The 112,379-nt window shown below is 40.9% G+C and overlaps 2 protein-coding genes across 7 annotated transcripts; both read left to right on the top strand.

Annotated features, from left to right (window-relative positions):
* The first annotated feature begins 722 nt into the window (after positions 1-722).
* On the top strand, positions 723-75,807 carry asap1a (ArfGAP with SH3 domain, ankyrin repeat and PH domain 1a). 6 transcript variants are annotated; one of them, XM_058394620.1, is made up of 30 exons: positions 723-968; positions 1,263-1,350; positions 2,562-2,688; positions 28,368-28,440; positions 36,188-36,333; positions 37,925-37,999; positions 40,047-40,096; positions 40,247-40,376; positions 45,384-45,469; positions 45,620-45,695; positions 47,683-47,769; positions 48,747-48,847; positions 51,293-51,362; positions 57,066-57,150; positions 58,267-58,315; positions 59,317-59,480; positions 62,548-62,681; positions 63,324-63,415; positions 63,505-63,691; positions 66,596-66,681; positions 66,770-66,885; positions 66,976-67,043; positions 67,129-67,236; positions 67,861-68,086; positions 71,610-71,774; positions 72,112-72,187; positions 72,277-72,341; positions 72,553-73,100; positions 73,621-73,743; positions 73,836-75,807. In XM_058394620.1, the coding sequence occupies exons 2-30, from the start codon at positions 1,292-1,294 to the stop codon at positions 73,908-73,910; spliced, it is 3,447 nt and encodes a 1,148-aa protein (XP_058250603.1). In that variant the 5' UTR covers positions 723-968; positions 1,263-1,291; the 3' UTR covers positions 73,911-75,807. The 6 variants fall into 6 exon arrangements, with proteins under 6 accessions (XP_058250603.1, XP_058250601.1, XP_058250602.1 ...); XM_058394618.1 differs by having other exon boundaries at positions 724-968; positions 67,858-68,086; XM_058394619.1 differs by having other exon boundaries at positions 724-968; positions 1,231-1,350; positions 67,858-68,086.
* Positions 75,808-77,925: 2,118 nt separating this feature from the next.
* fam49ba (family with sequence similarity 49 member Ba) lies at positions 77,926-99,962 on the top strand. The gene is made up of 11 exons (XM_058394318.1): positions 77,926-78,204; positions 91,589-91,678; positions 91,948-92,069; positions 93,458-93,563; positions 95,629-95,765; positions 96,676-96,753; positions 98,768-98,884; positions 98,981-99,060; positions 99,155-99,281; positions 99,377-99,447; positions 99,548-99,962. Exons 2-11 carry the CDS (start codon positions 91,606-91,608, stop codon positions 99,612-99,614), a joined length of 978 nt encoding a protein of 325 aa, XP_058250301.1. The 5' UTR covers positions 77,926-78,204; positions 91,589-91,605; the 3' UTR covers positions 99,615-99,962.
* The last annotated feature ends 12,417 nt before the right edge of the window (positions 99,963-112,379 follow it).

The following is a 112,379-nucleotide window of genomic DNA, read 5'->3' as shown; positions in this document are numbered from 1 at the left end:
CCTGATCGGTGTATACCTGCATTCAACTAAAGGGTTTTCTGATTGATCCTAGAGACTTGTATGTTCTGTTGCATGCTCCATAACTTAAAACAAACCCCTTAAGTCATACTCGGCTACTTTGGGTCTCAAAATGACATTTTATGATGAAATGATCTCAGAGTGGTCATATTGTCATTGGTAACTGGATCTTAGGACGGTCAGACACCCTAGTCCATGGACTCAAGGTTTCTTTGGATAAATGCATTAAAGAAAAACTCAAAATGGTGCAGTCCAGGGTTTGAGGTGTTGAGGGTTTAGGGGTATTGTTCTTCCAATAACTAAACAGGACACTAAACTCGAGCAGCTCCATGTCTCAAACGTGTTATTTTTTACACCAGTGAGTCGATTAATAAACAGAAATCCACTAAATGTAGGGCTTACAAATATGTGTGTGTTTTCTTTTTAAATAGTAAACATAATCCTAAGGGAAAATCTGTAGCTCATGCACTGCTGCAAGAAGTTTACCAAAAATAGTGCAGTCCAACAAAATACCTTAAAACGCAGACGCATGTTAGGGCTGAAATAAGAACTCCGTGTTGTGATCTTATTTATCCCGCGGCTTTTAGGACACGGTGTTTATTTAGTGGTAAGGTAATGTGTGTGTTTTAGGACATGGTCCGTGTTAACCCCCCCCATTTCCCGACCCAGCTCAGACCCACATGGCCGGCTTCCTCGCTTCCTGTCCAAGCGGCTCGCCTCGCCAGCTCCAGATGGAGATCAATGCGCACATTCCGGCTGTGTAAAGGATCCTAACCGCGACCTGTCCGTTATGGGATTTTATTAATTGCTGCTTTTTTTTTGCTTTATGAGTGGTGCAAAATGAAGTGAATATGGTGGCGTTGAGAAAGCTGAGGTTTGATAATGTACACTGTGATTTACGCGTACTTATAAAACTACTACTCACAGGGGGTGAAACCGCGGCGCTCTCGGTGAGTTACTAGGCGTGGTTTTCTCTCTAGTGTGGGAAATGTATATATTTATATACATTTTTACACAGATGAGAGACTGTATATGTGTATGAATGTATATATGTAGTTGTTTTAGTGTAGGCTACTGTTATTTAAAGTTTCAGAAAGCAAAGTGTCCGGTTATTATTAACTTTCTTACATGTTATCGGTGTTTTCAAGAACCTTTTGTCTCTTTGTGTCTTTTCTTTTTACTGACCAGTACATTTTTTTTGTCCACCGATAGGCTCAAATAACTTGCTATCTATCTGATCCCAGGCACTTTTATTGAGGTGACCACTAAAGTCATGAGGGCCTCATCCTCACGCTTGTCCAGCTTTTCTTCCAGAGACTCCTTATGGAGCCGGTGAGTTGAACATCTGTAACACATAACATCTAAGCCTATTCAGATTAGTCTAGCTGCTCGAATAGAATAGAATAAGTCTTTTCAGATATAAAAAAAGCAGGAATTTAATGAAATTTGAGACTCTTGCGCCATTTTGCAGAAAAGCCTGCAGATCTCCTGTGCATGCAATCGTAAACCTGGAGGATACTGGGGCTGTGATTGGTCCAGTATAGGACCAAAAGAAAATCACAATTCTTTAGAAATAAAGCGATGCGTTATTATTATTTTTGGTGTGTTTCTATTAGCCTGTGTATGTCTGTTTACATGCATTACTTTGTAATATGATTACATAATTAGTCATGATGATGATGATGATGATGATGATGATTATTATTATTATTATTATTATTATTATTATTATGTCACTGTGTCTGAGCAATGAGATGAATCTAATGCAGTCATCAGTGGCTTATCATTTTAGTGCACGTGCAGCTGTTTACACGAGCGAGACAGGCAGATAAACATGCAGTAAATGAACAAAGCTTGTTGTCGAACGTAGTTTAAGTTCTTCATCGGCAGAGAGTACGGCTACATCCAAGCACTAGTTTTTGTGTCGTCCTGAAAGTGTACAAGAAATACTATGACATACTCGGTAGTACAAGTGAGTATGAAGGCGGCGGCGCATGCGCGGACGGTTTCCTTCTTTCCGCGGTGGGCGGGGCTCCAGCTCCGTGCATGCGCTCATGTCAGAGAGAGCGGACGGAGAGGAAAGCGGAGGAAAAGAGAAAGGGGGGAGAAAACAGAATGAAACCGCTACACGGGCCATTGAAATACTGATCACTATATAAATATATATATATATTTATTTATTTTAAAAAAATAACAATACCAAAGACGGGATTGTTAGCTCATTGTATCGGCGGTTTGTGGAATGTCTGAAGCGTCCCGTCGTTTCTGATTAGACTCAGATACAAGAGAGCGATCAGAGCAGAGAGAGAGAGAAGGAGAGAAGGAGAAAGGGAAGGAGGTGGAAATCACATGCGGATCGACCGACCCTCCCTGAGGACGGAGCACACACACACACACACACACACACGCGCGCGCACACACGCATCCGAGGATAAAGCCGGGGTTTGGGTCCGCCGTGGTGCCGTAACCAGCTTGTCTGTGATAATTAATGGTGCTGCATCTCTGATATAAAATTGTCTCCTCCGTCTTTACGCGTGCGCAAGGATGCCGGACCAGATCTCGGTGTCCGAATTTCTGTCGGAGACCACGGAGGATTACAACTCCCCGACCACCTCGAGTTTCACCACCCGCTTACAGAGCTGCAGGAACACGGTCAGCGTGCTGGAGGAGGTAAGGGCCTCGCGCATCCTCATTAATGTGCCTCCTTACTGCTGTAAGGGGAAATGATGAAGAAAGCCGGGTTAGACTACTAATGCTGGCGCCTAAAACACACGAGTCTCGCTGTAAAAGCTTGGGGATACAAAGCATTTGCTGGTGCAACACACACTGATGAGGTCCGGCATGCATGCAGAGGGACTGACCAATCAAACACACACGGTCCAGTCAGATTTCCGGTTCTGTGTGCGTTTCCAAATAAATTTTTTTTTTGATGCGGATGGAGTGGAGGGTGTGTCCTTTATTTGTTGATGAGCTACACATATTAAAGGAATTAAAGCCTGCAGTGTGTGTGTGTGTGTGTGTGTGTGTGTGTGTGTGCGCGCGCTAGATGATCGCCTCCACTGGAATAACGGTTTGTCAGCTCAGGGTAAAAGGCTGCTGTACTGTTGTTGCTCAGGTTTATTATTCCCACCGCCATGTTGAGGAACAAAACTCCATGAGCTCTGATCCTGCCTGGATTTATTTTATTTTATTTTTGGTGATGGTTCAGATATGAGCAGGATGATGAGCAACATCTAGGCATTATAGGTTTGGTGCTTCATTGAGGATCATGTTTTGTTATAACTGAATACAATTTAAAATGTAAAAAAAAAAAAGATGATGAAGATGATAGTACATTTGTCTCTAGATGTATGCTCAGGTGAGTTGTTGTGTTTAGTCCACCGAATGATGGACAACTCAGAGTTAGAAATTAAAGCAGATGTTACTGTACATCAGTCTCATACTCGTCTTTTGATCCGTAGTACAAACTAGTGTGTAGATCTCATAAAGCATGATGCAAATCTACAACAACGACAAGGTTCAGTTTATTACCTTCTGATCAATGTGACTGTTTAAGTTCAGTCAGACCACCTTATGTTTAAACATATAAATTGCTGAATTATTTCGACACCTGTCCTTTATAATCAATTCTGATCAGTTTGATTCTTTTCCTGATTCATTTGCTTTATAAATCTTTTCATAAAATCGATCTAGATCATCCGTGGTATAGTCCGAATGTGTGACGGAAGTAACCTGTATTTTCTGATTGTACAAAAACCTCTCAACGTAGGCCTTGGGATTAAATTCAGGTTCAGTCCAAGCCGTGTTTGATTTGATATAAACTCTAGACTCATAGAACAAATTGTTGAATTTTCTAGATTCGTATATTGAAACTTTTTTCTGATAAACACTGTATTTTAGGTTGCCATGTAGAGATTTCCGCAAAGGAACAAGCCAAAGATCTTTTTTTAATAAATTTATTTCCATTTGTTCTTCGGATGGCTGAGGGTTGTTCCTTTTCAGGGAGGTGTTTTCAGATAGGGCCATAGATTAAACCTTAACCTATGGTAAGAACTATAATTATTCTTCAACCATAACCTGTTTCTTGAAAGGTCAGGTTTCATTGTTGACGAGGCAACACCAAAACTCTTGGCTTGCTCACGGTATGTTTCAGGACCTATCCTAGTCCCTGGTCATTTTTTTGTTTTGTTTTTCTATTATGGGAAATTGAATTATGATCTCTACCTGTTCTGTAGGTGTGTTTGGGTTTGTATACATTAACCTGGCATTGCTAGGGTTAAAAGCTGTATTTTTTTCGGGATGCAACCTTGCGTACAAGTTTTGTTGTAACGAGATCTTCCTCAGTTCATTAGTCAATAACAGCAAATGCAGTAGAAACTAAATGAAGACAGATGGGCCAGTGGTTTCCATGACCTAGTTGCCTGCATGTTATGTTTATTCATGAGCATGTGATTGGAAAGTGGCAGGGAGACTGGGGAAAACCCGCATGTAGCCTTTATTCTTTCTCTTTCCTGATCTAAACACTGTTTTCTTTAAGGTTACTGTATCATGGCTCCTTTTTTTTATACATTTATATCATTTCAGTTGCTCTAAATTCTTTGCTCAGTTTATTGAATGGAAGATTAGTCTTGGGAACGACGCTTGGACGTCACTGTTACACAAAGAGCAGAACACTTGCATAGAAAGTCGTGTCGGTTTTCACAGAAAGTGCTTTGAGGAGTTGAGATTTGTGATGCTCTAAGAATAACTTGACAGCTTGTGTAACAGGCAGGAAGAGGTTATTCCCCTGAGAAGCGATTCCAGAAGTGTGGAGGGAACGAGGCAGAGAAGAGATTAACCTACTTTCACATGGGCCAGTACACACCTGACCTGTAAGGACAAAAGCACAGGGCCCTTTTTCCACACTGTCTGAGCAGTGCGATGGGGCCACTGCCCATCTGCCAGCAGGCTTGGACCTGGGTTTGGTGTCCCTTTCTGTCACTGCTGTGATAAAGCTGGATTTATCCTTCAGTGGCAGAGCTTGTATTTGCTAGAGGTAGACGAAGAAGAATTGAAGTGAAATAAGGATGGGCAGATGCAGAAATATTATTCAAGCTTTTTTCAGAGTAGTAGATTTTTCTCAACAGTAGTAAATTTTACTCTTTATCACACGCTGGTGACGTTGAAGCAAACGACAGTTTAGTTAACGTTTATAAAGAAATATATATCAGAATACATATCTCACTTCACAAAAATAGTTTTATTTCCTTAAACTGTCACATGACTAAAATGTGAATGCTATATTAAACACCTTGCTGACGTTATGGTGCAGTTCATGAAAAATTATTGACTTAAAGGTTCACTGGGTGGAACTTAAACTACAAGACCACTGTAGCTGTGATTACTCCCTAATGTTGTAATCGCAATCAAATATCAGTGACGTCTAACACTTACTCAGCGCTGATCCTCGAGAGATGACAATCGCCCGTTTTAAAAACAGATCAAAAACTACGAAGACTAGAACATATTAAAAGACAGTGAGAAATAAGAAAAGATGAAGGCTGTATTATAATAAAGGCATTCATTTATTACATAATGTAGAAAGTAATCCTTTTCTAAAATCTAACTAGAATGGTTTTCATTTGGATTTGGTCAGTCCCTCCACGATTTTGCAGATTTCCATGTTCCAGTTTTGACTTGATTTTTTTTCTCCCAAAAATTTATAATGCAAATTTTTGATTGCTTCTGTTGTAGAAAACTGCTTGAATTGGTGAAATTGCAATCACGAGATTCTTCTCCTATCAGTGCAGACACGTATGTAATGACTTTCTGTGATAGCTCTGCTCATGTTGTGGTGATGTTTGTATATGTCACATGACGTATCTTGGCCAAAATCTGCGGAAACATTGCTAGCTCCTCAGAATATGCTGGAATTTGCGTTAATTTCTCTGATCAAGAAATCAGGAACTGCTTGATGACTAAAATGCAGAAAGAATTACTAGGAAAGGAGGAAACTAGCATAATCAGGAAGAACTAGGTTACCGTGACAATTTGTAAACAGACTTGTTCGTGTGGCTGAGGGCTGATGTGGATATCACACTGATTCTACTGATATTTAATTCTCATCCAGCTTCACACTCCGATCTCTTTCCCACCAACACCTCGCCTTTCAGGATCAGGCTGAGTTGCTCCAAGTTTGTTTGGGAACTACCTTTTTCGTTGTTGTGCTTGGCCAGTATAACAAAGTTAAATATGAACACAGAAACCTTACATGCCAGAGAGCTTGCTGATTTGTTGCAGCAGTTGTTGATCCAGACGTTGTAGTTGACATCAGTAATGATTGCGTTGCCTGTCCAGGAAAAACGCAGCCAAGTCAACATCCAACTCTGAGGCTTTTCACAGCAGGTTTCTTCATGACTTACGTTCGTTTTATTACTTTTGGTATCATTACATTTTGTTTTGTTTTTTTTCCCCTTAGTATGTGGCAACGCTAGCTGCTGAGGACAAGATTCTGGTTTAAATCAAAATATATACAGATATAAATGTGAGAAATGAATTGTTTAAATATATCTCAGGGTGAAGAACATTGCCTTCACACCAGACATCTGACCAGCAAGGCTGTAAGCCACCTTATAGCAAGGACATTCTTAAACATTTTTATTTCTAATATTAATATTAATAATGTAAATGATAGCTATGGAAATAGATACACACACAATCTCTGGATCTCTCCTGATATATATATATATATATATATATATATATTAAATTACCCTACTTGTTTTATATTTACAACAAGCAGTCCTTTCTAACGCTCATATTCTGTCTTCTCATTCTCAGAGCTAAACATAGTGAAATTAAACCCTCAGTGAGTCATGATGAAAAATGTTAGAATTCTACAAAATGAACGAAACCCAAACAGATGAGGGGATAAAGATGTCTGGTGATTTGGATGGTGCTCCGCTCAAATGACTCATCCTCATCCTCATCCTCATCCTAGTAATAAGGGAGGAAAAAAACAAGCTTGTCATATTACATCATCTTCAATGATTTATTGCTTTAGATCACATGGCTGGCTCCAGCATGCTGTGTCTAATATCACTCCCTCACTCCTCGCTAAGTTAACTGTTTACTATTTCGACTGTTGTGTGTAGAATGTAGAAGAGCACCGCATGGGGCAGCCGTGGGGGCAGACACCAGCCTCCGTTAACTTATTTAAAGACTGTTCCCGGAAACATAGTTTCCTGACCTGCTTGTGGATAAACAATTGAATGTTATAAATAACCAAGCAAACCATAGAAATACAGACGTATGAAATTGACACAACACTGTTAAATACCGGTAGTTGCTAAATACAGTTTGAATTCCATAGCAGATCTGACTTTATATCTCTATGCAGTGTGGTATTTGGTTCAGAAACCGGTTCAGACAGGATTTTACAGTGCACTATGGGTGATACCGTCAACTATCCAGGGCATGTAGGCTAATAGTCCACTGAGGATTAGGACAAAACAGGGGCGCCAATATTTACGGTCCAGCTGTATGGGAATCAGCTGAACACAAAAAAAAAAGTAAACACTAATTCAAGTTCCTCCAGGAGAAATACCAACTCACTGAAGGGGAAAGGGCACAGGTCTTACACAGGTGAACTTTGGATTCTGTGAATTCGTGAGCCTCCATCTTGTGAGTCGACAGTAAACAAGTGGGCGGGACTGTGGTCTCTCTTTAAAAATAGGTTCATTAATAAGTAATGCTCGCACCGGGTATTTGCCTCTCTGTTTTTTTTTTTTTTTTACTGTTGCTTGGCACACGTTTGGAAAAAATAGCAAATATATACTAGGTTTTTTTGTGGTAAAATTCAGTTTTGCCTGCTATAATTTTCCTGTTAGCAATGTTAGCACTTCAAAATCCACTTAAATAGTGGGACTATATCATGCAGGACGTATTCAGATTGTGGTTCAGGCTAGCTTGGCTTCACTCAGGTCCTGTCTAGCCACGCTACTTTTTGTGGTACAACCAATACAGATAATGTCATTTTCTCAGCGTCTGTGGTTGAAAGTCCGGATCGATTGCGCGCTGCATTGTGGCTTCAAGTATTTTAATTTTTGGTGTCGGTACACACTAAACAGATGTTCCCTGGAAGGCTTTTGCGTATTATTTTTTTCCGTGATTCTCCATGATGGTTTTGGTGCTTAGTCACTCTGTAGAGTCTTTTTTTTTAGTCGGTTTTGAGTTCCATATGGTGGTATTTGGTTTCTCCTGTGTGCAGTCTGTCAGGTCCTTATCCTTGTTAGCAGGTGGCTTATCTTTCACTGGCATGCAGGGAGACCACAATGACTCGCCTTTCACAGAGCCAGTGTTTCAGATGAGCAGTCAGAGGGTGAAATTTGGCAGACTCCCTTTTTTGTTTTGTTTTTTGAATCACAGTGCTGTATCCGGGATCATGATTTTATACGCCATGCATGCTGCTGAATGCTTGGTTCTGATGTGGTCAGAAGGTGCACCACTGATATTATTTCCCCCATCCACTCAGTTTTCTCTCGAATTTGCTCACCTACCAATTCCCAACCATCCTCCCGCTCTCCTCCATCATATAACAGTCAGATACCAACCAGGGAGGATAAAGGACAAGAGCCGGATCACTACAGGCTGCTGAACACACTCTGAGGAAACACTCTGCCCTCTTCCTCATACACAAACTCACAGATCCACATGACTCGCTGGTGTCAACTGAGTATGCTGTTCTTTACAGTCTGACCGCACGGCCATTTTATTTGCTCCTCTGGCTCCTTATATTGGTGTTTGAACTTGTGATCTCCTGACAACAGGGTTTTTCTGTTGGAGATATTTGTCTTAGGAGCTACTCCACGTAATCAGATTTAAAAATATATTTATATACCATTTATGGAAGGTTTGTCCGATATCGGGGCCAAAGGAAAGCCGTAGCTTTATCTTTTCAGGCTTTCCAGTTTCTCAGCAACATAAGCTGCATTTTTGCTTAAATTAACTTAAAAGAGGTTGTTGAGAACAAATATTTATAGCTGTACCAAGGACAATTCAACTGTAAATGCAGAATTAGTTTGATGTGGTGTGATATAAGAGCAATGAAACGTTATGGGAAGTTATGGGTCCATACACCAAGCCATCGTTGATTATTTTCCTATAACAGCACGCCATTCCTTGTTGCGCATTCTCAAATACTTAACAACCGCTTGCACTCTTTCTTTTGGGTCATGCAACTTGTGATAACAGCACGTGTGTAAATATGTAAAACAGATTTGCTCTTGGAGTCATGGCACAGTCACGTGGATGAGTCAGCCTTGTTTTTTGCTTTGGGTGTCCCCATGCAGTTCTGTTCTCTCGCTCTCTCTCCCTCCCTCCTTTTTCTGGCTGCTTTGCTTTCACTAACATCAAAACAAGCAGGGGACACACTGATCCGGTACAGAGTATCAGCAATCTGAAAGGGTTTTTTTCATTGCTTGTAAACACAGTGTATTCTGTTATTTTGTATTGAAGTTCAATTAGATGCATTCAGCCTGGAGCATCACTATTAGATTACTTATTGAGATTAGAGCTAGTGATTATGGTGATGGCTTCAGTGGCGTTGCAACCAATCACAGCATTTTAAATGGCCCCATAAGTGTTACTTGGGCACCAGTGTTGGCTCACAGCCTCCTAGATCTATCCTGAGGTGTCTGTGGAGTTCCTGTCCATGTTTTCTACACAGGTTTCCACCTCCCACCTTCTAAAAACATGCCAGTTAAGTGGATTGATGAAGATTGGATTGCTCCTGGTTTAATGGTGTGTGTGTGTGCACGGTGCCCACCTTACACCCAGCATTCCTGGTTTATGCTTTATAACCACCACTACCCTTCTGTTAATTAGATAGTTACATAGACTGCTAGAAAATGAATTGATCAGTCCACGCTCTCCACCACGCTACCTTAGATCTACTAGCACTGCTCAACCGGTCCCACCATCTCTCAAGGGTACAATGTTATTATACATCAAGACTCTCTTCTGATATTCCACCGAGTTGGTGGAATGAACTTCCCCTAGATGTCCTGACAGCTGACTCACTGGCTATCTTCAAACGACGGGTGAAGACCTACCTCTTCCTGAAACACTTTAACTAGCGCTTTGTTTGCTTTATGTGTTTAAAAAAATTGTTCTACATTTCCTCTCAACAAAGTTTTAGTCTGATGATATCCTTAGTCTGTGACCTAGTGAACCAGTGTTGATGTATTCACCGATAGAGACTTCAAAGCACTTTTGTATGTCGCTCTGGACAATGTAAATGTAGATCTCAGGATATAGTGCAGTTTGGTGTAGTATATTTGATGAAAGTTGCCTTTATTGTTTTGTCATTATTAATCATTGCGTCTACAAATGTTTTAGTCCTTGTCCCTGTCTCAAGACTTGTTGGACGCTACACCTGGCCGTTTCTTCTGTTCCTGCTCGTCTCGACCTCCATCTGTTCCGGCCCCATTCTGTCTGTTCTTTCTGTCCTAATCCCTCGTACCGTGCGTGATAATAGTTTCCATGGCATTGCTCGCATTCCCAGTTCTCCCGTATGAATACGAGGAACAGATGGCACTGTCGATGTATAGACAGCCTGCTGAAAACATGGCAGAGCATAGACGGGAGTCGCCGTACTCGTTCACCCCTTTCACTAACGCTTTTCTTTCATATTCTTAAAGCTGAATGAACTCTGAATGGAAAAGCCTCCTGTTATATTTTCCATCTGAGCGGCACTTTGCTGCCGTTATTGGATGTACGCGGTTCGCTTAAAGCGCCGGGGTGAGAGGAAGTCCTCGGAGGGAATGCTGCCAGAGTTGATAATCCTCCGTCTGCAGAGCGACTGTGTGCACGGTCCCTCAGTGATATGGGCCCTGCCTAAATCTCTGCTACAGGGACATGCTGAAATATTCTGCACTGCAGCAAATAGTACAGACTTCACATACTCACTCAATCGCACCCGATTTAAAACTGTTCTAAGTAGGTTGGATTATGTCCCTGTAGGCAGTTTTGTTTTGTTGTTGTAGTCTTAAGTAAATGAAATGTGAAAGTCAAATACATTCTGACTGACTTTGTGAGATGCACAGGCTCCATTTGGCATCAGAAAAGCAGTGATTCACACACACTGTTCCTGGAGATGCCTATCCCTAATGCCCAGGAACAGATGTTTGCTCCATGCAGCTAGTCAGTGGATATTTGAGCATTTAAGCAGCGCTGCATTAGAGCAAGGACACAGCCTTCGAATGTTAATAGATCTCTATGCCATTAAGCGCTAATAGACTACGCCATTAGCTGCTTTAAGTTGCATTATGATTGAGAATAGGAGCTCCTCATTAACAGAAAGCAATATGTGCCTGGCACTCAGCACTTCCACTTTAGCTAATAGTCTTTTAAAACCACCGCTCTACATACTTTGCTAGCACAGTGGGTAGAGGGTACAGTCTCCTCCGAATGTATTGGAATGGCAAGCACAGTGCTTTTTGTTTTTGGTATATGCTAAAGACATTTGTGTTTGCATATGAGCAGAGAGATCAGATTTACAGCCTTCATTTACGGATATTTGCATCTAACCACATTAAACAACTTGGAACGTGGCACTTTTTGTTTAAATCCACCCATTTTTCAAGTGATCAAAAAATATTGGAACACATGACTGACTGGTGCTCCCTGTTATCCAGGTATATTCTGTTAGATTGCAATGAATTATTCTGAATGTCTACTGGGTTTCACCTGTCAAAAGTGCATTTGTTGTTAATAAGGATAAACCAACATGAAGACCAGAGAGCTGTCTATGGAAGAAGAGCAAAATCTTAAACCTGAAAAGTCGCTAAGAGACCATGCACAAGCACTGGACATAACCAATACAGCAGTGTCCTGAAGAAGAAAGAGATCACTCATGTACTGAAAACCAGGTATGGAACAGGTCACAGCAGAGGAAAACACCAGCAGGAGATGACGTGTAAACATTGTCATGCAAGGTCTGTGAAGAAAAACCCCAAAACCAGTCAGTGACCTCACCCATAACCTCCACAGAGCAGGGGTGAGGGTATCACAATACACCATAACCATTTGACATTTGACTTTGGGAGCAGAAATATAGAGACCACTCAGCAGTAGTAAGAAACTGTAGGCCAAGTTGAAATTCACAAAGAAATAGAGATTCTGGAACCAAGACCTCTATCAAAGCGATGGAAAGGCCAAAGTGTGGAGAAAGAAAGGATCTGATCATGATTCAAGACTGGATCACTCATCTGTGAAACATAGCAGAGGTAGTATCATGGTTTGGGCTTGCATGGCTGCTCCTGGAACATTCTCACTAATCTTTAATGATGATGTAACATGATGGTAGCAGCAGAATGTATTCAGAAGTCTACAAAAACATTCTGCTTATTTTCAGAGAAATGCATTCAGTCTGATTGGCAGGAACTTCAAGACGACGTCCCAAAACACACTGCCAGCACACCAAAGCACTTCATCTGGGGCAAAAATGAAGGTTTAAGTCAATCATCAGAGCTTAACCTCAAATGAGAAGCATTTCACCTCCTGAGGAGGAGACTGGAGAAAACCCTAAAACAACTGAAAGAAGCTGTGGTACAAGCCTGGAAAAGCACCGAACTGGTGCGTTCTTCATTTGTGATGAAGTCAGTGGCTTTCTGGATTGAAGCAGTTATTGTAATATACAGCAGAATATTAGGAGAAATTTAATTTGCCTACGAGGATCTGTTCCGATACTTTTGTTCACTTAGAAATTAAACAAAGGTACCATGATCTAACTGTTATGAAGCTGAAATTCCTGTCACTCGTCTCATATCCATCTTTTCATCTAAAACCCAAACACCTTCAGTGCACCGAAAAAAACAAAACAAATAAAAACAACATAATTGGTCGTTCCAATAATTATGAAGGAGCACTGTTTTTCCAGCACGCTGAAAACCAAAACTACAGTTAAAGGCATCCCAAGACTGCAAAACGTTTGGGAAGGCTTGAATAGAGTCTCGGTGTACTCCATTAACCTATTAAATTTAATATCCTAGACAACAGAAAACAGTTCGTCTTCCAAGGCAATGAATTCTGTTGTTATTTTAGTTACACTTTATCCTTTGGCACTGTCATTTTTTTTGCCTTTCCAGAAAAATGGTGTCTACAGATGGTGTTGGTGTGCTGACACAGACTTTCCTTTTTGCTTCTGTTATTTGGTGCAGCAGGATAAAGGAAAGAAACAGCATTCTGAACCACTTGATAATCTTCAAAACCCCTCAAATTAGCCTATTTGTAAAATGTTAGATTTGACACATTTTCAGACAAAACTTGTTTTCTCTACAGACAAAAAAAAAATAATTCAAAGCTTACTCATTTGGCCTTGATGATTACTCAGGAAATGATCTTTATATTAGAGATATTTGAGCAAGATCGATATTAGCAAACTGTTGTCTCTGTGGTGTTCTTCCATTTAACTAACTAAAAGCAAAGGAATGGCTGATGAAGCTAAAAAGAGATGCAAATTAGAAATGTTTGGAAGGTCACATTACACACATGGCACAGAGAGAGAGAGAGAGAGAGAGAGAGAGAGAGAAAGAGTGGGAAAGAGAGAGCATGAGTGGGAAAGAGAGGGAAAAAGAGAGTGAGCAAGTGGGGAAAAAGTGGGAGTGAGTGAGAGGAAGAGAAAGAAAGAGAAAGAGTGAGTGGGGAAGAGAGAGAGAGTGAGTGAGTGAGTGGAGAAGAGTGGGGAAGAGAGAGTGAGTGAGTGTGTGAGAGAGAGAGAGAGTGGGTGAGTGGGGAAGAGAGAGTGAGTGAGTGTGTGAGAGAGAGAGAGAGAGAGAGGGGGGAAAAAGTGGGAGAGAGAGTAAGAGAGGAAAAGAGAGAGTGAGTGGGAAAGAGAGATTGAGTGAGTAGGAGAGAGAGAGAGAGAGAGTGGGGAAGAGTGAGTGAGTGAGTGATTGAGGGGGAGGGAGGGAGAGAGACTGGGAAAGAGGGAGGGAGGGAGGTGGATGTAAATGAGCAGGGTTTGTATTATACTGACACTAGATATATTTTGTATAGTGTATCACATGATCTCTCTGCTTTTACTGAATAGATAAGCTTCAAAAAATATGAAGTGTTTTGATCTATGAAGACGTGTGTGTGTGTGTGTGTGTTTTGGAATAAACTTAGTGTTTCCAGGATTATTCACTTTGTTTGTTCTTGCATGTTCAGTCACACAGGACTCCCTTCTTTCCCACTCCAGCTGTGATAAATCTCTCCAGTGACCGATTTTTATGATGGATCTGATCTCCAGCTATTGATTTGGAGCCAGTTTGGAAATCGGAGGATTTTTTGAGGCCATGTGTCTATATAATAAACCTGTTTTAATCATAGCTCTCCAACTGATACCCACATTGTGTCTGTCTATCGATCTATCTGTCGGTCTCCCCAAGTCTCTTTTGTTTTTACAAAATATCATTAGTGATTTTAGTCATTTGCATTCCTTTTCCCACTATTTTTAACCCAACATTTTACCCTTTTTCCCATCTGTGCACAATAGCTAGAAAAATAACACACTGTTAGTTGACCTTAAACAAACCATTAGAGCAGAGCAAGAATTTCTATTGCATCAGCACTTTTTTATTTTTACACAAACAATCCCTCTTATACAGATGTGTGTGGTATTATGTATAATTTATGGAAAGAGACTGTTGAACAGATGTGAGCCCCCTTTTTTTTTTTTTTTTTATAAATCTCTCTAGAGTCCACCTATCATTCTGCCTGATTGCTGCATCACTGTCCCTCGAGCGCTCGGCCTGCGCAGACCCAGCGGGCTTTGCTGCTTCCTTTGTCAGCACAATAATAGCAGACAGAGCTGCATTCAGCTGTGACTGAAGTGTGTGTTTGGTGCATGCTTGTCATTCAAGAGCTGTCACGGCCTGGCTCGTTTGTGTGCCTTGGTCTACACTCGGGGACAAAAACATGAGTGTAGTCTAAAATTCGAGGTGGAGGTTAGGGCCTAGTAGACGGGGTGAAGCAGGATAAACGCACCATAACCAGTCTTCTGGTTCGGTATTTATTAGTGACAAGATGGTTAGAAGTTTAAGTCTCTTGACTGTAAGAGAACAACTGTTGGGTCTTTGAACAAGAGCTTGTGTAAGGAATAAATTCTGTTTGACATGTTCAGCGCTTTGGATAGCTGTGCGGATAAGATTGTTTAGTTTGTATACTAGCCACAGTATGTCTTGAAAGATTTGGGGACATTGTTAGTTCTAGTCCTAGGTGATGTGGACACTTAAGAACAAGTCAGTGTTCATCTGACGATCTGTCTATCTGTCTGTCTATCTGTCAGTCTATCTGTCTATCTATCTGCCAGTTTATCTGTCTATCTGCCTATCTGCTGGTCGGTCTATCTGCCTGTCTGTCTGTCTGTCTGTCTGTCTGTCTGTCTATCTATCTATCTATCTATCTATCTATCTATCTATCTATCTATCTATCTATCTATTTATCTATCTATCTGCCTGTCTATCTACCTACCTGTCTGCCTGTCTATCTATCTGCCAGTCTATCTGTCTCTGTCTATCTGCCAGTCTATCTGTCTCTGTCTATCTGCCAGTCTGTCTATCTGCCTGTATGCCTGTCCATCTGTCTGTCTCTGTCTGTTTATCTGACTCTCTGTCTATCTGCCTGTCTATCTATCTTCCTGTCTGTCTATCTGCCTGTCTATCTGAGAGTCTATCTGTTTTTCTATCTGCCTGTCTATATCTGTCTATCTGTCTGTCTGTCTATTTATCTGTACATATGCCTGTCTATCTGTCTGTCTAGCCATCTGTCTGTCTATCTATTTGTCTATCCATTTGTCTGTCTGTCTGGAATGGTTGCTATTGGGAATGATCTTAATGAGAAATGTGAGCCACACTGCAGCAGCATGAGAACACACCGGGTTTAAGTGCCTCATTAATGGACACAGTTTGGCTTTTTGTGCAGTGCCAAAGCGTGTGTATGTGTGTGTAAAGCATGTTGACTCATTCTCACCTTATTGTCATGTCACTGGCACAGGGTGTCGTCCTGCCAGGCTGCCGTTTGCTATGTTGTGTTGGTCACCTGAGGCTTTCAAGCCACTCGTATGAAAGCTGATGGTCGTGAAAATGAAATAACGCCACTGTGTGTAGGACACACCACTGGGATGTCGAGTGTCGGTACGAGCCTTCAGTTCGATGTAGTAAAGTTGTTATGGCGATTTGTTTTATTATATTGTGAAAACATTCATTCATCTGGAGGGGCTCAAGAATGTATCCCATGAGCACTAGGTGTGAGGCAGGAATAATACACAGCTCATGGCACCATCAGTTCCATGTAAACAGTTTTTGGGAGGTGTGAGAAAACCAGAGCACCCTGAAGCAACCCACAGAGACAAGGGAAGAACATAATCTACACACACAGTCAGTCACATGAGCTCGGGATCGAACCCGGGACTGTAGCTGCGAGGCGTCAGAGTTACCACTTCCACCACAACACTCACCACAGCGCCGTGCAATGGAATCTTACAATACTCTGTGATATTTAGAGGAGCTAGAATAGCCACAGATTCTATTTAGGTCATGTGACACACCAAATATAGATCCTGTGCTTGCAATTTCACCAATTTGTGTGGGGGGGGGGAAAGCACAAAAACTCTGTTGCATCTTAGATTTTTATTAAAATATATATATATATATATATATATATATATATATATATATATATATATATATATATATATATATATATATAAATATAAATAATTGGGCACAAAAAAATTCCTGGAAATCCTGGAGGGACTGAGCAATAAGCTAGTGCTTCATTTTGTTGAAATAAAAATACAAGTAAATAAAAATTCAAATAATTAATGACTTTTTGTTCAACTTTTACTTTGTTGGTATAAAATAATATAAAAAATATCTTCTTTTTTTTTTAAAAAAGAGGTATAAAGTATTATAAACATGAGATGCTTTGTTTGTATATTTCCTCATCCCTTCTTTTTTTTATTTATTTATTTATTTTATTTTTTATAAATAAATGTCGAAACCAGACTTGACCTGTGTACTACAGGAGAGAGATGATATTGTTTGCTCAGTGCACTTTCCAAACTTGTATTTGTGATTCCGGGCTTCTGGGACTCGCTGGTTATGTAATTGATGGTTTCTCAGGAAAAGGCTGAGGACTGCATGAAGCATTCCTTTGGGACACATTTCCTGTGGAATCTCGAGTGCTGCAGCTCGTCCCATCTCCGCCCTAGCCTGAGCTCGGCTTCCTCGGGACGCTGCTGGCTTAAAAAATGCGATTCGGTCAGGAGAACACGCAGCTCTTCTCCTGACTGTCGCTGTGCTTGATCTCTTCTGAGGCACTTTTCTGTCGGACACACCACACGCCGTTCCAGAGTTAGTCATTCACATCATGTGAAATGAGCTAATCTGTTTATGTTAGGCGCTAACACAGAGAGAGAGAGAGAGAGAGAGAGAGAGAGAGAGAGAGAGAGAGAGAGAGAGAGAGAGAGAGAGAGAGAGAGAGAGCGCGCGCGAGTGAGTGAGAGAGTGTGGTAAGACTTGACCTACTTATGTCTTGTTCTAATTTTTGGTTTGAGGGTTGGACTTGAGAATGAATAAAGAATGCTGATGTCATAAGCTCCACATCTGGCTAGTTGTTTTATTTATTTATTTATTTATTTATTTATTCTTTCTGAAAAATCTTAAGTAGTGTCTCCTCATCTATATCTAACCTTATCTGTATATAACTTTTTTTCTCTCTCTCTCTCTCTCTTTTTTCTTCCCCAAATCAAATTTTGAGCCTTGGAAACATTAAAAAAACAAACAGAGGAAGAAATGCCAGCACTGTCAGCATGGCGTGTAAATGCTGGCTCTGACATTTCCTCAAGCTCACATAAATTATTCCAGTTCATAAGAAGTTCACACGGTTAACATTTGATCGTAACTTCCAACTGGAAATTTTTAAAAGAATTGGCTTGGATGAGATTCCGCATAATCTACACAAACCACCATGACCCCTGACCAGGCAGTTACTAAGGATGCAGTGAATACATCAACATGTTCATGAACGTGGTCTTAATTTGTCCTTCAAATCTGATCTCCCGGGATTCTCAGTCCTGTTGAAGACCTTTTATCTTTAACAAAAATATGAATGTTGTTGTCGATCTTTCGGCTGCTCCCTACGTGTGAGGGGTCACCACAGCGGACCAACTGGTCCTCAAACCAACTTGGCACAGGTTTTATGCCGGATGCCCTTCCTGACGCAACCCTCCCATTTTTATCCGGGCTTGGGACCGGCACTGCATCCAGTGGCTGGGAATCGAACCTGGGCTTTCCTCATGGTAGGCGAGAAAGATATTTATAGAATACATCATATCTACACTGGGATGTATTTATGCCTAGAAAATCAGTTTTTTTTTTAAAGATTCTCAGCCTGATGGAGGCATTTATTTATGTAATCAGGTGTTTGGGGAAGTATAAGCGGTTCATCCAGAATTTTCTTCCCAGGTATGCACTGGCTTTCCTCAACTTCCTGGGGAATCCCCACCTGACTTTTGTGTGTGTGTGTGTGTGTGTGTATGTGTGTGTGTGTGTGTATGTGTGTGTGTGTGTGTGTGTGTGTGTGTGTGTGTATGTGTGTGTGTGTATGTGTGTGTGTGTGGGAGCGTGTGGTTTATGATTTAAAGTTTAGCGGAGCCCGTAAAATCTTTAGGACTAAAGAAGTACCAAGCATTCTGGGCCGAGTATCAGAACATCCGCTGCTATGGATACGTAATAAACACGGCATCATTAAAAAGAGAGAGCTGCTCTTTTTCTCGTTTTCTCTCCAGAACCCTGTGTTTTGTTCCGCAGGCCTGCAGATGCTTTGGCATGCGTTAGCCGTGTTGATTCTGACAAGGGCTCTGAGTTCAGTTCAGCGTTGCGTGATGATAATCTCAGTTGTGATGAGTTTGTAGTCAGTGTTAGAAACAAATGTGTTGCTTACTCCGTTCTTGGCAGATTTGAGCTGTGGAGCTTAGCGGAGTGGTTCTTCAGCTCTGACTCAGAACAGCCAATAAACTCTAGCCTCAGCGCTTTTCTTGGAATTAAACACTCCACTTTCCACACACAGCCATTAAAGTGTGCCATTTTTTTGCAGAGAGGGAAGGAGAGAGAGAGGACAGGGAGAAGGAGAGAGAGAGAGAGAGAAAGGGAGAGAGAGAAAGAAAGGGAGTGATAGAGACATAAGGAAAGAGGGAGAGATTGAGAAAGAAGGAGAGAGAGGGAGAGAGAGAAAAAAGAGAGGAAGAGAGAGATATAGGAAGAGATAGAGGGAGGGAGATGGAGATAGAGAACGAGTGAGTAAGGAGGAGAGAGGGAAAGAATGAGAAAGAAGTAGAGATGGAGGGTGAGAGCTAGAAAGAGAAAGAAAGGCAGGGAGAGAGCATGCGTGTGAGAGAGGGAGAGGGAAAGAGGGACAGAAAGAAAAAAGCAGAGAGGGAAAGATCGAGAGGTAGAGAGAGAGAAAGCAAGAAATAGAGGGGGAAGAGTGAGAAAGAAGGAAGGAGAGGGAGAGAGGGAGAGAGAAAGAAGGAGAGAGGCAAAAAGAGTGATAGAGAAAGAGAGGCAGGGAGAGAGAAAGGGAGGGAGAGAAAGTGATAGAAGGATAGTGGGAAAGAGGGAGAAAGAGGCAGGGAGAAAGAAAGAGATAGAGGGAAAGAGTGAGAGAGAAGGAGAGAGGGAAAGAGTGAGAGAGAAGGAGAGAGGCAAAAAGAGTGAGAGAGAAAGGGAGGGAGAAAGAGGTAGAAGGATAGTGGGAAAGAAGGAGAAAGAGTGAGAAAGAAGGAGAGAGGCGGGGGGATAGAGAGAAAGGAAGGAGAGGGAGAGAGAGAGAAGGAGAGAGGAAAAAAAAGAGAAAGCGACAGAGGGAAAGAGTGAGAGAGAAGGAGAGAGGCAAAAAGAGTGAGAGAAAGGGAGGGAGAGAAAGAGGTAGAAGGATAGTGGGAAAGAGGGAGAAAGTGAGAAAGAAGGAGAGAGGCAGGGGGATAGAGAGAAAGAGAGAGAAAGGAAGGAGAGAGGGGAAAAAAAGAGAAAGCGAGAGAGACACAGAGGGAGAGAGACAGAAAGAAGGAGGGAGGTAGAGAGAAAGGGAGGCATGGAGCGAGAGGGAAAGAGGGAGAAAGAGAGGCAGGGAGAGGGAAAGAGTGAGAGAGGGAGTGGTGTTTCATCTGGTGGCTGGTGGGTGCAGTTCCCCGCTGACCTACATCTGTAGTGAGAGTGCAGGTCTTACTGAAGCTCTTCTAATAAAAGCCCTGACTGGCAGAGACTTCTCTAAAAACTCGATGCTGGCAGTTTGCTCTCCTCTTTGTTCTGCTTGGCTGGTGGGTAGCTTTACAAGAGGAATAAGGAGAACGGAGAACGTATTCCCTGTCACGTATTTCCGAAACGTTTGACTTCCGATCCACATGATATCAATTAGAAATGTCACAGTTTACAGAACTGACTCATGTAACCAGGACAAGTACAAGAAGAATGGGATTTAGTCTTACAATAAATACGTCAGGAAAGACATTGTCATAATTATGAAAAATAGATCATGTGTGAGTTCATGGCTTTTTCTGTTGACTTTATATCACTCATAATATCATAACTGCACTTGTTTTTTTTGTTTTTTTTTTTACAGTCTAAAGTCTGAGTGCTGTGTGTTTGAGTCACATGGTATAAAATATTGGGCCTTATTTATTTATTTTATTTATTTAGCATTGAGCAATTAAATGCTTTTTTTGGCAAAACATGAGAAGAATGAATGATTATAATTTAGGTAACCATGATAACGATGATGAATTAAAAAGGAATTTATAAAAAAAACAGTTCTGAGTTTTCAGTTCTGGTTTTTCAGAAGTGTTCTGAATTTCGGTTTCAGACAAAAGTTTTCATTTCAGTTTTCATTTCGATATGATATGAAAATAACTCCTCTCTGTTTCCACACACTCGTGTGTTTCTGATTTTGGAAATCTGTTATCCGTCTAGCACCTGACATCTGCATCGCACCAAGCCATTACATCTGGCAAATGACAAGTTTTCTTTAGCAAACATCAATAAGTAGTGTGTTTTTGTTTTTTTTCTTTTTTATCTGGAAGCTGATCCTAATTGTACGCCAGACAAATAATATCTCAGACACTTAATTTGTCCATTACTGCTATTAATTCCACATGTTACCTTTGTCAAGGATCGATGATCCAAACTCAGCCTGGCTGAAAAGTCTTAACACAGATCACATGGTCATGTATTGCATAATATGTAGTTTTAACCTTTCAAACACTTTGGCTAAAGTTAACATTAGTGAACCTGTAATGATTTTCTTTTTGCCCCCTGGAGTTTTGTCGTACTTACATATTAATCTGGATCCCATGTGGTGCATCAAACCTATTATGGTGTCCTCAGTGGTAGGATGTTGGACTGCAGATCCCACAAATCACACAACTGCCAAGCTGCAACCCTTGGGTTGTTGAGCAACTGTTTAAGTTTTATAAAATAAGATGTAAGCCAAATGCTGTGAATTCATACCAATCAGACCACCTGCCTAATTTTGTGTTGGTCCCCCTTTTGCTGCCAAAACAGCTTTGATCCATCTTGCACTGTGTATTCTGACACCTTTCTATCAGAACCAGTATTAACTTCTTCAGCAATTTGAGCAACAGTAGCTCGTCTGTTGGATCGGATCACACGGCCAGCCTTCACTCCCCACGTGCATCAGTGAGCCTTGGCCGCCCATGACCCTGTCACCGGTTCACCACTGTTCCTTTATTGGACCACTTTTGATAAATACTGACCACTGCAGACCAGGAACACCCCACAAGAGCTGCAGTTTTGGAGATGCTCTGATCCAGTCCTCTAGCCATCACAATTTGGCCCTTCGTCAAACTCGCTCAAATCCTTACACTTGTCCATTTTTCCTGCTTCTAACACATCAACTTTGAGGAAAAAATGTTCACTTGCTGCCTAATATATCCCACCCACTAACAGGTGCCATGATGAGGAGATAATCAGTGTTATTCACTTCACCTGTCACTGCTCATAATGTTATGCCTGATTGGTGTATATACACTCTTTCTGAAATTATTAGAAGAATATCAAACCTGTTCCTGCATCTGTACACTAAGTGAACACCATGGTTTGCCAAAGATGGAGTTGAACTTGAGTGTCCTGCACAGGTCCCTAATAACAATTGATCTTTTGGGATGAACTGAAAGACTAACTGCACCCCAGACCTCCTCACTAATGCTTCTGTGGCTGATTGAACTTCCGAATGAATCTCAGGAGAGTGGAGGTTATTATAACAGCAATGGAGGGACCAGCTTGGATGTTCTGGTTGATGTTCAGAAGGCACATATGGTTGTGATGGTCAGGTGACCGAAAACGTTTGGCTGTATAGTGTACTTGGCATGAACAGTGAATCACCTTTGTAGAAACCGATAATCATTTATTCAGCCAGTGGTCAGAATCCTCAAAACCAGGAATTTCAGTGCATCCCAAGTAAACAATGTTGCTGTGGAGCTCTTGAATGTCTTCATTTGCATTTTACAAATTAAGCCATCTTACATTTAGATTGTACATCAGATATGATATAGACATTCCCTAATTTGCTGTCATTAATATTGTTTTTACATTTTTTACCTGTGCACCCCTCCATTACATGCTATGTGGGTAAGGTTTTTTTTTGTGGGGGGGGGCGGTCTTGCGTTGGTTCTTTCAACATCTCCTCAGCGTAGAAAATGACCTCATGCTCTCGTGAAGCTAATGAATGGAACCTAACATATGTTTTCAATGAAGAGCACAGCCAGTCAGTTCCTCAAGGAGCATGACTTTGTATGTTATGTTTCTCCTGCTTGAAAATGAAATCATGTTTTTATGCATGAATCTCTATGGTATATGACTGGAATAAAAATAAAAAAAAAGAGCTTCAGCTGCGGAGACGAACATGTGTGTTCTGTTAAAACGTTTACAACACGCTCATAACTTGCTTTTGAGATAAAATATGATGATCATTTATATATATATATATATATATATATATATATATATATATATATATATATATATATATATATATATATATATAAAATATACAATCCTCTCTAAGAAAGGCCGCAGTCAGTAAAGCCAGGGTCATGGCCGTGTCATGAGGCTTAAAGTAGGCGTCGTCTTACTGGGATTTTTTTTTTTTTTGTGATGTTGGCATGGCAACTGTAGTAGTATGTGTGTGTAATGAGGAGATCAAGTATGGCAGCATTCTGCTCCATGGTCCTGATTACTGTCACTCAGATGCTGATTAGCTGGATGGTGAGGACACCTGCTAGGCCACTCTGTCAGTCTCTCTCTACGACTTCTCATTACTCCATTCTCCATCACTCCACGTTCACTTTGCACTTCACAGTAGCTGTCTTGTGTTAGTAAGATATTCTGTCTGAATACTGCTGTATTCAAACACTCACACACTCAGATAAAGACCTCCAGTCTCTTGTTGGGTTGAATCCCTGAAATATCTTTGTCATCATTCAGGTAAATAAGAACCTGAGAGCAATCCCTATATGTAAATGGATAGATTTTATTATTAAGGCTTGGGATACATTATGGGAAATAAGTGCCAACCAATCAGTAGTGAGAGAGTGAAAGACTCTGATGCTAAGCAAGAGGAACAGTGATTCAGGGTCTCTCTAGATTTAGCTTTTTACTTGGTAAACAAAGCACTTATCAGACCCTTCACTGAGTCACGGGCTGGTATTCAAACGATGTCTAAAGACCTGCCTCTTCCTCAACTACTTAAACCAACACTTAAAAATGTAATGTGTGTGTTTTTCTTGCAGTATTTCCTCCCAACAGAGTTTTTAGACTGATGGTATTATTAGTCCATGACCCATTGAATCAGCTTCGATGTATTCGTTGATACAGAAGTGCTTTAAAGTCTCCAAGTCTGGATATGTTCGGCAAATGCTCTAAATGTAAACAGGGAAGGGAATTATCTGATCTCTAATTTGTTAAGAAGATGAACAGATGATGGTCATGTGATTCACATTTGCCATGGAATTTGCATCGTTACCCAGTTGAGAAGTTGTTTAAAGTATTGAATTTGGGATTGCTGGTTGCGAGTAACATGAGGTGTTTGTGAATTTCTCCATGTCTTTGTATTTCTGTCTTGGCTAGACTGAATGACTCGACCCTCTGCCCTCTGCTTCCCTGATGTGTGTTTTTACATCCTGCAGAATGATGTAGCGTAGTGACTATATAGGATGTTTTGACTTCCTTTTACTAAAGGTAATAAGTAATTAAAGCTCTTTGCTGCATCTTACACTAGGTATGTTTACATGCACAAGTTTACGTCAATCTGAATCAATTCAATCTGACTACAGATTCAGAAAGTGCTGTTTATATGTACCCTAAATGTTGCAATCTGATTCAAATATTCATTTACTCATGCATTATATATATTTCTGAAGAAAGATTAAGTATATAGCGTCTGTCATCACGTTCACACCAAAGGTGTTTGGAATCCGGTTTAGAAAATGATCAGATTCAAGTGTTTACATGGCTACACTTTTACTATATTCCAGATTATTTCAGATCTCCACAAATCCAGTCAAGATGATTGAAATTTTGATAGGATCAAGCTCAACTGTGTGCTTGATTGAAGTGTTTACATCCAGCTAAGCTATCAGTCCTGATTTCTAACAGATTACTTGCTTGCATGTAAACGCTGACTGTTACAGTTACACTGGATGACTTTGTGAAGCTCTTCCAAGAGCTGAGGCTGGTCAGAAGATCCACTTTTGGAAACAGACTGCATGTCTGAACAGCTCTGCAGTGATTCCCTGTGCTATTAGAAGGGCAGAAACTGACAGGACCTCAAGCATGCCACTGTGATGAGATGTGTGCATTACTGAGATTTTATCTATGAAGCAGTTTTGGACAGTAGCTTATTAGTTGCTTTTTAAATCTATCAGATTTTAAAGAAGAGTGTGTCTGGAAAGAGGAGCTGTTTTATATGCGGTTTGTTGAGGGACAACAACGATGACTGCACTCCACCCTCATAGTTTGTAGCTCAACCTGCAAGTATCCGGAGACCTTGCATTGTTCTGAAACTCCATTATGTCTCTCATAAGTTTGTTTGAGGACGTTCTCTGGAGTACAAGCAGTCCCCACATTAAGTCTCTTATCTCACTTTTTTTGACCTCAGAGGCAAGGTTGTGAGACATGTTATAAAATGAGGTAAAGTTAAGTCTGTGCATGGTTAAATGACGCCGTTTACAGAAGGAAGAAGGTGAGCAAGTTGCAGCACAGCCTTTACACTCTCAGTGGTTCACAACTCTGCATCTGCATCCTGCCTTGTTTCTCACTTGTTCACGCTGTCGCTTTTTCTCCCCCTGGCTGCCTTTCTCCACAGGAAGTGGTGTGTTGAGAATGAATGTAAACATACATCAGGTCAGAGCACGGCTGGACTATCTGCTGCACACACGCCTCTGAGGCCCGCGCGTCATGCTTATTGATGAGCCTCGGCTTCCGTCTCAGTGCCGTCATGACTGTTTATTTCTCCTGTTTCATTCCAGGACTGAATGGGCTAAAAAGCTTGTATAGTGGACTCATCAGGGCTCAATGTTTTGGATGGAGATCGGGGAAAATTTCAAAACACACTTTTGTGAGGATTTTTCTGCCATGATTCTGAAAATTGTTTTTGAGGGGAAAACCTTTGTCTACTGCCATTTTTCCAGGGCGTTTTTAGCTTTCTGTGTGCTTATTGTTGCATGTGAATGGTGAAAGCAGGAAATCAGACTCATTTTCAGTATGAGTCTGAGTATTTTCTTCATGCTTCCAGTGGTAAGCCACGTGCCCAGGCCAGAGTTCAAGCTCAAACTCATGAATATCAAAACACGTCATGATCATAAAGATGATTTGTTTTTTGGTTTTCATTCTCTTTTTTCATGACAGTAATTCAGTCAGACGCATTTGAGTGGAAGATTACGGACATTTTATTTATTTCATTTCATTTCATTTCATTAAGGATAAATTGTGTACAATCAAGGCACTGAGTCACCATTATAGAAAAAAAATAAGCTGCCGCCGTTTGTCTCTCAGCTTCATTATAAGCTTAAAATGGGAATTTCAACGAGCTGATTCGCTTAAAAATAATTTTTTAAAAAAAGGACCATCCCTTCTGCTGCATCTCTCCAAAAATGTAGGCTGGCGTTTGCATCCTCCTTCCTTGAGAGGATGTAGATAGAATTTCACTGTAACCAGCAGATGAACTGATTCGATTTGGAAATTGAGCCAAACATTGTCAAGGTCACAGCAAGGTCAAATATCTGGAATAATCTTTGAGTCAGTAGCTTCCTTCCTGTTGAAAGTATGTTTTAAAGGAAGATTTGGTGGATAAGTTAACAAGCTTTATTGGAGCTGGAGGCATCTCTGTCAACCTCGTTTGCATGGGGTTTGACTGGTCTGCTTTAGATTGAGGAGAAATGTTCCAAGAATTCCGATTGTTTTCATTATTTAATATCATTCCAGCGCAGATATACATGTAAGGACGTTTTCTTACTTCTTCACACTTATACGTGTGAGGAAAACTGTATGGATTTGTTTATACTTATATATATGCATGGACTCAATCATTAAATGTGTGTGAGATATGTTCAAAAATGCGACTTAAAGAGCCAAAAGTATCTGGACACCACACGTTTAGTTGAGTTCTTTTTGACAAATTGTGTTCACGTCCCCAAGGTTCCAATTTCCCAAAATCCGCCATAAGAATTCAGTAGGATTTCACTCAGGAGATTGACTTGGCCACGCAAGGTTGTTTTGAGGTCGTTGTCTTGCTGAAAGACAATCTTCTCTCCAGATTCAGTTTCTTGGATGACGAGCTTGAACATGATGAGCTGAATTGGCCAGGGTATATCGTTTCAAAAGAGGTCGGATTTGTCTAAATGCCTTTAGATGCACATCCCTATACTCCCATATTTTTTTAATCAGCTTGGGGTTTAGGAATAGAGACCATTACGTTGCAGTTCATTCTTTTATTCTCTGTGTAACCTGCTGCTATCAGCTTGTCCTGCAGCTCATTCTGAGTGACTTCTGGTTGCTCTTTTGCCTTCTGTATCATTAGCATGAGTTTGTGTTGTGAAGTCTTGCATGTGTTCTGGAGCAGTTGTGGTTCTGTAAATTCCCCCACTTGCATATTATGAAACCAGTTGCGCTGAGAGGAATGTTTTAAAGTCCTTGCTATGTCGTTGTAGCTTTCTCCATTTGAATTTTAGGAAGCTCCTTCACCTTGATTACTTGTTGAGTGAAATCGACGGCAACTTCTTTTATAATGACATAAATCAGGTGCCTGTAAAATTCGCGGGAGGGCATTTTATTTGCGGCGTCTGTATCTAGAACTTTAAGGGGTGTAACTAAAAGTTCAAAAAATTCTGAATCATAAGGCCCAATATTAAAGTGTTAATATAGCGGGTGTCTGTGTCAGTGTGTTTGTGAATGAGTGTGTGTGTGTTTCTGTGTGTGTCTGTGCCAAAGTGGTGTGTGTGTGTGAGAGAGAAACAGACAGACTGAGTGTAAATAAGGGATGAAAGGGCATGTCTGGGCCCACCAAATTATCATATAACTTTTATTTCTTTGATTTTACCTTATTCATTTCGATTCAATAGTCAAGTACACGTCGCATTTTTTTGTGTTAAGATTTAAAGTAAGAAAATCTGCTCCTTAAGGGTTAATAGTTAAATCAGGATTTGAAATCTCATGCGATGAACAGGATCTTGTGTGGATTTAGTCTGTATGGCTGACTGTATTGTTGCTAAGCAGCTGTGTGTGTACGACTGCTTCACTGCTATGCCAAGTAATTTAACCAGTGAGAATGAAAGCTTGCTATTGCATATATTTACTCCCATTAGGAGGTTGGTGGGATTTTTTTTTTTCCTTTTGACATTGAACTTTCTATCTCTCCTTTAATCATTTAGCCTGTAATTAGATCTGTGCATTGGTTTTCTCTAGTCCTGTCTGTGTTGGAGGTCTAATGGAAACTGTAGGTAATACAGAAGCCTTTGCACTCACTGAGTTTCTGTCTCGCTGCCTGTTCACCTATCTGAGCCAAAAAAGCCGTCCAATACAGGCGTCTTGCCCTGTTGCTATGGTTACAGTGAAAGAAGGAATCCCCTGTGCTTTCGTTTTCCATCTAAGGTGCAGTCTGAATGAAGGGAACAGTTAACAGTTAACAATTTTCTTCAGAAAACAATTGAGTTGGATTTTGGATTTGAACGATTGATGACTATTAGCAAATGCATTTAATCTTTTCTTCTGTTTTTTTTTTTTTTTTTTTGTTCTCTTTGTCGCTCTCGGCAGGCGCTGGATCAGGATCGAACGGCTCTACAGAAGGTGAAGAAATCAGTCAAAGCGATCTACAACTCGGGGCAAGGTAAGAGCTTCACCTCCGAGTCACAGTCTCTCAGTCCATAGAACAGACTCCAAAGCTGAGCTCAGTTCCGTGAGAGGTTTATAAGAAATGCTACTACATTTTATGACATCATATCACTCATACATGCATCGGCCTTGGAGAAATGTTCCTTGGTCTAATGAATCCTGATTTCTGCTGCAACATGCTTATTTTTGTAGGGTCAGAATTTGACATCAACAGCATGACTCCACAGACCCAACCTGCCTGGGGTCAGTCGTTCAGGCTGCTGGTGGTGGTGTAGTGGTGTGGAGAATGTTTTGTTTTTTTTACACACAATGATCTTGTTAATACCAGCTGAGCATTGCTCAAATGCAAAAGCCCGTCTGAGTGTTATCGCTGACCATGTAGATCCTTTTCTAAGCTTAATTTACTCGTCTTCCAGTGAGATAATGCACCAAGGGCATGACATTGAGTGCTGTGTGCATTGGCGGCCTCACCAGTAATCTGATCTTAATCCAACAGAGCATCTTTGGGATTTGGTAGAACGGGAGATTTGTAGAGTAAATGTGTAGCTGTGCAACGTCCAACATATACATGTCATGAAAAGTGAAAAGCAAAAATACCTTACCCGGTATTATAACGATGTTCCTAATAAATTATATTCCTTATAAGTATATAGTTATAGCATCCAACAGATTTTCATCATTCTTGTAAACCCATGATGATCAAATGAAGCAGATGATCTGCATAGATTCATACAAATCGTTTACAAATGACAGCTACCTTATTTATAATTCAGTTTTCAACCCGTTTTATATCAATACTCTGGTGTTTTGTTCTGCCGATGGAACTTTTTCAATCAGTATAAAGAAATGAACTTCTATCTCTGTAAGTCTGATATAAAATGAGTCAGGACACTGTTGGCTTTCAGTGTGAGGTGTTTTTACCGCTGTTGGCATAAACTTACACAGAATTTTAGTGAAGATAACACCTTCAAATTTTAGATGCTTATGAACAGATACTTGGCAGAAATATACAAGGAAAAACTGTTCTAAATCCCTTAGTGTCTACTTTCATTTTAGCAGTGCATTTCACACCTAGGCCTTCACTGGTGTCAATCCACCTCTATACCATCATTATGATGCCACAGCAATAGATACTAATCAACCGTTAAATAGCAAAAGTAAAAAAGAAATTATGCTACAATATTTCACACCTCACAAGGAATAGTCAATTTTATTACGGTTACTTTTCTCAAAAAAGACATTCTTGATGAAGTAGGCAGCAAACTGCAATCTCCGGAGGACGCAGCATCCTAAATGAGACTCAGCGAATATAGAAACAATGTATATGGGCGGGTCGCTGCCTCTGACTACTCCAACTGTCCAATCAAAGGACGGGAAATTGCTGACGTAATCGTATGCCTGCTAGATGGCCTCAGTGATGCAAAATCAAAATCTGATTGGTTAAGGTAACAGTTTCATTGCCACTTATTTTAAGCTACGGGCGCCTGCACTATTGATTCTGAAGGCCTTAAGGCAGATTTCTTTCACCCTGGCAACACATGATGTCAGCCACTAGCTGAAATATGATTGGATAAATACTCTTATCATAAATATACACTACTGGAAGCAGCGCAACCGAGAGAAAAGCTATGAAATGTAGAGAATAGACTATTGGGAATAATTTAATACACATTCATGGAAAAATATATTAAATATATTAAAATGCAAGTCCGTGATTCAGATCACTGCTGTTTAGGCCAGCAGAGAAGGCCTTGCTGGCCCTGACGGTCCGCCACTGTATATGAGCCATCAGCCACCACATTAGAGTGACATGACAAAGAAATTCTTTGCTAAACACGGACACAGCAAAACAGGCGCAAAATCCTTTTTTGTTCTTGTTAAGTAAGTTGCTGTTGTAGCAAAATAATCCATCTCAAACTTTCTTTTTGTTATCGTCTTAAAGTTGATCTTCCTGTAACAGCACATCCCTGAATGCTGCGTTTCTGTTATACCACAGCCAACTGACATTTCTCCATTTATTAAAAACAAATAAACTCTGTATTTTTCTACGATAGAAAATCATAAGGCACTGCTTAGCCTTTGACTTTTACAAAGTACTGACCGTGGAGAAAAATGCTAAATAAACATCTCCTGGTAAAAATTTCTCAACACCTTCGGGGCAAATTTCCTGATAAATATTTAGATAAACAACAATAATCCTATTGACTGAACACAGACTTTCACATAGCATATCTTTATTCAAATGAGTGCCATGAAATTAAAATGCACTGGTCAGTGTGAACACTCAGCATGGACCGTCCTCCTCTTATCACCCGTCTCCAGGGCAACACAGACCCTTGAACCATTTCCAGATCCAGAATCCAAGGTCAAAACCCATGCTAGTTAGGTGAAAACCAGAAAGAGCTAAAAATATGACTTGTGAATAACAGGAAAACGAGAAATAACACAGCAGTTTTAACACAGATGATATTTACTCTTTATTAGTTGTAAAGCCTCCGAAAACTCAAGTCCGGATTGTAATTTTAAGTGTCCAAAATGTCAGATAAGCAGAACTATGGACATGATGATCTGTAAGACCAAGGAAACTCCCAGTTGGGACTGCCTGTATGCTGGACAGAAAGGACACTAAAAATGCAGGGAGCTGATACAGGAGTGATGAGACACCAGTCTACTCTGAGCTGTTGCTTCCCAAACACGGTCTGCATGGAAGAGTTATCAGAAAGAATACTTACATGCAACAGTTGAGACTTGATGAAGTAAAAATGGAATGCTTCGGCCGAAGGTATGTTTGGAGGGTGAACATTTGATGGACACGGGATGGGACACGGGGGTGGGACCCAGGAGTGGGACACGGTTTGGGGAGGTATGCACAGGGGTTGGGACACAGGGGGTAGGACACTATTATGCTGTTATTATGGGATGTCTGGAGCCAGTGTCACAGGAAACATTTCACAGGTAAATGTGACACCTGAAGGTGAAAAGAGAGAGGCGTTTACAATTTGATCCAAATACCTCAAAATCAGCTTCAGGGAATGCAAGCTGAAACTTTTGGAATGGCTCTCACTTGGGAATGAATATAAAGGTGGATTTTCCAAAAAATCTGAAATTATTTTTTAATCTACGAAAGATGCCATGTGGCCCAAATGTTTTTCACGTGCCTGTATACATCCACTGGGGACTAAAGCTAAAGACACAGATAAGACAAACTACACACAAGTACAAACAGCACAGATGTTTCAGCAATCCAACACAGACACCTAAACACCATTCAGTCAGCAGTCTTCCATTTCAGCTTCATAACTGATACAGACTTCAGACGAGCAATCGTTCAAACCGAGGCTGTAAAGTGCTGTAAATGCTCTTAAGCGATAAAACTGGAGGAACAGATCATATATTTTTAAACAGTATAAACTGCACAGGGAGGATGGCTCCAGAGGACCATGTTACAGTGAGATGCTATGAGTGCAGCGGTGATGGACTTTATCTGTAAACAGGATGTTGGAGCTCAGTCTCTATTTTCTGTTTGATCATTAATTTTAACTATAAATAACATTTCTGTAAAAAAGAATAAGCTCTCTGAAAGCAGTTTGATGGCAGGTGGAGGACATGTGACTCGGATGAGTTGAGACCAGCTTGTTAAGTTGAGACAAATAATAATACTTCAATTTTGGATAAGTGATTTTTTTCATGTGTAGCTGACAGAGTTAGGTCCAGAAATCGCAGATACGGAGCACACTGCAGTTTGTTTGCTGTTTAAATCCCAAATGGCATTGCTCCTGCTGTATAAATCCACTGAGACTCAATAAACTCAAAAACCCAAAAAAAGAGTCATTAATTAAATCCGGGCGTTAGTCCGTGTCCTTCGGTTTGCAGTGAATCTCTCAGGACCGCAACAGATTTCCATTCGATGTGCCATAATGTGATTATCCACTGATTTGTTAGAGTCCTTTATGTGTATACTCATTATGTAACTGCTTGCTGCTTTAATAAATGCTATATTTTCTTCCATCATAGTAACTGGCTCTTTGTTTGAAATTGAAACCCTTTTAAATACTTAACACACAACTGCGAAAGAATGATTCTATAAGAACTATAAAAGATGAAAAGTATGACATCTCCTTCATTAATAAACGAGAAATTGTAATGTTGCTGAAATATAATGGGAGTAAAAACATTAGGGATGTTCTGTTTGAGGAAAATAATCAAGGAGAGTTTTATACATATATATATATATATATATATGTATATAATTATATTTTCCTAGAATAGCATGCAAGACGTTGAGATATTATCTTCTGCCAGTGGAATATTTTCAAGAGATTTATGACACTAAGAATGAAATATTTCCCCAGCTCGTTGCTTTCAGCTCTGGAAGCATTAGCATTATAAGATTATCCAGTACTGTATAAATATGTCGGTGTTATTTATATGTACGGCGGTGTGCCGCTCGGTTTAGATTTCTGAGCTGACCCTGCTCTGACCTCAGCGCTCCTTAGCCTCCATTATTATTGACCCCTCTAGCGCAGCATTCAGAGTCAGCAAATAACCTCAGACACTCCCAGGCTCTTTATTTATGTTCCTGTTGTGTTGTCTGACAGAATCGTAGTGTTGAGTGTGTGGTTCTAGTTCTTTATAGCGGCAGACAGCATGATGGTTGGTTGTTACTACAGTTGAAGAAAGCTCTGTATCTGTGTTGTAGGCTTGTGCTATATTTTTTCCCCCCACTGCTCATGATTCACTATTTTTTTTAAAAAACACAATGAATCATAAAAATGGAAAGAGAGGAAAATGAAAATTTCCACTATTTCAGGTTGAAGTAGAGTATGAGAGGGTGAAATAATTTCAGCTGTGTAGTCAGGCACTGCTGGTTGGCAGTGACAGCTCTTCTGGATGGTGGGTTTTTAGGCAAGAGTTTAAATAATAAACCCATAACAAATTGAATATCTACTGTTTACATAGTGGCAGTTTGTTTGAGTGCTGACGGGTACAAAAAGTGTATTTATTCTCACATTTTTGTGGCATCTTTAAATATAAATCATGTTAACTAACGTTAAACATGTGATTATCCAATGTTAACAAAGTCAAACAGAAATTGATGGATTCTGTGTCATATTAATGAACTCGAAACATTCTCCATTTACTTATAGACACAAAGTGAAGATGCTCTACCAGTCCAATTTTATGATAGGGAAGGGGGAAAGAGGGCGGGGCTTCCAGGCGGTCAGTGTCCGTTAATATCAGCTGCACAAATCAATCTAGATTGTATGTCAAAATGTTCATCGTCCATTTTCCTGGAGAGAAAACGTCTGTTCTGTTGGTGTGTTTTGTTGGAGTGATACTTCCGTTTTAAGTTGCAGAGCTTTTATGGAAAATGTGTAAAGGTTGCTCTGGCAGTCTAATAGCATGTAGAGATGATTGAATTATGTTTACGGCATTTGGTGTACCCGTGGCGAAATACATTTATCTTATTTATACAATGAAGCACTTGAGGGTTGCTCAGGGGCCAAGCTTGGTGGTCCTGGGAATCAAACTCAGAACCTTCTAACCAGGAGTCCAACACCTTAACCACTGAGCCACTGCTTCTACTATTACATTGCATAGTCCTACTGTGTTGCATCTACTTGATGAGGTGTAAAATTGCATAAAACCTTCACTCCTGGATCTTGTGTGTGGCTCAATATTTCAAAATGAGATACATCCATAAGCTGTCCTCTATATTTAGTACTTAAAGAAAGAGCTGGTGTTCTAATAATAAGCAGTGGAATTGCACTCGGTGATGCTCGGAGGATCGTTGACCTTAATGCTGTCAAACTAGTGCCTTATCAAGCCGACGGTTCCTTAGCAAGCAGAGTCAGTGGCTCACATTAAACAGCCCTCTGCTGGATGTTCCTGGCAGGCTCTGGTTTTAGAGGCCTGGCTCTCGTTCTTCTGCACAAGACGGATGATCTAATCGTGTGGTTTTGCCGAGGGCCGGGCTCACACCAAGCAGCGAGGATGGCTCCCAGATGAGCCTGGTGTTCCACTGAGTGTCTGTTCCCTAACCAGCTTATTATTCCTGGTGGAAAGTTAAGTTTTACTCACATCGCTGCCTGTTTCCTCATAGTGCTACAGCTTTTTTCACTTATGTTGCTGGTGCAAAGCTGGCACTTGTTGCAGGTGTGTGTTTGCTTAATGTCAGTATTTTCGTTTGATAAAATTCTTTCTGCTTGCCTGGACTTCCTCTGTCTGTCTCCTCCTTTATCTCTCTCTCTCTCTCTCTCTCTCTCTCTCTCTCTCTCTCTCTGTCTCTCTGTGTGCCTGTAGACTGGAGTCTATTGTCAGTTTCAGCACAGCCGTTAATATGCATGACTTTGCTGATTTACTGGGCTTCCTGTGGGCCCACACTTAAAACAGGAAGCCGTAGCAGTTCAGGGATTAGCTAGGAATCCTGTAATGCTCTGCCTCTCCGCCGCTGGCATTATGCTGGAGACGGATTTGTATACAGCTGTGTTCTTCGCTCTTGTGGTGTTTCCGCCCAGCTATGTGCTTAGAACAGCAGGGTCAGAGTTTGACCTTCTTGTGGCTGGAAGGGCAAAACAATAACTACCCAGTGTTTACGCAAAACAATAGAGTCCACGCTAAATCGTTTTCTACGGGGTTGGAATTCTGTTCATAGGTCAGGACTCCACTTTTATCCAGAGATGCATTCTTATTAATGGACAACCATTACAAGTGAGAGCAAAAGTTTGCACACCTTATGTTGTTTTAATAGAAAAAGGAACGTTACTCTATTTTACAATTTTCTTCAAAAGAATTGACTTTAATAAGTTTTTATTCTGCTTCTCCCAATGTGTTAATTGCAACCATTTGCCAGCCACTGGTTGTTGTCACTCTGATTAAAACCCACCATGGCATACACTTGAACAAGATAATTTTTTATTTTTCACTTATTTTACTAACGTGATATTTGACCTCCCTTTTTTTTAACTTTGTAAGGTTGTCTTGTTACATTTTTTCTACTGTCTGTATTTATGATAGAAGAACTAACAGAAAAAGCTCTTCATACAACCACTGCCATTAAGGCATGTCATTTTGAAGCCACCCAAGCACTCTGAGGAAACGTTTATCTATCCTCTTCCGCATACTTGAGTTCACAAACAAGCCCACGTTTGCCTAGTGGTGCTGTGATTGACAGGGGAGAGAAAGCATATTGTCCCGCTTACCAATAGAGCATGGCCAGTTTCTTTCTCCATGGCTTCTGGTTGTAAAAGGAAGGCTGTGACATTGTCAGGATTCATAGCTGCAATCTCAGAACAATATGAGATATATAAAACCCTTCAGGACATGCTGTTACAGGAAAGCATGAGCATTAGGATGGTGTGATATGGTCTGATGAAAAATCGCTGTAAAATTGATTATCATTATTATTATTTTTATTAATAAAGTTTTTATTACTCCCTCAAAATGTTATAAAACACTCCAGGACACCCTGAAGGATAATAATGTTTCATATACATCTGACACAGGAAGATATAGAAATATCCATAAACATATTCTTACAAAAAACTGAACTATTATACTGTGTGTATAATATTTATTTCTATTAAATCTCAGTATGTTTCCTAATCCAGGGTTTTTTAGACCCAGCTGTTGCTATAGATACAAACATCCTTCTGAACAAACAGATGTTGGAATTCAACAGCACACAGAATTCAATACACAGTGTTGAATTTTGCTTTTTGTGTTTTTTGTTTTCGTCTCAGAACACGTGCAGAATGAGGAGAACTACGGACAGGCTCTGGACAAGTTCGGCAGTAACTTCATGAGTCGTGACAGCTCAGACCTGGGGGCCGCCTTCATCAAGTTCTCCAGTCTGGTGAAAGAGCTGGCAGCTCTGCTCAAAAACCTGGTGAGACATTTCTGAAGTGTCTGATTCACCGTTTTACTCATTTTGCAGATGTCATTAAGTTTAATTAAAGACCGGCTGTTTATAGTAACAGCATTGCTTCAGTTTGCTTTGCCAGTGCAGCCTTTAAAGCTTTGTTCATCTATCAAATGATAATGTTTATCATTTTCGGTTTCTGCCTCGTGTAATGACGCTTATCTTACGAGGAACGGAAATAGGTGATGAACAGCTGCTTCCGCATCATCACTTATTTGTCCTGTGCATAGAAGTATCTAAAATGGCTTAAACAAATCTCTTCAAGAGCAATAGTAAGTGAGAAACAAAGCCTTACAAAGAAGAATTAAGGCACTTTCACACATATAGTGTTTATTCTGTTTGAATCAAACCCTGGTGTTTTGCTTCTTAAAGGAGAAGTTCAAATCCAGAACAAAAATTTACAAATAATTTCCTCACCCCCTTGTCATCCAAGATGTTCATGTCTTTCTTTCTTCAGTTGTAAAGAAATTATGTTTTTTGAGGAAAACATTTCAGGATTTTTCTCCATATAATGGACTTCAGTGGTGCCTGAGAAAGTCCAAGAAAGACTCTTCTTCCTGGGCTGGGATGGTTTAGAGCTCTTTAAAGTATTTAATGTATTTAATCTGCATTTTGGAAGTTCAAACTTGCGGGCACCATTGAAGTCCACTATATGGAGAAAAATCCTGAAATGTTTTCCTCAAAAAACAGAATTTCTATACGACTGAAGAAAGAAAGACACGATTCAAGATTCAAGAAGCTTTTATTGTCATTTCAACCACATATAGCTGACGCAGTACATAGTGAAACGAAACAACGTTTCTCCAGGACCCTGGTTCTACATAAACATAGAACATATAGTTTAAACACAAAAGCAACAACAACACAGAGCTAGGACAGAAGTTTGTCCTAGCCACATAAGGTGCAAAGTGTGCAACTAGGTGCAAACAGAGCAAAGACAAGACAAGACAGTGCAAAAACAATAAGTACAAAAAGACGACACAAAAACAGGACACTTAGTGCCGAAAAAGATCATGTGTAATGAAATGTAAAATGAAATGAAATAAAATGAAATGATGACAAGGGGGTGAGGAAATTTATTTGTAAATTTTTGTTCTGAATGTGAACTTCTCCTTTGAGTGAGATCAGGTTGGCTAGGTGAGAACTGCAGGGAGAAATATTTGACTGAATTGACACACTGCAGGTTCTGCAGCAGTTTTCTGCAAGTGTGAGCTGTTTAACTTGAACCAAAGGACCGAGCGGTAGTGCTGCAGACATGCTGTTGTGATGTAATGGACACTTTGGTCAACGAACCAAAAGATGTAGGATATGATACACAAATGTGATTATGATGTGCATTTCATTTCAGAATTTTATTTTTTCCTCGGTTGCTCAGCTTTCACCTCAAACAAAGCAAACAGATAAATTGGTGTGGAAGTGCCATTACTTTTTAGCATACTCCATTGTGTGAATTATCTCTCTACCTGGTTTTGTAATATAGAACACATCCAGCCAGTAAATATCAGAGGTTTGCGTTTTTCGTTAAGTCTAACACTTGATTCCTCTCCTCTGTGTGCAGCTCCAGAGCCTCAGCCACAATGTGATCTTCACCCTGGACTCTCTGCTGAAAGGCGACCTGAAAGGAGTGAAAGGGGTGAGATTCCTGCTGCCTGCCTGCTCTAATTGGAAAGGAGGCTGTATAAAGACCAGGCTGATTTACTGCACCGGCCTGACTTTAAACCAGTGCCTTTAGAGAGGCAAAGATCCTCAGTAAATCTCACTCCAGTTCACTTAGAGAGAGCAACACATCGCAGCCTGCAAAACAAATGGCTTCTGTTACAGACACTAAACTCTGTGTGGTTGTGATTGTGTGTGTGGGTTGCATGTTGTTTGTGAGTTTGATTGTCTGTGTTTGTTTTGTGTGTTTGAGTTTTTGTCTCTGTGATTGTGTTGTGAGGTTGTTAGTGTATGATTGTGTGTGTTTGTGCGTGCGTATGTGTGTGTGGTTGTTAGTGTATGATTTTGTGTGTTTTTTGTATGTGCATTTGTGTTATATGTTTGTATGTGTTTGTCTGTGCATTTGTGTGTGTTTCTGTTTTTTTGTGCATGTGATTGTTTGTGTGTTTGTTACATGCTTTTTGTATGTGTGAGTTTGTGTGTGTGTGTGTGTGTGTACATACTCTTTCATTTCATGATGTTCCACTGCCTGGATACCCAGTGATGTTTACTCTTATTATAATGTACTACCAGATCTTCCAACCTTGCTGTATTTTGCTGGAAGCTTCACATCAGAGTACACCATTACAAGTGATCACTCAAAAACACAGTGAAAGTGCAGCTCTCTCTCTCTCTCTCTCTCTCTCCCCCTCTCTCTCTCATTACTAATTCCCCAGCTCAGTTTTCCTCTTGAAAGCTGTTCTAATGATGTTGTGTTACAGTAAATGGAGTATGTTTTGTGTTGTGAAGTAAAATCTATTATTGTGTGTTTGACTTCATCAGACGAGTCGCTTACATCTTGCATATATTGTAGCAGCTCTAAGATACGAGTCACTTCCTCACCTCTAGCCTTTCTTTTCTCTTTTGAAGCTATTTTAGACAAAAACTGAAGCTTTTTTATCAATAGCCTTTGTCCTTTCCTTTGTCTGAAAACTAAATGATACAGCTTTACCTCTGACACACACCCTCTCTCTCTCGTGCTCGCTCTCGCTCTCTCGCTCTCGCCTCTCTCTCTCTATACACGTCTCTGTGTTATTAGAGAAATGACAGTGTATTAGAGTGAGCACATTAACATAACTCTGTGAGCGTTTATATTGGAGTGATTAGATCGTAATGGTGTATCAGTGTAAATGATGCCGCACTGTGCTCTGGGCTTCAGGTGAATATTCTTCAGTCCACTGTTCAAACAGCAAGCGCATCATGCAGACTGTACAAACCTCAAGCAATTTCCCTAATAAAATAATATAATACCAGTACAGTCACAATGATGATGATGGTGGTGATGGTGTTGATGATGATAATGGTGGTGATGATAAACACACAGCTGTTATGTGATTACAGACTCTAAGTGGCTTTGAAGAGGCCATCACTTTCCACATTATGCTGAGCTGTACCAAAGAGTTCTGCAGCTTCAGCTAAATATCTGAGTGCAGGACATGTCCTCTTCCTCCTCTTCCTCCTCCCTCTCTCTCTCTCTCTCTCTCTCTCTCTCTCTCACTCACTCAGTCACTCAATAACTCATTAACTCTTCCTCTCTCTCTCTCTCTCTCTCTCTCTCTCTCTCTCCTGTGTGTGTGTGTGTGTGTGTGTGTATCCAACTCAGCAAAAAAAGCACATAAACCTGCTTGTGAAAGGGAGACGTGTAGCTTAGGATTCTGTCAGCTCAGAACTTAAACCTCAGCCATGCAGGACATCTCCCTTTCACACCATCAGCTCATATCTCCTTTGGGTTTCAGGAAAATATTTGAACAGAGATTTGAACAGATCATTCACCTGTTTTATGCCCTGCTTTATGACAATTATCCTGGAAAGCTTAGTACATTTGCTTGTCATATAAATCTTGTTTTATTGGTATAAAGAATGTAAAGAGGGATTTAATGTGTGCTTCATCTCCTATTAGTCATGTGTTTATCTGTCTATTTTTATCAGAATTGAGATAAAGCGGCTCTTATCATTGCTAACACAGCAAACCCTGTCCTTCACAGGATCTCAAAAAACCCTTTGACAAAGCCTGGAAAGACTACGAGGCAAAGTTGTGAGTAATGTTGTGTATTCAGTAGCTACATTGTGTCTTGTAAATGTAGTTAATCCTAATAATAAAAAAAGTTGTGAAGCTTTTCTGGTTTAAATGGTATGTTTGCTGTGGTCATCATCTTCTTTTCCTCCTCTTTTATTTGTCCGTCAGTACGAAGATTGAGAAGGAGAAGCGAGAGCACGCCAAACAGCACGGGATGATCCGCACAGAGATCACCGGAGCCGAGATCGCAGAGGAGATGGAGAAAGAGCGAAGGATCTTTCAGCTACAGATGTGTGAAGTGAGTATGGAAGAAGTCCAGCGTGGATTTTCGATGCATCATGTACTTAACAGGAACGTGTTATAATGGGGGGGGAAAACTGTACCACATTGAGGCATTGAACCGTTTTCAGGTTGGTCAACACTGTTGCGAAGAACAAAATTAAACAAGAAAACAGAGCATCTGATTATGTTTGTTTAGAAAACAAAAAGGCAAATGGAGCCATTAGACTGAAGGCAGATCACAGGGTTTAACATTCCATTGCTCTGACTCCATATGAACTTTAACACAAATTCCTGACCCTTGAAAGCGTGACCAATAGAAAATACTCACGTATCACAGACAGAGAAAGATGAAGGCAGTGAGTGAGGAGTTCCATGTAAAATAGAATATATATAATATAGTAAATGTTTAAAAACATATCTCATTTCATATTACATCCATCAATCCATCTATTATCTACATCACTTATCCTACTGGGTTGTGGGGAACATGGAGTCTATCTCAGGAGACTCAGGGCAAAAGGCAGAGTACACCCAGGATGGTGGTTCATCACACACACTTCAGACAAGTTAGAGAGGGCAATCAGCCTGCATGTCTTTGGACTAGGAGAGGAAACTGGAGTACCTGGAGTAAATCCCCAAGCCACACGGAGAACATGCAAACTCCACACATATGGCAGAGACAGGAATCGAACCCCCAACCATGGGGGTGTGAGAGAAATGTCCTAAACACTAAGCCGCCCATATAACATTCAGTGGACTTTATATAGTTTTGGTGTAATAAATTATTCGTAACAGTTTCATAGTTAAATAAAACTGGTTACATTTCATGTAACATGTCTGGTGAAGAGGCTTTCATTAGGCTTTAATGTTAAAATTAATTGGCTACCAATTAATGAATGTCTTATCAAATTCCTTACTTGTCATTTTAAAGCAGCTGTTGGTTGTAACATTGAATAATCATTCAGATTAGCCCTAGAGGACAAACTCAGTCGGGTAATGCTGTCTTCATGTGCTATCAGAATGATGCTACTTCTGAAGTGGTAATTACGACTAGGTCGTGGTCATTTGCTTTGGTGTCGGAAAGAACGCGAAACATAGAGGGTTCATCCCTACATATTTCTTTTACTTTTATTTTGACTCCAGAACAGAACACATAGTACTTAGCTAGTATGCTTGTGGTTAAAACAAGATATTTTCATGGCATAATGTATAGAGTGGTTACCGATCTACAAAAACGAATATGGCAAATGTTTATAATAAGTTAGCTGCGTTGCAGAAAGATTAACGTTTAGGACTTCTTCTGTCTCTGAAACTCGGCTATCAGAATGATCTCTGAGTTTCCCGACTCGTAATTACGCCTTGAGGGCTCATTCACGTGCAACTTCCTAGTGGGAAACTCACATTTACAACAATTCCGATAGCACTTGAAGGCAGCATAATATTATTTAATATTTGTAACAGATGCTCTAAAGTGATCAATCAGGTTGTTGATGAATTCACACAAATAATAGAAAAATATTAGATAACTCTGCAGCACTAGAGGTCAGTGTGTTATCTGTGTGTATGTGGTCTGTGGTTTCATGCAGGTGGTCTGTAAAGAGCAGCCTGGTGTTTTGTGCTTGTAGTTTGTTTGTGGTGTTCACTTGCAAAAGATACAGCATTAAATTCACTGTGTGAAAGTACGCAAAGTAAGCGTTTAATAAATACATGACCTTGAATTGCTGTAGCTGTTTACCTGAAGTGAGGCAGTGAGTGCTCTCCATTACATTAACATTTATTCATTTAGCAAAGGATTTTATTCAAAGTGACTTACAAATAAGGAAAGTGTAATATCAAGCAGAGGAGATTATTATAATAAGTAGTACACTATACTGGATGTTTAGTTGAGTGCTAGAGGAGCAAGGTGCAAGGAGTAGAGGAGTAAAAGCTAGTGTAAGTTCCTTTGAGTTAATTAAGTGGTCTGGTGTACCGCCATTTCTGCCCCTGTGTACTGCCCTTGTGAACTACCATTACTTCCCACTGATACTGCTGTTACTGCCTCGGTGTACTGCCATTAGTGTCCCCTGATACTGCTGTTACTGCCTCGGTGTACTTCCATTACTGCCCCCTGATACTGCTGTTACTGCCCCTGTGTACTTCCATTACTGTCCCCTGATACTGCTGTTACTGCCTCTGTGTACTTCCATTACTGTCCCCTGATACTGCTGTTACTGCCCCTGTGTACTTCCATTACTGCCCCCTGATACTGCTGTTACTGCCCTGGTGTACTGCCATTACTGCCCTGGTGTACTGCTATTATTGCATGTGTGTACTGCCAGTACTGCCCTGGTGTACTGCCAGTACTGCCCTGGTGTACTGCCAGTACTGCCCTGGTGTACTGCCAGTACTGCCCTGGTGTACTGCTATCACTGCCTTGGTGTACTGCCAGTACTGCCCTGGTGTACTGCTATTATTGCATGTGTGTACTGCCATTACTGCCCTGGTGTACTGCTATTATTGCATGTGTGTACTGCCATTACTGCCCTGGTGTACTGCTATTGCTGCCCTGGTGTACTGCCATTACTGCCCTGGTGTACTGCTATCACTGCCCTGGTGTACTGCCATCACTGCCCTGGTGTACTGCTATTGCTGCCCTGGTGTACTGCTATTATTGCATGTGTGTACTGCTATTATTGCATGTGTGTACTGCTATTATTGCATGTGTGTACTGCCATCACTGCCCTGGTGTACTGCTATTGCTGCCTGGTGTACTGCTATTACTGCCCTGGTGTACTGCTATTATTGCATGTGTGTACTGCCATTACTGCCCTGGTGTACTGCCATCACTGCCCTGGTGTACTGCCATCACTGCCCTGGTGTACTGCCATCACTGCCCTGGTGTACTGCCATCACTGCCCTGGTGTACTGCCATTACTGCCCTGGTGTACTGCTACAATTTACAGTCCACTGTGATGTAAAATTCCTAAACGGTTCTGGCATTTGGGAGACACCCTTATCCAGGACGACTTACAGTTTTATCTCATTGTTGTTGTTTGTTTGTTTTTATTTATTTATTTATTTTTATTTTGTTTGTTTTTTTTACAACTGAGCATCTGAGGGTTAAGGGCCTTGCTCAGGGCCCTAGCAGTAGCAGCTTGTTAGACCCGGGGTTCAAACTCACAATCTTTCAATCAGTAGTCCATCACCTTAACCACTGAGCTACCACATCCCCCAGTTACTGGTGTGAGTATGAGACTGAATGGGTGTACATGTGACCACAATTGAGAACTTACTCCCTCGTTCAAAAATCTATCTATCTATCTATCTGTCTGTCTGTCTGTCTGTCTGCCTTTCCATCCATCCATCTGCCTGCCTGCCTATCCATCCATCCATCTATCTGTCTTGTTTGTGTTAGTGTGCATGCTGTGATTTTACTAGAAAGGTTATCATAAAGATAAATGACATCCAATTAGTAACTTCAGGCATCGAAGTGTTTGGATTATGTAACGAGAGAAACGAGGAGATGTAAGGGGGAAAAATAGATGATGACAGGTTGTTTAACTGGCTGTATTGATCTAGATATAGATTTTAGTCCTAATGAGTCCTAATGAGCAAGCGGCAGGAAGCCAAGACGACATGAGGAAAAGGAGCCAGGCTCAAAAAGGAAGCCATTCCCATTGTTCATTATTAGAGTACAGAGTCATATAGCAAACAGTAGTAAATGTATTAAAGTATATAGCATAGTTGATCTGATCTTGACGAATGGGATGTTTATCCTTGAGCAGTGGATTTCTAGTTCATCCATTAAAGCAGGAATGTGAGTTAAAGGCACAAACAGCCTTATTCTGTAATCTTCCAGTGTTTGAAGATATGTCACAGTATTTTTAAAAAAACCGTGGAGATGGCTTATGACTGCATTTTTCTCTCATATCTTCAACAAGATAGACTTCATGTTAAAACTAGACTGAAATTTCCTGGTTACACAATGGCACGTGACTGTATAGTGTACAGTCAAAGACAGGAAATTATTTATAATCATGCTCTCCGCTGTCACCCAAATGACGATGGCTTTCTTTTCGAGTCTCAAGGATTCGTCTCAGGGGGTTTTTCCTCATCACATATATCACTTGCTCATTAGGAATAAATTTTAAGATTTATAGATTTAAACATTTAGACCACTAAATATGAATCGAATCCCATTGAATATCTGTCATATATACACTACCAGTCAAAAGTTTGGACACATCTTCTAATTCCATGGTCTTTCCTGATGTTGATTTCTTTCTACATTGTAAAACAATGCTGAAGGCGGCTGAAATACACAATAATGTCGTTTGAACAGTTGATATTGAGATATGTCTGCTACTGATGCTCTGTAAAGCCTTCATAACGGCTCTAATCTGAGGTGCTGTTAATTGGTGATTTCTGAGGCTGGTAACTCTAAATGAACTTCTCCTCTGCAGCAGAGGTCAGTTTTGGTCTTGCTTTACTGGGATGGTCTTCATGTGAGCCAGTTTCATCATGGTGCTTGATGGGTTTTGCAAATGCACTTGACAATACTGTTCTTGCAAGAACTATTCCAGAACCTGACCTTCGTGTCTTAAAATAACAACTGACTGTTTTTTGTTGTCATTACATATGGATTACTTAAGTCCATGTGTGTTATTTCATAGTTTTGAAATCTCCAGTATTGTTCTAGAATGTAGAAAATAAATCCCTAAACAAAAAAACATCGAATTAGAAGGTGTTTCCAAACTTTTGACTCATATATACAATAGGAATATCTCTTATTGTAGATGAACATTTTATTCAAGCATTTAATCAGATGCTGAGATTTTTAATTGTTACTTTAAATAATAAAATAACAGAAATGTTGTGCAGAAAGTGATATCAGGATGCCTGCAATACATGATAAAAGTGTATAGTGATAAACATCTACCATGATATTTATATTATATAGTGATTTTGTCTCATTTTAAGGTTTCTAAGAATTATGGAAATGGCTCATAATAAGGAGTTTCCTTTCCTCTTTCATTCTGAACAGTACCTGATCAAAGTGAACGAGATCAAGACTAAGAAGGGAGTGGACCTCCTGCAGAACCTCATCAAGTATTATCATGCACAATGCAAGTAAGTATAGCTCTGTCTGTTTTTGTTGAATGATGCACACAGTGATGTCAGGGACCCTTCTGAAGGCAGCTTGATATTTAGTTTGAGATGCGTGGCTTCAGCAGTAAAGTCTCCCGTTCTAACCGATTCGAAACTCTTTATTTGTTTCAGCTTTTTCCAGGACGGCCTGAAAACCGCTGACAAGATGAAGCAATATATCGAGAAGTTAGCAGCCGATCTCTATAATGTGAGTTTCCCCGTTGTGTTGTAATGCTTTATTATCTCAGCTGGCCGCCTGAGGATCTTTTTATTGGTTTATTTTCATTGCTATTGGGCATTAGAGACTTGTGTATAAAGAGAGACGCATATGAGTGTTCATGGTCATAACTAGCTATAAGATCCTTCGGAAGGTTTTTAACGTTTTTTTTCCTCTTGTAATCTCTCACGTAGATGATCTCCAGTTTGTCAAGCTCAGTAGGGAGGCAATGATAATCCTAGTAATGTGCTGGCGGAGTATTATGTAGTCCACTATGTGGAACAGTAAAGAGACCCAGTCTGCAGCAATGAACTGATCTCAGGACAGCTGTGGAGGACACTTTAGGTTCTTCCATGGAGTTAATCAACCAATATGTGTAACTCTTACGAGAGACTACACTTCTAGACTTCCACCTTCTCTCTCTCACACACACACACAAACACAAATCTAATAACTGACATAGCTAGAATTTATGTGAGAACATATGATATAATTCTATGATATAAAAGTATGAGGGCAGTTGATGGATTTTGAAATGAATTTATTTATTTAATCAAATCAGCTTGTAAACAAATCACACATAATACCCAGAGCTTTATTAACCTTTTTATCGATGGCATATCGTCTAATGTAATTCAGAAATGAACATTACCTTGTCTTATGTCTTACTTTATATTTTACTCAGTAAAATGAAACTAAATCAATGAAATGAAATAAATACTACATCAAATAAATGTTCTAACTGTAGATTTAGAAAGAAATATCAGAGATTGGGTTTTAGCAGTATTGCGTATACAGCATTGTGACATACATTCATACATGAGCACTTTATCAGGAACAGTAACACCTTTAATCATATAATCAGCCACTCGTTTACCTCGACTATCAGAATGGGGGGAAATTGTCATCTCTGTGATTTTGCTGGTGGTGTGACTGTTAAGGTCAGATTGTTAGGTTTGAGTATTTCTAGAACCGCCGATCTCGTGGGATTTTTACACACAATAGTTTACTCAGAAAAGGGGGAAATAAAGAAAAGCATCCAGTTCTGCAGACAGAAACTCCTTGTTGATGAGAGAGATCAGTGGTTCAAGCTGACAGAAAGGCTTCAGTAACTCCTAACCACTCTGTACAATTGTGGTTGTGGTCACACATTGAACCTTGAGGTGGAGCTACAACAGCAGAAGACCATGCCAGGTTCCACTTCTGTCAGCCAACAACTGAAAACTGAGGCTGTAGTGGACTCAGACTCACCAAAACTGGACAAAACTGGAAAAATGTAGGCTGGTCTGATGAATCTGGATTTCTTCTGAGACATATTTGGTGTCAACAACATGAATCCATGAACACAATCTGCCTTGTGTCAACAGTCCAGGTTGGGATGTAATGGTGGGAGGGATGTATTTTTGCCACAATTGCAGTCTGTTAATATCAGTCAATCACTGCTGGAGTGTATTTAAGTCCTGTTGCTGATCATGCACATCCCTTAATGAACACAATCTTCCACTGGCTACTTCCAGCATGATAATGCAGCATGTCACCAAGCAAAAGTCATTTCGAACTGGTTTCATGAACAAGACATGTTCATGAAGCTCCATGTTCTTCAGTGGTTTTCCCAGTCACCCGATCTGTTGGATGTAGTAGAACTGGAGATCCACAGAATAGACGTCCACTTGAAATATCTGCAGGAACTGTGTAATGCAGTCAACCAGATTCTGGATCAGAATAAACTGAAGTGTTTCCACAAAGCCATGAAGAATTGAGGCTCTTTTGAGAGCAAAAGAAGGCCCAAGCCAGTATTAGTATAATATAGTGTTCCTAATAAAGTGCTCAGTGAATGTATATTAGTTTGTGTGTTAATAACATTGTCTATAAGGCATTTATGGAGTACAGACCTCACTCATCCTGGTTATGGTCCTTTGTGGGTTTTATGTATAAGAATGTGAACAATATTCATTTGATTCTGATTTGATATTTTCAGATAAAACAAACACAGGATGAAGAAAAGAAACAGCTTACTGCTCTCCGAGACCTCATCAAATCCTCCTTACAGCTGGACCAGAAAGAGGTAGCTACGCAGATGTTGTGCTCATTTTAACATGTACAGAGCCTTTCATCATCATCATCATTATTATTATTATTATTATTATTATTATTATTATTATTATTATTATTTTGCTGTTAATACTTGATTAAGAGATCACACAGAACAAGACCACACCAGCTCTGGACCCCCCACCATCTCTCCTGAGCTCTCATGATCTTAAAGCCATGTGGCTCTGTGTTCATGCAGGGGCTGTTTCTTGTGTAATGAGGAATACATGCTGTCCTCAGCGTAAAAAAATTCATTAGCTCAAGCCAGATCTGAGTTTGCTTTCTAGCAATAGGGTTTGCCTTTTCCAAATGTGACATTTATAGCCTCGGAGAGACCGGCGGCCCGAGCGGCTTTGCATCAGTTTGCAGATTTACGTGTTCTCGTGAGGGAGAGAGGAACTGCGGATGTCAGGACCAAACAGCAGGACGCTTTTGTAGAGCCAAGTGTTTGATGTTTTATGTGTTTGGAATGAATGTCCCCTTCCAAAGCAGATGGTTCTGGTTTCGTTCGAATGGCATTGTGCTGTATTGTATCATCCCAAGACATTTCATTGAATCTAATCTGTGGTCTGCTTTTTTATTTCTGTGCTGCATTTTAACCCGGTTTATGGCTATTCTTGTGATCGGCTGTTCTCTTTCTCTCTTTAATGCCTTCTGACTGAAGTCTAGGAGAGTAAGTGGATATCAGTAATATTATGTTGCTATGCTGCGTAATTGATTCGTGGTTTCAGAGCATGACCAGAGCATTTGTTTTATTTATTTATTTATGTTTTTGAATGATGATTTAATTCACTTTCCATTAGTGCATTTCCAATTCTGAAACAATTTATTTTTCCCTTACTATCTTAATGTAAGGTTTGTTTAAGCTAATGGCTTTTAGTATTTTTTTCTTTTACTGTGTTTGAAATGGTAATGAATGGTGTGTGTGTGTGTGTGTGTGTGTGTGTGTAGGACTCACAGAGCAAGCAGAGTGGATACAGTATGCATCAGCTTCAGGGCAATAAGGAGTTTGGCAGTGAGAAGAAGGGCTATCTGATGAAGAAGAGTGATGGGTGAGTAACACTGCTTAAAAGTGAACCAATAAAATTGGATAGAAGTGAATTTGTATCATGTTCTAGTAGAACACTGACACTCACAGGTTTTAAGGTGATATCTGTAAGGGAGAAAGTTGTCCAGCAAGTGGGACACAGCACTGGGACACTGAATAATCTGGGCTGTAAGATGACCAGCGTTCAGTCCCATCAAAAACTTGCATCAGCATGTCTTTTTCCGACTGTCTTTCATTTGTACGTTTGTTTGTTCGTCCATTCATTCATTCATTCATTCATTCATTCATTCATTCATTCATTCATTCATGGATTCTACAGTTTATTCGATTGTCCATTTATTTGTCCATTTATTCATCCGACCATTTGATTGCTCATTCATATATTTGTCCATTCATTTGTTCACTTGTGCATTCAATCATATATATGCATTCATTTATCCATCCATTCACCCATTTATTTGTATAGTCATTCCTTTGTTTTGTATGTTTATTTATTGTTCATCCATTCTTACACCCATCCATTCATTTATTTGTTCATTCATTCATTCATCTGTACATGCAATCATTGAGTTGTAAATCAATCATTTGTACATTTATTCATTTGTCCATTTGTTTATTTATTCATTCATTCATTCATTCATTTGTCCGATCGTCCTCTCAATTCATCAGTTATATATTATTATAAGCATTTATAGTGGATCTGGAACATTGGACGTGAGGCAGAAGCCCCTGGATACACAAACATTCACATCTAGGGTCAGATTAGAATCATGAATCTGCCTACTGGCTTGTTTTTGGAAGGTGGGAGGACAGCAGAGAACATCCACCCACCCACACACACACACACACACACACACACGAGGAGAAACTCCATACAAGCTGTAGCACAAGCTCAAGACTCAACCTGGGACTTTAGAGCTGTGAGGCAGCAGCACTACCCCACAATTCTGCCCCACAAGTCTACCCCACAATCAGGGACAATTCCAGGCCCCATTGAGGGTATAATAGTAAAATAAATAAATAAAATAAAATAAAGGTTTGACTAACAGGGTAGGAAGGTAAACTAATTGCAGCATTCCACTGTATTGCATAGATGTGTATAACATTTGAGTACTGAACAAGCCGAGTCTTCCTGAACTCACACACACACACACTTGTCTAAAGCCCCCCTTTAGACAAGTGTGAAAAGCCCCCCTAAAAATGGCCTAGCGACGCCCACGCCCAGAATTCTGCCCCACAATTCTACCTTTCAGTTCTGCCATCCAGTAAGGTAGGAGCTCAGATCCGATAAATTGTCTCACTCTATGTATCTGATAATACCACAGTGCTGTTGAGTTGATGAATCAGATGGTGTGGATTAGTTTTTTATTTTTTTAATTGCTCTGACAGTAATTACATTAATTAATTTATTTTAATCATTTCTATAGTAACAGCGACTGAGATGGCTCTACAGAACCTACGACTATATATATATATATATATATATATATATATATATATATATATATATATATATATATATATATATATATATATATATATATATATATATATATATATATATATATATGTGTATGTATATATATATATGTGTATGTATGTGTGTGTGTGTGTGTGTGTGTGTGTGTATGTATGTGTGTATATATATATATATATATATATATATATATATATATATATATATATATATATATATATATAAAACAAAGAAATATGTATAATTGTTAATAGAGGGTTAGGTTTTCTATTAGGAGATTTAACATTTATGGAAGTAGTCTGGAGGATTTCTTTAAGATACAAGTATTATTAAAGGGTCTTATTAAAGCTGCTATTATAGCTGCTATAATGTAAGTGATACCAGGAAGTAGCTTATCTCCCAGAAATTCCATTCCTTTAAAGGGGATGTTAAATGTTTAATAAGACAGATGTGTCAGTTACTCAACATTTTAATTGTACTAGCTAAACAAATTTCTGTTATGAAAGGGATAACGCGTTTCAATAGAAAAATAGTCAGTGTTGTCATGGTAAAGCATCACCTCAATCCCAGTGTGGATTTGTTTCCTGCATTATCACAGTCTGTCTTATGTTCTTCCTTATTTATAGTAGATTATATTCATTATTCATGTTCGAAAGTGGGCTAAAAACCCATTAGCTGACAGGTGTGGTGCTGGGATTAAGGTAAGAGGAGGTGTATATACAGCATATGTGCCTCTTCTTCTTTTTTCTTTGTTAAAACTGCTTGTTAAAAGGTTTAAAGATGGACGCTGGACCTGTGCCAGTAATGCAGTGACTGCTCTGTGTGTTAGTGACCTGAATCAGACATGTCCAGATGTGTGCCCTTCAAATATATACATGCTGCTCTGTTAGCTGAATTGCTCTTGGCATTAGGTAAGTTGTGAATGATGATGATAAATAAATAAATAAAGCTGTTTTGGTTTTGAATCTGCAGGCTGCGGAAGGTGTGGCAGAGGAGGAAGTGTTCTGTGAAGGGTGGCATCCTGACCATTTCACACGCCACGGTGAGTGCTCTGCCCCTGTCTGTGTCCGGTATCAGACTCCCAGAGGAGGCACTTAAGCGTGCTTTGTGAAGTAGGACAGGTGCAGATAATGCATCTGAGTTTTTACACAGTATTCTCACTCCATCTGGTTAGAAGTATTGGCAGAGACTGTGTGTGTGTGTCTGTAAGTATATGTGTGTGTGTATATCTGTATGTGTGTCTGTCTGTGTGCATATGCGCATGTGTGTGTGTGTGTGTTTGTGTATATCTGTATGTGTGTGTGTCTGTCTGTCTGCATATGTGTGTGTTTGTGTATATCTGTATGTGTGTCTGTCTGTGTGCATATGCGTGTGTGTGTGTATATCTGTATGTGTGTGTCTGTCTGTCTGTCTGCATATGTGTGTGTTTGTGTATATCTGTATGTGTGTCTGTCTGTGTGCATATGCGTGTGTGTGTGTGTATATCTGTATGTGTGTGTCTGTCTGTCTGTCTGCATATGTGTGTGTTTGTGTATATCTGTATGTGTGTCTGTCTGTGTGCATATGCGTGTGTGTGTGTATATCTGTATGTGTGTGTCTGTCTGTCTGTCTGCATATGTGTGTGTTTGTGTATATCTGTATGTGTGTCTGTCTGTCTGCATATGTGAGTGTATCTGCATGTCTGTCTGTCTGTCTGCATATGTGTGTGTGTATCTGTATGTGTCTGCATATATATGTGTCTCTGTGTGTGTTTCTGTGTGAGTGTGTGTGTCTGTATGTGCTTTCTCTTTGTGTATGTGTGTGTGTGTGTGTCTGTATGTGTTGTCTTTGTGCGTGTGTGTGTTGTCTCTTTTGTCTCTTTGTGTGTGTGTCTGCATGTGTTGTATCTTTTGTGTGTGGGTGTCTGTATGTGTGTCTGCCTGTATATGTGTCTCTGTGTGTGTGTCTGTATGTGTTGTCTCTTTTGTGTGTGGGTGTCTGTATGTGTGTCTGCCTGTATATGTGTCTCTGTGTGTGTGTCTGTATGTGTTGTCTCTTTTGTGCATGTGTGTGTCCATATGTGTTGTCTCTTTGTGTGTGTGTGTGTGTCCATATGTGTTGTCTCTTTGTGTGTGTGTGTGTGTGTCCGTATGTGTTGTCTCTTTGTGTGTGTGTGTGTCCGTATGTGTTGTCTCTTTGTGTGTGTGTGTCCGTATGTGTTGTCTCTTTGTGTGTGTGTGTGTGTGTGTGTCCGTATGTGTTGTTTCTTTGTGTGTGTGTGTGTGTCTGTATGTGTTGTTTCTTTGTGTGTGTGTGTGTGTCCGTATGTGTTGTTTCTTTGTGTGTGTGTGTGTCTGTATGTGTTGTCTCTTTGTGTGTGTGTCTGTATGTGTTGTCTCTGTGTGTGTGTGTGTGTGTCTGTTTGTGTTGTCTCTTTGTGTGTGTGTGTGTCTGTATGTATTGTCTCTTTGTGCGTGTCTGTATGTGTTGTCTCTTTGTGTGTGTGCACGTGTGTGTGTGTGTCTGTATGTGTTGTCTCTTTGTGTGTGTGTGTGTGTCTGTATGTGTTGTCTCTTTGTGTGTGTGTGTCTGTATGTGTTGTCTCTTTGTGTGTGTGTGTCTGTATGTGTTGTCTCTTTGTGTGTGTGTGTCTGTATGTGTTGTCTCTTTGTGTGTGTGTGTCTGTATGTGTTGTCTCTTTGTGTGTGTGTGTCTGTATGTGTTGTCTCTTTGTGTGTGTGTGTCTGTATGTGTTGTCTCTTTGTGTGTGTGTGTCTGTATGTGTTGTCTCTTTGTGTGTGTGTGTGTGTCTGTATGTGTTGTCTCTTTGTGTGTGTGTCTGTATGTGTTGTCTCTTTGTGTGTGTGTGTGTGTCTGTATGTGTTGTCTCTTTGTGTGTGTGTGTGTCTGTATGTGTTGTCTCTTTGTGCGTGTGTGTGTCTGTATGTGTTGTCTCTTTGTGTGTGTGTGTCTGTATGTGTTGTCTCTTTGTGTGTGTGTGTGTCTGTATGTGTTGTCTCTTTGTGTGTGTGTGTCTGTATGTGTTGTCTCTTTGTGTGTGTGTGTGTGTCTGTATGTGTTGTCTCTTTGTGTGTGTGTGTCTGTATGTGTTGTCTCTTTGTGTGTGTGTGTGTGTCTGTATGTGTTGTCTCTTTGTGTGTGTGTGTGTCTGTATGTGTTGTCTCTTTGTGCGTGTGTGTGTCTGTATGTGTTGTCTCTTTGTGTGTGTGTGTCTGTATGTGTTGTCTCTTTGTGCGTGTGTGTGTCTGTATGTGTTGTCTCTTTGTGTGTGTGTGTCTGTATGTGTTGTCTCTTTGTGTGTGTGTGTGTCTGTATGTGTTGTCTCTTTGTGTGTGTGTGTGTGTGTCTGTATGTGTTGTCTCTTTGTGTGTGTGTGTCTGTATGTGTTGTCTCTTTGTGTGTGTGTGTGTCTGTATGTGTTGTCTCTTTGTGTGTGTGTGTGTGTGTCTGTATGTGTTGTCTCTTTGTGTGTGTGTGTCTGTATGTGTTGTCTCTTTGTGTGTGTGCGTGTGTGTGTGTGTGTGTGTCTGTATGTGTTGTCTCTTTGTGTGTGTGTGCGTGTGTGTGTGTCTGTATGTGTTGTCTCGTGTGTGTGTGTGTGTGTCTGTATGTGTTGTCTCTTTGTGTGTGCGTGTGTCTGTATGTGTTGTCTCTTTGTGTGTGTGTGCGTGTGTGTGTGTGTGTCTGTATGTGTTGTCTCGTGTGTGTGTGTGTGTCTGTATGTGTTGTCTCTTTGTGTGTGTGTGCGTGTGTGTGTGTGTGTCTGTATGTGTTGTCTCTTTGTGTGTGTGTGTGTCTGTATGTGTTGTCTCTTTGTGTGTGTGTGTGTCTGTATGTGTTGTCTCTTTGTGTGTGTGTGCGTGTGTGTGCGTGTGTCTGTATGTGTTGTCTCTTTGTGTGTGTGTGTCTGTATGTGTTGTCTCGTGTGTGTGTGTGTGTCTGTATGTGTTGTCTCTTTGTGTGTGTGTGCGTGTGTGTGTGTGTGTCTGTATGTGTTGTCTCTTTGTGTGTGTGTGTGTCTGTATGTGTTGTCTCTTTGTGTGTGTGTGTGTCTGTATGTGTTGTCTCTTTGTGTGTGTGTGTCTGTATGTGTTGTCTCTTTGTGTGTGTGTGTCTGTATGTGTTGTCTCTTTGTGTGTGTGTGTGTCTGTATGTGTTGTCTCTTTGTGTGTGTGTGCGTGTGTGTGCGTGTGTCTGTATGTGTTGTCTCTTTGTGTGTGTGCGTGTGTGTGTGTGTGTCTGTATGTGTTGTCTCTTTGTGTGTGTGTGTGTCTGTATGTGTTGTCTCTTTGTGCGTGTGTGTGTGTGTCTGTATGTGTTGTCTCTTTGTGCGTGTGTGTGTGTGTCTGTATGTGTTGTCTCTTTGTGTGTGTGTGTGTCTGTATGTGTTGTCTCTTTGTGTGTGTGTGTGTCTGTATGTGTTGTCTCTTTGTGTGTGTGCGTGTGTGTGTGTGTGTCTGTATGTGTTGTCTCTTTGTGTGTGTGTGTGTCTGTATGTGTTGTCTCTTTGTGCGTGTGTGTGTGTGTCTGTATGTGTTGTCTCTTTGTGTGTGTGTGTGTCTGTATGTGTTGTCTCTTTGTGTGTGTGTGTGTCTGTATGTGTTGTCTCTTTGTGTGTGTGTGTGTCTGTATGTGTTGTCTCTTTGTGTGTGTGTGTGTCTGTATGTGTTGTCTCTTTGTGTGTGTGTGCGTGTGTCTGTATGTGTTGTCTCTTTGTGTGTGTGTGCGTGTGTGTGCGTGTGTCTGTATGTGTTGTCTCTTTGTGTGTGTGTGTCTGTATGTGTTGTCTCTTTGTGTGTGTGCGTGTGTGTGTGTGTGTGTCTGTATGTGTTGTCTCTTTGTGTGTGTGTGTGTGTGTCTGTATGTGTTGTCTCTTTGTGTGTGTGTGTCTGTATGTGTTGTCTCTTTGTGTGTGTGTGTGTCTGTATGTGTTGTCTCTTTGTGTGTGTGTGCGTGTGTGCGCGTGTGTCTGTATGTGTTGTCTCTTTGTGTGTGTGTGCGTGTGTGTGTGTGTGTCTGTATGTGTTGTCTCTTTGTGTGTGTGTGTGTCTGTATGTGTTGTCTCTTTGTGTGTGTGTGTGTCTGTATGTGTTGTCTCTTTGTGTGTGCGTGTGTCTGTATGTGTTGTCTCTTTGTGTGTGTGTGCGTGTGTCTGTATGTGTTGTCTCTTTGTGTGTGTGTGCGTGTGTGTGCGTGTGTCTGTATGTGTTGTCTCTTTGTGTGTGTGTGTGTGTGTCTGTATGTATTGTCTCTTTGTGCGTGTGTCTGTATGTGTTGTCTCTTTGTGTGTGTGTGCGTGTGTGTGCGTGTGTCTGTATGTGTTGTCTCTTTGTGTGTGTGTGCGTGTGTGTGTGTGTGTGTCTGTATGTGTTGTCTCTTTGTGTGTGTGTGTGTCTGTATGTGTTGTCTCTTTGTGTGTGTGTGTGTCTGTATGTATTGTCTCTTTGTGTGTGTGTGTGTCTGTATGTATTGTCTCTTTGTGCGTGTCTGTATGTGTTGTCTCTTTGTGTGTGTGTGTGTCTGTATGTGTTGTCTCTTTGTGTGTGTGTGTGTCTGTATGTGTTGTCTCTTTGTGTGTGTGTGTGTCTGTATGTATTGTCTCTTTGTGCGTGTGTCTGTATGTGTTGTCTCTTTGTGTGTGTGTGTGTCTGTATGTGTTGTCTCTTTGTGTGTGTGTGTCTGTATGTGTTGTCTCTTTGTGTGTGTGTCTGTATGTGTTGTCTCTGTGTGTGTGTGTGTGTGTCTGTATGTGTTGTCTCTTTGTGTGTGTGTGTCTGTATGTGTTGTCTCTTTGTGTGTGTGCGTGTGTGTGTGTGTGTGTCTGTATGTGTTGTCTCTTTGTGTGTGTGTGCGTGTGTGTGTGTGTCTGTATGTGTTGTCTCGCGTGTGTGCGTGTGTCTGTATGTGTTGTCTCTTTGTGTGTGTGTGCGTGTGTGTGTGTGTGTCTGTATGTGTTGTCTCTTTGTGTGTGTGTGCGTGTGTGTGTGTGTGTCTGTATGTGTTGTCTCTTTGTGTGTGTGTGCGTGTGTGTGTGTGTGTCTGTATGTGTTGTCTCTTTGTGTGTGTGTGCGTGTGTGTGTGTGTGTCTGTATGTGTTGTCTCTTTGTGTGTGTGTGCGTGTGTGTGTGTGTGTCTGTATGTGTTGTCTCGCGTGTGTGTGTGTGTCTGTATGTGTTGTCTCTTTGTGTGTGTGTGCGTGTGTGTGCGTGTGTCTGTATGTGTTGTCTCTTTGTGTGTGTGTGCGTGTGTGTGTTAACTTGTTTCCTGCCGTGTGGTGAGTGATGTAGGAGTGTTTTGGAGCAGGCTGGTAGCAGGGGGCCTGTAACACACAGTGAAATCAGCTGTAATGATGAAGGAGTGCAGCGTCTGCTCTAATCATGCACTTTGATGCATTCTGGTGTGTGAAGCATGTAAAAAAAAACAGCAGCATATAATTAGCAGCTGGAAATGTAGAATTTTCTGAAAGCTGTGCCTTGAGTAGGTATGACATCACGCTAAAACAAACATCAGCGGGGAAAAGCGCAGTGTGAGGATTTAACATTCCCAAACACGATCCAGTTCATACTGCATCATGAGCAGTGGAGCGTCTGTTTCTGTCTCCGAGAATGCAAGATGATGAACTGCTTTAAGTTGGCATCACATCAATTCCCTTACTTTGATATTTAACAAGACATTTTTATTCAGATGGTAGTGTAGTGGTGTGTTAAGTCTGAGTGTGTGTGTGTGTGTTTTTTCTTCTCTGCAGTCCAACAGACAGCCAGTTAGACTCAACCTGCTTACCTGTCAGGTTAAACCAGGCGAGGATAAGAAGTGCTTCGACCTGATCTCCCGTGAGTAAACACACACACACACACGCATGCATGCATACACACACACGCATGCATGCATACACACACACACATGCATGCGCACACACACACACACACACACGCATACACACACAGACATATACATACATACATACGCATACACACACACATATAAACATATACATACGTACATACACGCACACACACACACATGCATGTATATACACACACATACATATACACATATAGATACGTACTGTACATACGCATACACACACACATGCATGTATTCTATACACACACACACACACACACACATACATACATATACGTACACTACCAATCAAAAGTTTGGACACATCTTCTAATTCCATGGTCTTTCCTGATGTTTATTTCTTTCTACATTGTAAAACAATGCTGAAGGCGGCCGAAATACACAATAATGTCCTTTGAACAGTTGATATTGAGATATGTCTGCTACTGATGCTCTGTAAAGCCTTCATAACGGCTCTAATCTGAGGTGCTGTTAATTGGTGATTTCTGAGGCTGGTAACTCTAAATGAACTTCTCCTCTGCAGCAGAGGTCAGTTTTGGTCTTGCTTTACTGGGATGGTCTTCATGTGAGCCAGTTTCATCATGGTGCTTGATGGGTTTTGCAAATGCACTTGACAATACTGTTCTTGCAAGAACTATTCCAGAACACCTGACCTTCGTGTCTTAAAATAACAACTGACTGTTTTTTGTTGTCATTACATATGGATTACTTAAGTCCATGTGTGTTATTTCATAGTTTTGAAATCTCCAGTATTGTTCTAGAATGTAGAAAATAAATCCCTAAACAAAAAACATTGAATTAAAAGGTGTGTCCAACCTTTTGACTGGTAGTGTATATATATATGCATACACACACACACACACATGCATGCATACACAGACACACATACACAGACACACATACACATATGCATGTATACACACACATACACGCACACGTTAAAACACACATGCCTACACATGTAAAAGTCCATTACACATGTGCTGAGTGGCATGAAAAGGAGCTAAAGTGCAGTTAATGTAATCCACTTCACTCTCACTCTCACTCTCACTCTCTCTCTCTCTCTCTCTCTCTCTCTGCAGATAATCGCACATATCATTTCCAGGCAGAGGATGAACAGGAGTTTATGATGTAAGTGTGTGTGTGTGTGTGTTGTGATGGGTTTGAGCACACTTAATTATGAAGTAGATGTGTATTTATGGTATTGTGGGTGGTTCACTGGCACAGTACATGATGTGTACTAGTGTGTTTGAGTACAGAAATATCTCTGTCACGGCCAAACCTCTTTGTCCATCTGCTACTCTGTTGGTGAAATGAACTCCAGGTGGAAAATGATCAAGAATTAGTATTCTTGTGAATGTGAGAGGTCAGAGGAGCAAGGCCAGACTGCTTGGAGCTGAGAGGAAAGCTGACTCTTTACACAAGCACTCTTTACATCCGTGCTGAGCAGAAAAGCATCTCAGACGGCACAGCATATTGAATTTTGAGGTGGACAATGTCCGTTGTTAAAAGCGCTATAAAAATGAATTGAAATTGAGCTACAACAGCAGACGACCACATGGACTTGCACTCAGCCAAAAAGACTCAAACAAACCCTAGATCCAGTTGTCTCCTCTGACCTCTCTCATCAGCAAGGCATTTCTGCCTCAAAAGCTGCTGCACTTCATTCACACAATTCTGGGTGACTATTGTGTGTAAAAATCCCAGAAGACCAGCGGTTTGTGGACTGGGGCCAGCTCATCAGAGGCAGTCACATCTTTCTGATGATTCTGATGTTCGATGTAAACATCAAGTGAAGCTCTTGACCTGTATCTGCATGCTTTCATGCAAGGTGCTGCTATTGCCTCATGATTGGTTGATTGGATAACAGTCAAGAATCCCTTAGATCCCTAGAGATTGCATATTTCCCTTTTTTTTATACACACAGACTTTGATAAAGTTTCGTTAAAGAGGTTTTTATATTCTAATAGATATTCAAATATTGAAATTCATTTATTCATTCATTTATCTATGTGTGTGTGTGTGTGTGTGTGTGTGTGTGTGTGTGCAGTGAAATCCTGATGTGTATGATGCATTAAAGTCAACGCCTGCTTTTGGAATGTGTATTAATTTCTGTGTGTGTGTGTTTTCAGCTGGATCTCTGTGCTGACTAACAGTAAGGAGGAGGCTCTGAACATGGCATTCCGTGGTGAGCAGAGTGCAGGGGATGACAGTCTGGAAGATCTGACCAAAGCCATCATCGAGGACGTGTTGCGCATGCCTGGCAACGAGGTGTGCTGCGACTGCGGAGCTCCAGGTCAGTCAGCTACGTGTGTGTGTGTTTACGCAGGAGTGTGTGATCGAGTTGGAATGCGGCTCGTCTGTTTGGAGCCGTGAGATTGAATGAGTCAGTGTTTACCGTGCAGAGCAAACAGACACACGGCAGCAAAGCGGATACATCTCTTTAGTCGCTACACATGCTGTTATTGGAAAATAATCAGTGACTCTGTGGGGTGATGTGTCTCACGATAATGTTACCAGCATGAAGTTAATGATTTTCCCAGTGACAGCATGTCTTAAAGTATTTTATTCCTATTAGACCGCAGCAATTTACTGATTCAAACTGATTACTGAATGACAAATTGTGCTTTTTTTTAAATCCGTTTATAATTACATGTAACATTGGGGAGTATCTGCATTACAGAGTACTTCCTGTTATCACTTATTTAATCCATCAGCAGCCTCTCTTTCTGTCTACTGAAAAAATCGATAGCTTTAAGTTGCTGAGAGGCTGGAAAGAGCAAACATCCTTTGTCCTGAACATTACTACAGAAACAGCTTGACTGGAGTGCTGGAATTTTGGTTTTGAATCTGCAGGCTGTGGAAGGTGTGGCAGAGGAGGAAGTGTGTGGTTCAAGGGTTTACACTGCAAGCTCTCACATCTCTCCCTGGCCTGCGTTGCTAAAAATCATCTTAATCATCTTATTCTTTGTTTGCAGGATTTCCTGCCTGAACTGTAAAACATGACGTACATTTACAGCATTTGGCAGATGCCCTTTTCTATAACAACTTACATGTTTATCTGATTTTTTTATACAACTGAGCAATTGGGGGTTAAGGGCCTTGCTCAGGGGCCTTGCTCAGGGGCCTTGCTCAGGGGTTAAGGGCCTTGGTCAGGGGCCTTGCTCAGGGGCCTTGCTCAGGGGTTAAGGGCCTTGGTCAGGGGCCTTGCTCAGGGGTTAAGGGCCTTGCTCAGGGGCCTTGCTCAGGGGTTAAGGGCCTTGCTCAGGGGTTAAGGGCCTTGCTCAGGGGTTAAGGGCCTTGCTCAGGGGCCTTGTTCAGGGGTTAAGGGCCTTGCTCAGGGGCCTTGCTCAGGGGTTAAGGGCCTTGCTCAGGGGCCTTGCTCAGGGGCCTTGTTCAGGGGTTAAGGGCCTTGCTCAGGGGCCTTGTTCAGGGGTTAAGGGCCTTGCTCAGGGGCCTTGTTCAGGGGTTAAGGGCCTTGTTCAGGGGTTAAGGGCCTTGCTCAGGGGCCTTGCTCAGGGGTTAAGGGCCTTGCTCAGGGGCCTTGCTCAGGGGCCTTGTTCAGGGGTTAAGGGCCTTGCTCAGGGGCCTTGTTCAGGGGTTAAGGGCCTTGCTCAGGGGCCTTGTTCAGGGGTTAAGGGCCTTGCTCAGGGGCCTTGTTCAGGGGTTAAGGGCCTTGCCTGAGTGTTTGTACAATAGCAAAATGCTAAAAACAGCAAACGGATGAACTCTAGCATTTTGCTCTTATGGAACTGTGCATTCGATGCAGCGTTCAAAAGGATTTTTTCAATTTTATGCGAGCGCAGAGCTGTGATTATAAGCTCCGCCCCCAATCCAGCCTAGAAACTCTCGTGAATGACCGGGTTACTTGTGTTACTTTTACACATTGGGACCTCTTCGGTTATGTTCTCGTCTGATTGCCTCAAGACATTATTGGGATATTAAATCAAATACATAAAATTCCTTTACACGTCTTGGGCATTGAGATAAAGACAACAATATAGATAACATAGGTGATTAATAGAGTACATGGTGCAATGGAACAATGTTAATGTTTATTATTTTGAACTGATTTATCAAATACAGGTGAACGTCACTACGAGAAACAAAAGATTATTGCAGTCACTGGCCGTGAAATACGGCTCTTAAAAATGCATCTGCAAATGCGGATGATTTACAACAAACGCAACCCACCCTGGACTGATGTCCGCTGTGTGACTTGTGTTACTGTAGACATGATGTCGTACATCCTGTGAATTGCGTGGCTGTGAGCACTACCGTCAGAGCTGCTGATCTAGATCATCAGACTCGAGTAACAGCTCTGTGCTATAAACAAAGAGTAAACATCATTTAAACCTTCAGGTCTGTTTCTTGTTTACAGTGGGAGTCTCTGCTTACGTTCTGAGCGTGTGTGTTTGTGTCGCAGCACAGAGGCAGCTGGGTGACAAGCCTGGTCCTGTGAGGAAACAGTCTTCCTAATACACATCAGTTAAGATTGCCTAGAATGCAAGCAAGGCGTCTGAAATCATTGGCGAACGTGCTGAGACAATAGGGGTTATTTCTACCTGAGCTTCTTTTTCCTGTGTTAATGTTGATGGTAATTAATGCTGCTCACATCAGAGTGCTTCAGGATTATGTGCCATGTAGTTTTCATCTAAAACTGTGGGTGGTTTCTGTCTGTCTGTCTGTCTGTCAAACCCTTCTGTTTTGGTGTAAGATGCTCGCTGTGTGACTTACAGAAGTGCTTCTTTCTTCCTATCTTTCTTACATTCTCTTCCTTCCTTCCTTCCTTCCTTCCTCCCCTCTCTCTCTCTTTCTGTCTTTCTTTCTTTCTTTCTTTCTTTCTTACATTTTCTTCCTTCCTTTCCTTTCCTTTCCTTTCCTTTCCTTTCCTTTCCTTTCCTTTCCTTTCCTTTCCTTTCCTCTCTCTCTCTCATTTGAGGAAAATGTAGCTCTTTAGACGTTGTTTAAAGAAATCCAGTAATTCATCTGTTCGGACATTTAGGGAAAGTTGATCCACCTAGTGTAGATACAGAACAGAGAAGAGTCATGATGCGAGGCACATGTGAAGTCAGGTCAGGAGCATGAAGTCAACAGTTAATGACTATGAGGGTGAAGAAGTCCCTGAAGTGCACATTGATCTTAAAGACTGTTATTCGAAACTCTAATATTCTAGATTCTAGCAGAACCAAGATTTAAAAAAGCTAATTTCTGTTCCTCACCAAGTTACTCCGTCCTTTAACAATGGTGTCTTGCGCCCCCTTCGGGATGGAATATGAACAGCATTGTTGGAGTCTCAATGCCTCACCTTTGCTGCAGCTCATTACTCGTCTTCTCTGTATGTGTGTGTGTGTGTGATGCAGAGCCTAAATGGTTGTCCACTAACCTGGGCATCCTGACCTGTATCGAGTGTTCAGGGATCCACAGAGAGATGGGCGTCCATATCTCCCGCATACAGTCCATGGAGCTGGACAAGCTAGGCACCTCTGAACTCTTGGTGAGTCGTGTGTCTCTCTGATGTCTCTGTGATAATTCACCTAGTCACATGGCATTATGTCTTTAATCTGATTAGTTGAAGGTACACCAGCGTGACATTTTAGAGTGAAATCATATTTCTATGAAAATCTTGGAAGTAGAGCATCTTGTTTTTTTGTTGTTGTTGTTGTTTGTTTGTTTTTATGATCACAGTCACGAGGCTGCTGATTTCTTTCCCAAAACAAAGCAAGTCTGTCATTACAGAAATGAAACGATGTGATTAGAGACTTCGCTATACCACATTTTCATTTCCAGTAAACAATACTGATGCCTGTATGATGTTTTTTATGAAAATTTCAGAAAAATTACTTGCCCAAAAAAGCAGAGATTTTTTTTCTTTGCTTGTATTTTGGAAGTCATTTCTGTGGTTGTGCCTCTTTCTAAACACCTATTATATTGTACCAGTTTGACCCAGTAAATCATTACCATACTATCTAGGTTTCTTACTGTATGTTAAAGTCAAACTTAAAAAAATATCAGAATTGATCGATCATTTGTATTTATTTCTCTTGTGTAATCTGAAGCTGTCTCTGGCCAAAGAATTTCCTTCGTGATTAATACATTCCTATCTTATCTTATCTCTTTATTTCTAATCTTCTGACAGCTGGCCAAGAATATAGGAAACAGTAGTTTTAATGAAATCCTGGAAGGGAATCTGCCGAGCCCTTCACCAAAGCCTACACCGTCCAGTGACATGTGAGTACACCCTCTCTCAGCTTCCCATTAGTATAATGTGACATTTCATACTATTACTGGTGATATCTGAGAAGCCATGTTTCTCAAAGGACTGAGAGGAAGGAGTACATCAACGCCAAGTACGTGGAGCATCGGTTTGCCCGGCGCACAGCTACCACAGCCACGGCGAGGCAGGGTGACCTGTATGAGGCGGTCAGGACTCGAGACCTACTGGGCCTCGTGCAGCTCTATGCTGACGGAGTTGAGCTACTGGAACCATTCCCAGAGGCAGGACAGGTACGCATACAACACCCTGCGCTTTATAGTTTATAGTCCTGGTACTGGATTTATTTGGGATTATTCATGGATCTACACAAAATATCCCATAACATTAAAATAGGAAAATCTACATAGAAATACAACAAATGATATGTAGTCAAAGGGCGGCACGGTGGCTTAGTGGTCAGTGCGTTCGCCTCACACCTCCCGCTTCTCGCTCCCACTCACTGTGTGTGTGGAGTTTGCATGTTCTCCCCGTGCTTGGTGGGTTTCCTCCGGGTGCTCCGGTTTCCTCCCACAGTCCAAAGACATGCTTCAACGCTGATTGGAGTCTCTAAATTGCCCGTAGTGTGTGATAGTGTGTGTGTGTGCCCTGTGATGGGTTGGCACTCCGTCCAGGGTGTATCCTGCCTTGATGCCCGATGACGCCTGAGATAGGCACAGGCTCCCCGTGACCCGAGGATAGATCGGATAAGTGGTACAGACAATGAAGTAGTAAAAAAAATAATAATTAAAAAGTATTGTACGTAAGTATTGTAAGTATATACGCCCTGTTGCTTTCCTACCAGGGGCCATCAAACTCAATCGCTCCTCCCCTTTCAGTAGGGAGCAGACAGTATCAGTTCAACAATGACAGTATCAAACTTCCACTTATAATAATTACAATGGACGTTAATATAATACCATGTGCAATATCATACCATGTGCAATATGCTCTAGTTCCCTAGCACCCTTTTTTGTACTTTAAATACATTTTGTATATATATATATATATATATATATATATATATATATATATATATATATATATATATATATATATATATATATATATATAATATTTCATTTATATTTTTAAATACTTTTTTGTATTTTGAATACATTTGGTATATTATATAGATTCTTTTATTTATTTTTCATTAATATTTCCTTTATATTTATTTTTCTGTTAATCTGAAGCAAAATGTCTCTGGCAAAATCATTACTTTCAGGATTAATAAAGTTCTATCTAGGTAAATCCGTATTCCACAATTGTTTTAATAACCAATAAAAGTCGTATTATTTCACATTGTAACGCTACAAAAATATCAAGTCCAATGGGATGATTATGCAAGACATCATATATATTATGTGCTTCAATTTTTAATTCTAGGACCAGACTGATATGTTTTTTAAAAAACATTAAATCTTATTAACAACATCATCTATTACAGTCACACTGACTTTCATTGACCAAGGTCAGGAGAAAAAAAAAAATTCATAAATAAAGTGCCAGTAAAAAAACATTTTTGGTTTTTATCTTGAATGGTGAACATAAACACTATATTTTATTATGACTTACATACTCTGTTCAGGCAACATTTACAGATCAGTTAAACCCTGTTTTACTAAATCTGTTGGATGTTAACTTATTTGTTGATCAGATAAATATTACATCAATATCTTTAGATGCACTTTTTTGCTCACAAAACTATGTATTGATTGTATAGCAGCTTGCATAATGGTTGCTTTAAGGCTAAATGTGTCATTATATCTTGAGTAAAGAGTTCTAGTGCGCTGTCTACGATTAAAACAGCTTTGTGAGCAGACTATAAGGTAGCGAAGCCATTGGAGCAAATCTGGGACCTTGTTCTGTACATGCTGCTTGTGACGAGCATTTTTTTATGTTTTACTGCAAAATGAATCATGTCCGAAATGCGTGTTGCTTGTTGTTGTTGAGTAGAGAGAGAGAGAGTCACACAAGATTCACTTCCTTTTCTCTGCTTTCCTTCACTGGTAGGGAATTTTGTGCTTTGTCAGATGCCAAGTTAACACTTAGGCTTATAGACGAAATCATCTCTGATCAGCTCCACACTCTGAACACCTCTCAGCTCAATCCATCATCCTTATTTGATTTGCTGCAAGAAAACGATATTTGAAACCCTCTCCCCTTCCCTAAAAGGACGAGTCTTCCCTGACCGCTGAACTGATTCTGTCCGGATTTTATCATGCAACCTGTAACCGACATGCTTTTTGGCCTTTATGTGAAACGTTTGATGGTCTGTGCCCCTTCCTCCAAAACTAAAAGGTCAGACCGCATATACAGCTGAAGTATTAGATCGGATTTTCACTACCTGTAATTTTTAGAGGATCTGAGAGCCCCTCGGTCACCCGCAACCTGCTTTCCAGCCCGTTTGGACTAAATCACACAAGTTGGCTAATTACTTATGTACACCCAAATATTGAGCAGCTCCTAAAACCAACATAGTGTTTTATTTACTTCCATATTGTTAATTCGGCAGAAGCTTTTATCTTATATACGGTGTTCATTTCCTGCTACAGAATAAGACAGATTAAAATCTACACACACGGCTGGGTTAAATGAGAAGTAAAATCATTTAAAATTAAAGTTAAAACGATCCTTGAAGTTTACTCTCTTTTTATGGACACCCTAAAATATGTTATTTAATAATATATTTTAATATAATATAATTGTTGTTGATCTTTCGGCTGCTCCCTACGTGTGTGAGGGGTCACCACAGCGGACCAACTGGTCCTCACAACAACATGGCACAGGTTTTACGCTGGATGCCCTTCCTGACGCAACCCTCCCTTTTTATCCGGGCTTGGGACCGGCACTGCATCCAGTGGCCGGGGTTTGGGAACTGGCTGGGAATCGAATTTTGGTGCATTTTTTACTTTGCAAAATTTCCCTTTTTCTGTTTTTTTTTTTTTTCTCATTGATTTTAATTGTTTACAACTATAAACAAGGTTCTTATGGACTATTTCTTTTCTAAAGTATTACAAATTCTGGACAGGATACAGTGAGTCAGGCTAAAAAGTGATGCAAAATAATAAGTTATGCATGAAGTAATGATATTGTAAGTTGAAAACTTTTGTTTAAATATCAAATCAAATTATTTATTGAAATAAATTTGACAGGATCCTGGGGAAACGGCTTTGCACTTCGCAGTACGGACTTCGGACCAGACCTCGCTGCCCTTGGTCGATTTCCTCGTCCAAAACAGGTACTCTCCCTCCCTGTACGGTCTCATATAGTCAAACGATGTAGATGAATGTCTCTTGATGTCAGTTTGTATTTGTGTGTGTCCACAGTGGCTCTCTGGACAGGCAGACGGAGAGCGGGAACACTGCGCTCCATTACTGCTGTACCTACGAGAAGCCGGAGTGTGTTAAACTGTTACTCAGGGGCAAGCCACTGATCGATATAGGTTAGTGAGAACACTGCATATTTAATGATGCATGCATTCGGTCAGTGTGTTCTAGAGAAACGGGTACACTCCTTTAAAATGTGATTTCAGTCAATCAGAACGGGGAGACGGCCTTGGACATCGCAAGGAGGTTAAAAAACGTGCAGTGTGAGGAACCAGTAAGTGTCCAGATCCGAATATATTTAAACACCATGAACAGCAGTAGCTCTGGAAATGTGTGATTTTGAGTGTGTGTGTGTGTAGCTAGTGGAGGCAGCAGCTGGCAAGTTCAACCCTCACGTCCACGTGGAGTATGACTGGAACCTGCGACTCGAGGAGATTGACGAGAGTGATGACGATCTGGATGATAAGGTTAGAGCCGGTACCCTCGCATCATTGACCTGCTTTTAACTACAGATATCCTAAACATACAGCACTGTATGATCACAGTGTGGCAAGGGCCTGCTGTACAAGTGGGTTTGAAACTAACCAACAAAATGACACCTGGAGGTCATCTGAAGGTGAAACCTTCGATGAGATTCAGCATGAATCATGATTGACAATGCAGCATGATTCTAGTGAGCAACACTTCACCTGGGCAGTGCCACTGTTCCCTACAGTGCCTTGCATAAGTATTTTCCACATTTTGCAGTGTTAGAGCTTGGAACTAATATACATTCATTAGGATTTTATGACACAAAGGACAGAATATTGAGGTGTGTGTGAATACGTATGCAACACACTGTATATTTCTGCCACAGGACAATAGAGAACTTTTGTTCAGAACCATCCTTAATACAAGCTTAACTTGACTAGTTTACATCTTTAACCATTTTTATATTAATTAAAATGAACACAAACCCATTTTTTGATGTGTTAATACTGCACTGAAAAATGACACAGTCTTCTTTAAGTACTGCTGATGGAATAAACAGTTGTGCTTGTGGACTGTGCTTGAGTGCTGATTGGATGTCCTTAACCTCTGGATGACAGCAGCCGAGTCCGGTGAAGAAGGAGCGATCTCCGCGACCGCAGAGCTTCTGCCACTCGTCCAGCGTGTCTCCTCAGGAGAAGCTCTCACTGCCTGGATACCTGAGCCACAGGGACAAGCAGCGGCTCTCGTACGGTGCCTTTGCCACCCCGGTCTACAGCACGTCCACGGAAACACCCGCATCACCTGGGGCGGACACGCCCACTCCTGCCACCAAGAGCAGTGCCAAAGGTACGGGTATATAAAAGAGAACAAGGTCAACGGAGGTTAACTAGCATTAATGCTGTATAATAATAGTTTAAACTAAAAAGAGGAGAGAAATATTCTAGGCACTTCAACAAAAACCTTCATTTTGTGGAAAACACAGTGATCAAAATTAGAGAGCAGTAACTGTTGTAGCAAAAAAAAGATTACAAGTAAAATGTGTGAGAGTTATAGCTGTCAAAAATTAGCAGGAAGTCTAGCTCACTAGTTTCTCACACTGCTTTGGTGTGATCTTGGTCCACTCTTCTTCCAGTCTCCTTCGCAGTTCAGTAACTCTAGTGCAGAAAACATCCCTCAAAACGTCCTCCTCCACCTTTCACTGGCATCTTTTACACACTTTGGGTTCAGTCTTTCTCCGAACTCGCCCTCATCACTAAAGTGAACTTTGTGCCACACAACATGCTGAAAGTGAAGATCGTTTTCTGCAGCAGGAGTTGGGCCTCTTGTACAGCTACATGGCAGGGTGAAGTCAAATGTTTATCAGAACCTCATTCAGCAACGGTTCCTTCCTTGTGAGCATCTCTCAATCATCAAGACAAAGCCTCCTGTTACACTGCAAGTAACACAGTTCCCTGAAGCTAGGAATATTGAAATAACGAAACGTCCTGATCTGATAACCTCTGGAAAATCCTTGACAACAAAGTTATTGGTAATAAACCCGCTACAGTGACTGAACTGCACAAGAGACTAGAAGAAGACTGGACCAAGATCACAGCAGAGCAGTGTGAGAAACTGGTGTCCTGTGGCCACAGATGTGCTAAAGTCATTCAAAGCAAAAGCCTCTAGACTTCCTATTAATTTTTCACAGCTGTAACCCTCACAGTTCAGTTGTAATCTTTTTTTCTCTGTGCTATAGTGGTTACTGTTTTAGAGCTGTCTTTTCTGCAACGAGTGCCTTGGGTATTTTGTAAAACATGCTAGCAGAACAGTGGTACAGCTAATATTCCTTTAAATACATACACACACACACTGAACAGAGCATGCATGATAGTGCAGCAGAGTGTATCTCTGACAGCTCTTCTTCAGGCGTCTCTCTCTTTTTGTGCTAGTAACCGTTTATAGCCTTAGGGAGGAAGTGACACGGTTGCAACACAATATCACACAGCCACAACTTTACTCTACAAAAAGGAAGCTACATTTGCACAGACAGACTTCTGGCAGATGTTTTGTACTGTTTGTTTGTTTTCCTGATATTTGTGAGAGATTGTTCAGAGATATAAAAAAAAAAAAAAGACAAGAAGAAAAAAAAGTTTTGGTTTAATTCAGCAGGGCAGGTCTACATAGCCATCATCAGGTGTCATAAACACACCCATTTCCTGCTCTGTCGTTAATAGTCTGTTTGTGTAACAAAGGAACTGGAATGTTTTGCTCCAGGCTATGATTTACACGTAAGAGCTGTCTCTCCTATACCTAGGGCTGACTGCTGCTATACTTTAAAAGCTAGAAGACAACAAAAACTCTGTGATATGTTTGTTTTACATAAACCCTCTGTACTGTTAGCGGTGCAGAGGCTGTGAGCTAAGTAGTTTAGCCACTGAACAGCTGCCACATTTTAATACCTCATTCTTAATGTGTATAGTGTGATATTAATATTGTACATTTCTAGTAGTTTTAACACTAGGTGCACATTTTTAGGATTGGGTTAATTGTTTTTATTTTAGTTAAAATTTTCTCTCTCTCTTACACACTCTCTCACACACACACACAAAGAGAGAGAGAGATGTGGGCGGTAGTAGTGGTTGATGATAGACTCTGATAAGAGACAGAGAAGTAGCAGACATGTTTAACTGTAACACGCCTGTGCTGCTGGTACATCTGACCCGGAAATCAAACTGCTGCTTTGTTAAGGACACAGCAACCATGTGATGTTTAAACCAATTACATCCAGAGGGAGGTCTCAGGAGGAATGCACTGCTACCCAGGGCTTTATAGAGCTTGTTATTTGGAGAACAGTCAGAATTTATTACAGAAGACAATAACAGATTTAAATGTCAAACAGAAACGTGGAGGATTAAACATTTTGCCCCTCTATATTTCGTCTTCTGCACAGACAGTGTCCTCCCTTAGATGTATAGTTGGGTTGAGATTTGGTGACTTATGGTTAATCATAACATACGGTTTATTAGAAAACTATACCTTACAAACTGTGTGTTACGGTTTACATCATTTTCATTCTCATCAAACCATTCAGTGAGCCCTCATGCACCTTTTGTACTGATATTACGGCTTATACAAATGATAACCGTTTTATATTATGAAATAATATTTTGTTGACTTTTGGTTATTTAATGCAATGCCCTGTTTTATCACAAATTTGAAATAATTTTAACTATTTGCAATTGTTGTTCTTTCGGCTGCTCCATATTTGGGGTCGCCCCAGCGGATCATTTGGTCCGCATGTTTCAAATTGGCACAGGTTTTGCCCCTGCTGATGCAACTCGCCCATTTAACCTGGGCTTGGGACCAACACTGAGAGTGAACCCTTCAGTGGCTAGGTTAGCTCCCTGCCTGGGAATTGAACCCGGGCCACAGCAATGAGAGCGCGGGATCCTGCTGCTGGACCACCAGGAGGCTTGTTTGCAATAATTATAATTAATAACAAGAATCTTAATGCATTGTGTTACCTTTTTTTTTTTTTGCTTTATTTAAACAGTACAAAATCAGTAGGCTACACAGGTTACACAAGAAACACCATTAGCATACATGAGACGTCTACATTATAACATTACAATATAATAATTAGTAATCATTCCCCATGTAGGATCTTTCATTTTAAATATTTAATCATCCGTATGCTGCTATGAAAGGCCATAGCACTGCATTATGCTTGTCATTTATTTTACTTTATTTATATGCATTAAAGAGTCTAAAGAGAAGTACACGGGTTTCCATTTCACTGCAAGCCATATACTGTATATTACTGTGTATGTGACAAAATCTTGAGTTTGCTATTTATTCTTCTTTTGATAGTTTTAGTCAGATTGCCTGTGGCTTGTTATAATCAATCTGGTTCAGTCTATGTGAGTCTTTTATAAAGAAAAGAAATGGACTTATTGCAAATAGTCCCACATGTCATATGGTACAGGGCGTATAGAAGTACAGCAGATATAGCCCTTCTGCCGACTCAGTAGTGTATTATATTCAGCACATTAATATAGCATTGGTGAATTTTATTAATGATGTAGTCAACTAATTGTTAGGGACTCGAAAGGGAATGAGACCCAAACCATTTTAGGAAAATGCCCTCAGAGCATAACAGACCCATTATTTTTTCCTCTCATTTGTCACCTCTCTGGCCACACAGCAGTAGTTGCTTGCAGGCACTGTTTGGTATCTCCAAGATCTGGATACTTGCCTTTGCACCTATCAAAAAATATACCATAAAAATCATGCTGTCAATGGCATGTACAGTATTTACAGTACCTAAGGGTTAAATGCATAGAGCAGTCATGACAGAAGAATTCATGTACTCTCTCTTTTACTTCCCCAGCTCCCTCCGCCGGCCCTCCCACCTCTCTCCCGCTGGGTTCTCAGCCATGTGCAAGTGGCAGCTCCACTCTGTCTAAAAAGAGGGCTCCTCCACCTCCTCCTGGAGGCCATAAACGCACTCTCTCAGACCCCCCCAGCCCTGTCCTCCAGGGACCCCAGAGCAAAGGTGGGTGAACATCATTCTGTTCCGTTTACCTTTTATAATGCAGTTTAATTTCCCTCATGAAAGTCAACAATGAGCATCAGGGAGCATCTTTTACAGCTGTGATTTAATGACTTTCATTATTACTGTACGTTTTGTAAAGGGTACACTCCAGTGCCTCTATTATATGTTTGACATATTGGAGCTTCCTGACAGGAAGTGAAGTGTTAACTGTTATCTGTTGTCCACTGCCCGCCATTTCACTGACTACAAAAGAAATCACCTGTTTGCCCCTGTTGCATTTCCTCTTTTCTTAGCTTTTAAGAGAATGAATATATCCACTTTTTTTTTTTAACTACAGGGAGTGATTTAACACCTCCACCTGCAAATAGGACTTCGCCAGCTAACAAATTTGAAGGAATTCAGCAGCAGCAAAGGTGTGTAACAGCTGCACGTGTAGTTAGTGTCGTAATTACACAATTAAAGAATATTCTCCACTCTTAATGCTTTACCCTTCCTCTTACAGCACTACTTCTAGTAATACAAAATCAACACTTGGTCCAAGAGTTTTACCTAAACTACCTCAAAAAGGTGAGTGTTTATTGCTTTATCACTGAAAATGATCTAAACAGTCTACAATGGAATGTGAAATGCCTTGTTTCATCAGTGGGGGCAAAGTTCAGATTAGTGGTGAAACATTAAGATTATAAGATTATATCACAGGTTCAGTCACGTTGACTTCCTGATATCCTGACAACGTGTGGAACGTTTAGGTTAAGGATATGCTGTCCCTCTTTTTCAGTGGCATTAAGAAAGACTCCAGGTATTGTCGCCTCAGTGGACAAACCCAATCAGGGCCCAGAGGTCCTGCAGAAACCTACTCAGGTGGTGGACATTCCAACCAGAGAAACCATCACCAGACCCACAGAGCCTCCACCCAAAATCCCACAGGCAGCTGAGAGGCCCCAGCCAGCTGAGATTCCTCCCAAACCACACGTCCTGGAGCTTCCCCCTAAACCCCAGCTCTCGGATCTTCCCCCAAAACCACAGCTATCAGAATTACCCCCCAAACCCCAGCTGTCTGATCTGCCCCCTAAACCGCAACTCAAGGATCTGCCACCTAAGCCACAGTTATCAGATCTTGCCCCAAGAGTCCCAGCGTCCACAGCTACAGAGACACCCCAGAAACAGACAACACTAGAAGAGACAACTCCAAAGGCGCAGCTAGCAGAGGTACAAACTCCAATCCAGCATGGAGAGCTTTCACCCAGGCAGGCAAGTGAGGATACCAACGGTGCGCCAGTAGGAGTCGTGGAGATGCCAGTCCCTCTGCCCCGCAAAATAAACACGGTGAGTTATGTGGAAACAAGGCAAAGGTGCTACAGTGACAGAACCTTGCCCATATTTGAGCTAATTTCATGGTTTGTTCAGTTGACTTCTGGAGCTGAGTTGACTTGTGGAGCTGAATTGGCGTGAACTTCAGTTGCAGTTGAGCTGACTTGTTCAGTTGACTTGTGGATTTCGGTTGACTTGTTCAGTTGACTTGTTAAATTAATGTTGAGCTGACTTGTGGAGTTGACTTGTGTTTACTTCTGGAGTTGACTTGTGGAGTTGGTGAGATAAGTTGACTTGTTGAGTAGACCTATGAATTTAAATTGACTTGTGGAGCTGAAATGACTTAAGGACTTGAGCTGATTTGTGGAGTTGACTTATGGAGCTGAGTTAACATGTGGACTTGAGGATTTCAGTTGACTAGTTGAGTTGACTTGTTGAGTTTACTCTTTTAATTAATGTTGAGCTGACTTGTGTTTACCCCTGTTGTTGAGTTGATGTCTTCGGCTGACAATAAAATACATTTTGTTTGTATTAGGGGAAGAGCAAAATCAAGAGGGTGAAGACTATCTACGATTGCCAAGCGGACAATGATGATGAGCTGACCTTTAGTGAAGGAGAGGTGATCATTGTTACAGGAGAAGAAGACCAGGAGTGGTGGGTGAGTGTGACATTCCTGAATCTCTGGATGCACATTTAAAAGCAAAATACATTTCACACTATTTTTCTAAAATTTTCTTGGTCTTTTCCCAGATTGGACACATAGAGGGTCAGCCGGACAGGAAAGGGGTCTTCCCTATGTCCTTTGTGCAGATTCTGTCTGACTGACAGATTGTGACAGGTGTGAGGCTGCCCCTGTAGCACAAGCTTCGCCCCATTAGCCTCTCACCAGACTCTGGACTCCGCCTTTCTGTATAGCTGCTGTAACCCAAACAAATCTCAAGAATCCAAAAGGAAAAAAACAAACAAACCATCATATCACAACCAGACTATTGGAAGCATGAAGGGTGAACTGAGTAAAGTGTGTGTTGTTAACAAACCGCGTTATCTTGCCTACCAGTATTACCGTAGCCATGGCGGCCCAGCATGCTAACCTGGGTATGCAGTAGCTATCCTTGGAATTTAGCACTTAACATTTCTCAGTGTATGCTGTAACTTTGTGTATGTGTGCACATATGGAATTATATGTATGTCCATATTAAGTGTCTCTGTACATATATATGCACAAATGTACGTGTATATTTATGTACTTATGTAGGATGTAAGTGTGCAAATGTATGTTAACCCCTGCTTGCTTCAGGAGCCGGACAGACTCCTAGACATTTTAGCTCAGTGTTTTCATTCATCTCTCGTATTCCTGGAAGGCCGAACGGACAAAAGCGAGAGAGTTTAAATGAAGGTTTCACTGAATATTATAACAGTGTTATCCTCAAGTATAGTGGCACGATAACCAGGGATAAAAAAAAACAAAACAAAAAAAAAAACTTTAATAGTTCCAAGCCTCTAAGCATCTCATCTTCTATGCATATAAGGTTAATCGAGTTAGGCTGGATTGCTTGCTTGTCATTATATGTCGTATTGAAAAGAAGAAAAAAACAACAACCAGTAACCACGTTCGTCTTCTATCTATACAGTTACCATGTTAAAGACTCCTGCTCCGGAGGTGGTTTACTGGTTAGTGTAGTCCATGCCACTTGGTGACTATCCATGTGTCTCCTCACAGCTACTTAATGCTAGATCAGAGATCACAAAGTCCCTGGAACACGTCCTTGCCCATAGGGTCATGATTTTACAGCAGGTGGATCCGTGTAAATCCAACCTATCCTACCATTTCCCTTAGAACATGTTGCCATCAGAACGCACATCGACCAGCATCGGTATAACAGGTTCAGGATGCTCATTTATTTGGTTTAAATAGAAATAACTCTGGAAGTGTGGAGTTTTGTTTGTAGGTTATTTGTATGTTTGGTTTTATTTGAATATGAATTCAGGGGAAGAGAGCAATGAGTGACGGGCAGCAACCCAGCTCCGAATGAACTTAATGCTGCCTCTGACTTTTCCTCAAACCAGGGAGACTTGAGCTTTTTAGCTTTTTTGCGTTAACAGAAGAGCATGTATTAGCAAATGCCTCCTAATTTGTTGATAGTATTAGCCATTTATAGGGCTACAGTGTGTCAGTATAAAGAGGAATTAAAATCTGTTTTGAGTGTATAGAAAATAAATGAATATTCATTTATTTTAGGATGTGTTACAAATGCATTAGCTGTAACTGTAACTGGGGTAAACCACGATGCAAGATTTCAGCACAAGCAAAAACATCAGCGCTCCATGAAGTAGCATAAACCTATGTGAAGCCTGTGGAACTGAGTTCCTGGTACACCGTTCCTGTATCGTGTACATTTAAACTCTTCATGAGCCTGTTGTTGGACCAAATGTGTGAAATTCATGTATAAATACATTTCATCTATAGAGATGCCATCTTGACTTGTCAGGAACTGGCGATAGACTCTTGTCTGCTAATTTTTGGAAGCAGTCATATGGCTAATTTCATGAAGAACTGGATCTGATCCTAATGTAAAAAAACAAACAAAAAAAAACTATTTAGGATAGATTTTACCACTCATTTCTCATTTGTTTTCGTCTGTGTTTTGCTGCACTGTATGTTTAGTCTTAAGACACTCTCTGTTATCAAGTTTCATTTAGAAATAAATATTTTACGTTGGAAGTGTTCGTGTTGTCATTGACTTTAGCACTACTTCTTTTCTTTTTTTTTTTTTTTTTTAGTTAAAGATGCTTGACTTTGAGCATTAAAGTACCTGAGATCTTGCTATGGCTCTTCAGTGGCTGATTGTAGTTTATGTAGGGTCACGTTTAGTTTAAATTGCATTAACAAATCACAAAATCCACATTTGTTGATCAATTAAAACTGAGACTTTCTGAATATTTCAGTAAAAAGATGGCTAACTGCTAATAAAAACTGCTGATAAAATCCTGCAAGTGTAAGGTAAATTAAATGCAACTTCACTTTCAATTAGCTTCAACAATGTCAGTAAACATTAAGCTGAGGACTTACTGTTTTAATACACTTTCCACACGTCAGCCATTTTCACACATAGTACAGCATTATTGCATTCTCAATTCTCACTGATCAGTGATTGTTAATCATTTTCTGTAATAGCAGCACAGGTAATGGTGTCAGCTACAAGGCAAATCACAGGTTTATATTAATACGCTTATTCTAATACCTCACTGAATTGCTCAACATAATCTATGTCTAATAATACACAGCAGACACACAGGAAGATGGGCTGCCCAACTGAATTTAAAACTTATTTTTTCACGTTATAGGCTGCCCTCTACATCTCCGTCCTATGATAGGCAGATAGAAAATGCCTTCAAGACAACATGGAATTGTTGATATGGTGTTAGAGCTTCTCTATAGAGATGCATGCTTAATGTTCATGGAAGCAGTCTCGGGTGTCTCCACCAGGGGAAATAAATTCAGTAACATGACAAAGTTTGGTCTTTTTAACTTTAGGAGAGGGTTAAAAAAGGAGAGGCTGGTGAAGGAATGACTGTTTGTAGCTGTTATAATGTACACGTTACTCAGTGCTCAGGTGAAATACTATCGTCTGTGCTTGTCTTTGCTTTTCTGGTGAAAGCTGAGCTTCACTGTCAGTGTATGTGTGATAACTGTCTAATGAAGTGTCCATGAAAGCGTGAAGACCTCTGAGCTGCTGAATGAGGCCCAGTAGAGACTGCACTTTCTGAGGATGCTCAGGAAGAAGAACATCAACCAAAGTTTGCTGGTGTCCTTTTATCAGTGCTCCACAGAGAGCTTACTGTAACATACTGTATATATTTGTGGTACACCAGCTGTACAATGGCTCAGAGGAAAGCACTGCAGAGGGTCATTAACACGGCCTAGAAGATTGTCGGCTGCCCACTCCTCACTCTGGAAGAACTGCACAGAACATAATAAAGGACACCTCGCACCCATTTGAACTTCTGCTATCAGGTAAACGATACCGATCATTAAAAACAAGGACAAATCCATTCAGGAACAGCTTCTATTCCACAGCAATAACCACACTCAATAGAACTAAAACACAAAATGCTGCTAGTAAAAACAAGGGATTGTACGGGTGACTGAATGTACGCTTGTGTGTGTGAACACTATTTATTTTTAGCTATTTTTTAAGTTTGATAATATAATGAGTGATTGGGTAGCATTTTTAATTGCGTTGTACATGTTACAATGACAATAAAGACATTCTAACCCTGCTTTCCTCTCCCACACCCCAAGATTATGTGAAGAGTGTGTGTGTTTTTAAATACTTCAAGGAATCATTAGGTGTATGGATTCTAAAAGGTGTGTCGACTCAGGAATCACATGCTTAGCGATTCAGCTGGGATTCTTTCATTCATCAGGGCAGGTTCAGGTTGTGTCCAAACAAAACAAAGATATGTTTAACACACTGAAACTTGTGTTGTGGACTGTTATCTAATTTCCTCGTTGTCTTTTTGTTTAAAAAACAAAAACATTTTACAGCGTTTTATTTCCCGAGCGCTGTTAAATCTCAGCTTTATTCGCATGTTTACTGGATTGTGTCGCCTATATTTCTCGGTTTTGTCATCTATATCGTCTGAAATGGGCGTTGTTGTAGCAGTAATGCTCAAAAACCTGCATATAGCGTGAAATGTTGTGACGGGTGTACAATTAAAACATTCGAGCGTGCGTTTCACTCGTTCAGAATCGGTTCGCTGGAGTGGCTCGTGCAACGATTCATCATTTAGAAAAGTTTATTCAAATCCTGCGTTCGTTCATTGAGGCGGGTTTATTTGCAGCGATGAGCAGTGAGCGGAGTGTATGCTAATTTCCCGCACTTCCCTTCTTCTAAATCAATGCCTTTTATAGGCAGGACCTTTTAGAATTGCGCCTGCCCTCTGTCACTCAACAACCTGTGCTTCTTACATAAAGTATAGCCTAGAGCAGCGCTGATCATCCAGCAACCCGGAAAATGGAGACGCAGCTCCTGTTCAACATGAGCAGCTGAGTCTCGCGCTGAGATCGCCTTCGTTAACTTTGATACTTTTTGAAGACGTTTGCTCAAAGTTGAAGGTAAGAATCATTAAAGGTTCGGGTAGAAGGTGATGGTTTATTGTATTCGTTTGTAAAGTGGACCTGAGATGATGAGACTGTTTTGTTTTGTGTGTGTGTGTGTGTTCAGGTATTAAGGCAGTGGCGTAGCTTACTATTTTCACACACACACGAGAGTTTGGATAAAGTTTGTGTTTGGACTGGATTTTATTTACTTAAGTCTATTTAACCTCGTGGCAGATTTGTTATCATTGCAAACAAGATGAATTTTAATTCTATTTCAAGAAATGAAGATATCGTTCAGAAGCAAGGTATTTTCTCTGTCTCGCGCGTGCTCGCTTTGCACGGACGTTAAGGTGTTATCGAGTGTGTGTGTTTCTTTTCTCGTCCTTTGTTTATTATTTATTTATCGCATTTTGCCTGATTTTATGCAACATAATCAATCCTTGGTATGATTGTGCAATATAATCCTTAAATCTAATCCAGAGTCTCATATTTCAGTGTTTGAGTAAACTAGAAACGAATGAATGGAATTAAAAAGGCGGTCATTAAGAGGCAAATAAGTTTATTTAACTTTCCATTAAGGCTTGATGAAAGAGAAAGAACAACTGATAATAGAAAATGGTTCTGGACTTCCTCTGTGTGAAGGCACATTGTGCCACTTCCTGATTTTGTTTGATACTAAACAAGTGTGTGTGTGTGTGTGTGTAGCAAGTTCCTTCACACTCAAAAGTTCATGCTGTGCTGATCTGTGTGTTTAATAACCCATGGCTGCATGAAAAACATTGTAGCGCCATAATTATTCCTTTACATTGTATAATTAGCGGTCGTGTGTGTGTGTGTTGCAGGATTTGTTGACCCTTCTTATCATTACGCTATATACTGACCCATCATCTCCATTACATCAGGCTCTAAATAACTGGAAATCATCTGCTCCAAAACTACAATTTGGTCTCACCATTCAGAATAGCTTTCAAAGGATCACACTCTCTGTTTGTTAGAGAAGGCTATATTAAACATATTGCATTATTCAGTCAGGGAAGTTTCTAGAATGGTACTTGGAATGTACTTGGTGGTGGTGTAGGTGGTCCAGGAGCTAGTTTTCTCTGCAGAGGTTCTCACTGTGTCTCTGTGGGGTTCTTCCCTCTTCTCTCTTCTCTGCTGTACACATGCTGGTAGGTGGATCGGATATCCTGCATTGCACTTCTGTCTCATCCAGGCTGTATTCTTGCCTCATGCTGTGTTCACAAGATCTATGTCCACCCTAATCAAGTGGTTTCTGTAGATGAATGAAAGTTAACATGTCTTGTTTAGCCTCTAGTACTGCAGTAATGCAGATTTCTGATTCCTACCTGCTATATTTGCACCTGACCTGCCAAATCAAACAATTAAAAAAAATTATATATATATATATATATATTATATAATCTTTATATATATAAATTTTTTTTAATTGTTTGATTTTCATCACGTCCACACCAGTTCTAGATCAGCACGTTTGTGGTTTGTATTATTTCTGTGTGCCAGCTTTGGTCTTGGTCTTGGTCTGTAAGATGTAGGAACACTGATAAGACCTCATAGCTTCATGCATGTTTGCAGAATACAGATCTGTATGCAGGACTCAGGTGCATGTTAATCTGTCCAAACCTGCATTCAGGCCAATATATACGTATAAATGCATAGATGTGAAATGTGTGAGTGTTTATTCAGCTGCTTTGGTAATCACTCGCCTGCAGTGTAATACATATTGTAATGACGAAAAAAACAACAACTAACAAATAATTATATTGGTACCTAAAATAAAAAGAATAATATTTTGACATTTCCTTTTTTTTTTTCCGTACGTCAGCACAGATTCTTTAAACTATTGCAAAATGAGGCGTATGTTTGTCAGATATGTATTTTAAAGGGTTAATTGTCTATCATAAGTATTGTTGGTGAAGTCAAAATCTTGCTGAGTGATATTGCTTTAGGAATTGACTTGGAAAGCCTTTAAATCATTTTACAGGAGCTGTGTTGTTACCAGAACTCCTGACAGCTCCGGCTCTCACTTCCAGTAGACGGGTTATCAGGAACTGTGCTCTATAGAAATATAAATCTGTTTAGGGCACAGGAACAGGATGAAACAGGATGGCTGATTTAAGGATATGAGAGTGTTACGTGAGGGCAGAATTTAAATGTATCTGGTGTGTGTGTGTGTTCATGGTGATTTAGTTTCTGCTGGAGTTGTTCATTTTAGCATTGTGACAGCTGTTCAGCTGAGCGCTGTGTCAAAGTGCTAAACTGTACTGACAGAGTTTCTGTTCAAATACAGTGAAGTCAGATGAAACAACAACAGGAAATTAATTATTTAAAAAAACGTGCTCTTTGCTGCACTGAAACCTGATGACTTGATAGTTGACGTTCTGTGCAAAGTGCAAAAGTTGTGTGTTAGTTCACAGCAGCGCATGCAGGGCTTCCTCTACGCAGCACGGCTCCACAGTCATGAGTAATTAAAGAAATCATTAAGCAATTGTCTTGTGCCGTCATGGTTTCAGTTTTCTACCGCAGCTTCGTTTTTGAGGGACGGAAAGAGGACGCTGCATCTTATTTTTATCTGTGATGATGCATATTTACTATACATTGCTCTATTGTTAAGATCACGTGTGTATTTTGCATGTTTTTTTTGTTTGTTTTTTTCCATTGCACCGCCTAAGTTTAATCTGAACTCTTAGCAGCTATAAAACTGTGAAGTGAGCTTTCAGTTTGTGTCACTTGTCTGGCCCGAAAGGAGGAAGTTATTATTTTGCAACCCAGTATTTAAACAGTGAAGTTTCCCATGCATCTGTAATTATCATGCACACTTTTTCAGCCTTGCACACATACCGCCTTAAGTGTGATTAAACTGTGTCTCTTGAGACACCTTTTTTCAAACAGACTTCCACTTGCAGTTTGCATTTTTATCATGTGTGATTTATAAGTGAGACAGAATCCAGCCCAAGCCTTTAGCTCATGTGTTGAGGGTTCAGTGGAAGGTCAGCCTTAAGTGCAGGTGCACTATAGAGTCACCCTTTATATATATAATCAGGACACATTAGTCCTTATTCCTCATTCATAACTTCTTGTGTCCAAAGTTTTAAAGATTTGAGCCGATGTTTTATTAAAATGCAGGTCTCTCTAATATGAGGCAGTGTGCACGCTTCAGCTTACATCTACATAGAGATATTATTGCACCAAAAGTGGGAACTGCAACAAGCCCATTGCGCAGGACTCGCGCTGTTGTATACTCGGGAAGAAGAGCAGACCGGGAGGCCAGATTGGGCTAAAACAGTTTGTAGCCAACATGATCTTGTTTTCTAGCAAATATGAATGAAATGTAATCAGCTTCCGTATGTGACACTTCTACAAGGTAAAGTGTGAGAGCAGACAGTGTGTGTCTGATGTACGGAAACATTTCTATTGTTAGATAAAGTTTTGGAGGTGGAGAGGAGGATTACACCCATACATCAGTAATGCGTGTGCACTATTGTGACCTTGTTTCCAATGTAAGGGAAAGGCTAAATCTCCCAGAATGTGTCTTCATTTTCCATTGGCCAATATTTTTTAACCTAGTTTCAGGTCTTTTGTTTTGGTTTTTTGAAAAATGTTATTGTGATGGAAAGTTTCTGAACCTGGCAACCATGGTTAATGTTATTTTTTGAATAGGAGCGTATGTAAAACAAGCCGCTAGACTATATCCTGGAAAGCTGCTTTCAGCCATCTGTTACGGGGTTACTCTGAAAGTTCACTAGACAGCCGCCTGTAGAGTACGTCAGCGGTGATCTCAAGTTCTCTTGAAGCTATGTAGGTGTTAATGTTGTGCTGCATTGATTTAACCTTCGCCTAATCATGCTAATAATTCAGGTAGTAACTGCACTGATGTCCATAGGAGAGGTTATTTTAAAAAAAAAAAAGAATAAATTGTTATAGAAGTGTCCTAATCATAGGTTTATTAGGACAATTATCTTATATTAGCCCTTGGTTGGTTCTCGGTGAAGTCCCTGAAATTCCGTTGTGCGTGTGTGAGAATTACTGATTTTGACAGGCAAAGAAAAGTATGAGCCCAGGCAGCAGTGTGTATGCACTCACACTTTGGAGATCATGTTCTCACAAGTCTGGCAGCCATCATGTTGCTGCTTGTGCTGTTTCCCCCCCCTGCTTCATTTCATTCATTTCATTTCATTTCATTGCTGTTATGCAGCGGCTCAGTGATCTGACCGTTTGGCTCTTGGAGACTTTTACTCTCTGTATGTAAAATCGTCCATAACGGTAGAGTCTTCTGCCTCGACTCCACGTTAGACTGTCAGACTAGTCGAGTGGAATAGAGTGAAGTGTACTTTCTGAACCCCCGAGGGGAAATCTGGTGTCATGACTAGCACAACATGAGCAACAGGGAGGATTTGGACACAAGTGCAGCACAAGAATTAAAGTGCACAAGAAACTCACAAAATAACAAATAAGATGGTGAGTACGCATAATAATAGCAAATAAGCAGAGATTTGGGTTAATTAATGTTTATTTGCCTGGTTTTAATTTTGAAACTGTTCATCAGTCTTGTGCTCAAACAACTGCACCCTAAGTCCCTTAGACATATATACTCGAGTATGTATTCGACACTACAGAATACAGAGCCATCTGCCCTCTTCTGCATACTTCAGCTCACATGCCCATGATTGGCTTCATGTTGCAGTGATTGACCACGGCAGAGAGAGAAGGACCTCCCTTCCCTCCCTCCAAGCATGGGCAGATTTGCCCTCTGTATTGTTGGGCACTGATGACCGTAGCATTAGCATTCGGTGTCTTGCAATTTCCTGGACGATAGGACGAACTCTTTCCTGTTCCCTTTTGGGAGGTCTTTTTTCTAACGTTGTGTGTAAATGTACAAAATTCCTGGTTTTCGTTAACTCTCATGTTCTTCATACCCCTGAGCGTATGTTCAGAAATACCAATCACCCAACATGTAGCGAAGCCCGCCAAGGACCATAAAAGGCAAAAATCTTTGAGCAAATTATGACTAATCGGTGAAAGAGCACCTCCTTAGCACTTTTGTGCATGTGCTAAATCTTTCACTAATGCACCACCGCTATGGCGCTATCATCGACTCTTCCTCCTTTTAGACTGCCATTTCTTTTGTCCTAACTGAATGATTTCCCTTCATTTATTGGTTTGTTCTTGATGGCTTTCCTCCAGGTCATTAATATGAAAACAAGTTCCAGAAAATGTTCATTACGTTTACACTGGACTCTCGTCCCCCCCCCCGAGCAAACAGGATTCTCATGCATTTCTTGTGTAAATGTTCCTGTTATCAATTGATAAAATTTTACAGCTGAATAAATGAAGCCCAGCGTCTCTAGGTGTGTGTGATATCTCTTATAACATAGAAACTACTGCGAACCGTCACCAAGCTGGAGGAACATCCATTGAAACGCTGCATGCGATGCACTGCAAGTTAAGTTTAAAAAAAAACTAAAATCCATTATCTTATATTATATATTATTTTATGTAATGCTTATGAGAGCTGGAAGGTCCTGAACCTCTGAAGAGTGTTTCATCACAGTGTATAAATTATTGTAAATTCCATTACACCTGCATTAATTATTATGTGATAAAGGCACATGTTTTCAAGTGGCTCCTAAACACCTGAATGTTCAGGTGTTTCATGAGGTGTACACCTGACCTATCAAATTCTATTATTCTTATCAGGCAGGATTTCTAACTGCTACTGCGCTTTTCATCAATGGGCACGTACAAGTCACTTGTGTGTTACTAGCTCCCCCTAGTGGTGAAAGAAAAAAAAGAACTAGCAAACACTTTCAGTATCAGATTTATTTCCAGTTACTCTCACACATGCAAGGTGCTGGAGAAATAGTGTACACAACATTACAGTGAGAAATACAAAATATTAACAAGGTAAAAATATATATAGGTGTAAAAGTAGACATACATGGAACCCAGAAGGCACACGTGTACAGTGAGATAAGATGCATGTAATGAATGCACATGAGATTTTATAACATTGTCCTGGGAGATATTAGGCTTTTAGTACAGTTCGCTAACTAACATAAAACCTGGGGTCTAGGTACACTTTCGTACCCTGGACAATAAAACATTACCAGCATTAGCACTAAGCACTAATACACCAGCTGACACAGTGAATGTAACACCAACACAATGAAACTGTGAGAGAATGTGAGACTTTTTAGCTGGTAGATTATTCTCTCTCTCTCTCTCAATCTAATTGTATACATTGCTGTTAAATAATCCTGTGTTACATTGATTTGTCTCACACATGATGTTGAAATGCTGTATGCAGAGTCTGTCAGCCTTCCTCGCTCACGGCTATTTCATATCCAGCGCATATTATTGACCCGAGAGATAATTGTGTAGTTATAATTTTATCATCTTATTCCTGTACATTAGCATCTCATAACTATGGAAATTGATCGATGTGTTTAATAAGATAAAGCTCGGTGGAGTAATTACTCAGCTGATGTAATACGTAATGCATTTATGGCGTTTTGGCAGATGTTCTTATCCAGCGAGATTTACAGAGGTGCTTGAAGTCTCTGTCAACGAATACATCGATACCGGTTCACTAAGTGACTAAGTGAGAGGAGAGAACTGTATTGGGAAGAAATGTATCAAGAGAAGCACAAAAACAAGTCCTAGTTTAAGTATTTGAGGAAGAGTTAGGTCTTTAGACACCACTTGACAGCCAGTAAGTCAGATGTTCAGACATCCAGGGGAACTTCATTCCTACTGTAGATGGCAGAACAGAGGAGAGTCTTGCTCTTTGTTTCTTTGTACCTGAGACATGTTGGGATCAGTCAAGCAGTGCTGGAGGATCAGAGAGAGAGTGGTGCGGTGAGAGGTGTGATTAGTGCTTTGAGGTAAGAGGAGGTTTGTAGGTAAGCATCAGTGTTTGAAATCTGATGCAGGAAGCCAGTAGAAGGATCATAGCAGGGTTGGTGGTGGTGGAAGATATGGGTGATAAAAAGCAAATCTGCCAGGAGTTGTAGTCCAGTCTCAAAATGACAAGGGCCTGAACAAGCTCCTGACCGGCCTCAGTGGATAGAAATGTAATACTTATGATTTCTCATAATGATCGTTTGAGGATGTGTGGCACATTGTATTTGGCGTGTTTCGCACACAAGTTAATGAAGATGAGTGAATGAACAGTGTGCAGTTTAATATTCCTCAGTTTGTAGTCTGTGTAAGAAACTGTGTGTGTGTGACTGCGAACGTGTTTCTCATGCAATACGGGTTCATTACATTTGTACAAATCAAAAACAATAGAAAGCCAGTTGTAGGATATTTGTGAAGCTGTCACTGTTAAGATTAAAGTCAGACAGATTTAAGGAGTAAATGAAGGCAGATGTCTGTGTGTGTGTGTGTGTGTGTGTGTGTGTGTGTGCATGCATCCACTGTCTCTAACTGCGCATATTCAGCTCGAAGCCGTAGCTAAAATGAATACAAAATTAGGTTTTAGGTTTTCAGCACATTTTACTTCAGGAGAGTCTTGGAGGCTTTATTGAAACTGCTTGAGAGAGCACTTCTTATATAGAGACGGTTTAACATTTTCTATTCTTTATAGCTTTGAAAGCTGCATTTTATTCTAGTTAGAGGTGTAAAGCTAGAAAATTACACTCAGTGATTGTGTAAAAGCATCTGTTAAAGACTCCTTGCACGATGTTTCCACATGTTCAAGGCAAATATCAAAGTTAAATAAATAAAAAAAAATATATATATTCAGATTCATAAAGAAGAAATGTTCTAGCGAGAAATCTAATTATGGCCAAACCCTGAATTTTCTTCAGTATTATTTTTGTCTGTATATTTCCTCATATATAGCCTGATTTGATTACGACTATTTATTGTCATCATGCAGATGAATTCTTCTGCAGTAATACAGTACAGTAAAGGACGGAGTTAGATGAGCGTCCTGATAGCTTTGTTCAGTAAAAGCTGTTAGAGACGAGGTGCTGTGCTGCATGTGAATGGACACACACACACACACACACACACACACACATACTGCAGTCTATAAAGACTCTCATGATGAGATGTTAAGCTTAAATCCCACCTGCAGCAACCTGAGCTCATGCTGTGAGCGTCACAGTGCCGCAGGAGTGTGTGTGTATGCAGCCGGGGAACATGTACTAGGATAGAATAAGTTAAAGAAGGCAGCACTGACTCTAATTATAGCAGAAAGGAATAAAGCTCAGCAGTATGTGCTGTTACAGAGAGGAATAACACAGAGTTGTTGTTACTGTTACCAGCCCAAAGATGATTATTTTCCAATATCTGTACACCTCATAGAGTTGTGTTCATCTTACATCTTATCAATTTAGCACTTGATCGTTTTTCAAGTTTTCCTGCAGCTCATCATCAGTAAACCAGCACATTTTCTCTGACTTCAGTCTTCCTGTTGTGGGAAACCTAAAGGAACAGTTACAAAGCTCGGGGAAACTGGAGACTCATTCCAAAAGGTTAAACACAGAAACATCACTACATTATATCTCCATCTGTTAAGTAATCAGTTTTCGTAAATGAATCAATACCATCTGACCAATCAGATTCAAGAGTTCAGCAGCACTGTAGTGTGAGTGAGACGGATGAAGGAGTCCATTCTGGTGATGGATTTCTGCAGATATGTTTGTATTATCAGATATATGTTTGTATTTCCGTTAAACCGCTTAACCAGACACAAGATGTAGAGACTAAACCTTTAACACAACATTAACTGTTTAGACTCGTGAGAGACTTTTGAGAGAGACATTAAGCCAGACTTTTATGGATTTATGCACTGAAGTGTGAGCCCTGACCACAGACCAAAGACACATGAAGCCCTCCTTTCACCTGAACACTGAGTTAAGAGGTTTCTGAGCTGCAGACACGAGCAGTGTGTCGGTGGAAACGGCAGCCGAGTGACCCCTGACACCGTGCCCTCTCACTTCATGTCTAAAATCTAAGCAGCAGAAGTGTTTAATTAGCAGACCTTTAATGGACGTAAGCTTAATGTTTAAAATGTGAATACAGAGCAGGGAACTCCTCAGTACAGAAATCTCAGCATCTCACAGGGTCCTGGATCTTCTCCCATCAGCTCTCTCTGCTAGTTTCGTACATTCGGACACCAGATTTCTCATCACAGTGCAGAGGCAGATGAATCTTCATTTATTGAGTTATATATTTTATTTCATTTCATGTCTCCATGATGCTTTTCCAAGAACCTGTAACATCACACCTCCTCCACCACACTTAACAGTAGGGATTATGTTCTTTTCAGCTGAACCATCTTGTTTTATGCCAAACCCACCGTGAGCGTGTGTTCCCAGAAAGCACTATTTTTATCTCATAGATGAAGCAGTTTTCATGACACTTGGAGTTTGCCTTTCTAACCATCTTGCACAGAGGCATGTACACACTACTGACTGTAGACACCAGCATTGTCAGACATGTGGGTATTTTTATAGTTATAGTGTGATTTTTATGAAGGTGCTTTCTTTTGTTTCATATCTCTGATCTTCCCCATGGGTGCTGGTGGCTCAGTGGTAGGTTTCTCGCCTACCATGCGGAAGGCCCGGGTCCGATTCCCAGCCAGTGCCCAAACCCCAGCCACTTTATGCAGCGCCGGTCCCAAGCCCGGATAAAAATGGGAGGGTTGTGTCAGGAAGGACATCTGGCATAAAACCTGTGGACCAGTTGGCCCGCTGTGGCGACCCCTCACACAAATCTTCCCCATGTAGAGGAGGGAATTTGCTCTCTGTGCCCCAGTATACTATAATATGCTACAAATAATCATAAAATTTTTTTAAACTTAGTTTTTTGTGATTTTTAATGCAGTAAAAGGTTAAATTGATGTCGTAGTTTGTTTGACAAATTTCCTTTATCCAGAGAGTCAATACGTCTGGTGCTGACCGTATTTACGGTCAGTTAAACGATGCAGCTTGAGATGTCTTTCCTCCTCCAGAACTCACCTGCAGAAGATTTTTTGTTTACGGATACCATTTTTCTTCTGTATGGTCTTTTTTTTAAAGGAAAAAATTTATCAACCAAGGACAATAAGTAAATAAATTACAAAAACTAATGAAAAGAGCGTTATTATATTATTAACGTACATCGTTCTGTGCATGTTGGATTGTGAGGCGTTCTTAGTGCACATGATGGTGTTTTATTTTAAAAGAATGTTATTTTATTTAGAGGCATTGTAGTGTATGTTGGAGTGTGTAGTGAATATTTATATAGTTTTATTTAAATAGTTATATTTAAAAAAGAAAATCATACATCAAGTACTACTACGGCAGTATTGGACTTTGTCCAGCAGGTGGCAGTAAAGCCCCGCCACATCCTGCTCTGAAGTAACATGAACATCCCTTAAGGCAGAGGAGGGTCAAGTTTCCATCCTAGGTTTAGATATTTAGTCAGGATGTAAAGGTCAGCAGGTAACACACAACCTTCTCACATCTGATTATTTGTCTTCAAACTTTTGACCTTGTATTCTAGTCAATATGATAGATCAGGTCACAGCGGCGTCGCACGGTAAGGTCGCCGAGACCAAGGCTGTCGTATTTAACATGATTAATAACACAGCCCCGAGGAACGGGATACAGAGTGAGATTAATCAGGATTTACATATGACTTGAAGCACAACCGTTAATCAAATGGCAAATAAACGATGGATCAACAGTGTCGTAGATCATCAGCGCTGACAGATGATGAGGTGGCGCACACTACCTCTCATGCCTTTCTGGTTCATCACTTTCTTTTGGGTGGAGTCTCTCTCTCTCTCTCTGGGTGTGAGTCACTGCTCAGGCTGTGAGGCTCTCCGCCTGGTCACTACAGCTGGCCGGAACTGCATGCCTCTGTTTCCCACTTTAAAGCAGTGCAGTGCTGTGTGTGGATATACACAGTGCCTCATCAGTGTGTCACACCACCACTGAGGTCTACTGGGGCAAGGGGGTGAGTTATGGGAAGTGATGCTGAGGGAAAAGAGACGCCCAGGGCATCGGAGCTTGTGCGTCAGGAGGGACGAGCGATGACACCGAGACAGATCACAGAACAACATGATGAGCATATTATAGCCATTTAAATAAAGTGAGCTGTTCTGAGATGATGCATTCTTCATAATTATGTGTGTAAATTCAGCAGGATGGAATTCTTGTATATTTAACTCCAGATTTTGCTGAATCCGTCTGTTTAAATGGCTTCCTGGCTTTCTTTCTTTCTTTTTTTTTTAGGCCACCTGCTTCAGGCACACAGATGAGCATGTGGCACAGCAGGAGGTTAACTCCATCGCTCTGAACCAAATCTGGGTCAGAAGGGATGCAGTTCATCTCTCTCTCTCTCTCTCTGTCTCTCTGTGTAACTCACTGCAGCACCCCAGCACTGCAGAGCCCCACCCCGCTGTGCCTCAGCCCATGTGACTTTGCTCCCCTCCCTCTAGCTTTCACTGCGCAGTGTGTGTGTGTGAGAGAGAGAGGAAGGCGGGTCTGTGTGCTCCACTGGCTGAGCTGTAGTAGTTGTAGTAGTAGTAATAGTAGAGGGCACGTGGACACACACGCTGTTCCCCACACACACACCCTGCACTGACAGATTTACACGCACGCTCCCATGCGCATTGCGCTAATGGGATTTGGGGATTTTAATCAAGACACTCTGGGTCTGATCTCATCCTGTGAGCGTTGAGCAGGAAATGCTTTGGTCATTTTTCCCTGAGACATAAATGCACATCATGAGCATCGCATCATATACAAATTTAGCTAAATGTACTAACAGGTAATAACAGAATCCCAAAATTTAAAAAAAAAAAAAAAATGTGAATCTTAAAAATAATAAAATAAAGCTCTCTGGTTAATATTCCACCCTTTTTTCCCCCCAGTTTTTCTCCTCCTGAAGCTCTCATCTGTTCCACGTCTTCCTCGAGTGATTATATGGATGTTCTTTTAAGTCTGCTGAGTATCATCTTCCATTCTCTCGCCTCGCCCCACCCCAGAGAGCTGCTCCTATTGGCTGCTGCAGTATTTTTAGTGTAGAGATCCGTTTTTTGGCTCCATGGAAACAGCAGAATGTCACGAGCCAATCGGAGGACAGAGGGGATAAGTGATAGTCAAATGAACACGCCGGATTCGCTCATCCTCCTTCCACCCCACATCCCCCCCTTCTCTGAGGCACATCAAGGTGGATTTGGGGCTTCAGGACAGTGCTGCTGCGCTAGTGCTTGCTTGCTTGCTTACTTCCTCTGCAGGGCTTGTAGATGTAGTACTGAAGTAACACACACACACACACACACACACTGCAGAGTAGGTCAGTGGCTGACCTATTTACCTCCTTTAACGCCGCTTGCTCCATTTGTTCTGTAAAGCAGTCCTAGTTTTTGCAGTCAAGTTGCTTTTAAAGAGTTAATCCTGCAAAAGGAATTTGGTGGAGCCTGGAACAGACTGTTGCAGTGTTTTAATTTGAGGTCAGTCTCTTTCCACAGACGGTCCCTCCCTTTTCGTGGGTGGTTTGAAATCATGCATAGCGTGCGCAGCTCTGAACACCTCCCTGCTTTCAGCAGAGTCGACTCCTGTGTAGTGACACGACCGATTCACAGGAGAGAAAACCTGGATTTTCAGGGAAGGGATTCCTGGAAATGAACCAGTTCAGTTGTGTAGCGCTTTTTAAGAATGGACATTGTCACAAAGAGTTGGATTTAGATTTCAGTCCTGAATGAGAAAGCCAGAGGGTTTCTTGGGATTAAGGTCCAGAAACACTGCAGCGGACGAAGCCAGTGATATTTAAGGGTTAAGGGGAGAAAAAAATTAACATGTTGTATAATGAGGTATTAGATTTATTTGCCATAAAATACAGCTTACATTATGGAAGCTGGAATAAAAATATTTTTATCCATCTTGAATCATACGAGGCTAAATCATACTGGTTTACAGGCAAGATTTATTTTTGCTGCACTGAAGCTGTATTTTATAGAGACACTGGTGTATTTTACTGTACTAAATTTGAATACTGTGCATTGATGCACATGTGGAAGGTTTATAAGACTGTCATATAAACTTTTATATCTGTTTTATCCCAGTGTGACTCTGGCAGAGAGAGAGTGTGTGTGTGTGGGGCATTGGGTTGGTCTTCCTCTGTAATCGACACTGCCTTGAACAGCTGTTCTGTCACACTCGTGTGTTTCCAGATGTTAAAGAAGTACAGGTGGGACAAACAGGGATCGGTGTGATTCTAGCCGGGGGGGGGAAGAAAAATAACGATTCAGAGAGCTTAGACAAGTGCTCGACATCGCTGATTTATTGGACACATGCAGATGCACAGCATGACACAGTAACATGATGTTTATATTCTCAGCGTGACGCGTCACTAATCCCCATCCTCTTCCTGTCGGCAGGTTTCTGATTGGACGGCATGGGGAATCTGATCAAGGTCCTGACGAGGGACATCGACAATAATGCGGGGAACTTTTTCCTGGACTTTGAAAGTAAGTTCATTTAGTGCGTGTGTGTGTTTATTATAATAAATGTTTCCATCTCACACAGGATTGGGATAATTCAACTTTATTAAATTAAAATGAAGGCCAGTGTGTTCCAGTGCAAACAGAGCATTCCTCTATATGTCTGTTTCATATCACAACATCTGCTGTAACGTTTTTGTATACATGACGAAAACAGTTGTTGCCAGTCAAACTTTTTTGAACCTGACTGTGTGTGTGTGTGAGAGAGGGTGTAACCAATGCCGCTGTTTTCACAGATGCTCAGCCCACTGAGGCAGAGAGAGAGTTATGGGAACAGGTGAACAAGGTTCTGCAGGAGGCCATGAGTGTTTTAGAGGATCTGCAGTCCTACAGTGGAGCTGGAGAAGCCATTAGACAGGTGAGTGTATGATGTGTGTGTGTATATAGACAGGACGTAAAGGACGGCGTCAGGCTGCTGGAGCTGGTTAATCTCCAACTGTTTTCTGCATTTCCACCACAAAAGAGCTGCTTCACAGCCGGTGAACTGGTTCGGTTCCAGTCCCAAAATGCTGTAGGTCTAGGAAGAAGAGAAATATTTCATTGTCGTGACAACTCGTCTTTTTATTCTTTCTAAATTTATGTATTTCTGTAAAGCGCTCTAGGATATAGTGTGTAGGATGGAGTAGTTGTTTTTTTTTTCCAGTTAGTGAACAATCACATGGTTACCTCACCATTGACTTTGCAAACTATACATTAAACTGCCATGTTTTAGTACCATTCATATGATTCTGTGGAACCCGATTCAGTTCGTGTCGGTGATTCTTGTTCCCGTTTATGTCCGGCTGTGACAATAATTTGCAGTCCCCACCCTCTGGACTGGCCCTAAATCATACGTGGCCCTGGAGACGCAGACTGAATACTATTTGCAGTAGATTACACAGTCGAACACGTTACACTGAAACATGGCATTGCTGACCAAAAATAAACCAAACAGCTCTTTTCGGCTATGCAGCGGACAAGGTAAATACCTTATGGAAAAGTGATTCTTGTTAATATCTCTAAGAGACAACAATAAGGGAGTCTTTTTCGTTATACACATATATGCTGATGAAAATGTGAGTGAAAGTTTGTTTTTTAAAATGGTTTATTACGACTGCGATAAGCAGCTTGCAATGTTTGTTTAAAAACCATAGCTGAAAATAAATGCGCTGAGGAAGAATGAACCTCAGTTCTAATGCTAATAGATGCAAAAACAGCTAAAAGTGTATCTTGAGTCTATTATGCGTGTGCGCTGTGAATTCTCTGATGATTAGATGATTAAAACGTATTCTCAGTCAGAGGTAGAACTTGTAAAAAGCCTTCTCAGTCGTTATTAGTTCTGTGCTGCTCATAAACTCGCACTAGATTATTTAATGGTTTGGCTCTTAAACTAGTGGAAACAATGGGCTGTTCTTTACGATGCTGGTTGCCTGAACCAACACGAGCCCAGCACCATGCTGGCGAGGAAAGATGGAAGCAGATACATAAATCAACCTGCGGGCCTGGAATACCGTGTCGCTGACGTACTTATGTTTTAGCTGCTTCATCACACCTGAATCAACTCGTCAGCTATTCACCGAGGCTTTGATGAGGTGACGCACACATTACGATATAGGAGGAGGAGGAGGAGTGCACTTTAACACCACAGTGCTGAGGGAAGAAAGCTTAAGAGGAGCTGTGCTTGGGAAATGCCGTCAGGTCGAGTTCATGTGAAAGTTCCTGGCTTCAGCCGGCACAAGTTGATGGAGTGTGTTTTTGTGTTTCCAGGCCATCCAGCAGCCGACTAATGAAAGCGTGCAAGAGAAAGCCTGGGCTGCTGTGGTGCCGCTGGTGGGCAAACTAAAGAAGTTTTACGAGTTCTCTCTAAAGCTGGGTATGAGACTTCACTGTGGCTTTATGTTACACACTCACACACACAAGACTCCCAGAAAAAGGGAGTGTATTATGTGTCTAAACTAGGCTTGTGCAATAGAACAATTTAATCATCCCTACAATCTCCAGTGATGTTTACTCTGTTTATTGTAATACATTCTCAAACCTGCCAAGCTGTAGGCATTTTGAGTTCAGCAGTGTAACACACAAGTACACTGGTCAGAGTTCACACAACAAAACGCACCAGATACAAGAGATTAGCATTCGCCGTATCCATTTGGAACTATTTGAGCAATTAACCCAAGAGCCCCGCCCCATTCCCACACCTCACACTTCAGCTACTGACTAAACCTTCTGTCGAGAGAGAACCGAGAGCCAAGGTTTTTTTGAGCTCATTAATGTGAAATATCAGCATGTTTTCAATGCAGCAAGCATTTTACAAGTACAACAGTTAACTGTATTTACTTAGGATGATGCCAAATAGTATTAGCCAAAATAATTGTTGCTCTCCTGCTCCAATTACGGCTCAGATGTGTAAAAAACTCGGCAGCAGTAAAGCAAATGAAATGAAAACATTGCCTTTATAAACTGCAGCACATTTTCCATATAGTTTTTTTTTCTGCACGTTGCAGAATCTCACTCTCCTGTACCTTATTAAGCATCATGAGCAGGAATATAGTGATATCATGCTAAGCCTAGACTGAACTTCAGCTGTAGCGTTTTCGAACACGCACTGTGTCATTTGTTGCTCTGCCCAGTCGGTGCCGCTCGTGTCCGATGACGTGACGGTCAGTGTTTAGTGACTCATCTGTTTTTGACTCAGGACCCAGATAAAGGAGTTGTATAACCTTTCCTCTAGCTATAGCTCTCACCATCACTCTTAGGTCTTTTTCCATAGGCACCACATCCTCAGGTTTCCTTCTCTTTATGTATTTTATTTGTATTGACATGTACATGGATTCACTTTTGCAAATGGATGTTACTGATGCTGCAGTGAATAGAGCCGGCGCTGTAATGTAATCTAATGTCCTATTGGCAGGGCTGTTCCTCAGTGGAGTGTTGTGGCGAGGTTAATGCTATTAGGATTACGACGTTCATACTCGGTGCATGGCTGCAGGTCTTGCTCACTGGCGGCAGTTAGCCTCGAGCCAGGCAACAACGCAGTGTAATTGGATTAAGATAATCTTCTGGGTGAGGCAAACCTCCGAGGCCTCATCTAGCGGGATATTGCTCTGTTCACTCTTTTAAATGTGAAATTTAATTGTGTTTAACGTTGAGTCTAATTTCTGATATTTATTAGAACTGCGTAAAAGTCACAGGGGGTACCATAAGCTTCTGTCTATCCATCCATCTAATCTATCTACACATGCAGTGCCGCACAGTATTATTTCTAATGAGTAATAAAAGTAAGAGTGATCATTAAATAAAACAATGATTTTTTTTTTTTAAACACACGTAATAGGATGAAAGGCACTGCAGGTCTAGGGTTTGGTAACTCATCTGTCGTTATGAGCAATTCATATGAAATTGTAGGCCATGTCCCAATTAACTATGACACATCCCCTAATCTCACATAATCACCAACCAACTGCAGCTGTCTCTAAAGATACAGATCCAGTGGCCTACGCTAGCTAAACGTCTCTCTCTGCTCACAACCAAGATTTATGCGTCTGTGCCAGATATTTGACTAGCCATTTAAAAATGCATGTGGATATAAATAAGTCTACGCAGCTCACTGCACTAGGGCTCTTGCTGGGTGAAGAGTGCATGCTGTCTGCACGTCTATGTGAACCTAAATTAAAATAGAAATTATGAACACGTTTTGCCCTAGGCAGGTCTCTGGAAAACACCCTTCAATTGGATTTTTGCCACAAAGTTTCATCCTGTTCCTTTCACATTTGCTAAACCCATCGAGTTTGTCTTTCACTAATTCTCTTTACGATATTGATCTAGCACATTCATCCATCTCTATCTCTAACTGTCCACCATCCATCAAACTATTTATCCATCCATCAGGTCAATCGTAATGTAATAATACCTCTTTGTCTGTTTTCTCGGTCGTGTAGAAGGATCCCTGCACGGCCTGCTGGGATTCCTTACGAGTGCACGCTGCAGCCCCACACAGCACTTGGAGCAGGAGCAGGCTCTGGCACGCCAGTTTGCCGAGATCCTCCACTTCACTCTGCGCTTTGATGAGCTCAAGGTATGTGTGAGCAGATTGATAGAAAGGTCTCACTCCTCCTTCCATCTTAATCTGTCATCTAACGGAAGCAGAGTGTCCCTTTATCAGTATTCCCAATCCCGCTTCATCAGGAGGAGACAAGGCTGAGAAAGACGCACAAAGCAGATAGACAATAGTTAATGAAGGAACACGGAAGAGGGACACTTGGCGGTTAGAGGACATGCTTATTCACAAAACGTTGTGCAGATGTCTCTCTGACTGAGCGAGACCGAGAAGTCTTTCAAGCTAACTCCGACAATGAGAAAATTGACCTGGTTTTTATCACCAATAATAGTAACAGTTCATGCACAGGGACTCGTAGGGGGGATGCTCCACATAATACCAGTCTACCAGAAAACAGATGGGAGGTGGTGATATTTAAGAAACAAAAACAGTTGCTGCCATGATGCTGTTTATTTAACATGTATGAAGTCCCTTGTGCCAGCGTGTTAACGGGGTAAAGCTGGAACAAAGTTTTCTTTCATGAGAAAAGATTTTGTTTTGGTTTCTCTGTAAAACGACAAGCTTGCATTTGTATTTGAAGTGAAACAAAAATATAAGACTGGTGAAGAGACGACTGTTTATAGCTGATACAGAAGTGATAATAGAAAGTAATTTGACATTCTGCTACATTCAATGTAGCTATAAACAGATTTGAGAATAATAAACATGATTAAAAAGTCATTGTTGGAAGCTGTGGTATAAGAGGAATACAACTCTTTGGGTCATGCTAGGAAACTTCAGTCACATCACCCTGTTCTTGATTACTCTGCTATATCTGTACGCCTCATGTTTTACTACTCACACCAGAAATCCACAACTGATAGAGCTTACCATTACAGCACGCATAGTGAAAGTGTGAATGACGAATCCTGTATCTTCTCTTCTCCAGATGACTAATCCCGCCATTCAGAACGACTTCAGCTACTACCGCCGGACCCTGAGCCGCATGCGAATCAACAACTTGGCAGTAAGTGCACGTGTGTTTTATGTGCGCTCTTGTGGAAACACGTCTCATTATCAGCGAGCTTATGTTTTAGTAATGCGCCAATTCACTAGGGTCCGGGGTTAACGAGCAGCGCTGTGATCTGCGCCGCTCAGATCATTAAGTAAGCGAGGTCCTGAGTCAGGAAAACTCATTTCAGTCATACATCTATTCCCTTTTATCCAGCTACTTTTAGCTGATGCAGGGTTGCTCGTGTGTAGTGAGGGGGTGGATTCTGCACGCGAGTGTATGCTAATGGACCCGGCCTCATAACCATCCGAAAACTGAAGAGGAGACGAAGGTTACATGACCTTGCCTCCCCAATTAAAAGCTTTCACAGTCAGGAATAATCATCACCGCCCCCTCACTTAATGAATCGTGAGCTGCAGCGTTGTACAGACTGCTCCAGGCTCACAGGAGTCTGCATGCTGAATGTGTAGTAAAGCATATTCAATTTGTAGTAGAGGAAAATGAATGAACAGCTTCTGGTCAGGGGAATACGCCATGGGATACAGAGCTGACTCGTCTTTCTTGGGTCCATTTACATGATTAGATACGTGAAGCGCTTTTTAAGAGATTTTCGCTACAATTAGAATATCCTTCCATATACCCTCACAAACACCATATCCTCTCTTTCCATTTACTTGCAAGAGATCATCCTTGACTGAATTCTAGAAGACATTTTGTGCTAATTTGCTGTCTGTGTCCGAGTATATGATGAAGATCCTCTAACGATGAACCTGCGATTACTTACTACATCACGATACGGGGCTCGTGCTCAGAAACGGCCTTTGGTATAATAGGAGCCGAGAGAAAACACATTTTAAAAGGTGACGCTGATGATCCTCTATTTCCTTCCTTGCTGCATCACTTTTTGCCCTGACATGACTGAAATATGATGAGATAGCACAGGACACATTCTCTCTGCTGCCACACACGATTCACTCTGCCTTTACATCTTTCATTGTTTACATTACTGTTTTTGTAGCAGTCATAGAAGACTGTACTGTCATCTTATTGGCTGTGTTTAGACTGATGTAACCTGAGATTTTATGCATTCTGATGCAAATGACATGAGACACACTACACACTATCTTCTAGTGTATGAATTTTACACATGGAGTGTTGGCTCCAGTGGAACACTAACCGGAAGTGTAAGTTGTTTCCCAGTCTATGAAGTCGAACACAGTGAATCTTTTAAACGTTGAAAAGTAAATCATGCATTTAAAAGACATTTTGTAAGACGCCTTGTCCCCTAGAGTGTCATTGGCCATCTTAAAAAATTTTTTGTCTCATCCAGTGTGAGCACCTGGTAGCCCCGCCCCCTTCCACTACATGTACTGTTTGTGTCAGTTGAATAAGTGCATCATCCAGGGACCTGAAGGGCACTCCTTGCTGAAATTGTGAGTGTGAACAGACTACTCGCACTATTTACACTACAGAATGCTCCAGTAAGCTTAAGAGTAATACGATCTGGGACACACCTTAAGCTCTCACCTCATGAACAAAGCATTCTTTCAAGAAGATTTGGTAACGCACAAAACAACTGATGCATATACAGCTGTCCATTGTGTTAAACAACAAGCATGGAAATCACAAAACCCTCATCATATATCGCTTTGTTTTTGTACTTTGACACTGTATGGCAAAGAGTATGTGGACATTACACCCACATGTGGGCCTTCGCCAAAGAAAGTGACCCATAATCATTGCCCAAATTTGTTCCTCTTTACACAAGCTGAGCTCTGTTAAGACACGATTAGACAGAATCATATTAATGCCCACGGTTTGGAAAGGGCTGTTTAACAAGCACCTCTGTTTGTGATGATCAGGTGTCCACACCATATAAGGGCCAGAAGTTATCACGCTATATACCTCTTGCTGAGAGATTATGACTCAGGTTTTATAGCCTCGACTACAGAACTCTGTTGGGGTAATTTGATGTTTTTCCTTCTAGACTGCCACAGATCAACTTAACTTCACAATGTTTTGTCCCTAGACAGAGGAAGAGAACGAAGTAAACAACGAACTGGCCAATCGTATGTCTCTGTTCTACGCCAATGCTACACCAATGCTGAAAACATTAAGTGATGCCACAACGAAGTTTGTATCTGAGGTCAGTCTTCATACATTATGTCCAATGACACTTTCTAAAAGGATCATCGGTTCCACATTTCTAAACTTATATAATTATTTTCCCTTATTTTGACAGAATTCAGATTTACCCATAGAAAATACGACAGACAGCTTAAGTACGATGGCGAGCGTGTGTAAAGTCATGTTAGACACACCGTAAGTTCATTTACATCAGTCAGCTTCTATTTGCCGTTTTAGCTTTTTTACTCATTTCTTGTGTGTGTGTGTGTGTGTGTGTGTGTACACTCAGGGAGTACCGTAGCCGTTTTGCGAGCGAAGACACAGTGTTATTCTGCCTGCGTGTGATGGTGGGAGTCATCATCCTCTACGACTACGTTCATCCTGCCGGAGCTTTTGTGAAGTCATCGAAAATCGATGTGTGTGCAGAAATGACCTTCTCTTTACACAGGGTGTACAAGTCACGTATGTTCATCATCTAATTACTGCCTGTGAATCTCGCTGTGTTTTACAGATGAAAGGATGCATTAAAGTCCTGCGGGATCAGCCCTCTAACAGAGTAGAAGGTCTCCTTAACGCACTCAGGTCCGTGACCTCACACACACTTCAGCATCGTATTTCTGGGAAAAACGTGTACATGGGATATATTTTCATATTTGTGTGTTTTGGTTGTGTTTGACTGAAGGTACACGACAAAACATTTGAATGATGAGACTACCTCCAAGCAAATCAAAAACATGTTACAAGTCTGACAGCGTCCACAAGACGGTACTTCTCGAGAAGGTATTGAGGATCTGGACCCTCTTCTGATGAGCCTGCTTTAGTGGGAGTTTGTAACTGCAGAGAGAATGGCCATGTGTCAGGTGGCAGCTAATGGGATACGTTGCTGTAGGATGTTCCTAATGCAACTCTGAAGAGGAGCTCTGTTGTGGGGTTTTTATTTTTTTAATCTTTTTATTGCCCTGTGTATTTTTTTTAATGGTTGACAGAGTGCCAAGGCAGAAACATTAATGTTTTTGTATTTTCGCTGTTAAATGCTGATTTTTTTTTTTGACATTTGATATCTCTTTTTAACAAAATAAAGAAGCTGTTTTAAATCAGTTTTGCTGGCTTTTCTTTCACTTCACAGTCATTATAAAGGGAGTGTATTGATGTTTAATAAATCTCAAATCCTAGTTCTGAAACTACAGAAAGAGAAGTTTCTATAGTTTTAACACACATTGATTCAAGCATCTGGACGCCATCGCTGCTGGATATAAAGTCTGAACATCTTTTAAGGCGATTTTAGAAAAGGTTTCTAGTTCCGTATTGGACTGTACGTGTTTTAGGCCAAAAAAGCTTGGTTCCAAACCCACATCCGTGTTACTAACATAGCATCTGGACTTCTCATCACATATCCTCTTTTTGATTTCCTATCCCTGAGTCAACAAATGAGCAATGGTACCATCATCTCCCTTCACTCTGACTGCCGTCGTTTTATCTCTGCCAAATCGGCCGAGACTCCAAAACTATGTGAGGGAAAACAAAGCTGGAAAAAATTCCCTGCCCTGCATTCTCAGTCTCAGCTGGCTGGAATAGGAACCAACTTTCCCTCAGCCAGATGGAATGCAGTATGCGTAACCGGCTGCTGATTGGTCAGTGGGGGTCAGCTGACTGTAGTAGAAAAAAATCACACTGAAGGCAGGGGATGGACTGTGAGGATCGCATCAGAGGGTGAGGGTTTACCGTCATAGTGAGTAATACACTGATAAATCTGATCTCTATGGGAGAACTGGAGCTCATACTGAGTGTGTATTTAATTTCATCTGCAGAGCAGCACCTCAGTATCACACTGTGCCGCCTGACACTTCCTCCGAGCTGAACACACACGGCTTTCTTAATGGCTTTCCTGACTGATCAAGATACTTTCACCAAGGGTTCCTGGTGCAGGGCCAAATGCCTGTCTGTTTACACACCCTGGCTGTACACTCAGACAGTAAGAAGCACAGGCCATGACTTCCTGCCAGTGTGTGTGTGTCTAGCCCACTATGTATGTGTGTGACCTGTAATTCCAGAGCGCCATCTCCCAGGGTGGCCACTACAAAGCAGACCAAACACCATATGGCAGTAAGATTACTTACGCTCCTCTTCAGCGCTGGTGTCAGCACAAACAAACAAACAAAAACAAAGTCACCTCAGAAGTGCTTGGAGAACAAGTGAGAGTGCCATCATGGGAGGGTGAAAAGAGGCCTCAGAGGAAAAGGGAGCTCAAACAGGCGTGTGATTAAATCCTTTCCTGTGTATTAGGCTGCAGACAGAGGCACAGACTCTTCTAGGACGTAAGGGCATGGTTTCAGCAGGTCATTGCCAACCTCCCAACTTGTCACGGCCCATATGAGAGCCTTGTTTTATGAGTGAAGGTAGAAGCTATTGCTCACAGGGGAAAGTGTGGCGCCAGTATGTCACTTATAAATCAAAAAATCCTCAACCCGAAAAATGGTCCTTGTTCGCACTGTTCATTCATTGCGGAAGAAAAATGGTTGTTGTTTTTTTCCCCTCAGCCGTCGTCCTTCACCATCATCCTCGTACTATTTTTAAAAGCCCACAGTGATCCATTATGCAGTCAGAGTAATATTTAAGCTACACTCTTTCTGCTACTCAGTAATCGCTGATACACGTCTGGGTCGTTCATTAATTTCAGCCTCAAAATGAATCTGGAATGATGAAAAACAAGCCGAGGAGAAATACAAGAGATTTTGTTTTGGGGTAATATTGTTAGACTATTGTTTTAGAGACAAAAGCTGAACATCTCATTTACATATAAATGAAATGAAACACGAATGAGCGGAGCGTACAGTACATGGACCAAACATCAGCAGTTACAATACACTCTATTTCCATATGGAGAAAGATGAAACCTAATCAGTTTGATTTGATCTATAAAGAGGTTTTAACAAGAGGAAGTGTCTTCAGTTCAGTATGGGCAGATTTTTTGTTTGGGATTCAGGACAGTGTAGAAGATTACAGGTGCAGTTCTTGGCCCAATAACTCTACAGAATCTGGGTACTACTAGCCACTGAAACTATTTCTATTATTGGGAAGTGATTACTTCCTCACTGCCTGTCCATTATGACTCTCTGTTAGTTAGGACAGTCATTTCCTGTATGTGCAGGTCAACTTCAGATCATCAGTCTGACCTCTGAAATTCAAGAAGCAGTTCCACCAAGATTATGAGTAAAAGCACTTAAAACAACAAGACATAAAAGCCAAGAGTAACTGTAGCCCCTGATGACTAACGTCACTGTAATGTAGTGCACTGGATGACTCAGGCGGATTAGAAGCCAGCTCCTGCTACGGTTGGCGGGAGATAGGGATGGACTCTCATGCAGCCGGATGACGGCTTTGGTTCCAACGGTGTTGGAAGCAGTCCAAAACCCACACCGAAACACGGCCTGGTCTTTTGTTTGTCTTTGCAGACGCCAAACAGCCGAGACGTGTCAAGTGCAAACGGGAGCTGCAGATGGCAGCAGTGCAACAGACAGGGTCATGTCATGAACGTGTAGTAGAGGAAACTGCATGGCGCTAATCTCAAATCCAGACAATGAGGAAGTTGATGGTAACACAGGTAACAATGAACATCCTTGTGAGCACTACTTTTTACTGGACATGGTGCAAAAAATAGTACAGGTGACATGAGTGGAAAAAAAGAAAAGAAAAAAAGGCGTCAGCCTGTAGCGAAATCATATGAAGAGGGAAAACGTGGTATTTCTTAATTAATGTAAGGACATCCTGTGGGTTTGCAGTTGGCAGAAACACCACTTCCTGATGGAGACCTGCTGCATTCTGTGTATTCTATTCAAACACATTTTCAGGAAAGGACAACATTTTGATGCTGCTTTTCCTAACAAAGTTATGTTGAAGGAAATACACAGTGAATAAAGCAAGCTTGGTTGTTGTGGTCTTCTCGCTGCAGTCCGGTGGCAGTGGACCAGCTGTCTCTGTGAAAACGCATTACTGTAATTAGGTAGCGTACGGCTAATCCGCTACAGTCAAAACACTCGGCAGTCTCAGTCTGTGCTCGGCAATTAGACAGTCATGGAGACAGAAGTGCAGGGTGTAGACATAACTGCATCAACACTTCCCTGTGCTCTGTCGCTCTGGGGACCAGAAATTTCCAAACACTTTGTTATTACCAGAGACAGCTGGTGGTGATATGAGACAGGACGTTAAATCTAATATCACTCAATAGCCTGACAGTGATGAGAATTCTATCATGAGCTCTCCTGATTCCATAAGGAGAAGGAAGGGCGTAAAGATATTACACTTCTACACGTCTGAAACAGACAGACAGCTAAGTTTTATGACTAAAACTCCTCATTTCGTCTCAGGGAGTCTTTCCTTGCCACTGTTGCGCTGTGTATATACACAGTTATAGAAGGAAAATTATTTCTAATCACCCTCTCTAGTGTCACCCAGATGAGCATGGCTTTTCTTCTAAAGATTTCCTCCTTACATAATATCATGGAGTTCTTCCTGGTCACAGTCACGTCTGGCTTGCTCATTAAAATGAAATATTTCTGTAAAGCCGCTTTGTGATGATGACCGTTGATAAAAGCTCTATACAAATAAAACCTTGTGTTTATGTCTTATTTAATCTTTGACAGGGCGTGGCCTGGCATTTATACCACCGGCTGTAGGTCATTACTCACTGCGAATGATAAGGGCTAAAATATTCTGTTGTTGTTAAATCAAACTGAGCGTTCATTGCACATACTGAGTTACAGGTTAAAGAGTCCCCCCCCCCCAAATCCCCGGCTTTACACACTGTACGTTTATGACCTAAATGTGCTGGCTGGTTGTGATTCCGAGACGAGGCTCCAGCGTGATCGCTGGAGAGCTGCTCGTCTCTCTCAAGACCTGTATTTCTGAATCAGTGCATAATGCTCACTTTTCAGAAGCACATCTCTGTGCTCCCAGATGTATTCTTTTCAGCTTACAGATGCAGAAAGGTAATCCACGCTTTGAATGTCTATTCTACACGGACAGGGGCGGCAACACTGCAGCAATAATACTGATACTCTGAGAGAAAACCCACTAAAATATTAATGGGCGGGTTTTATGAGTGGCTATAAACGGGAATCTGAATGTGCGGCACTTTCACAAGTGTTTCTCGAATCTATCGAGAACTGCTCCAACCAGCTAAATCTTTTTCGCACATCTGTTTCATCTCTACTGTTAATAAACGCATGGCTACTTTTAAATAAATACCCGGATCCTCGGATTTAATTTACGTCCCTTTTCATGTGGTGAAAACTACGGAGTGCGGCATAAGGAAAATGATTATTTATTCATTCATCTTCAGTAGCCACCAATGATCCTGATAACCCTGGGCATGAGGAGGAAACACATTCCAGCACCATTCACACTTGGGGGGGGGCACACAATCCACCTATTTAGAGAACCAGGAAGAGACCAATGTAGAACCATGAGAACGTAACCTCAGCTCAGGATCCTGTACTCGAATCTAGTGAGAGATGTTGCAATAAGAATTCCTGTGCTTGTGACTTCTGGCATTGTTCATGTGTGGGTGGATTTCAGAGGAAGCTGCACACCTTGTTAACGTTTAAGTCTTCCTAGCCCCGCCCACTTAATAAACTACAGCGTTTTACACATGCTCATATATCTATAACTGGAACAGTTAAATTACACAAGCACTGCGAACACAAATGATTCATAATTCTATTATATATACATATATATATATATATATATATATATACATATACACACACACACAGCTTGTGCGCTGTCTTATCTATGACAGCGATCATCATGAGTTTGGTAGATCGCTGCAGAGAATCACACCATGTTCATTTCTTTTGTTTGCAAGTCTGCTGCAGTATTTAGTTTTTTTTGGTAAAACCTAGTTTATTTCGTATGGCTGGATTAAATCAACTTAGAAAGCAGCAGCTAATTATATGGCAAAACTAATCAGATTACACTTAACTGCTAATCTAATTAACTACTGCAATAGTGGACACATTCAGTGGGCGTGGTTAAGCATTAGACAATCACTCAAAATTTCAGTAAAAGGCCGTAGGAAAAAAAAAAACCACGGCAACTTACATTTTCAACCTCTGTGGGGGGAAAATGGATGCCTTTTTTAAACTGACAAACCAGTCAACTAACTGAAACGACTGATGTCCATCTACCTCAAAAACTGTAGAGTCAGTGATATAGATTTTACAAGTCAATACGTCTGAATGCTGGTTGATCTAAATCAGATATTTGTTGAGAAAGCAGAGCTCATTTCAGAGTACTGTTTACTGCTGATGATGTGAGCGGTTATCTGGATTTTTGACAAGTAGGAATTCCAAGGTCGAGGGGCATTTTCCAAGGTCAGAAATTACGAGTCTGACCATTATTCGAGTGAAGCGTATACATCAGAAGGAAAAAGTGAGAACTCTAGAGGGAAGGGGTTAAAAAAAAAAAAAAAAGAATAAAAAAAGTAAAAAATTTAGTTTAGTTTGTGTTTTTTGTCTAGAGAAAAGCCTCATATCGAGTGAACTTTTATAGGCAGGAAGCACCACTTCCTTTTAACTGTTCAACAAATGGCTGCTGTGAATGATTTCAGAGTGAATCACTGGGAAAACAGTAGCAGCCCTCATAACAACACTCAGCCATGTGGCCAGTCCTTATACCAACAAATGTCCTAGAAGCCTGTGAGATCTCTCTCTCTCTCTCTCTCTCTCTCTCTCTCTCTCGCACACACCAGAGCAAAAGATGGGAAAAAAAAATTTAATGGTGCTATTCTTCAGAGTAAGAGCATGTGTCAATATTAAATATTTATATCACAATAAGTGCCTAAGCTTTTATCATGATTTAAGTGTCCATGACAATTTTGTGCTTCCACAGCTACTGGCACGACTTCCTGGGGGAATGATGTCTGAGGATGGCTCTGCTCCAGATGCGATTGATCTCGCCCCTTTTAAATGCAGGAGGGAAAAACAACAACAAGAAAAACAAAACCTTTCTCTTTTGCTTTCCATTCACAAAAGACTCGACTTGAACGTAATATCTTATGGCAACTTGTAGAGACGTTCTGCTCTCTCAGCACAAACAAAAGGTCAAATGACACGTCAGAACGTTCTGGAGCAGCGGTGGCACAGAGAAGGAAAATTCAGCATAGACCTCAGCTCAGTGTAAAGCGGAGAGCTAATTTTACCCCTAATTGTTCACAGACAGAGCTGAAAGTCATGGCGTTTAGAGTCGCTGGACCTTCTGTAGATGCTGGTGCTGGTTGTTCACACTGAATAATCCTGCAGTGAAGCTGACAGCTGAATGTGAATAAAGGCTACGAGTCTGGGCTCCATGCTGAACACCTCATGTTGTTTTCATAACAAAGTGACTCGCGTTCACACGTGCTGATGAACCAGCGTGTTGGTGTCCTGCTGAAGTTTAGTGTCTCCCACTCAAGCAATAAATGGCTCGTTTCATAAACAACGAGGACAGGCAAACATTTACAGTCGTAAATTATCCTCGTGTTTCAAATCAGTCTCTAGATTTGTTTTGTAAAGTGACAGCTTTGTACCGTAGATCTTCCGATACCAAAATTCAATAGTACCTCAAATGATCTAAATCCTTAAGCCTTCTTTGCTGGAAGACACCTTAAAAGAGTGTTTCCCCAAAATCGCCTGTCTCTAAACACATTACAAAACACACACAACACATGCTGCGGCTGTGAAGACCGATTTACACGCGTCTCTGCTCACATATCTGTTAACACGTCAAAGGATCATTCTTTCACACGTGCAAAGGTGTCTGCCTTCATCATCATCGCAGCATGTCTGTATACATTAAGAGGAAGAGTCACACAAAGCTAAACTCTGATCAATTACAAGTCAAATCCAAAGTATTTCTGATTCATTTTCACTCATCCTTCCCAGACACTGAAGCAACTAGCGTTTAAATCCGCAATTCAAGCAATTTTCAAAGCAAGTTGTGATGCTGCATAAATCTTTACTACAGTATGAGTATGGTAGAAGAAGAAGAAGAAGAAGAAGAAGAAGAGTGAGCAATCTTGCCGGTGTCAATAATGACAGCTGAATTTGGCCTAAAGCCTCACAATTTCTATCAGAAAATGCCACTATATCATGATCAAGTAAATCCTTAATACATTTGTGACACAATCATGTTTCAGGAGGAAAAAAACGGATCATTTTGCTTGTGATGTACTTTTAGAGTTGTAGACTGAGATCATATGTAGACGTTTTATTGACGAATAGACGAAGTTTTTAACTTACAAAAAGAGGCTGCGGAGCATGAGCACATTTGGTTTAAAACATTATTGTCTATGCCTGATATCTGCTTGGAAGAATATCAGTCTAAAACTCTGGATACAATCTGATGAAGAAGAGCCACAGTAGATTACTTCTAGGCTTGCAAAACGAACACACCTCTCTGCCAACCTATCAGCACTTGCATGAACACTGGCTGATGGGCAGCACCAGAAATGCAGCAAGTTTCTTGGAACACAGCATGAGACTGTCATGTGGCAATGCTTAACCACAAATTTGGTCTCGAACTCGCAATGCAAATGTGCTTCGCCACAGAAGTACACTCTGATCAGACCTAACAGTAAAACTACTCAGAGGTGAAGTGTATAGCACTGATTATCTTGTTACATACAATGGCATGTGCCAAGAAGTGAAATATATTATGCAGTAAGTCGAGATATATTATGAACAGTCGGTTCTCGAAGTTGAGGTGATGGAAGGTGCGACAGTTAGATGATTCTCCGAAACAGCAGGTCTTGTGTGGTGTTCCCAGCAAGCAGTGGTTAGTACCGAGTATTAGTGGTACAAGAAAGGGCAACCAGTGAACCAGCAACGTCATGGTGCGTGTGTCTCTAGCCTGTCGGGTTGGATCCTACAGAAGCACAAATTGCTGTAGAAGTTAATGCTGGTAAGGACAGAAAGGTGTCAGGACACACAGTGCATCACAGCTTGCTGCATATGGAGCGGTGTAGAAACATGAGCATCAGAACTGGACAATGGAGCTATGGAAGAAGATGGCCTGGTCTGATGAATCTTGTACACCAATGGATTTTGTGTGTGCATGTTGCGTACATACAGAGAAGAGATAGCACCAGGATGCATTATGGAAAGAATGAAAACCCTGAGTAATGTTCTGCTTGGGTCCTGACATTCATGTGGATGTTTTGTACACACGTGACCTTCCTTTGACATAATAAATAATGTAGCTAATTACTGCCATGCCTACACCAAAGCCTAACCTTAATCTTTTGGTCGCCAGCAAAGATATAAAAACATGGCCACACACGCACACAGAAGCAGTCTGGCATCACTCCTGCACAAAGCCTTGCTCATGCTGTTCCTTTCAACAAAGGCAGCACTGATGCTGTGTAGAGCTGAAAAAGCATAAGGTCAGAAACTGATAGAAAGTCCTTTACCTGACACAGAGGGGGAAGCAGGATAGGAACCAAATGCTCAACCTCAAATGCTTGTGTTATACAGATGATTGCAAACGAAAACAGTCATTTAGGCATGTGTGCCGTGTTTCATCTCTCGAGGGCCACACTGTGTTTAGAGAGAGTGTGTGTGTGTGTGTGTGTGTTTGTGTTGGGGGGGGGGGGGGGGGAAAAGAACAGGGTCAGGAAAGTTCCAATACAACAGAAGCCTCTTGTGCTAGACCCTTTGCACCTCTGTCTCTCCCTCTGATTTCCCATAACACCTCAGTCTCCAGCTGTCAGTAGTATAGATGTGAAACAATGCTGGGCCTGTGTCCGAGCTCTCTGGAGACTCGCGATGACCCAAGGGCACGGTCAATCTGGAATTAGTGCAGTTGAGGCAATTCTCGGAGATACAAGTATTTCACTGCCGTCTTATTCGCAATCACTGAGGACCATTTAATAGAGGTTTGCGTACCAATAGACTTAACCTTAAGGGACACCACTAAGCCATTGATTTGTATTATGCATAGAAGGCTATTTTAACTGGACCAGGGTTTACAACCTTTTAAAAAATCCAGACAAGCCCAAATACCAATGTGTATGGATTGGTGTGTGTTTGCGAGTTGAAAGGAATGATGGCGTAAAGTCAGCATCATGGGGGTTTACATGACTGTAGACTAACATGTTCTATTAACCTTTTAGGCTATGCTTGGATTCTAGTCTTGATGTTACTCGCCTTTAAGAGCTAGTACTACCGTCTGCATTACCACGGATTGTTACCACCTATAATCTAGCTTTCATTCAGTGCACAGATTGTGAATGTCCATTAAAAAATAGCAGAAAAAACAGGAAAGCGTTTAAACTATTGTTGGACAATGGAGATGCCGGTCAATATCATATTCATCTGTGACTAGGAGTCAGAGAGCGCAAAACTCTGACCGTGCTCTGTAAGTGGGAGCTGATTAATTGTCCCTCCATGAGCAGCAGTTTGGAAAGTTTCAGTGGCTTCACATGGCTCAGAGGAAGCACTGATTTGCCTGTAACCTCCATGGTTGGTTTGTTGATCATCTAGATAGAAGGTGAGAATTGGTCGATGACAAATTAGGGGAAAAAATGAGGGTTTAAAAAAGAAAAAACACCCTAAACAAACAATAACATGACTTGTGCATCATACATGGTATTACGTGTGAAGTGACAATGCTTCTCATCAACTTTTTCCTTTGTTATGATAAAGAAAACTGACTTGTTAGATCATTGGTGCTACTGCTATTTTCATAATACTAACAACTTTCCACCACCTTCACCATGTCGTGCAGTATGTATAGCTCTGACCTGTTCTTTAGTCGACAGGGCTTTTCCATATAATTTTATTAAACAGTGTTTTGTAAACTGAAGTGTGTGTGTGTAGGAACAGTGAAGGTCATATATGGAGATATTACACAGGCTGTTGTGTGTTGTTATAAAGCTGGTTTCTCAACCTCTCTGCCGTAGTGTTGAGCGCCGGTGGTTGTGACTTGTTCGACGGTGTTTATGTATCCTCAAACAGCAGGATATACGTGGTGAAGGGGGGGGGTAGTCTGGTAGTTGTGGCATTGTCATGAAACAAAGGGAGTGTTCTGAATAAAGCAGATATGGTACTGAAAGGGTTTTGGTAATCAAACATGGGCAGGGTTCAAAACGTACAAGCACAAGCCAGAATACACAGCAAACAGTGGCTTAAGTAATGTGCCAAGAGCTTCGTCATTTTCAGATCAAACTCACACTACCACTTCTGTATGTCTATATAAATGAGAAAGAAAAAAAGCGAGTGTGTGTGTGAGAGAGAGAGAGCAAGAGAGAGAGAGAGAGCGCGAGAGAGAGAGAGAGCGAGCAAACATCCTGCTCCGATTCAGAGAAATTAGTCACGCCCAGCTTCTCTGTAACTCAATAGCACACTGGTCTACCATTACATCTTAATGCTCGAATACCGTTAGATCAATTACCAATTCTGACTAAATAATTACGAGCTAGCTGCGTTCACAGCTTACTTATCGAGGATTCGATTTCGCTTTTCTGCATTTGAAATACAAGCTGCCCTTTGATGAGATAGAATAGATGAATTCGACCCAATAACACTGGCTTATGCTGGTGCAATGTGAGTACCTTCCTTTGCCCCATGCATCAAACGTGAGGCGCACAATAGGTTCCTAAGTGCCTATGGAAAATCTGCATTAACTTTTATTCTCTGGGAAAAAAAAAAAGGAAAATGCCATTAAAGAGACTGGATAAAAAGCAAATGACGAAGCTAATTGCTTTGGCTAAACTGAAGTGAGGTCAAATGTCAAATAAAATGAGCTTCATAGTTAAATAGCCAGGACAAGAGATGTTTTTAAAAAGGTACTGTATTTCATTATTGCCTGTTGATTCGTACAAAGATGTACATGTAATCCTATGCCGCATGAGCATCCATACATTTCTTTGGTGATGAATTAAAGGAGAAAATGCCGGCTCTCTCAGGCTGTTAGAGACTGCCATGGTTTCAAGCAACTTACTGAAGCATCACTTCAAATCAATACAAGGTTTTTTTTTTTCTTTAATCATTTTTATCTTGTGATGGAGCATTTCTCTATCCTAATGCGAGTGGATTCTTCCAGGATGACGACGGCCGTATTATATGTAAGTTAGATGTTATGGCATGATTGCAGTCACTAGATCTTAACTCAGTTGAATACCTGCAGGAGATTTTAGACTGATAAGTTACACCACATTTTCCACAGCCGGCAACTGTGAATGAATCAGAAGGACTAATTGATCGTTATTGTGTTCATCCCTCCGGTACTGCCTCAGAAAATCTATTTCAAGGAGCAATGAAGCTGTTTTGGTGGCTTGTGGTGGTCCTTGGTATAATGGACATACTTGGTATGTCCATTAATTCGTCTATAGATACGAACGATTATGTTTACGGCCTCGTGTGTCATTTTTCCATGCACAGACTGGATGGGAGGATGACGCATGATCTCTGAAATCATGTAAGTCCAGAAGCAGGAGGTTTGGAGAGTCGTTTTTGGGTGAGCAATAAAAAGGTTGCTTTGCATAAAACCAGCACCAAGTTTACTTTGTAGTCTAAGTCATGAGGAAGCAAGATTGGTGTGATGGCCTTGCGAAATCGCATACAGCACTTTCTTCTGGCCATATCTTCAAAGAGTAATGACAATCTGGGCTTGAAAGTGCCGCTGGGACAATAAAACTCTCAAGTACCAAGACATTCCAGGCAGTAAAAGCTAATCAAGTGTATAAAACTGCATTCCAAGAACGATGATGCACACACAGCTAATGAGTTCACTGAGTCAGTGTTCACCTAAAACTGAAACACCTACCACCCACTGACACAACTCTGGAGGTGTGGGATATTTTATACAATACGTTTTATATGTTAACTGAAGGTATGTTCCTTTAGGTTAAAGAAACTACATAGTGTACCACCTAGGTGGCTCGAGTGGGCGGACTTCCTCCTCAATACCTAAACGTTCATAAAGGAGCCTAGTGTACAACTAGCTGTGTCATGTTCTTGAGAAAGCCCTGAGATATGTTTTCAATAACACTTTGGAAAACCTGTGTCATATTTTGGGGATAAATATTGATTTAAAAATTTTTTTTGCATGTATACCCAAGAAAGTTGGGGAAAAGGAAAACAATGTCTGTTACTAAACAGAAATAATCGCATCTATGACATGAGCAAAACAGTTGTTTGTACTGAAGCTTAGGTTTTCTTTCCATGAGACAGCGTACATCTCTCGTCTCAAACATATATCAAGCTGGGAAGCATTTCTCCTAATACTGTATTTCATTACATTTTAATCAAATGTGTTGCTACACCTAGTGCTGCTCTAACTGCTGATTGTTTTACATTTAACTCCGACATATTCCCGAAATAACTCTGTCTCATTCCCTGTGGCACTCTTACACTCATAGTTTGTTTATTGCTCATTAAAATCCTCTGGTTTTCAAATTTTTCTCTCCTTGCGCACGCAATCAAAATATTCTGGGCAGTCCGTGTATTTCCAACCCACTACAGTTGGAATGAAAT

The sequence above is a fragment of the Hemibagrus wyckioides genome, linkage group LG07 (assembly GCF_019097595.1).
Source record: "Hemibagrus wyckioides isolate EC202008001 linkage group LG07, SWU_Hwy_1.0, whole genome shotgun sequence".
Classification (NCBI taxonomy): Eukaryota; Metazoa; Chordata; class Actinopteri; order Siluriformes; family Bagridae; genus Hemibagrus; species Hemibagrus wyckioides.
This window is presented reverse-complemented; position numbering and strand designations above follow the sequence as displayed.

Excerpts from the sequence above, each read along its gene's own strand:
- fam49ba (XM_058394318.1), top strand. The coding sequence starts at position 91,606 with ATGGGGAATCTGATCAAGGTCCTGACGAGGGACATCGACAATAATGCG. Across the intron at positions 95,766-96,675 it reads TGCGCTTTGATGAGCTCAAG|ATGACTAATCCCGCCATTCA; the intron begins GTATGTGTGAGC and ends TCTCTTCTCCAG. Across the intron at positions 98,885-98,980 it reads CAACGAAGTTTGTATCTGAG|AATTCAGATTTACCCATAGA; the intron begins GTCAGTCTTCAT and ends TTATTTTGACAG.
- asap1a (XM_058394618.1), top strand. The coding sequence starts at position 1,292 with ATGAGGGCCTCATCCTCACGCTTGTCCAGCTTTTCTTCCAGAGACTCC. Across the intron at positions 58,316-59,316 it reads GATGAACAGGAGTTTATGAT|CTGGATCTCTGTGCTGACTA; the intron begins GTAAGTGTGTGT and ends GTGTGTTTTCAG. Across the intron at positions 68,087-71,609 it reads CACCAAGAGCAGTGCCAAAG|CTCCCTCCGCCGGCCCTCCC; the intron begins GTACGGGTATAT and ends TTACTTCCCCAG.